General features: G+C 34.7%; 2 protein-coding genes and 1 long non-coding RNA gene across 4 annotated transcripts in view; all 3 read left to right on the top strand.

Annotated features, from left to right (window-relative positions):
* Positions 1–494: 494 nt before the first annotated feature.
* On the top strand, positions 495–20,564 carry LOC149790527 (uncharacterized). The gene is made up of 7 exons (XR_016423631.1): positions 495–701; positions 3,728–3,939; positions 6,966–7,177; positions 10,203–10,414; positions 13,440–13,651; positions 16,677–16,888; positions 19,914–20,564. It is a non-coding gene; the product is annotated as an uncharacterized LOC149790527 (long non-coding RNA).
* A 937-nt stretch (positions 20,565–21,501) lies between these two features.
* Positions 21,502–57,168, top strand: LOC149790528 (heat shock 70 kDa protein 12A-like). Of its 2 annotated transcripts, none has more exons than XM_089972576.1 (6): positions 21,502–21,677; positions 21,798–21,922; positions 41,801–42,127; positions 47,351–47,569; positions 52,944–53,114; positions 56,064–56,232. In XM_089972576.1, the coding sequence occupies exons 3-6, from the start codon at positions 41,822–41,824 to the stop codon at positions 56,094–56,096; spliced, it is 729 nt and encodes a 242-aa protein (XP_089828702.1). In that variant the 5' UTR covers positions 21,502–21,677; positions 21,798–21,922; positions 41,801–41,821; the 3' UTR covers positions 56,097–56,232. The 2 variants fall into 2 exon arrangements, with proteins under 2 accessions (XP_089828702.1, XP_089828701.1); XM_089972575.1 differs by having other exon boundaries at positions 21,505–21,677; positions 52,944–53,103; positions 56,064–57,168.
* Positions 57,169–84,930: 27,762 nt separating this feature from the next.
* LOC149790529 (heat shock 70 kDa protein 12B-like) overlaps positions 84,931–102,500 on the top strand; it is a 44,740-nt gene continuing 27,170 nt past the window's right edge. Inside the window, exon 1 of the mRNA XM_089971412.1 lies at positions 84,931–85,050. The gene's annotated coding sequence lies outside the window, so the exon portion shown is untranslated. The remainder of the gene's footprint in view (positions 85,051–102,500) is intronic.

Raw genomic sequence — 102,500 nt, forward strand, 5'->3', positions numbered from 1 at the left:
TTGATGATATAGGATTTATTGGTACTTATAGTGATTTGTATGACCACATTTGGCTGTATTCACTTGCAATATCCAAAATTGTTATTTCCCTCATGAATAAGAATGCTTATAGTAACACATTCTAATTTAGTACATTGTCACCTGACTTTCCTGTATACTGGTATGTAATAATGTTTACACCAATGATCAAACCTCACCGCCCCAACATTGCCTTAAACTTTATGATACATAGTCTACCTGATTAGTTTTTAACTTGTAAATGGCTAAATGTGCTTCTAGAAACCTCATATACTTTTAGGATGAATTTAACACTTTAATACATGGCCATTGCTTCACATTTCTGAGTGTCACTCTGTCAAGTTTAATATTTTCCCCCATGCTTGCAACCTTAATGTTAATTTGAAATCACCATATCTAACACAGTTTAACTTCATTTACATAGATCTTACTGTTTTCTAGAATTAAGTGAAACATATTGGATCTTTTCAGGTCTAGCCTGGTATCTGGAACAAAGTGTTAGAGTTGGATTAGCTTGGAAGCTCTCCTGAGTAGTCTGGTGGTAATAGCATGGTTTCATAAGGGCATGTGCAGTGTACTGCCATAAGTGACCAAGATTAGTTCATATCACCACACTGATATATGGCACCTCAAAGACATGGCTTAGGTTTTCATGAGAGAGATCAGCACCATTTTTCAGTAAGGTAGAACCTCCCTAGTAACTATTTTCCTGTCCCATTGCCACCTTTTGTTGTTATCGACATTGAAATGGAATGCATTTTTGCTATAAAACATGGTAGTGGTCCCATTAGAACTTTAAATCTGAATGTGCTATTAGTTATGGAAACAACTGCCTAAGTACCTGACACAATAAATGTGGAACATAGCACCTGTCAGTGTTTCTTTAGTGTGTACACCTATATGCATCTGGACAGGCAATATTGCGGTTTGCTGCCAAAATCACTATGAGCTATGATGCTTCACTACCCCTGGGGAAAATGTTATCAGTTATACAGACCCAAACTACCATTTGTTTTAAATATCATTCATTAGTCAACTTTTCTGTCTAAAATTTGTCAAACTGTGTTTTAAAACTTGTATGAAAATTTAAGTTTTCAATAAATTTAGTTTTTAAAATTTAAATGTTAATTTAATTTGCCATTAAAACTGAATTTATCAACATTTGTAATTTTCAAACATATTTTCAGACAGGGCTTATCTTGTATCACAATTAGGTTTTTACTGCATTGAAAAATTCCCTATAATTAAGGAAGATATAGCAAATTTAGTTTTGGTTTCTCAAGAGCACTTGGACCAGATCTTGTACCCTGTGGAACACCAGCACTACATACTTTCTGACAGGTGTCACATGTTTTCCTTGCAAGGAAATTCAAAAAGACTTCATGTATAAAGTTGAAATAGGTATAGCATGCAAATATAAAAGTTTGACTAAAATTGGCGTAAAACATGTAGCCTGTCAGGAATCAGTTCACAATTAATACTTCCAGTTCAGTACCCACGAATGTAGTTCTAGTCTATTTTTAGAACATTTTTTCCTCTCTCATTTTGGTGGTGATAGAAGAGTTTTATTTATGCATTTTTGGTAGGGATTTAAAGGTAACTGTTTATTCTTGATAATATGAGCTCAGGTGTTGTTGTCTGTATGTATTTTGGCGACAGTGCACAGTGAGTAATAAGGCCTTGGTGATGATCCGGAAGTGAAATTCATGTTCTGGTTACATGCTGTTATGTTGACAGTCAATAATCTAAAAAAAGAGCAGGTCAACCTTTGACAAGAACTTCACCGTGAAGTCATCTTTGAAGGTATTTTAGATTAACATATGATTTGCATTGATTGTCACACAGTGGAAAGGTCAGTACTGAGAAACAAATGTAGAGAACATATAGTAAAATTAATTGTGTACTATGTCCTGTAAGGGCAGTATTGGAGCAAAGTTTAAATTGGTATAAAATCTTTATTATTAAAGATAGACACATGAAATTTTAATATGTCATGTATATTGACTTTTAAAATATAAGAATGAAATTAAAAGTAAAAAATTAATTTTTATTTTAAAAATTTTAATAAAATTTTAAAAAAATTAAAAAAAATAATTAAAAAACCCCTAAAATGCACATATATAATATTTTTGGGAATCATATTAAATGTTATCAGCATGTATATATTCCTACACCATATAAAAGCTCCAATGTTGGATTTTTGTCACATTTTGTCAGAGAAAATATCTTTGTAGTCAAAATGAGACCTTCATTAAAAATACATGAAGACAAAATTATAATTTGTATTGGCCATTCAGACTATTTATTAGGGGTCCAATCAGTTAATTTATGTGTTTATGATGGGGTCACTTCCTGAGTAACAAACTTCTGCTTGTATAGCCTTCAGTAATTGTTTATAAACATAGTTATAAGGTATTTAGTGAGAGGACAGCGATGAAAACTTTATACTAGAACCTACTCAAGTTCTCTACTAAATCATTTTAAACTGTCTGAGAATGAAATACAGGTCAAAGGGATAAAATATGCTTCCCCCAGGTATATTTACCCTTGGATGTAAGAAAAAAGCAAAATGATGTAAGTTGAATACAAAATGCATTCCATTTTATTGTTCAGTTAGGTTAAGATATTGATTGGTGTAGTGCGGCATTGTGGCCTATATGATGTTATGGGAATTCTAATGATCCATCTTGCTTTATGCATTATTAATTACTAATACTATTTGTTAACTGACACTCTAAAGATTACATAAGAAGCATTCAAACAAATTATTTGAATTTAAACTTTGTACATGGTTACATATCCCACATGTACAAATATCCATCCATTTTAGAATGTTTGGGATCAAAAGTTCACATTCAGTACATCATATAGGCTGACATTGTATCTATAGTGAACCTGTAAAGCACATTTATGGCTATGTGCACTGAAAAGATCCCAAAATGTTATTTTCATCATGAATATGCCTATGTATGGTAACATATTTCAATTTAGTACTTTGACAGAGTGCGGTATTGAAACATCAGCTGATATCTGATTCCATTCAATCAATGAGCTTAATAATTGGTAACCAACACTCTTCAAAATACCATATAAATGTTCAAATAGATAATTTGAATTATGTTTGCACATTTGATCTTAACAAGTACATTGTATATGTCCTACATATGCAAATTTCCATCCTTGTTTACAAGTTTTGGGGATGAGAATTTCACATTTAGCTGATGATATAGGATTTATTGGTACTTATAGTTGATTTGTATGACCACATTTGGCTGTATTCACTTGCAATATCCAAAATTGTTATTTCCCTCATGAATAAGAATGCTTATAGTAACACATTCTAATTTAGTACATTGTCACCTGACTTTCCTGTATACTGGTATGTAATAATGTTTACACCAATGATCAAACCTCACCGCCCCAACATTGCCTTAAACTTTATGATACATAGTCTACCTGATTAGTTTTTTAACTTGTAAATGGCTAAATGTGCTTCTAGAAACCTCATATACTTTTAGGATGAATTTAACACTTTAATACATGGCCATTGCTTCACATTTCTGAGTGTCACTCTGTCAAGTTTAATATTTTCCCCCATGCTTGCAACCTTAATGTTAATTTGAAATCACCATATCTAACACAGTTTAACTTCATTTACATAGATCTTACTGTTTTCTAGAATTAAGTGAAACATATTGGATCTTTTCAGGTCTAGCCTGGTATCTGGAACAAAGTGTTAGAGTTGGATTAGCTTGGAAGCTCTCCTGAGTAGTCTGGTGGTAATAGCATGGTTTCATAAGGGCATGTGCAGTGTACTGCCATAAGTGACCAAGATTAGTTCATATCACCACACTGATATATGGCACCTCAAAGACATGGCTTAGGTTTTCATGAGAGAGATCAGCACCATTTTTCAGTAAGGTAGAACCTCCCTAGTAACTATTTTCCTGTCCCATTGCCACCTTTTGTTGTTATCGACATTGAAATGGAATGCATTTTTGCTATAAAACATGGTAGTGGTCCCATTAGAACTTTAAATCTGAATGTGCTATTAGTTATGGAAACAACTGCCTAAGTACCTGACACAATAAATGTGGAACATAGCACCTGTCAGTGTTTCTTTAGTGTGTACACCTATATGCATCTGGACAGGCATATTGCGGTTTGCTGCCAAAATCACTATGAGCTATGATGCTTCACTACCCCTGGGGAAAATGTTATCAGTTATACAGACCCAAACTACCATTTGTTTTAAATATCATTCATTAGTCAACTTTTCTGTCTAAAATTTGTCAAACTGTGTTTTAAAACTTGTATGAAAATTTAAGTTTTCAATAAAATTTAGTTTTTAAAATTTAAATGTTAATTTAATTTGCCATTAAAACTGAATTTATCAACATTTGTAATTTTCAAACATATTTTCAGACAGGGCTTATCTTGTATCACAATTAGGTTTTTACTGCATTGAAAAATTCCTATAATTAAGGAAGATATAGCAAATTTAGTTTTGGTTTCTCAAGAGCACTTGGACCAGAACTTGTACCCTGTGGAACACCAGCACTACATACTTTCTGACAGGTGTCACATGTTTTCCTTGCAAGGAAATTCAAAAAGACTTCATGTATAAAGTTGAAATAGGTATAGCATGCAAATATAAAAGTTTGACTAAAATTGGCGTAAAACATGTAGCCTGTCAGGAATCAGTTCACAATTAATACTTCCAGTTCAGTACCCACGAATGTAGTTCTAGTCTATTTTTAGAACATTTTTTCCTCTCTCATTTTGGTGGTGATAGAAGAGTTTTATTTATGCATTTTTGGTAGGGATTTAAAGGTAACTGTTTATTCTTGATAATATGAGCTCAGGGTGTTGTTGTCTGTATGTATTTTGGCGACAGTGCACAGTGAGTAATAAGGCCTTGGTGATGATCCGGAAGTGAAATTCATGTTCTGGTTACATGCTGTTATGTTGACAGTCAATAATCTAAAAAAAGAGCAGGTCAACCTTTGACAAGAACTTCACCGTGAAGTCATCTTTGAAGGTATTTTAGATTAACATATGATTTGCATTGATTGTCACACAGTGGAAAGGTCAGTACTGAGAAACAAATGTAGAGAACATATAGTAAAATTAATTGTGTACTATGTCCTGTAAGGGCAGTATTGGAGCAAAGTTTAAATTGGTATAAAATCTTTATTATTAAAGATAGACACATGAAATTTTAATATGTCATGTATATTGACTTTTAAAATATAAGAATGAAATTAAAAGTAAAAAATTAATTTTTATTTTAAAAATTTTAATAAAATTTTTAAAAAAATTAAAAAAAATAATTAAAAAACCCCTAAAATGCACATATATAATATTTTTGGGAATCATATTAAATGTTATCAGCATGTATATATTCCTACACCATATAAAAGCTCCAATGTTGGATTTTTGTCACATTTTGTCAGAGAAAATATCTTTGTAGTCAAAATGAGACCTTCATTAAAAATACATGAAGACAAAATTATAATTTGTATTGGCCATTCAGACTATTTATTAGGGGTCCAATCAGTTAATTTATGTGTTTATGATGGGGTCACTTCCTGAGTAACAAACTTCTGCTTGTATAGCCTTCAGTAATTGTTTATAAACATAGTTATAAGGTATTTAGTGAGAGGACAGCGATGAAAACTTTATACTAGAACCTACTCAAGTTCTCTACTAAATCATTTTAAACTGTCTGAGAATGAAATACAGGTCAAAGGGATAAAATATGCTTCCCCCAGGTATATTTACCCTTGGATGTAAGAAAAAAGCAAAATGATGTAAGTTGAATACAAAATGCATTCCATTTTATTGTTCAGTTAGGTTAAGATATTGATTGGTGTAGTGCGGCATTGTGGCCTATATGATGTTATGGGAATTCTAATGATCCATCTTGCTTTATGCATTATTAATTACTAATACTATTTGTTAACTGACACTCTAAAGATTACATAAGAAGCATTCAAACAAATTATTTGAATTTAACTTTGTACATGGTTACATATCCCACATGTACAAATATCCATCCATTTTAGAATGTTTGGGATCAAAAGTTCACATTCAGTACATCATATAGGCTGACATTGTATCTATAGTGAACCTGTAAAGCACATTTATGGCTATGTGCACTGAAAAGATCCCAAAATGTTATTTTCATCATGAATATGCCTATGTATGGTAACATATTTCAATTTAGTACTTTGACAGAGTGCGGTATTGAAACATCAGCTGATATCTGATTCCATTCAATCAATGAGCTTAATAATTGGTAACCAACACTCTTCAAAATACCATATAAATGTTCAAATAGATAATTTGAATTATGTTTGCACATTTGATCTTAACAAGTACATTGTATATGTCCTACATATGCAAATTTCCATCCTTGTTTACAAGTTTTGGGGATGAGAATTTCACATTTAGCTGATGATATAGGATTTATTGGTACTTATAGTTGATTTGTATGACCACATTTGGCTGTATTCACTTGCAATATCCAAAATTGTTATTTCCCTCATGAATAAGAATGCTTATAGTAACACATTCTAATTTAGTACATTGTCACCTGACTTTCCTGTATACTGGTATGTAATAATGTTTACACCAATGATCAAACCTCACCGCCCCAACATTGCCTTAAACTTTATGATACATAGTCTACCTGATTAGTTTTTTAACTTGTAAATGGCTAAATGTGCTTCTAGAAACCTCATATACTTTTAGGATGAATTTAACACTTTAATACATGGCCATTGCTTCACATTTCTGAGTGTCACTCTGTCAAGTTTAATATTTTCCCCCATGCTTGCAACCTTAATGTTAATTTGAAATCACCATATCTAACACAGTTTAACTTCATTTACATAGATCTTACTGTTTTCTAGAATTAAGTGAAACATATTGGATCTTTTCAGGTCTAGCCTGGTATCTGGAACAAAGTGTTAGAGTTGGATTAGCTTGGAAGCTCTCCTGAGTAGTCTGGTGGTAATAGCATGGTTTCATAAGGGCATGTGCAGTGTACTGCCATAAGTGACCAAGATTAGTTCATATCACCACACTGATATATGGCACCTCAAAGACATGGCTTAGGTTTTCATGAGAGAGATCAGCACCATTTTTCAGTAAGGTAGAACCTCCCTAGTAACTATTTTCCTGTCCCATTGCCACCTTTTGTTGTTATCGACATTGAAATGGAATGCATTTTTGCTATAAAACATGGTAGTGGTCCCATTAGAACTTTAAATCTGAATGTGCTATTAGTTATGGAAACAACTGCCTAAGTACCTGACACAATAAATGTGGAACATAGCACCTGTCAGTGTTTCTTTAGTGTGTACACCTATATGCATCTGGACAGGCATATTGCGGTTTGCTGCCAAAATCACTATGAGCTATGATGCTTCACTACCCCTGGGGAAAATGTTATCAGTTATACAGACCCAAACTACCATTTGTTTTAAATATCATTCATTAGTCAACTTTTCTGTCTAAAATTTGTCAAACTGTGTTTTAAAACTTGTATGAAAATTTAAGTTTTCAATAAAATTTAGTTTTTAAAATTTAAATGTTAATTTAATTTGCCATTAAAACTGAATTTATCAACATTTGTAATTTTCAAACATATTTTCAGACAGGGCTTATCTTGTATCACAATTAGGTTTTTACTGCATTGAAAAATTCCTATAATTAAGGAAGATATAGCAAATTTAGTTTTGGTTTCTCAAGAGCACTTGGACCAGAACTTGTACCCTGTGGAACACCAGCACTACATACTTTCTGACAGGTGTCACATGTTTTCCTTGCAAGGAAATTCAAAAAGACTTCATGTATAAAGTTGAAATAGGTATAGCATGCAAATATAAAAGTTTGACTAAAATTGGCGTAAAACATGTAGCCTGTCAGGAATCAGTTCACAATTAATACTTCCAGTTCAGTACCCACGAATGTAGTTCTAGTCTATTTTTAGAACATTTTTTCCTCTCTCATTTTGGTGGTGATAGAAGAGTTTTATTTATGCATTTTTGGTAGGGATTTAAAGGTAACTGTTTATTCTTGATAATATGAGCTCAGGGTGTTGTTGTCTGTATGTATTTTGGCGACAGTGCACAGTGAGTAATAAGGCCTTGGTGATGATCCGGAAGTGAAATTCATGTTCTGGTTACATGCTGTTATGTTGACAGTCAATAATCTAAAAAAAGAGCAGGTCAACCTTTGACAAGAACTTCACCGTGAAGTCATCTTTGAAGGTATTTTAGATTAACATATGATTTGCATTGATTGTCACACAGTGGAAAGGTCAGTACTGAGAAACAAATGTAGAGAACATATAGTAAAATTAATTGTGTACTATGTCCTGTAAGGGCAGTATTGGAGCAAAGTTTAAATTGGTATAAAATCTTTATTATTAAAGATAGACACATGAAATTTTAATATGTCATGTATATTGACTTTTAAAATATAAGAATGAAATTAAAAGTAAAAAATTAATTTTTATTTTAAAAATTTTAATAAAATTTTAAAAAAATTAAAAAAAATAATTAAAAAACCCCTAAAATGCACATATATAATATTTTTGGGAATCATATTAAATGTTATCAGCATGTATATATTCCTACACCATATAAAAGCTCCAATGTTGGATTTTTGTCACATTTTGTCAGAGAAAATATCTTTGTAGTCAAAATGAGACCTTCATTAAAAATACATGAAGACAAAATTATAATTTGTATTGGCCATTCAGACTATTTATTAGGGGTCCAATCAGTTAATTTATGTGTTTATGATGGGGTCACTTCCTGAGTAACAAACTTCTGCTTGTATAGCCTTCAGTAATTGTTTATAAACATAGTTATAAGGTATTTAGTGAGAGGACAGCGATGAAAACTTTATACTAGAACCTACTCAAGTTCTCTACTAAATCATTTTAAACTGTCTGAGAATGAAATACAGGTCAAAGGGATAAAATATGCTTCCCCCAGGTATATTTACCCTTGGATGTAAGAAAAAAGCAAAATGATGTAAGTTGAATACAAAATGCATTCCATTTTATTGTTCAGTTAGGTTAAGATATTGATTGGTGTAGTGCGGCATTGTGGCCTATATGATGTTATGGGAATTCTAATGATCCATCTTGCTTTATGCATTATTAATTACTAATACTATTTGTTAACTGACACTCTAAAGATTACATAAGAAGCATTCAAACAAATTATTTGAATTTAACTTTGTACATGGTTACATATCCCACATGTACAAATATCCATCCATTTTAGAATGTTTGGGATCAAAAGTTCACATTCAGTACATCATATAGGCTGACATTGTATCTATAGTGAACCTGTAAAGCACATTTATGGCTATGTGCACTGAAAAGATCCCAAAATGTTATTTTCATCATGAATATGCCTATGTATGGTAACATATTTCAATTTAGTACTTTGACAGAGTGCGGTATTGAAACATCAGCTGATATCTGATTCCATTCAATCAATGAGCTTAATAATTGGTAACCAACACTCTTCAAAATACCATATAAATGTTCAAATAGATAATTTGAATTATGTTTGCACATTTGATCTTAACAAGTACATTGTATATGTCCTACATATGCAAATTTCCATCCTTGTTTACAAGTTTTGGGGATGAGAATTTCACATTTAGCTGATGATATAGGATTTATTGGTACTTATAGTTGATTTGTATGACCACATTTGGCTGTATTCACTTGCAATATCCAAAATTGTTATTTCCCTCATGAATAAGAATGCTTATAGTAACACATTCTAATTTAGTACATTGTCACCTGACTTTCCTGTATACTGGTATGTAATAATGTTTACACCAATGATCAAACCTCACCGCCCCAACATTGCCTTAAACTTTATGATACATAGTCTACCTGATTAGTTTTTTAACTTGTAAATGGCTAAATGTGCTTCTAGAAACCTCATATACTTTTAGGATGAATTTAACACTTTAATACATGGCCATTGCTTCACATTTCTGAGTGTCACTCTGTCAAGTTTAATATTTTCCCCCATGCTTGCAACCTTAATGTTAATTTGAAATCACCATATCTAACACAGTTTAACTTCATTTACATAGATCTTACTGTTTTCTAGAATTAAGTGAAACATATTGGATCTTTTCAGGTCTAGCCTGGTATCTGGAACAAAGTGTTAGAGTTGGATTAGCTTGGAAGCTCTCCTGAGTAGTCTGGTGGTAATAGCATGGTTTCATAAGGGCATGTGCAGTGTACTGCCATAAGTGACCAAGATTAGTTCATATCACCACACTGATATATGGCACCTCAAAGACATGGCTTAGGTTTTCATGAGAGAGATCAGCACCATTTTTCAGTAAGGTAGAACCTCCCTAGTAACTATTTTCCTGTCCCATTGCCACCTTTTGTTGTTATCGACATTGAAATGGAATGCATTTTTGCTATAAAACATGGTAGTGGTCCCATTAGAACTTTAAATCTGAATGTGCTATTAGTTATGGAAACAACTGCCTAAGTACCTGACACAATAAATGTGGAACATAGCACCTGTCAGTGTTTCTTTAGTGTGTACACCTATATGCATCTGGACAGGCATATTGCGGTTTGCTGCCAAAATCACTATGAGCTATGATGCTTCACTACCCCTGGGGAAAATGTTATCAGTTATACAGACCCAAACTACCATTTGTTTTAAATATCATTCATTAGTCAACTTTTCTGTCTAAAATTTGTCAAACTGTGTTTTAAAACTTGTATGAAAATTTAAGTTTTCAATAAAATTTAGTTTTTAAAATTTAAATGTTAATTTAATTTGCCATTAAAACTGAATTTATCAACATTTGTAATTTTCAAACATATTTTCAGACAGGGCTTATCTTGTATCACAATTAGGTTTTTACTGCATTGAAAAATTCCTATAATTAAGGAAGATATAGCAAATTTAGTTTTGGTTTCTCAAGAGCACTTGGACCAGAACTTGTACCCTGTGGAACACCAGCACTACATACTTTCTGACAGGTGTCACATGTTTTCCTTGCAAGGAAATTCAAAAAGACTTCATGTATAAAGTTGAAATAGGTATAGCATGCAAATATAAAAGTTTGACTAAAATTGGCGTAAAACATGTAGCCTGTCAGGAATCAGTTCACAATTAATACTTCCAGTTCAGTACCCACGAATGTAGTTCTAGTCTATTTTTAGAACATTTTTTCCTCTCTCATTTTGGTGGTGATAGAAGAGTTTTATTTATGCATTTTTGGTAGGGATTTAAAGGTAACTGTTTATTCTTGATAATATGAGCTCAGGGTGTTGTTGTCTGTATGTATTTTGGCGACAGTGCACAGTGAGTAATAAGGCCTTGGTGATGATCCGGAAGTGAAATTCATGTTCTGGTTACATGCTGTTATGTTGACAGTCAATAATCTAAAAAAAGAGCAGGTCAACCTTTGACAAGAACTTCACCGTGAAGTCATCTTTGAAGGTATTTTAGATTAACATATGATTTGCATTGATTGTCACACAGTGGAAAGGTCAGTACTGAGAAACAAATGTAGAGAACATATAGTAAAATTAATTGTGTACTATGTCCTGTAAGGGCAGTATTGGAGCAAAGTTTAAATTGGTATAAAATCTTTATTATTAAAGATAGACACATGAAATTTTAATATGTCATGTATATTGACTTTTAAAATATAAGAATGAAATTAAAAGTAAAAAATTAATTTTTATTTTAAAAATTTTAATAAAATTTTAAAAAAATTAAAAAAAATAATTAAAAAACCCCTAAAATGCACATATATAATATTTTTGGGAATCATATTAAATGTTATCAGCATGTATATATTCCTACACCATATAAAAGCTCCAATGTTGGATTTTTGTCACATTTTGTCAGAGAAAATATCTTTGTAGTCAAAATGAGACCTTCATTAAAAATACATGAAGACAAAATTATAATTTGTATTGGCCATTCAGACTATTTATTAGGGGTCCAATCAGTTAATTTATGTGTTTATGATGGGGTCACTTCCTGAGTAACAAACTTCTGCTTGTATAGCCTTCAGTAATTGTTTATAAACATAGTTATAAGGTATTTAGTGAGAGGACAGCGATGAAAACTTTATACTAGAACCTACTCAAGTTCTCTACTAAATCATTTTAAACTGTCTGAGAATGAAATACAGGTCAAAGGGATAAAATATGCTTCCCCCAGGTATATTTACCCTTGGATGTAAGAAAAAAGCAAAATGATGTAAGTTGAATACAAAATGCATTCCATTTTATTGTTCAGTTAGGTTAAGATATTGATTGGTGTAGTGCGGCATTGTGGCCTATATGATGTTATGGGAATTCTAATGATCCATCTTGCTTTATGCATTATTAATTACTAATACTATTTGTTAACTGACACTCTAAAGATTACATAAGAAGCATTCAAACAAATTATTTGAATTTAACTTTGTACATGGTTACATATCCCACATGTACAAATATCCATCCATTTTAGAATGTTTGGGATCAAAAGTTCACATTCAGTACATCATATAGGCTGACATTGTATCTATAGTGAACCTGTAAAGCACATTTATGGCTATGTGCACTGAAAAGATCCCAAAATGTTATTTTCATCATGAATATGCCTATGTATGGTAACATATTTCAATTTAGTACTTTGACAGAGTGCGGTATTGAAACATCAGCTGATATCTGATTCCATTCAATCAATGAGCTTAATAATTGGTAACCAACACTCTTCAAAATACCATATAAATGTTCAAATAGATAATTTGAATTATGTTTGCACATTTGATCTTAACAAGTACATTGTATATGTCCTACATATGCAAATTTCCATCCTTGTTTACAAGTTTTGGGGATGAGAATTTCACATTTAGCTGATGATATAGGATTTATTGGTACTTATAGTTGATTTGTATGACCACATTTGGCTGTATTCACTTGCAATATCCAAAATTGTTATTTCCCTCATGAATAAGAATGCTTATAGTAACACATTCTAATTTAGTACATTGTCACCTGACTTTCCTGTATACTGGTATGTAATAATGTTTACACCAATGATCAAACCTCACCGCCCCAACATTGCCTTAAACTTTATGATACATAGTCTACCTGATTAGTTTTTTAACTTGTAAATGGCTAAATGTGCTTCTAGAAACCTCATATACTTTTAGGATGAATTTAACACTTTAATACATGGCCATTGCTTCACATTTCTGAGTGTCACTCTGTCAAGTTTAATATTTTCCCCCATGCTTGCAACCTTAATGTTAATTTGAAATCACCATATCTAACACAGTTTAACTTCATTTACATAGATCTTACTGTTTTCTAGAATTAAGTGAAACATATTGGATCTTTTCAGGTCTAGCCTGGTATCTGGAACAAAGTGTTAGAGTTGGATTAGCTTGGAAGCTCTCCTGAGTAGTCTGGTGGTAATAGCATGGTTTCATAAGGGCATGTGCAGTGTACTGCCATAAGTGACCAAGATTAGTTCATATCACCACACTGATATATGGCACCTCAAAGACATGGCTTAGGTTTTCATGAGAGAGATCAGCACCATTTTTCAGTAAGGTAGAACCTCCCTAGTAACTATTTTCCTGTCCCATTGCCACCTTTTGTTGTTATCGACATTGAAATGGAATGCATTTTTGCTATAAAACATGGTAGTGGTCCCATTAGAACTTTAAATCTGAATGTGCTATTAGTTATGGAAACAACTGCCTAAGTACCTGACACAATAAATGTGGAACATAGCACCTGTCAGTGTTTCTTTAGTGTGTACACCTATATGCATCTGGACAGGCATATTGCGGTTTGCTGCCAAAATCACTATGAGCTATGATGCTTCACTACCCCTGGGGAAAATGTTATCAGTTATACAGACCCAAACTACCATTTGTTTTAAATATCATTCATTAGTCAACTTTTCTGTCTAAAATTTGTCAAACTGTGTTTTAAAACTTGTATGAAAATTTAAGTTTTCAATAAAATTTAGTTTTTAAAATTTAAATGTTAATTTAATTTGCCATTAAAACTGAATTTATCAACATTTGTAATTTTCAAACATATTTTCAGACAGGGCTTATCTTGTATCACAATTAGGTTTTTACTGCATTGAAAAATTCCTATAATTAAGGAAGATATAGCAAATTTAGTTTTGGTTTCTCAAGAGCACTTGGACCAGAACTTGTACCCTGTGGAACACCAGCACTACATACTTTCTGACAGGTGTCACATGTTTTCCTTGCAAGGAAATTCAAAAAGACTTCATGTATAAAGTTGAAATAGGTATAGCATGCAAATATAAAAGTTTGACTAAAATTGGCGTAAAACATGTAGCCTGTCAGGAATCAGTTCACAATTAATACTTCCAGTTCAGTACCCACGAATGTAGTTCTAGTCTATTTTTAGAACATTTTTTCCTCTCTCATTTTGGTGGTGATAGAAGAGTTTTATTTATGCATTTTTGGTAGGGATTTAAAGGTAACTGTTTATTCTTGATAATATGAGCTCAGGGTGTTGTTGTCTGTATGTATTTTGGCGACAGTGCACAGTGAGTAATAAGGCCTTGGTGATGATCCGGAAGTGAAATTCATGTTCTGGTTACATGCTGTTATGTTGACAGTCAATAATCTAAAAAAAGAGCAGGTCAACCTTTGACAAGAACTTCACCGTGAAGTCATCTTTGAAGGTATTTTAGATTAACATATGATTTGCATTGATTGTCACACAGTGGAAAGGTCAGTACTGAGAAACAAATGTAGAGAACATATAGTAAAATTAATTGTGTACTATGTCCTGTAAGGGCAGTATTGGAGCAAAGTTTAAATTGGTATAAAATCTTTATTATTAAAGATAGACACATGAAATTTTAATATGTCATGTATATTGACTTTTAAAATATAAGAATGAAATTAAAAGTAAAAAATTAATTTTTATTTTAAAAATTTTAATAAAATTTTAAAAAAATTAAAAAAAATAATTAAAAAACCCCTAAAATGCACATATATAATATTTTTGGGAATCATATTAAATGTTATCAGCATGTATATATTCCTACACCATATAAAAGCTCCAATGTTGGATTTTTGTCACATTTTGTCAGAGAAAATATCTTTGTAGTCAAAATGAGACCTTCATTAAAAATACATGAAGACAAAATTATAATTTGTATTGGCCATTCAGACTATTTATTAGGGGTCCAATCAGTTAATTTATGTGTTTATGATGGGGTCACTTCCTGAGTAACAAACTTCTGCTTGTATAGCCTTCAGTAATTGTTTATAAACATAGTTATAAGGTATTTAGTGAGAGGACAGCGATGAAAACTTTATACTAGAACCTACTCAAGTTCTCTACTAAATCATTTTAAACTGTCTGAGAATGAAATACAGGTCAAAGGGATAAAATATGCTTCCCCCAGGTATATTTACCCTTGGATGTAAGAAAAAAGCAAAATGATGTAAGTTGAATACAAAATGCATTCCATTTTATTGTTCAGTTAGGTTAAGATATTGATTGGTGTAGTGCGGCATTGTGGCCTATATGATGTTATGGGAATTCTAATGATCCATCTTGCTTTATGCATTATTAATTACTAATACTATTTGTTAACTGACACTCTAAAGATTACATAAGAAGCATTCAAACAAATTATTTGAATTTAACTTTGTACATGGTTACATATCCCACATGTACAAATATCCATCCATTTTAGAATGTTTGGGATCAAAAGTTCACATTCAGTACATCATATAGGCTGACATTGTATCTATAGTGAACCTGTAAAGCACATTTATGGCTATGTGCACTGAAAAGATCCCAAAATGTTATTTTCATCATGAATATGCCTATGTATGGTAACATATTTCAATTTAGTACTTTGACAGAGTGCGGTATTGAAACATCAGCTGATATCTGATTCCATTCAATCAATGAGCTTAATAATTGGTAACCAACACTCTTCAAAATACCATATAAATGTTCAAATAGATAATTTGAATTATGTTTGCACATTTGATCTTAACAAGTACATTGTATATGTCCTACATATGCAAATTTCCATCCTTGTTTACAAGTTTTGGGGATGAGAATTTCACATTTAGCTGATGATATAGGATTTATTGGTACTTATAGTTGATTTGTATGACCACATTTGGCTGTATTCACTTGCAATATCCAAAATTGTTATTTCCCTCATGAATAAGAATGCTTATAGTAACACATTCTAATTTAGTACATTGTCACCTGACTTTCCTGTATACTGGTATGTAATAATGTTTACACCAATGATCAAACCTCACCGCCCCAACATTGCCTTAAACTTTATGATACATAGTCTACCTGATTAGTTTTTTAACTTGTAAATGGCTAAATGTGCTTCTAGAAACCTCATATACTTTTAGGATGAATTTAACACTTTAATACATGGCCATTGCTTCACATTTCTGAGTGTCACTCTGTCAAGTTTAATATTTTCCCCCATGCTTGCAACCTTAATGTTAATTTGAAATCACCATATCTAACACAGTTTAACTTCATTTACATAGATCTTACTGTTTTCTAGAATTAAGTGAAACATATTGGATCTTTTCAGGTCTAGCCTGGTATCTGGAACAAAGTGTTAGAGTTGGATTAGCTTGGAAGCTCTCCTGAGTAGTCTGGTGGTAATAGCATGGTTTCATAAGGGCATGTGCAGTGTACTGCCATAAGTGACCAAGATTAGTTCATATCACCACACTGATATATGGCACCTCAAAGACATGGCTTAGGTTTTCATGAGAGAGATCAGCACCATTTTTCAGTAAGGTAGAACCTCCCTAGTAACTATTTTCCTGTCCCATTGCCACCTTTTGTTGTTATCGACATTGAAATGGAATGCATTTTTGCTATAAAACATGGTAGTGGTCCCATTAGAACTTTAAATCTGAATGTGCTATTAGTTATGGAAACAACTGCCTAAGTACCTGACACAATAAATGTGGAACATAGCACCTGTCAGTGTTTCTTTAGTGTGTACACCTATATGCATCTGGACAGGCATATTGCGGTTTGCTGCCAAAATCACTATGAGCTATGATGCTTCACTACCCCTGGGGAAAATGTTATCAGTTATACAGACCCAAACTACCATTTGTTTTAAATATCATTCATTAGTCAACTTTTCTGTCTAAAATTTGTCAAACTGTGTTTTAAAACTTGTATGAAAATTTAAGTTTTCAATAAAATTTAGTTTTTAAAATTTAAATGTTAATTTAATTTGCCATTAAAACTGAATTTATCAACATTTGTAATTTTCAAACATATTTTCAGACAGGGCTTATCTTGTATCACAATTAGGTTTTTACTGCATTGAAAAATTCCTATAATTAAGGAAGATATAGCAAATTTAGTTTTGGTTTCTCAAGAGCACTTGGACCAGAACTTGTACCCTGTGGAACACCAGCACTACATACTTTCTGACAGGTGTCACATGTTTTCCTTGCAAGGAAATTCAAAAAGACTTCATGTATAAAGTTGAAATAGGTATAGCATGCAAATATAAAAGTTTGACTAAAATTGGCGTAAAACATGTAGCCTGTCAGGAATCAGTTCACAATTAATACTTCCAGTTCAGTACCCACGAATGTAGTTCTAGTCTATTTTTAGAACATTTTTTCCTCTCTCATTTTGGTGGTGATAGAAGAGTTTTATTTATGCATTTTTGGTAGGGATTTAAAGGTAACTGTTTATTCTTGATAATATGAGCTCAGGGTGTTGTTGTCTGTATGTATTTTGGCGACAGTGCACAGTGAGTAATAAGGCCTTGGTGATGATCCGGAAGTGAAATTCATGTTCTGGTTACATGCTGTTATGTTGACAGTCAATAATCTAAAAAAAGAGCAGGTCAACCTTTGACAAGAACTTCACCGTGAAGTCATCTTTGAAGGTATTTTAGATTAACATATGATTTGCATTGATTGTCACACAGTGGAAAGGTCAGTACTGAGAAACAAATGTAGAGAACATATAGTAAAATTAATTGTGTACTATGTCCTGTAAGGGCAGTATTGGAGCAAAGTTTAAATTGGTATAAAATCTTTATTATTAAAGATAGACACATGAAATTTTAATATGTCATGTATATTGACTTTTAAAATATAAGAATGAAATTAAAAGTAAAAAATTAATTTTTATTTTAAAAATTTTAATAAAATTTTAAAAAAATTAAAAAAAATAATTAAAAAACCCCTAAAATGCACATATATAATATTTTTGGGAATCATATTAAATGTTATCAGCATGTATATATTCCTACACCATATAAAAGCTCCAATGTTGGATTTTTGTCACATTTTGTCAGAGAAAATATCTTTGTAGTCAAAATGAGACCTTCATTAAAAATACATGAAGACAAAATTATAATTTGTATTGGCCATTCAGACTATTTATTAGGGGTCCAATCAGTTAATTTATGTGTTTATGATGGGGTCACTTCCTGAGTAACAAACTTCTGCTTGTATAGCCTTCAGTAATTGTTTATAAACATAGTTATAAGGTATTTAGTGAGAGGACAGCGATGAAAACTTTATACTAGAACCTACTCAAGTTCTCTACTAAATCATTTTAAACTGTCTGAGAATGAAATACAGGTCAAAGGGATAAAATATGCTTCCCCCAGGTATATTTACCCTTGGATGTAAGAAAAAAGCAAAATGATGTAAGTTGAATACAAAATGCATTCCATTTTATTGTTCAGTTAGGTTAAGATATTGATTGGTGTAGTGCGGCATTGTGGCCTATATGATGTTATGGGAATTCTAATGATCCATCTTGCTTTATGCATTATTAATTACTAATACTATTTGTTAACTGACACTCTAAAGATTACATAAGAAGCATTCAAACAAATTATTTGAATTTAACTTTGTACATGGTTACATATCCCACATGTACAAATATCCATCCATTTTAGAATGTTTGGGATCAAAAGTTCACATTCAGTACATCATATAGGCTGACATTGTATCTATAGTGAACCTGTAAAGCACATTTATGGCTATGTGCACTGAAAAGATCCCAAAATGTTATTTTCATCATGAATATGCCTATGTATGGTAACATATTTCAATTTAGTACTTTGACAGAGTGCGGTATTGAAACATCAGCTGATATCTGATTCCATTCAATCAATGAGCTTAATAATTGGTAACCAACACTCTTCAAAATACCATATAAATGTTCAAATAGATAATTTGAATTATGTTTGCACATTTGATCTTAACAAGTACATTGTATATGTCCTACATATGCAAATTTCCATCCTTGTTTACAAGTTTTGGGGATGAGAATTTCACATTTAGCTGATGATATAGGATTTATTGGTACTTATAGTTGATTTGTATGACCACATTTGGCTGTATTCACTTGCAATATCCAAAATTGTTATTTCCCTCATGAATAAGAATGCTTATAGTAACACATTCTAATTTAGTACATTGTCACCTGACTTTCCTGTATACTGGTATGTAATAATGTTTACACCAATGATCAAACCTCACCGCCCCAACATTGCCTTAAACTTTATGATACATAGTCTACCTGATTAGTTTTTTAACTTGTAAATGGCTAAATGTGCTTCTAGAAACCTCATATACTTTTAGGATGAATTTAACACTTTAATACATGGCCATTGCTTCACATTTCTGAGTGTCACTCTGTCAAGTTTAATATTTTCCCCCATGCTTGCAACCTTAATGTTAATTTGAAATCACCATATCTAACACAGTTTAACTTCATTTACATAGATCTTACTGTTTTCTAGAATTAAGTGAAACATATTGGATCTTTTCAGGTCTAGCCTGGTATCTGGAACAAAGTGTTAGAGTTGGATTAGCTTGGAAGCTCTCCTGAGTAGTCTGGTGGTAATAGCATGGTTTCATAAGGGCATGTGCAGTGTACTGCCATAAGTGACCAAGATTAGTTCATATCACCACACTGATATATGGCACCTCAAAGACATGGCTTAGGTTTTCATGAGAGAGATCAGCACCATTTTTCAGTAAGGTAGAACCTCCCTAGTAACTATTTTCCTGTCCCATTGCCACCTTTTGTTGTTATCGACATTGAAATGGAATGCATTTTTGCTATAAAACATGGTAGTGGTCCCATTAGAACTTTAAATCTGAATGTGCTATTAGTTATGGAAACAACTGCCTAAGTACCTGACACAATAAATGTGGAACATAGCACCTGTCAGTGTTTCTTTAGTGTGTACACCTATATGCATCTGGACAGGCATATTGCGGTTTGCTGCCAAAATCACTATGAGCTATGATGCTTCACTACCCCTGGGGAAAATGTTATCAGTTATACAGACCCAAACTACCATTTGTTTTAAATATCATTCATTAGTCAACTTTTCTGTCTAAAATTTGTCAAACTGTGTTTTAAAACTTGTATGAAAATTTAAGTTTTCAATAAAATTTAGTTTTTAAAATTTAAATGTTAATTTAATTTGCCATTAAAACTGAATTTATCAACATTTGTAATTTTCAAACATATTTTCAGACAGGGCTTATCTTGTATCACAATTAGGTTTTTACTGCATTGAAAAATTCCTATAATTAAGGAAGATATAGCAAATTTAGTTTTGGTTTCTCAAGAGCACTTGGACCAGAACTTGTACCCTGTGGAACACCAGCACTACATACTTTCTGACAGGTGTCACATGTTTTCCTTGCAAGGAAATTCAAAAAGACTTCATGTATAAAGTTGAAATAGGTATAGCATGCAAATATAAAAGTTTGACTAAAATTGGCGTAAAACATGTAGCCTGTCAGGAATCAGTTCACAATTAATACTTCCAGTTCAGTACCCACGAATGTAGTTCTAGTCTATTTTTAGAACATTTTTTCCTCTCTCATTTTGGTGGTGATAGAAGAGTTTTATTTATGCATTTTTGGTAGGGATTTAAAGGTAACTGTTTATTCTTGATAATATGAGCTCAGGGTGTTGTTGTCTGTATGTATTTTGGCGACAGTGCACAGTGAGTAATAAGGCCTTGGTGATGATCCGGAAGTGAAATTCATGTTCTGGTTACATGCTGTTATGTTGACAGTCAATAATCTAAAAAAAGAGCAGGTCAACCTTTGACAAGAACTTCACCGTGAAGTCATCTTTGAAGGTATTTTAGATTAACATATGATTTGCATTGATTGTCACACAGTGGAAAGGTCAGTACTGAGAAACAAATGTAGAGAACATATAGTAAAATTAATTGTGTACTATGTCCAACAGTATCTTGCAGTTCGCAACCATTAGAAGAACCGGAAGTAAACAGCTAGAACCACTGCCAAGGTCTCACTGGATAGTTCCGTATTTTGACAAATGCGTAACTTGGGCTGCAATTGAGCTGCCGACTTGGCTTACGTATTTATGCGTCTCTGCACATGAGTCTGACGTTTTATCAATAATGTACGGCGAAATCTCTGACAATATGAAATCCTCTTATCGGTAATATGAACATTTAATTCTTGATAAGGAGATTTCATATTGTCAGAGATTTCGCCGTACTTTATTGATAAAACGTCAGACTCCTGTGGTGTCTGCTACAGGGGTAAATATCTAAAAATCTACTCATGATGTAATGTTTCAATGCATAGATTTCATCTATTTCCAGAAAATTTAAGATATAATGACCTATATACAAAAAGTTCAGGGTTTTATTTTCTTGTAGGTTTCAAGGTGTATGTGAGCACACCTGCCTAAGTGATAAAGATTTCTTTGGGAGTCAGCCGCACCGATTATTGTGGAGATTTCACAAGAACAAATGTATCTGGATCACCTTCATTGGAGTTTTTGGTGAGTTATGTGAAATGGATGTCCCTTTTTACATCGTGTTATTTCTCCTCCCTTCTTTTAATTTGCATGATTTTCTGTTTGCTTTAGATTTGATTCTATGCAGGTTAAAATCACTAGCAAAACAAACTTCTCTAAATAGCGGCAGGTTCAGCAATAATATGTGATGGCCAGTGGGAAAATGTGATGCAAAGGTGACCTTCTTAGTCTTCTTAAAATACATTATCCATAAATATTGTTTTATCAACAGATGGGATGAATCTGGGTATAGAATTTCATAGTTTAAATTTCCCAACTGATGTGATTCAGTTTGCAAAGATTGGTCCATACATTTTATGTTACCTGAAGAGTTGCCTCCCTTAGTCGGAGATTTCTTTGTTTTAGTATAGATTTGACATTCTTCATGAAATCAGTGAGAGAGTTCTGCTCAGTTTATATATGCTGTGCATCATTCATATTTTATTAAGTACTTAGCATGCACATTTTGCAGTTAATTTTTGAGGAGAATCAGCTTGACTTTTTTTGCATCTTTTATTCCTTACATTTTGAGATTTCATAAATAGTATTATTTTTTGTTGTGAGATATCACAGATATCACCAGGCACTAACAGTACATGCTATATTAGCTATGAAAAAGGATGACATTGACTTGTTATAAGGAAACTGTATGTTTAGGCGTGGAAAGTAAAATGAAAGGATGAAGGTGTCTCATAGCTGTTGTTCAGTATCATGGCTCTCGATCATCGACAAATGCCATACATCATAGGAAACAGACGATTGTGAATTTTGCACATGTTGAGGTTGCGTTTTATTCAGATATGCCCAAAGTTTTGAAACTGAGAAGTGTTTCCCCTAATCTGACTGGCATATAAATTCTTAAGTCTCACTGGATACTTTCGTATTTTGACACCCACCTAATTTTTAAGGTAGAAGGCATGAACCTAATTATCACAAGCCTAGCATTTATAAATTCACACATAAGCTAAATCTATAATGTGATTTAGATTTACTTTGAGTTAGGCTTGGAAATAGGTTGGCTTGTTGGTGACTGCCTGTCATAGTTAGATGAGCATTGGAAATCAGATGCGTAACTTGGGCTGCAAATGAGCTGCCGACTTGGCTTGCGTATTTATGTGTATCTGCTACAGACGTAAATATCTAAAAATCTAGATGGTTGAGGGGTGATGAAAAGTATGCTAATTTGTTATAGTACTAGTGAACTTTATTCATGCATAAGGCACATACTGAAACAGAGAAAAAGTCCCCAGAAAAAGAAAAGCCCACAGAAGAAAACTAGTCGCAAGAGAGGCACTTCAACCAGGATGCAACCTTACACTCGCAAACCACTACCTGTCATGACGGTGACCGCGTCTCCGGTAGCCTCAGGTTCAGTCACTTCTCCGTTGATGACACCAAGAACTGAAAAGTCCTTGGAGACGTTGATCACACAAAGAATGTCTCCGTTGATGACCCCAAGAACTTCCCCAGTGGCAGGACCCTCCAATTTAGCGTCAGTGGCCGCTGCTCACAAAGTACCTTCTCCCAAAATCAAAGTCCAAGAGGGATCAGGCATGTTACAAAGCTTACTGGATTTGTCCAAGCAAGAACTGGCTCGATTTAGTCCGTTGCGTACCCCTGCACGACGTGTCATGCCTGTCCTCAAGTTGATACAAGGTAAAGACAATCAGTGGCGACGCGTTCCAGTAGAAAAAAGGTCTGTGACTAAGTAGGGGTATCAGTGTTTTTGGTGCTGAAGACTCAAAGATGTCACCCTCCAGAAAACATCCCTCTTCTAAAACCCAAGGAAAGAAAAGGAAAGGACTGCCTCTTCGTTTAGTCAAACATGGGGACATGTTATCTGTCCTTTCCAAAGCTTCTCCACCCCTACAAAAAAACTCATTCAGTCAGCCTCCAAAGAGGTCATCGATACCGTCTGCGAATGTTGTTTGAACGTCTTGAAAGGCACGATCCCTTTGTCCAAACAACAGACACAATGCTTAGGCAAACATCGTCACGTTCTTCGCCAAATGGTTCAAAAGAAAATTCCCCTTCGTCAAAAAAGAAAATGTTGGTCAAACGTGGAGGAATTTTATCCCTCTTGCTAGGCCCATTGCTGAAAGGAGTCCTGGGAACCATGTTGGGAGGACTGGTGGGAGCAAGATAAAAAGGCCCTCTGAAGTCCCAAGATCCCAGAATCGACCCCTGACATCCCATGGAAGGACGAAAACTAGCTTTAGTACCTTACAAACGATGGATGGAATACCATCGTTGGCAAGAACAACGCACCCCGCATTTACCTCCCAATCCCAATTTGAGCAAAATGTCCCAGTTACAACACGAATTGCAGTCCTTGATGGACCGCCAAGATTTGCCCGAAACTGAAAAATCGCAAAAGTATGGTCAACTCTTGCAACGACTGCAACTCTTTCACCAGAAAGCTTTAGACGAAACAGCTCTACCCACTCTGAAAGATTTTAAGACCTTGATGAAAAGTCCAGCACCATCACCAGTACCACTACCACCACTACCAGTGACCAAGACAGAAAAAGGAGAAGAAGAGGAAGGGTTTCAAACTCCACCAAACAAAGTAAGCAAGTTAACAATACCACCTACCTCCAAACTTGGATGGATTAAAAAGATGATGACCACCCCTTCTTCATCACAAGAGAAAAAGAAGGTGAAGACAGAAGTGAACAAGAAAAAATATCCCCTGTTCAGACATCCTCCTCCTCCTCCTCGACACCTATTGCCGGCCGCACACGCAAAGCATTACAATCCAAGAAAGTACCCCAAGAGAAAAAGAGTAGCATCTTCCAAGAGTGGGTGCCTTATTAACACACAAACCAACAAATGGAAAAAGTCTTAGCCAGCATTTACCACGATCCTTCCCATCCTGCAGGTTACGCAGGAGTTCAAAAATTGTATCGTGCTGCGAAAACTCGACTGAAAAGTCTCCGTTTACCTCAAGTGCAACGATGGTTACAAGAACAAGCTACCTACACTTTACACAAACCCATTTGACACAAGTTTTCCAGAAGTCGCACCCGAGTGGAAGGCATCGATCATCAATGGCAAGCCGATTTAACCGATGTCTCTCATTTGGCCATCTACACACGCGGGTACAAATATTTGTTTTATGTCATCGACGTCTTTTCCAAATTTGCCTGGGTCGTGCCCTTGACTTCCAAATCGAGCAGCGAGTTAGTGTGAGCCCTGCAATGGGTGTCGAAACAAAGCGGTCGTCAGCCTCTTCGATGGCAAACGGACAAAGGCACCGAATTTCTGAACCAAGCTTTCCAAAAAGAATTAAAGAAATGTGACATTCATTTTTTTTACCACCGAGAATCCTGAAACCAAAGCCATCATCGTGGAACGTTTTCAACGCACTTTGAAAGAACGCATGTGGAAATATTTTACGCATCACCACACTCTGAAGTACATCGACATCTTACCAGACCTGGTGCAAGCGTACAACCAATCTTACCATCGAAACATTGGACGTGCCCCGCAAGAAGTGACTCCCGAGAACGAAGTGCTGGTGTTTGAGCGCCTGTTTGGTACGTCCCCGACGAGGGCTGTCCCCAAGAAAAGTGGAGTGTTGGACGTAGGAGATTGGGTACGCATTGGCAAAACCAAACCCACTTTTGACAAAGGTTACTTACCTAACTGGACCACCGACGTGTCACTGGACGAATACATGGTCGTCATCCTGCTGTCTATAAATTGGAAGACATGAATGGAGAAGTGCTCAAAGGAACGTTTTATTTGCCCGAGTTACAACGTGTCACCAAAAAAGAAGACGACGTGTACGACATCTAAAGCATTCTCGAACGCAGAACCCGTAAAGTGGGCAAACGACGTGTCAAAGAAGTCAAAGTACGTTGGAAAGGATATCCGCCCAGTTTTGATTCTTGGATCGACGCTTCGCAAGTCATCGACTATAAAAAGAAGTGACCATCATGCCCTTTCACACAGACGCAGCTACGTCGACCACTCCTTCACCCAGTTCTTCTCTGCAAGTTTTACAGAAACAACCCTTGTGGGTGTGGTGTGGAGAACGTGTGCCTAAAATGCAAATCGTCTTTTTCTGCCAAATCTTCGTGGTGTATTGTGTCATCGGGACAGCCATTGCCAATTTGAGTTTGCAACAAGGAGACAAACAATTGTGGGCCATTTTATTGAGCAGTCGCATCAGTTGCCTGCTTCCTAATCCCTCCCTGAAATTCACCTCGAACGGGAACAACGGGAATCTTGTGTCCAGTGCCAGTGTCAGTCACCACTCCGACAACAATAACAACCCCATTTTGGGCGGAGACACTCCTCTGACATCCATTAACCCCTCGGACAGCCACAGAACTCTGGAATTATGAACAATAACAACCAATTTTACTTAACCTTACCCAGTGACAGTTCCATAGAGGTGTTTCCCAACAACACGTTGTGCTGTTACACGGCCAAATTACCTCAGGCCATCCAATTAGATCACGAAGCCCATTGGGAAGTGGCTTTAGTAGAAATCATTCACCCAGCCCAAGTCCTCAATGTCCTTCCCAATCAAAATTTTTTTGATGTGGAAGTTCATGACGAACCATTGCAACAGTACTTGGATACCTATGGCAAATATGACAAGACAACCCCTGGCACAAAAAATCAAAAGTACACCACCTATCACTTGTTCATTCCCCCAGGCTATTATTTTATTGGTCAACATTTGGTCAGCACCATAGCCTCCAGGTTTAATGTCATTTTTATGAAAGCTTTGGAAAGTGTCAAAAAAGTATCACCATGAAATACTACAAAGCAGCTCGTCGCTTCTTAATGAAATTTGACGGGAGTAAAATCGTGTCCATTTTATTTTGTCCTGAATTGTTTGACATGTTGGGCGGAGACATGGATATGAGAATGGCCATGATCAAGAAAAACGAATTACCAACGAGTCTTTTACCAAGTTATTTCGTGCCCCGGTAGAACTGAACCAAAGACTGAATTTGATGTTTGTGTACTCCGATGTGGTGGAGTATAACGTGGTGGGACACACCTCTGTGCCGTTACTGCGTGTCATTCCTTTCAAAGTGGATTCTGCCATGACCGCTGACGAGGAAGGTGGAAACACTTACCACGTTCACCGCAAATTTGTACATCCTCACTATTTACCTGTCAGTAAGTCATATTTGGACACGGTCAACATTGCTATAAAAGGAGATCTGGGACAAAATATTCCACTCACCAAAGGAAAAGTCATGGTGAAACTCCATTTTCGAAAACGGTTCTCTCACGACTCGTAAGCCATGTATCCAGTGTACCGAGGGGTTGCTCGACAGCGAGGACACGGTTTAGGAGATATGTTAAAATTGGCCTTTCGTTCGGTTGCCCCGGTGTTAAAACCGATGGTGACACGCGGATTGCACGCCTTGAAAGGCAAAGAATTTCTCAAAAATGTCATCATCGACAAACAAAACCCCAAAGAAGCCTTCATGAGGGCAGGCAAAAATGTCTTGTTGCAAACGGGCAAAGACCTTTTGGGCCGACGAGAAACACCTATAAATGCCCTGCACGCTACCGAGTCAAGCATTCAGCAAGGACAAGGACTGAAAGAGACGACGAAGAAAACACCCTTTCACCAGACTTCACACGTCTAAAGCTAGAAAGGCAAAGAAAAGAAGAACCGTTCGAGACTTAGACGTTTTCGATTATTGAAAAAACAGAAAAAAATGATACACTGAGAGTCTTGCTCCTGTTCCAATTCGGAACTGGATCTGTTTGCCATGCCCCCCCCCCACCATGATGACCATGCAAGAATTCCAGTGGGTGGAATTTCATCCCGTCTCCTCTTTGATGGATTCTGCTCCCATCGAGTTTGAAATCAAAGGACAGCCCGAAGATTACATCGATCTGAATCGCAGTTACCTGTACTTAAAAGTGTAAGTGATCAAAACGGACAACACCAATCCAGGAGGCGATGCTAGAGTAGCTCCTGTCAACAATTTCATGCATTCCTTGTTCAGTGAAGTAGACTTGTACTTGAATAACAAACTAGTCAGCAGCAGCATGGATAGTTACCCATATCGTGCCAAGAATACTCATCTGGATGCTTGCGTGGTATGGAAACCTGAGACGGCAGGTGTAGCCGCGTTTAACGACACAGTCCTAACAGAAGATGACAATCCTCACAATGTGGGGTTTAACAACCGTCGTAAGAAAATTCTGCAAGGGCGAAGTTTAGAACTGATGGATCGTTTGCATTTGGACATGTGGTTACAAGAAAAGTATTTGCTCAACGGGGTGGCTATCCGTCTGAGACTGAATCGTAGCAGTGCCGCTTTCCATTTGATGGCCCATGCCAATGAATACAAAACTATCATTCAAGAAGCCCGACTTTACGTGCGTCGTATGGAAGTGTTGCCTAAAGTGGGAAACGACGTCAGTCACACGTTGAGCAGAATGACCGCCAAGTATCCGATACGACGCGTAGAAGTGAATACGTTCACCATTCGCGCTGGACAGCGATCTATGATCTAAGATCATCTGTTCCAAGGACAGTTACCGAAGCGTTTGATTGTTGGTATCGTCAGGAATTCAGCCTTCAACGGAACCCACGATCAAAATCCTTTTGAGTTTCAACATTACAATGTGTCCAAGATCGAAGTCAGTCGTGACGGCAAGACCTTGTGTACCCGACCCTTTGAGCCTAACTTTGGTGTCGCGAAGAATTAGTTGAGATCGTACTTGTCCCTATACGAAGCCACGGGACAGTTAGGAACCAACACCAGTCACGGTATTACGTACGACGATTATGCAGGAGGCTATGCTTTGTGGGGTTTTGATTTCACTCCAGACCAAGGCAGCGACGAGGGACATTTCCATCCTATACAATCCGGTCAGATTCTTGTGGAACTTCAGTTTGCAAATCCACCTCCAGATCACACAGTGAACGTCCTCCTGTATGCAGAATTTGACAATACCATAGAAATCAACAGTTTGAGAGAAGTCATTCTAGACTATTAGAAGCCATGGAAGACTGTTATCCCTCTTTACCTAGTGGAGAAACTTTGGAGATGGAATGTGAGGAGACCGGGGAAGAAGAATCTCAAGACAAAGACGAAGAAGTTATCATGATGAAGTCGAGATGGCCAGAACAAGAAGCCCATTTAGTCTCCTGTTTTGCTACATTCCTGGCTGATATAATGAAATAATTGATCAGGGAAGAGTGTTATGGATGTCACAACGATCATCCCAGTCAAATTCAACACGACAAATGTCTGATGTTAAGTCAAGAAGAAAAATTGGACAAATATCTGGACAAAGCTTGGGATCAAATCGAAATAGAATTCGTGTTGAACGAGTGGTATAAAGGCCTGGATAAACATTCTTCTCCTCCATTAACGTCTCTGGAGTACCGTCGCATCGAATCTCTCTTGGACCAGAGTAAGAAGTCGGAGCTAAACGCCTTTTACTTGTCAGACATTTTCAAGCAAAAAGTCTGGATCGAATTGATCACTTATCATTACCTGTGAAGAAAAAAACACACAAATCAATGGATACCTGGGAACTTTATTACCTTTTGAACCACAGCTCGTACACGGCTTCTTGGAATCCTGTCGTCTGTGCTAAAGATACACTCCCTCATCGTAAACCTCAAGACCATCTAGCTTATGTGATCAACACGGACGACAGTCATCTCCTAGGAACCCACTGGGTAGCCGTCTACTTTCCTCAAGAAGGATGTGTGGAATATTTCGATTCGTATGGATTGCCTATTTTGGAAGACAATATCATTGACTTTATGAGAAGAAATGTTCAGACCACCCGATTCAATAATGTGAAATTACAAGGCACAGATTCCTTGGTGTGTGGACAATATTGTGTGTATTTTCTGCATCATCACAGCCTGGGCTATTCCTTAGAACATTTAGTGACTCATTTTGATCCTCGTTATTCTTCTAGAAACGATGTGAAAGTAGATCAATGGTTTTGTGACCATTATGCTTATCTTTTGTCTCAAGCTAGGAAACGTAGTGTCCATCAATGGCCTAATGACTTCCAACAGTGGAAATCACAATTTCATTCACAACGTTGTCAGCCTTGTCCAAAATAATGTGTTAGTTGGAAAAAAATGTTTGTCATTTGAAAAAAAATGTTTGATGTTATATTGTTGGATTATTGTTAAAAATGTTAGAGTTGTTTGTTAGTATTAAGTGATTTTGAATAAAAAATGTTTTGAAAAAAAATGCCTTTGTCTTTTTGTTTGGCTATAAGAATTTTGATTCATGCTCTGTGACTTCTTACTATCCCTCTCATGACACTCATTGAACGTTCCGACTCTAAAAAAGGGATGTTTTCCTTCACGTCCGCGCTTTGACTTTAAAAACCGGGGTAGTTTCCAGTCTAACCATCCATTTCTGACTCATCCTCCTACGAAGATGTGCTCCAAACTAGCTAAGCTAAACGAAGCCTACATGAATTTGCATAGGGTCAGACACAGTCTGATACCGAAGCCAGAAGAGATAGAGAATGTGAGAATGTTAAAAGTTACTGAAGACCTGATAGAAGAGCTCTTCAGAGAAGAAGTGAACAGGGAGAAAGAAGAATGGACAGAGAAGTACAGACTTCAGAAACAGCAGAGAGAGCAGCAACAGCAACAACAACAGCAGCAACAGCAGCAGCATCCTGAACCTGACAGAGGCTTTGTCGATTAACGTATCGACACCAAAGAGTTCTTCTTCTCTTTCCAAAGAAGCAGACCTATCGTCAGAAAGTCTATCGTCAGAGGACGTCGCATTCTTAGAATATAAAAGATCGCCCTAGCTTCAACTAGAAAAGAAATAACAATCGATTTGCCAATGTGTGTATGAAGAGTAGTGTGAATATAAACACTGACTCTTTTCTGGTGTAATTGTATGTGTTAGTGTTTGTAAGCACTCAAGTACGTTTGTGTGGATAATAGATAATGTTTTTTGATGTTTGACTTGTGGGAATAGTAGATTTGGCATTTGTTTATTGCTGAACCGCGTATGTGGATAGTATATTATGAATGAAAATTTTTAAAATAGTAATGGGTAGTAAAAAAAAGTGAGTGAGTGTTTCTTTTAGGTCCGCGCGTTGTTTGGTTATGATCTAGATAAAATAAATTTTGTTTTAAGGGATGTTTTCCTTCACGTCCGCGCTTTTAGTATAAATTAAAAACTAATCGTCAGTTGAGCTACCCATCGTCGACCTGTTAACAGCAAGACAATGAATACAAGAATTGTAAAGCTTCTAGAACTCCAGATGCACCTGGAATGTGCCAGGCTTATAGTGAATGAGCTGGCTGCAGAGGCCATAGTAGAAGAGGCAAGGATAAAGAAAGAAGAGGAGGAGAGAAGACAGAGGGAAGAGGAGGAAAAGAAAATAGGAGAGAGGATGTTGTATAAAATTCCAGAGACAGAGGATTGGGGTGCTGAAGCCAATCATCCTCCCTCTGCGCTCCCAGTCAAAAGAAGAGTGAAAGAAGATTGGAGTCGGAGATGTGTGTGTGGTGCCAGGCCTGGAAGGTGCCATCATTAACCAGGTGCCCTGGAGTTCTTGAAAAAAAAACAGCCCTTTTCAGGGCTACCCAAACCTTTAGAAAATATATAGTAATCTATTTGCCAATGTGTCTATGTAGAGTAGTGTGAATATAAACACTGACTCTTTTTTTCCTAGTGTGAGTGTATGTGTTTGTGTTTGTAAGCGCTCACGTACGTTTGTGTGGATAGTAGATTATTGGGTTTTGTAAGAGCTTAAGTTGGTTTGTATGGATAGTAGATTTGGGTTTGATTTTAATGCTTTGCATGTGAATGGTAGATTTTGGGTTTGTTTATTGCTGCTTCACGTATGTGAAAAGTAGATAATATGAGATGAGAAAAGTAGGGAATGTTTTCCTTCACGTCCGCGCGTTTTAAGTAATGATCTAGGTAATATAAATTTTGTGTCTTAGGGGGATGTTTTCCTTCACGTCCGAACTTTAACTATAAGAACCCACAAAGTTCGTCATTCACACCATTCTGCAAAGAATAAAAAAGAAGATGGCTTCGAACCACCTTGATAAAATGAAAAAATTGCAAGACGTCCTGGACAATTTGGGCATGATGGAGCAAATGTTAGTTAGGCTAAACGAGGATCACTATTCTTATAGTCCCCATCGAGTGAAGATGGAGATTAACAACTTACGAAAACAAAAGGAAATCGTCAGTGATCTGTTGAAAGAAATAAAGGAGGAGAAGGAGGATGAAGAGGAAAGGATAAGGATGAGACCATGGAACGAAAAAATTGAAAAAGAAGAAGAAAATAAGAAGAGAAAGAAGGAAGAGGAGGAAATCAGAAAGAAGAGAAAAAGAAGAAAAAGGAGGAAAAAAGAAAGAAAAGAATAGAAAAAGTGTAGGACAGAAAATAAGAAGCTGGTTTAGAAATAGAAGAAATTAGAAGAAGAAACCCAAAGGCCCTTTTCAGGGCCACTCATAGGTCTCGAAAAGATCTTGACTTTCAATTGCCTAGCCCATTTTTTTATTTTTTTAAAAGAAATCCCATGTTAAATTCCCCTTGTCCCTAAAGTAGTTTTTTTCTCCCATGTTAAATTCCTTTTGTCCCTAGACAGGCCCAAACTCTATTCCCCTGTTCAGTTCCCCTTGTCTCTAGAGTGGCACGACAATATCGCCCATGTTAAATTTACATAGTCCCTAGACAGGCTCAAATTCTATTCCCCATGTTAAATTCCCATTGTCCCTAGACAAGCCCAAACTCTATTCCCCGTGTTCAATTCCCCTTGTCCCTAGAGTGGCCCAGCAATTTTCCCCATGTTAAATTTACATAGTCCCCAGAGTGGCCCAGGGGTGTTTTTAATGGTAATTTCCATTGTCCTTAGTGTGGCCCCATTCACTACTAACGGGCGCCAATAGTACCGGCTATTTAACGGCGATATAAAGCGTCATAACTGCATATAAAGCAATTTATTAATTTTAACTATTATACCTTTATGTCTTTTTCACTAATCCGAGTTAACATCAAATGTAATAAAAATATCATGTTACTTCCAAGAAGATCCAAATGTATGGCACATTAAAGTATATAACTATCATGGAGAAAAAGAGTCCCTCTCTCTTTCTCTCTCTCTCCTTTGGTTGTTTCAGTTTTTGCTTATTGTTTCTGATTATGTGACGTCTTTGTTCCGCTAGCCGCCTGGTCGTTTCTTCTTGTTTTCTACTGGCATGTTCGTTTTGCTTTCTCCGAAATCTGTCCTATTTATTTTTATTTTTTTTACCGCATATCAACAGGTCTTCTTTTCTCTTGGGTTGTTTGGTACATGTGGGGGTGTAATTGCATGTATTTGATAATGTTGCTATTTGTGCAATTGTGAGTGCATTTTTGACGTTTCTCCACTTCTGTATGTTTGCTTACAGCAGCATTTTGTTGCGGGGGAGGTTTGAATGCTGGTTTGAGTTTGGGTTGAGGTGGGCATATCTTCCCCCTCCTACTCGTCTCATATCTGTAAACATTACGTTGCCTTAGACAATGCCTCCAGCGTATAATGTATCAAGTATTTTATTAAAATCATGCCATGGCTTGTCAATGACTTGTTTATGCCCATGTATTCCCTTGCATAACAACTTGGTCCATGCATGACTTACATTCGATGGCAATTTTAACACAAACTATTTCCAGGGTCGGGTGGTGGTGGAATAAAGCGCCGCGTTCAGGATTTTCAAAGACCGTGTTAATTATATTTTCAGTTCGGTGTTTTCAGCAATTGGTCGTATACAGGTGGTCTTGGCAGTGGCAGGTTATCAAGTGCCTCTCTGATGTATCACTCAAGGCAAGTCTTCAACGGATTGGGTTTCTCTGACTATCGGACCAGGCTATTTTTCTGTTCCCATCAGCAAGTTAGTGGCTTAAGCGACTTGTTCACCTGTTCCGCCGTTTTATGCGTGGGTTTGAATACAGATGCAAACGTTTCTTCAAAACCCACCGTGAGCTCTTCCCGTGCAGGCTGTCGCTATAATTTGATACGTTTATGGCTGACTAAAAAGGTTACGGATCATTTCCAAGTGTTCTATTGGATGCACAGCAGTTTACATGCGTCGGCCCTTCCATGTTACTGGTGACGCAAACGGTGTCTAAATAAATGTTGGTGCTGGTGATTCTACATTAACTAAGGTATTCCGGATACCACGCAGCTAATACCCTAACATATTTGGCTCACTCTTTGACCTATTTACATGTTACAGAGTCGTCTAAAGTGCTTGCCTTTATCGATCACTGCCATCTTACCTGTCCGCCTGGGTTTAATTCTCCGGCTTGGCCAATATGGTTTTTAAGTAAGCTGCCTATAGTTTCCCTTGGGTTGGTGGTTCTTACTAGTATTTCCCTAGGTTCTTCCTACACCAGTTATTCTGGCCATCATGTATAGCTTACTATGTGCTGAAAATGATGATAAAAGCAAAGCAACATGATACAGACATGATCTCGCGTACAAACTATCAAGTGATATCCGTGTGCCTTAGCCTAATGATATAGATTTCATCCACAACTTCAACGCGATCACAAGGCCAGGAGTTGGAAAAAGATTATCAAGAGGGATAATCAAGGCGGGTATAAAGGGAAAAATTGCAATTCTTGCTTGCAGGCCACTCGTTAGATAAAGTAAACATGGACCCGATTTACCACAGTCCACCCAGATACTGGTGGATGACACTATTGAAACTGGGGTCCCACAAACACTGTTCAAATTTTGGTTCCAAATGCATATCGTTTTTGCACATACTTAAAACCGGTCCCCAGAATACAGTGACTCAGTTGCACCAAAACCCGATAACCAGACATGGATAAAGCACATGATTAGTGCTGAAAAAACACAAGGCGTTAAATAATTCCTGGAGTTTTTGTAAATTATTTTGTCTTGCTCAGCCACATATAAGACAAGTTTAAATTATTCTCCAACATAACTGGATATGTACTTTTTGCGAACCCATATTGGTCCAGCCCATTTTCACATAAATGGTGGGTCTGTTTCTTGGGTGACCGGTACTTAGGCCTACAGTATTAATGATTACTGACTAGTTTGGGAATGGCAACAACTTCTTTTCAAGTCGGATTTTATCCCATATATATAAAATTAAAATCATGAGTATTTCAGTTGACGAAATAGTATTCAAGTGTCATTAATTTTTTAAGGTGATATAGGAAGCAAAGCTAAATTTCAGAACGCTTTTTGGACAGTTTTCTTTGTGAAGAATGCCAGTAAAAAAAAGGGGAGGATAATTTGATTCTGGACAAATATTGCAAACAAAAATATTGGCTCATGATATATTTTCTGTGTGTACCATCTCTGCCAAAAATAACGGACAATAATACGCACGTGCTAGTTTTGCTTTGAACAGTTGATTTGTGTTGTTTACAAGCTTTACCATCCGTACTTGACAGGAGTTTAATTGTAATACGGGCTTGTGGAATTGTAGTCAAGGCTTGTAATTACTTTATAATCACCCGCCGTGGACCTTTGTCAATTTCTTTTTCTTTTTGAGCACTGTTATAGGTATCTGCTTTAACACAAGCAATAATTTAAAAAAGAGAAAGGAATAAAGAGAGATCTAATAAACACTGTTGAAATTGGGGTCCCAAATGCATATAGTTCATGCACAAATAGTTTATTTCCCTAGAATATAAAATGGTAATTAAAACGAACCAACATTGCAATATTGTGAAGCAAATCCCGAATAGTGCGAATAGTTCTATCACAAATCCAAATGTGTGAAAAAAGTGTTAAAACAGGAAATTGAGGACATATCATCCCAGACACACAAAGCTGAAATTGGGGTCCCATTAACACAGTTAAAATTGGGATCCCAAATGTATATAGTTCATGCGCAAATAGTTTGTTTCCCTAGAATAGAAAGTGAAAATTTAAAAACATAAACTTACAATATTGTGAATTAAATCCCGAATAGTGCTAAAGGTTCCATCGCAATTCCAAATGTATAAAAAAGTGTTCAAACTGGATATTGGGGTCCCATCAGCCCAGACACACAAAGTTGAAAATGGGGTCCCATAAACACCAGGGCTTCCGATAACTCACAAATGTGCGTCCCTGATGCAATAAAATTAAAAATTATTAATTAAAACCCTAGCTTAAGGGTACCGTAGGACAGAATACAAATTGCTAACTGAGTCGATTTCCAGCTTGCAGACAATATTGAAGTTTCTCAAAACAGGCCTCAGTGATTCGCCAGGCCGTCTGTTGCGATCATGCGCATTAATCATGTCCTGTGTTCATTTCTGAGTGTAGCTGAAGAAGCATATTGCACATGATCTCGAAAGAACGATGAGCTAAGGATTCAAATTAAATTAGAAGATAAAACCTATGATAACAAATATCACTAATATTTGATGGTTTCACATTGAGACTTGGACAAAATGCCATTTGCAAATGTGGACAAATATTTGGGGGGTTAAACGCATACATGCCATTCATTATGCTATTGTCAAAATCATATCGCTTTTTTCAACAAATTACGTTTAATGTTCTCCAGCATATGTATCACGCTGTTTTGGTAAATTAAAAAGTAAAATAAATAAAAATCAGTAAAAGCTTGTGTTTATCATTTTGAGTATCATCTTTATAATTCTACTCGTATAAAATTGAGAATCTTCTGCAAAAACATCACTGTTGCGTAAGAAGTTTCCTTATTTTCTATTTATAGCAACTGTATATCACCCATTCTATTTCCAAGAAAACAGATGGGTTTAATCAATTTGATCTTAGCCTAACAGATTCATTATGTTCGTAACAAAATTAGGTACCAGACCAGTCTATGGTGTTATAAAAAAAATCGCGCCTGATTGATTGTAAGCAACACGCTTTACGGTGTATCTTGTGGACATTATACAATGGAAAATGTTAGTGCAGTTCGATCTTTGCAAACTTTGAAACATGTCGGATCACAAACGATGACATATCAACACTGTTTTACAAACTTTAAAAGAAGAAGATGAGAGCAATGCAATACACCACTCGGGATTGTGCACATGAATGCTCATTGCAATATTTAAATATAAATTCACGATCATCTAGTTCTGGAATTAAAGCACCTCTCCCAATATTTTTTATTTGGAGGGCGCGACGTATTGACTATATAGCGGCCTTGTGTAGCGTGTACCCAAGTCGACCGGGATATCAATTTTAATTCATGAATATTTAAACAGTTACGAATAATTAAAACTGAAAAGGTTTTGTGTCTCTTTATTCCTGGCATTATAATGGACATTTAGCCACCTCATGTATGCCCAACATGCTTGTGAGAGGGGAATGCAACCTTTGCTGGTGGAACTCCTAATTGTACAAAACATTTAGTGAGAGCTCTCTTTTTCTCACACCCACACATAGACACTTAGCGTACTGTAGAAACTATAAAGAGGGACACTTTTAAATCTTGTAAAGACCCAATAAAATTAATTAAATCCCAAATAGCTAAAACATATATCACAACCCCAGATGTGTGATGTTCAAATTGAATTCCAGTACTGGATGTGATGATGTGCCAGGTCAGAGGAAACTTGGAGTATGGCTTGGAGTGTGGTGATGTGCTGATAGTCTTTTGATGTATGACGGTAATATAATCCAAAATGGTATTCCCTGAATTCGCTGCATAATTAATGTTGAAGTCCAAGAATAGTACTGAGCATCAATTACAGTGAATAATGATTTGAATAAACTAATCCAACCAAATAAAAAACTGAACACAAGGATAAGACTGCTTCTGTTTCAGATGTTAATGCAATCATGCAAATTTTTTAAAGTAAACAAAATGATATAAAATCAAATGCAATAATATAGCCAGGGATGTAGGTCAGTTTCCTTGAAGAAAAACATTCAAAGTTGTCTAAAAGATTAGACATTTGCAAGTGGAAAACTGATGTCCTGGACTCTGATTCAAGAAAACATGCTTACCTCCATTGTTAATGATCTGAGCATTTAATCTATGATCTTAAGAGAAATATTAGCTACGTATTATGTTGTTTACAAAATAAATGTCACTGGTCAGATACAGCATTAACTTGATTTTGGACAAGGTCAAGTTCAGATACAGACTTACATTAATATATAATCGTTAACAAAGGAAACAAAGAATACAATTTAATATTTAAAATACCCCTGAATAGGGGACTGACTGTTTCGTCCATCCTAAGTACATTAAACTCAAATTCAACTTCATATTCAGGTTCAGTTTATACTCACGAACGCTTCACGAGCTCCAATAATCATAAATTCCTTAAAAATGTAAAAGTCACTGTCAACAGCTGTTTCTTCCAATAAAATCATCATATGAAGATGAACCATTAGCCATTTGCAGTTTTCTTGGTAGACTGTATTTAAGCACGCATTTGTAAAATTTCTTTTTATGAACGCGAGGTCAAGTCCAAGATATATTTTTTTGTTCCAAGGCCTATTGTGCAATCAAAATTAGTTTAAGAACCATTTATGTCAAGCTAAGCAGCCAGATGTGTAAACAGTGGCCTAAATGAACAAAGACATGTTACATAACAAAAACCACAAGAATTCTGCTGGCTGCATGTACAAAATAAGCAGCATTTTGAGTATCCCAACACTTGTAGATACAACATATGTCATGATAAAATTGTTATGTTCTGTATAGACCTAACAGCAGTGACCAAATCTTTTAATAACCATGTCAATAAACTTTTATAAACTACTATGATTGCTTTTGTTATTATTTTGCATGTGTACATTTTCTGATTGCTCAACATGATATCAAAAATAGGTAAATAAAGACTTCATAATTCTATGGGTGGCTCGAGGTAATCCAGGAGACCAGGCTGTACTATAATGGATAGATAATTTCCACAGTGCAAATCGTGCTTAGATAAGTTTTAGTCCTCAGGTTGGGAACCATGGATTATGGTCAATACGTGCCCAAGTTGTTTGTACTTAGTAGAAATTGTCATTTCGTACCCAAGGTGATGTGGGCTGTTACTCCCTGGTACTCAAACTGTTGATCACGTTATACTATCAGGACCGCCCAACCATTTTTCTTTAGACTGCAAAAACATACTTGTGCAAACGTTTTGGACAATTTTGCACATCACATTAAGCTAACAAGTTAGTGACACAACTCAAATTTGCACTTGAAATAACTTCAATTGGCAAGTGAAAATTTATTTTCATATCATGACATAATTTATTTTATTTTGTTATCCTCTAAAATATAATGCACATAAATACTCTCGCAGGCGGGGGGGGGGTAAATTTAACTTCGCACTGCATTTGACATATATTTATTTTCAAGTTATATATTTAATGTTTTAAATAACTAAATAAACTTATGTAAGCTTGGCTTCTGCCAGTAATAAAACATATATAATGCGCCCCATGAAGAAATCTCTAACAACACGTAATCACCTTATCTGTACTATAAATTAACACAAGGAGAGCAAGCGTGACCCCAGTCCCCCCTTGATTGGACTCATTTTACTCCTCTTTTATCGCTTTAGAATCGCCAACAGAATGAAAAGATACACATCTCCTTTCAGTGTTTTGACGGTGACGTTTCATTAAAATATGTTAAAGTGTCGCTGGTGAGCTGTCCAACGTTTACGTTTCGCTTTTACACAATGCGTATTTGGACAAAAGACGTTAAGTGTTGCCAAATATAAATGCATAATCATTTTATTAACTTGTCGATGCTTCAATATCGGCGATGTCTGCTTGGATATTGTCTTCTAGACGACTTTCATAACCTCCTTTACATAAAATTCTATTTTGATTCACAACAAAATATATACATCAATTTAGACAATTTTAAAACTAACACCTCATGGTAAGTCATACAAGATAATTGTGCCAACATTATACTAAGGTGTCATCATTCTACCATGTATGTGGTCCCTCTTCCATTACTGAAGCACTCTGACTCTCTGGCAGGAGGTCATGATGGAGGTGATTCCGAAAACAATTCCTCTGAATTTTCTGTTGAGGATTTTGCCTGCAGTTGATTCTAAGGAGTTGCCCCGATCGTCGATGCAGGTTTTGCTGTTGCCATCTCGCTTGATCAAGTGGGCGATACATGCAGCCTTTTATTCCTGGGGTGTGTTTCCCTAAGTCCACATTGATTGGAAGACTTTAGTCAGTTTCTGTGCCATGTGCGAGCCAGCGACTTTGTAGACTCCTGCTGTTTTAGCATCTGCTAGAATTGATTTACCAGTTAGCAGCGGGTTAGTTGATTTCACCGTTTCAGTTAACGTCAGTTGATCATCAAGGGATACGTTCATTTTCTTTCGATTGGTCGGTCAGTTGTTTCCTCGTGGACACATGACTGTTGATTGAGAACGTTGCTTCAATGTTCTGCCCATCTTTTAAATGTGGTGATGTAAGCAGTCATTAGTGGAGATGTTCACGATAACTGTGTCCCATAGATAGTCTTCAAAGCATCATTTAAGTTCTTCATGTCATTGCTGTCTGCGTATGACTAAATACAATTTGCATTATTGCTGAGCCATGCGTCTAACAACTAAGCTTGTATTGGACAATCATTTTGATGTTGCTGAAGGTCGCCTTCATTGATGATGAATTGCTTTCGTCAATAGCAGACATTTCTCAACCAGACGCCTCAGTGGAAACGAGGATTTTGATGCAGTTTGGTACACAGAGTATCTGAAGAACGCACAGCTTTCCTCGAAATTCTCCAAGTTGATACCAATTGTACCAGTTGAATGCCTTTCCACATTCAACATTTCAACATGTTGAATTTTACAAAATAGATATTTTTGTTTTGGGCTCCTTTTTGCCTTGTGGACGTCTGCTAGTTCAGATATCAATACTGACCTTGCAGATTATAAGCCTGTGTTCAGTCCAGCATTATGATTACATTCTTCACTCGGACATCCAGCCTGTCACTTCTCCTTAAGATGACGTAGTCAAATTGATCCCAATGTTCGGAATCTCATTATAATAAAGACGTTTTGCTTTGATTAGGAAGGCCGAGGACTGTGCTTGCAATGTGTAGGTTTTGTCTCTTATATTATAAGAACTGATTCAATGGCAATCTTTTACGAGAATGCATGTACTTGTGAGTAATTTACTAAAGTTAAATGTGAGGATATTCATTATGTCTGATATCAGTGTCACCAGCTTCAACATTCTGATTACTTGATTGATTTAAAATCTCATTTCAATATCGATAATGATCCATAATTCATCACCTATGGATTAGATTATCTCCAAGTTATAATATTACTACAAGGAACCAAATTAACGAATAGCAAATTTACCATGTGACGGATACGAAGATTGAAGAGATGTAGAAATTATATATACATATATCAAAATAAATAAATAAGTGTATTTCTCTAAATTAAAAAAGCAACCATAACATCATATCATTAATATTAAAAACGAAAATACTTCAAACGAGTTTATGATCCCCTCAGTGAAATTAGATACTTTAGCCTCACATGTGATCACTAATTATATCAAGATTAAGCATTAGATTCTTCGTTTTCCTTTTAACAATGTATTTTGATGAGCCTGGTATGGAAGAATGTTGTATCTATTAATTGTTGATACATATATTATAAATATTATAATTTTACATGTTTTTTAATTTGTTTGTAACACTGGATGAGCAGATCTTAATATTGTTTTCCTCGTTTTGAAACAGTTCACGTCAAAACCATTTACAGGAGCAGTACACTGTTGTATATTAATTTAGTATATACTGGTAAGTCTGACGTAATACTTCGGAGATTAGAAATTTTCTTTGGATTATTTATCTGAGGGTGAAGGAATGGTGTATCTGGAACTTCACATACATGCAAATCCATGATTATCGAGTCTGTTATCTATCCATGTTTTAGGACTGTACCTGCGGACCTAAGATGTCAGTTAAATCTGAATGTGAGCGGCTTCTAGTTGCTGCAATAGACTTCGGGACATCTTTCAGCGGATATGCATATTCCTTCACGAACGACCCAATGAAGGTACAAACTAACCTAGTCTGGGTAGCAGGGTCTACACAGCTGATATCATTGAAAACTCGGACATGTATCCTTCTGACCCCACAGCAAGAGTTTCATTCCTTTGGCTATGAGGCTGAGAACAAGTACACCGACTTGGTTCTGGACGGAAAACATCACGAATGGTACTTCTTTAAAACGTTCAAAATGCTCCTTCACAACACAGGGGTATGTCACTTTCTATTAAGCACTTTGAGAGTACAGAAAAGTATTCCTTTTTATTTGTACGCCTAGGCCGCCCGTAATGCACCCAGTTAAATATTCGTATTTAAATAGTAATTATTGACTGCTATATTGGAAGAAATATTTCACGTTTCAATTAATATAATAAATACATTAAATAACTAACAATAACGGCTACAAAAGTTAGAATTCTTGATTAACATTTCATTGAAACAATTATGTGGCAACATTCTGTTATCATGATTCATCAATTTAAATTCCATTACATTGGTCAGTAACTTCGAAGCATTGCATATGGGGCTTTTTATTGAACATTATTTATTTGAGTGATTGTTTTAAAGTCAAGCTCGTAACAAGAATCATCTACATATAATTGAAATTACAACCTGTCTATACTATTCACAACGTACCTGCTCTGTTTGTGAGCAAAGGCGGCGTTCATAACTTTGAACATTGTCGGCTTGAATCTATGAAATAAAAATCGTTGGAGAAAGATTGCAAATCTCAAAATCCCACAAAATACGAGACAACAGATTTAGAAAAGGAAATGTCATCTTCCAACGTTTTGCGTGCAGTACACTCTGTAAGTTATAATTTCGGAATCTTACATTTGGAACAAGGAATTCTGAATACAGACACCTTATTAAATTAGTGGACGACTTTACTAGCACTTATATTTTGGACGTTTTGACAAATGTTTTAAAATACTAAATTTGCTCACATGATTAAATATTTATAAATATACTGAGTCAATGTATACAGTTTGTAAAGCGACAATTACTGACTGTTGTAGAAATGGTGAAAAATAACTAACCATGACGTCTTAATTCACAATCGAAACGTATAGTGTGAAAAAAGGAACTATATGACTAAATTTATTTGTTAGACTGAATAGTAATTTACGAAGAAGAAGATAACAAAATAAAATAATTGTAACAATAAAACAATAAAAGAAACAAATAGAAATGACAAGCATTGATTCAGAAATTAATTTTTAGAAAAGTCCTCTCGCTTGGAGATTGGATCAAAAAAACATTTGTACAGTATGAGTTAACATTACAACACAATAAATGCTAAATCTTAGTGAGAATATAAATGAAATTTCTAGCCCCAGGCAAATAGGGAACTAATTATTCAAAGAACCAGTTGAATTAATGAAATTAGAGATCTTGGCGAACAGACGTAATGTTAAATGAAATTTTCAACTGTATCATTTCTTCCACTGTGTCATGTTAGACTACCATGATGAATATTAGGCTCCGTTCAGTATGATTGCAGTTCTTAATAACTACCATCTTGTCCAGGTACTAAGATCAATGCCTGGAATTTCAAATAAAGTCAAAATTTACATGACTGAACTTAAATCTAGAGTTCACATTAATGGAAAATGCGTTTTTGAGATAGCATAACATATTAACAAATTGACTTCACAGTCATAGTTTGATGTAAAGGATGAGATTATTGACTATTTAGTACCGTATTACTTTATTGAAGGCTTATAGGACTCTTAAACAGTTGAGACTAAGTTACGACGGTCTTATAACATCAACCTAGGCTGAAATTAATTGCACCACAATAGAAGCTCACAAATGTGCTGAATGATACAAAAGGCTGAGAACACCTTTCATAAAAGAGGAATCATAGTATGATATAGCCAGTATGATAAAGACTGAGCCGCAAATAATCTTGTATTGTCAGAAAAGATAGTGACAGGAACGACAATGTCGAAGAACCGATTATGAAGAAGACTGATACAAGAAAGGTACGATCATGGTTTTAAATTATCTCTTCAGAATATCACTTGCAAAAGCCAAGTGGCTTAGAATGAAATTACAGACATTGCATAAAATAGAATTAACGAATAATGTACACAAACGTTGCCGAATGATTTCATTGTAAATGTGACTAAACATGGTGGTTCAGTGAGGTACATTTGTAAATTTCAAGGTTTCCTTCAAGCCATTGCAAATGTTTATCAATCCCTTAACAGAATAGATGTGACTATTGATAGTTTATATGGATTATAATTGTGGTCATGTTTACTGCTGAAAGGTGGAGATTAATTAACAAAATTGGCATACGAATCGCTCCTATTAGTATTTAGACACTGCAATGCATCGGACACTTGTATATATCTTGTCTCGAGAGCGTTGTCGTGTTCAGTAGACACTGCAATGCATCGGACACTTGTATATATCTTGTCTCGAGAGGGTTGTCGTGTTCAGTATGGAAAATGATCATTTCTGACCTTGATGTCATCGCTTGCTTTAAAACAAATTATGAAACGTTTTAAAGGACGAAAGACTGCTAACATGAAACTCTTCCTTAAGAAATGTAACTTGTATACCAACAAACATAATCGGGTAATACGAATTGTTTTTTGACACATGCAAATATAAATTCAAAGAGTAAGAGATTAAGCAACATATAAATATGTCATTATGTAGCAACTACATTTTATTGGCACATTACTAAAGATTGTATGTTTATCAAATTGCTAAAATGACAACGCCAGTGCATACACTTTCTGAAAAGGTTATGGCATTCGAATGGACTGAGGAGAGTGAGATGTCCTTCATTAAACGTATAACAAAGAAAGTATAGTTTGATACAGACATTTGAAGGAAACACAAATGTTACCGTTTCATCAGAAAAGGTTATACGATCGGATGTAGAGAAATTGCCATGCTAGTTACTATATTAAGTTAGTTAAAAGGAAAACCATGCGTTGCAGAATTGCCTTGAATTATATTGAGACACATCCAGAATCTAAAGTGATTCTCAAAGTCAAACTAATTGACCAATGATAAGGAAGCAATGGGTTTAACTGAAATAGACTCACAATTTGCGTCTTTAAAAAATATTGAAATATTTGTACCTTTTTAATCGCATGACATCCGACAACTTACATTTGTGTCAGATAGGGCTTACGAAGATGAATCTGATATTGTTTGCCAGCGTGCCCCACAAATTTTGCAGGCCAACAAAATCACTGTAGAAAGGAATTATGCATGTTCTAAATGATATAACCGGTCCGGGAGTCATCGAGTCTGAAGGTAACAGCATACGATATCATGATTTGGTTTCATATAGTAATTTTCAGTTTTTAATGGACACCAGAACCAATATTGTCATTTTCAATAGAACTTAATCCATTCAATTTGGATTGTGATGCATCAACCATTCATCAGAAAGGAGTGCTTTCCCAAGTTCAGAATGGGACTAAAAATGTAATTATCATCAACAGTAAATCCTTCTTGAACTGGAAATGCAACAAAAAGACGCGATCTTTCTGCAGTGGACAATGCAGTCAACCAGTTGCATTATTAATTTGATGGAAAAGAACAAAACATATTGAACTGGCTATGTGAAATAGATGACAATGGTGGAAGGTCAACTTTGTGTCGAATGATGATTATGAGTTACGAGACTATGTAAAGAGATAGTACACTGCATTGTATTGCAGATTCAGTGAAACAAATTGCAACCTGGCAGCTTATTTTCATAACTCCCAAATATAATTGATTGCTTGTCTAATGCATGGAATTCAAGCTCAGAAAAGAAATTAACAGGGAATATATATAAGGGATATTATCTATTAACTTCTTACATTATTTTTTCTATATCGAATATCAAAATAAACAATATATTTGATATTGATATTGAGCTTTTTTCCTGTTAATTGGATGTTTGGATGCAATACGCAGGTGTGTCGGTAATAATTTCACTTATTATGAGAAAGTTGAAAATAACGTGGAAAGAGAAAGAAATAGACACCTGGTGGTTTCTATGTATAATACCCAAATCAAATACTTTCCTTACCTGTTGAATATATTATAACCACAGAGAAAAATTAAATTAAAGGGGGACGTATAGAAGGGATAGTATCCAATCACGTACCTCATTTTTTATTTTATTCCTAATCCCAACACAAATAACATAGTTGATGTTCGATCTGATATTGAGCATACATTTTTAATCATCTGAAAACTTATTAGTTGATGTTCGATCTGATATTGAGCATACATTTTTAATCATCTGAAAACTTATTTTGAGTATAATAGTCTTCATAGAAGCTTATCGGTAATTCTACATGGATAAGGAGACAATTGGAGTACTGAAGGTAAACTATAATCATCGGAACAATGTGGTGATACATTTTATTATATTGCAAATGACATTTGGCATTAACTTCCATCTCCTGACCATAACACTAAAATATACAACAATGTCACTTCCAAGCCATATAATTATATCAACAGCTTGTATAGATTCAGATTACACAACTGAAATCGATGATCTATGTCTGAAAATTGTGAAAAGAATGATACAATTTCAAATTAAATTTAAATGGGCATACGTTTTACAATCCACCCCTGCAGTAAAATATTACTGGACACAGGTTGATTTCTTTGGAGCTGAAAATGATATTCTACATATGAATTGGCCTGTGAGAATATCAAGAGGCTCACGATTTAAATTGTCGTTTTCTAAATGTTTAAAAAATGTTCATACATACCAAATTACGAAAAAGCAGTCTCTTCGCTAGATATTTTCGATTGGTTTATACCATCCAAAAAGTGCTACAAAGATTCATTTAATATTGGCTGAATACAAGACAAATTGGTGCATGAAATGTGATTTACCTCAAGTAAGAATAAATCTTAGGTAACCAAAAGCACTCATGTATACCACCAATGTAGGTGCACATATGGAAAGGGTTGCTATCGATTTTATAGGTCGAGGACTAAACCGGAAAGAACAATATGACATGACATGATCATATTAGTAAATCAAAATACATGACATGATCATATTAGTAAATAAATTTGAAATATAAATTTATCAAACCACAATTTGAAATTAGGAAGAAATTTTGTAATATTTCTGTGTGAACTTTTTACCTCTGATCCTGTCAATTACAAAGAGAATACTTCCATTCATTCACTAAATTATCATGCCAAACAAAACAATTGAACAAATCTGCCCTGAATTATCAGCTTTATTTTGATATTGCTTCAGATCCCTCTTGCTTGAGGAAAACAAATCTCATTCTAGCGTCGAGGACTAGAATATCTACACAAACACGTTGCTAATTACGAGGTTATTCATTATATACACATTTAATGCTGACTACCTATTGACATCTGTTTTGAATGCTAGTTGTCTTGATTGTTGAAATTTTAATCAATACATTTACATTTTCAGGGTTTGAAACAATATACCATGATAGCAGACGCATTCGGTCGCAGGATGCAGGCAATGAGGATTTTTTCATTGTCAATCAAATACTTTAAAGACCACCTAATGAAAACACTCGTAGACCGTATCCAGGGGATAAGACAGGATGATGTCCACTTCGTCATTACCGTGCCCGCTATATGGGACGACAAGGCTAAACAATACATGAGGGATGCCGCAGTAAAGGTAACCGAACATACTGTTTTACTTTTTCAGGTGGTGGCGTGCAGAAAGGAAAGCAATATTTACCAAATACGCTTACAGTCACTATACCACCACAATTCACCAGGTATGTTCTAAGTCAAACATTAGAATATTTTATAAATGATCAACAACCTCTAAAGTATCTAGATACATGAAACTCCAGAAGATACGATGCAGAGAGGAGTTGAGTCAGGATCATTAGTGCGCAAAATATTTGTAAAATGGGACATCATTGTTGTAAAATATACTTTATGAATAATGGCCAACTTTCCCCCAATTCATATTAGAAGAAATACGACAGCAGACAGTTTATTTTACGTTTCAAAATATACTACTACTTTTCACCTTTTCTAGCCCTATTTCTATCATACAAATCATAATTTCCATTTGCATGACAAAAGCTATATCTTGTTAGAATAAACAATATGATTTTATCAAGAATGGAAACATATTTCAAGCTAATTTAATAGCAAGCTTATTACATTATTAAAATACATATACCGTTGTATCTAAATCAAAGCAATATTTGACTATAATTCCCATAGCTCTTCCACATATATCAATGAAAATCGCTGGTAATGTTATCACCACTACCGTTATCGCTATTAGCATCACCAGTTAGTATACCCCTTATAAAACTATTAACACAATTTGCTATGGAAGGTCCAAGAGTAAACACCATTATACATATAACCGCGACAGTCGTGACAATTTTTCATATTTTCGTTCAACAATTGTCTAACCTTTCGCCAAATGGCATCTTTTCACCAAATGTTGAATTATTATTAACATTTTCTATAGAGGCATTCTTCAAATGTGTTGAATGATAGGCTTACTGCGCTCATTAAATTTCATAGTATTGAGATACTCATTTCATCTTTTTCATTTGTATATTGTGCATTGCTGGCAAAACCTTTTATTGCATCAATATATCTGACGGATAATGTCTGATTATTCATTTTTATGTTTGACGTTATTGGCTTACAAGTGTTATGTCAGTTTAAGACATGTTATCACTAGTATGTATGTATCCTTTGTCGGTCAATATTTTCTTTATTGTTCATGATTATATAGGTTAATATATTGTTCTGCTTTCCTTGAGTCAGTTGGCTATTGAGTGTCTGACAACGCCTGGAATACTATTAGGCACAACAATGAAACAAATAAAATGAAACTATTTAACATGCACAGAGTGTAATTAAATTTGCAATGGCCAAGAAACAAATCAAAAGGAAGCGAACAATGATATTTATTTCATCTACATGGGAGAGACCATACTACCTGCACAAACATTATCCATCAATTCAACATATTGGCAATGACACGAGTAAGTCAAGAATCGATAATAAAATAAGTCTTTAGTAACTTAATTTGATTCTTGTCTAGTTTAACAAATCCATGTGAAAAGGGCAACGAGTGAGAAAGATTTCAATATAGAACGCCGATAAATTGAAGAAGTAAACATGACGTTAACACATAGGAAAATGAAATAAGAGAGCAACAACTATAATTGAAACTTACAGTTACTACAGTGTATGAAATCAGTGTGTAATTGAAAGATTCGTATTTATTTATGACTTGCGTATTCAATCATTAATTGAGAAACGTTTTTGTTGATAAGGAAAACAATGTAATGCATAATATTTCAGAAGAACAGTCAACATGCACATTCTATTGCAACAAGGACAATAATGACATGACGACAAGAGGAACTAACTGCTAATGACGACAGTTCAGCGAGTGTTGATACTACGTGTTTAAAACAAAATTCAAAAATAAATACCACTACGAGCAATAATTACACAGCATACATAACCAACTAGAACTGTCGACAAGAAATGCATAGTGAGATCTATACAGACATCTATTGAATACATTATACATTTTCCTCGATCAATAATGTCCAAGAAAACCCTAACGGATATATTGTACAGCGTTACTTGAGATGTTCCCTGTTAGAAAATATGTTCCATGGAGACTTTGTTTTATACACTGCTATTTGAGACTACAAGCAGTTATAAACAGGTTGATTTCTTAATCGAACATTAAATATGAACATGAAAGATGAAGGTGGAAATATGATAGACTTTATAATATGATTGTTGACTCTATTATTTGCATTAAATGCACGAATATATTTCAGAGGTCCAAGTAATTTATATTACCAATTACCAGAACAATTACTTGAACAGTTATGAATAAAGATGTATCGAAAAACTGTGACTTTAACTTGAACAAAAACTGCATGCCACATTTAGGTGATCCGGTGCAATCAACTGGTGCTGCAACTAATCATACTGAGGAAAGAGGTGTAGACACACAGATTCAGAGACCAATAATTTGAAAGGTGCAAATAAATAAAATGCAACAATTTCGAATCACACAGCGAAAATAGAGATAACATCCATACAATAAATTACTTTATTAAATGCTCATTTTTATCTTCGTTAACTTTGCCTTGCTAGAATCGTGCGATATTTTGCGATATTGCACACCATCGTATTGCACTCATGTGCACGAAACGTGTGCCCAATAGTGTATTCGGAACTACTTTGTAAACGAATCATGTACACTCATGAAGTAGACTTTTTTACGTTTTGGTTGAATGAATTTGTTTCTGTATGAACTAAAGTAAATGTTTCATGGACTGACACATTCCAGCTGCTTTGCAATATTCCGAGTTAACTTTTTTTGATACAATGTTTCGGATTTAGAACTAAATCCAGTCCATAGGCATGAACTTTAGTAGAATCGACAAAATTACTAAAATCTATTCATTCCATACCAACGCTCATTGATTCATAATACGACTTTACATTTCAAGTTTAGGTAGATAAAAATGCAATATTCTTTCGAAAGTGATATCTAGCTAGCGTCTAATTTCAAATGTATCTGGGCGGCGTTATGTGCGAATTAATAATGTTGTTGCTGTGTACTTATGAATCTGCGCTTGTGTAGTTAGTTTGGATTAGAGCATAAATTCATAAACCTTGTTTCTAGTAGTGCAGAAAATAAACGTATAATGAAACGGTTACTGCATTTGTATAGGAACATTTGAATTCGTTTTGTCGGATAGATATGCTGCACTCTCTGCACTCGAGCAGTATATCCATTTGTAAAACTTGTTCATAATTTCGCATATAAAAGCAGTAACCTATAAATATATGTAATTGACTTGAAATGAAGGAGATGATGTAACAGATGGGTTACGTAAACGTGTTAACTACATAATATAAAAAGATGAAGTTTCTTGGTTGAACAGCGATTTAATGCATTGTCTCATGATACGAAGTCTTGCAAAATTTAAGATAGGATCTAACCAACAGTGTGGTTGAAATAGAACAATACTTGCAACCAACTGAAGAATAACCCCTCAGAGATGTATGCATTAAAAGGTAACTGGAGAAGGAACAATCAATAAACACAGTAAGAACAGAAAGAAAATATTTACATAATAGAATCAAAGAAAATGATCAAGAGAAAAATTATATTTATATCCTGTAATAAAATTAGAAGATACAATAATATCAAGGGATAACTCTTTTTCGCTGTTTACAAACAATATATGTTTTAGACGAAATATCGGAACGATTGAGGACAACAATAACAAAATCAATGTAACTGACTGCTTACTCATTTAAGGCCAAAAGAAAATGATTATGTAATATCAAAGGCGATAATTTATAAACGTCCTATATGTTATCTGGAAGAAAACAAATATATTATTATTTGTAATTAACCAAGGATTTTCTACATCAAGCACAATAAAATCTACTGTAAAAATATATATCCATTAAGAAGAATGGCAGCTGCAGTAGTTTTGAAAGTACAATAACTAACGGTTATGAATTGACAGGAAGGAATTATCTGTGTTAATTATTTGATCAAGTGGACCTGAAGAAGAATCAGCAAGACATGGTAAATATTGAAAATCAGAGATCTTACTTATTTGGAAAGTTTCGTACTTGTTCATTTATAAAGAAGAACTATCGGAATGGTGTCCCATCCTAACAAAGATCGTACAATGCTGTTAAGATCTATGCATGCATGAACTTTCCAAACAATTGAGACGTTGCCGAAAATTGATTTGAAAGAAATTGTTAATGAGATATATAAAAATGAAACAAATCATCGCAAAAACAAGGATCAGTCCATTAGAACAATTTCATACAGAGCGAAGAAATAAAATTATGTATGTCTGACTTATGTTATTTAATGCATAGCTAATTATTTTTTGAGTATCTCTTGTAGGTATTTTAAATCACTGATACACTTACCACCTCTGTTAATACCTCTTTTCAATCCTTCCTCATCTTCTCCTACTCTCTATTCTCTCTTGAATTATCCAGCCCGTCCACAGTTTACTGTAGTTTTCTCCCGACCAGTTTCATGGTCTCGATTATTCGCACTCGTCATCTACTAGTCGCCTTATGCAACTTGCAGCATCATTTCTCAAGTTCATCCTTTTATCTCTCCATCATGCCTTCAGCGACTATTTCTCAGTTTCTACTTCTCGGTTTCGGTTCCTCTTTAGTCATCAATTTGGAACATTTGTGGCTTTCTAAACATATTATTTATTTATTTAGTGTATGGTATTAATATGCATTCTACCTAGAGACACTGTCTTGTAAATTGAAATGAGAGGACGTTGCTGTTGTTTCGTTTGTGTGCGTTGAGGTTTCATTAAACAAAAACTGACAATAGTAAGCAACAGTTTAAACTAGATGAATTTCAACTTTCAAATCAATGTTATGTAATTAGTGTATAATGTCTGAGTTTGACTGTTTAATCAAGATGGGTAGTTTTGAACAACGGGTCCTGCTCTGAAATCAATAAAAATATATATTTATTCTCAGACTCGAAAGTATTTTGTTTAAAAAATAAAGATACCTAGAGGAAATGTAACGATGCCTAAATATCTGATTTGATAATATATTGATTACGTTATCTAATTTGATAATTAATTTCACAGAAGTGAAAGGGACTCAGGGTGTCCTGTTTTATTTTGAAACGCAAAATGTACAATTATTTTTGTGCTCAGGAAGTTTTATAAACATAGGGCGTAGGTTTCCATGTTGAAGTTTATTTCAGCGTATATTGTTTGTCTGTTTTTATGTATTATCATACAATTTCTTGACTAATAAGTAATCGAATGGTACGTAACCAGTTTAAATGAAACTCAATCCGGGGAGGTCATTCAGACTTAGGTTTAGGTAAGTGTCTTTTGAGCGTGTAGTCTAATATGAAAAATTCATATACAGCAGGCTTTTGATACTTTTAAGCAAATATAAGTTGAACATATTATATTTTGTTTGGGCAAGTATACGATTAATAAAATCGTCCGTTTTTCATAAAGGCTGGAATCAGCAATGAACAACTCTCCATCGTCCTGGAGCCTGAGGCTGCTGCAATTTGGTGTCAGCAACTAGAATCTTTGAAGACATCTCAACCGGGTTCATCCTCAATGGAAAGGCTGTTCCGTCCAGGAATGAGATACACAGTTGTGGATTTGGGCGGTGTGTATGAAGTAAACTGAACCTATTATCCATATTCCAACTCAGTGACATATATAAGTCAATGGCTGTTTGTTCCATGAAGGCAATATTGTCCACTTTTGCTTTCTTTCTTTTAGTGCTGCTGTTGCTGTTAATTGCTAATTCTGATGTTGCGAGTGTTACTATTCTAATTTATATTAGTGCTACCCCCACCCCTTGATCTCATCCTTCTCTTTCTTTCTCCGGTCAAAGTCATGTTATAGTGCAAGTTAAACTAAACAAGAGTGCATGGATGAGTAACTAAGTGGGTTGAGAATACTACTCACTAAAGCATCAGTCCGTTTGTCCACAGACTATTGATCTTAAGGTATAAACCTAGCAAAGCGACATTGAGGTGATATGTATGAATGGTACCCGTACCCTTCATTGCATTTTTCGACAAACAGAAAATAACCTTCAGGTCAATCGATTCACATTTACATTTCTACGCGATCATTCCCACACTGTACATCACGTTGTGGGTGCATATAAGGGATAATATTATCCTGTGCTATACTTTGGTATCGTTTATTTTCAAAAAATCAATACAAAGCATACATTTGTACCAACACCTTTATATATGGATTAAGAAAGGTATCCCTTTAGTCCCTATTTATCATCTCATAGGATTTACTGGGTTTGAATTTCTTAGAGGCAAAGGGTTGTTCTTACTTGTATTCTTATCAAACTTCATTCTAATCATTTCTCATCGTTTTCAACTGTTGACTTTCTCAACGCACTGAGAATAAATGGCCTTGTTCATGACAAACAAAACATTCGTCTTTACCTGTTTGTCTAGACACTTAAATGCTCTTGAATTCCCTCCATCACCATTGCCTAGACATTGTATCTCCTTTTCTAAAATTAGTGGTACCCTTTCATTGACGTTGTGTTCATTCTAGGTCCTAACAAAATTCCTCTTGCCATTATATCTAGATTCAATTTTATCACGAAAGTTATTTTCAGTTTCGTCATAGGTTTTGTAGTACGTCGTGTACTTTCGAATCACACGCTGTAAGTATCTCACCTGAAATGTGATCTTGTTTTGTTTCTCCATCTTCTTAGTTGAAAGCTTAATTGGTATTGAACTGTATCCGTATCTTTATATATATATATATATATATATATATATATATATATATATATATATATATATATATATATATATATATATATATATATATATATATATCGAGAGAGAGAGAGAGAGAGAGAGAAAGAGGTGGGGGACAGCGAGAGCAAGGGTGAGTACCACTAAATTAAAAACAAATAGTCGACGATCATGAAGCGACATCATCACTCAGTGGACAATCCATAAGCAAAGCGACGATGATGAGGTTCTTTGTCACCAACACGATGGTGGACGTTCTTTGTCACCTACATGATCCATACCCGTGTTCATCATCATCATCATCATCATCATCATCATCATCATCATCATCTATCAAACTAAAGAGGTTAAGATAGTCCAAAATAGAAAGTCCGCCTACAACTCCTGGAGATTTTTTTAACAGCTTGCAAGGAAAGCGATTGCTAGAAAAGATCGAACCATTACTTGCACTAACACGGCTAAATTCAAAAGAATTTAATTCCAAAGCCGCTGCAGTGAATTGGTCACCTTTGTTATGGACTTTATGTTTCTATGATAGAGTAGTTCAGCAACTGTTAGTTCGAAGAATAAAATCGTGTATTACTTTCTCTCAATCACGATATGATCATGATCCCATGTTTAGATAGAGTCAGAACATATGCTAAATTAATGGCTTCCAAAGTTATAAAAATACTTCAGGCAGTACGATACACGAACGAAGAGTGTGACATACACTTTCATTTTCCCTATCTCTAAACTTTACAGGAAGATGTTTTTCTTCATGTCCGTCTGATACATCCTGTATGTGTTCTATCTGTTCTGTACTACAGTTAGGGATGTTTACTTTTAGGTCTGCGTCTATGAAGCGTTGCGTTAGTCAGCTTTGTCATTGGTTCAGGCAGGGTCAGGCGGTAGCCAATCTAATGGGGATGGGAACCACGGTCGGTTCATTAGGAACTGCAATCGTACATGTGTACTGGTTCACCTTTGATAGAGTAGTAGCCACACAAAGATGCATAGATTGCACACAAACAAAACTCAAAGGACAAAAAAGTAACAGTCGTGTTAAAAATGAAAGACTAAGTAGAAAGCTTTTGAAATGAATTGTCCACTTTTCTTTTCATCCTATCAACGTACAAGAAAATATCACAAATAACACCCTATTCAAACTAATGGCAAGAGAAATACTCACATTTAACATTGCTATAGCTATATATGTACACCATAAGATGCAGTTTTCCGTCGTATCTATTGTGTTCTCATATAATGTCAAGTTCCCTTGTGGCTGTATTGCTCCCACCCACAACGTATTCCATCCATCAGCTCTTGCACCTCTACCTGTTAACTGCTACTGTTTAAATGAAGCACAATTCGTAATAAGACAATGACTCATTTACACAGTGGATAGAATAACATATTAAGGGATATTCGTAAAATAATTCAAAATAGTATCTGCTGAAATACAGTCTTAATTGTAAGTTCATATGCCAGCTCTTCTGTATTCAAGAATTAAACATTACGTGAAGTTAAGCATGATTCCCAGTCTCTACTCATTTTTCACGTATTACGTACATACGAAGAGCAGAAAAACATACATTCACATTCGTCTGCCAAATAATACAAAGTGTAAACTATATATTTTTATGACGAGTTGGCAGGATTATCCGTCTAGGATTATAAATGTCAAGTCTATGTGAGGATACTCTCCCTTGTAATGCAGCAACTCAAAGCCTTGAGGGATTAATTAATGCTTTCTAGGTAGAGCTAAAACGAACGCCTGATTGTGATTCATTCAAAATTGAATTCCATTTCAATCGCCCGTTGGTGTTTCTTTATGTTCGTACAATTTTAGGTGGAACTGTCGACATTGCTGTCCATCAAATGAAGGAAGACGGATCTTTGGGAGAGTTGTACAAAGCATCCGGTGGTCCTTGGGGTGGAACGTGTGTCGACAATAATTTCTTCAAATTTATTGGCAAAATCGTGGGTCAAGACATTCGTGTGGAATATGCAAGACGAGAAATGTGGGCTTTTATAGAACTCCAGAGAGAATTTGAAGCAAAGAAGAGGTCAATAAAAACAAGAATGGACGGAAAGATAACTTTTAGGATACCACTCTCGTTATTCGAAATGATTCAGAAAAAAGAGGGTGACATAAAAAGTGTGATCTCACGATCTGGCATTGAGGGTAATATTTATTTGGTACGAAACAAGTTAAGAGTCGATCAAAGTGTTTGGGTAGCATTTTTTGATGAGTCAATCAAAAACACTGTAAGCCACGTGCGAAAAATATTGTCCAAACCTGCCTTGAACGATGTGAATACAATTCTCTTGGTTGGGGGTTTCGCTGAGTGTGAACTAGTTCAGGATGCATTCAAACGTAGTTTCGGACGTGATATGATCATTATTCCTGAGGAAGGCGGACTTGCAATCCTGAAAGGCGCAGTTATATCGGGACATATCCCTAAATCAATAACCACAAGAATAGCACGGTTTACATACGGAATTTCATGTCTACAGCATTTCAATCCCAACATTCATCCAGTTGAGAATCGAATAATCATTGACGGTGTAGCGAGATGTAAAGATGTATTTCAAAAGTATGTAGAAATTGGTGAAGTTTTGGAAATGAACCATACTGTTTCTAAATTTGGACTTCCTGTCGATGATGAGCAAGAATTTATAAATTATGAATTGTTCATTTCTACTGAGAAGTCTCCTAGATTTGTGAACGATTCCTCTTGTCGCTTGCTAGGAACATTCCATGTCCCGCTGCCACACGGAGAAACAAGACAAGAAAGGACAGTTCAGCGGGCTATGATATTCGGTGGCACAGAAATAACGTTTAAGGTCAAACACCTAAAAACTGGAAAAGAATTTAAAACCTACTTTACATATGAATGAAACAATTCATAATATAGTCAAAGAAAAGGAATTAAACTAAGCGAAACGAAAAAGGTCTGCGTCGATTTTGTCTTAAATGAATATGAAACCATATGCAAGGAATATGACGAATATAAATATTGAGAAATATTAATGCAAATATTGATAAAATGATGTTTCAACTTTCTGTTTTACGCCCTAGGCAAAAATGTTATAGAGATGTTATGGTTAGCTACAGCAATCAAGTACTTCAACAGCAGAATCTGATTCACATCATGAATGTTTCCAGTGCCAAATATAATTAAAAAACAAGCATATGAAGTATAGTATGTTTGTGACGTATTATTTACTAATTCGTTTAAAGAACGAATGCTTTAAATTGAAATCAGTCAAAAGAATAGTACTTGTTCTGTTTTTACCCTAATAAACATCATTTGACGCTTGCATGCGTTTCAAATATGGTACTGTCAGTAGATTATGTCTCTTCCATTTTAGGCCAAAGTGACATTTAATGTCTTTTTCTCTCTGGTGCAATTGGTTAATGTTCACAAGTTCCCCGTATCCAATATATAAGAGTTTACTTTTGAATTTGCCTTTTAATGTAGCACATAATAATAATAATAATGATAATAATAATAATAATAATAATAATAATGTATTGTTCATGGATATGGTCTGCATGAGAGACAGAGAGACGTAGCAAAGAGCGAGTGAGGGCGAGAGATATGTGAAAGAAAGAGAAAAGAGAGTAACCATTATAATATAATAAATGAAGGAGAGACTTAATGTCTTTAAAAGACAAATGTTTCTTAGAAGTTCAGAAATTAGATAATATAATACGGTTATATATATATTTTATCTTTGCAGACATCTACGTCGGGCTAGATAGTTGAAAAGTTGCCATTTTACAATTATTTTTGTTTCTTTTGTCATGAGAAAGCAACGGTAGAGGACGGCACACAGTTATTGAGCTATTGTCCAATAATTATGGTGAAGTTTCCTCAATGAAAGCTCGAAAGTGGATATATTTCCAGACAGTCACTAGATTCTATTTAGGATGAATACCATGCATAGAAATATTAGTTTCGTTAATTTTCTCACAACTTCCCCTAATTTGCAATTTTGTTGTGGCATTCCAATTCAAAACTTTTGCAACTAACAATAGAAAATAGCGAAGATGAAGTTTGATCGATCAACCGATCAAGCGAAAAGAGTTACTTTTTAGTGTGAATGCATGGACATTTTCAGATTAGTATACTCTAGGTACATTACAAAATGTACTGGAATTTCAAATGTCCCTGGAGTCTGAGGAATTACTGTTTATTTCTACCCTACTAGATACAAGAAAAATAACAATACATTACTTAAACTACTGAATAGTGTTCTTGAACAAAAGGATGTTTTGAAAATTCAGTTATTACTATTATCGATGACTTGAGATTTGGACGCCATAGGCAGAGAGACAAATATGTTGCCAATCATAATAATGTATTAAAAGAATCAGTTTGCCTACTAGAAAAATAACTCATTTGTTGCAAATTCGCTAAGATGTTAATAACCACGCCGTTGGCTGAGCACATCAAATATATATATATATATATATATATATATATATATATATATATATATATATATATATATATATTAAAACTACGAGGCTCTGAAATAGGAACTATTTTGCAGGCCCATGTGGCAGGGTCCGGCTATCTAGTCTTTTCCGCCCGAATATACTGGATTTTAGTTTTCTTGTAACTCATGGATCTTTTTACCCCTAGTAAAAGTGCGACCAGTTTATGTCCAAAAGGGCTTGCGCATCTTTCGATGGTATTCTTGACATGGTGCGACTTGTCGTGGATTGAGTTTCTCGTCGCGTACCTGAATAGTAATTCTTCTCGCCTTAGCTTGAGGAGTGGTTGACTTGACAAAATTTATAGCTTCTTCTCAGTCGTGTTTTGGGGTGAACCGGTGCAGATGGCTAGAGTCTGATGCCAAAGTCTGTCTATTTTTAATAGTTTTATTTTCGATGAGGCATAAGCCTGCCACCCAGAGTTTTGATCAAATTAGTGTTATATATTGTTATATATAATATTAAAAGGGTACTAAGGTCCGATCCCCATTTGATTCTCTTAAGACTCCTTTGGAGGTTTAGGAAATTCGTTATCTATTGATAGATGCAGCCTGTTAACTCTTATTAGCTTAACATTACGATTGATCCATTTGTGAAAAATTAGATGTTAAACAACGATTAAGTTGCGATTGGAATACGGCTGACAACAGCTTGTTTCCGATTGGTTGGAATTTCTCCAGATTACTAGACAGGATTCAAAATTGCCTGTTCATTTTTACAGATAGATTTTTGTATCGTTTACATACCCCAAACGTACATCTGGTATATACCCAGCGCAAACCCTCTCTCCAGTCTTTAAGACCAATTCTTTATGTGGCATTTTAAAAAGTTATTTAAACAATCGTCCATTCGATATCAGAGTTTACTTCTTTGGGTACATCTTCACTTTGTATAATGTGCGGCTGATCCTAAGATTTGAGAAGACATAAAAAGACGCCGATGTACTCGAGAGTGTGATGGTGTGTAAAACATGTAAAGATGAGTTGTTTCAAAGATCCTTATAAACATACCACGACGCTGGCTTTCGTTTCAGAATTTTCCGTTGTGGAAAGTGTTTTTGATATTCGGTGACGCTGTCTGTTTGCTGTCGTAATGAATGTTACAACTTTGAGTCAAAATAAGTTTTAAAGCTAGCACTAACTCTGAACTCGAGTTTGAAAACACGTACGCCCAATAATTAGCATCAGCTGACACTTCTTGCGCTTGATTATCATTGCCTATAATTTAAATTAAAACCTTTCTCTCCTTCTTTCTTTTTCTCTTGTTTTGAAAACAGTGACGCGATCATCATTTTGACCAATCCTTCATTTCGTCATGTTTGGGAGTCAGAGGGGATATCAAAAAATTCATTACAATCTTAAATGGCATTGGAGCATACTGCGTTTGAAATGCATTACGTGTAATTTTATAATTTCTTAGTCCATCCTTGTTGCTATCTAGTGAGTTTTGGAGTTCAGTTTTCACGATCGGTTGAAGCCTCTCGGAGTAGTTTTATCTGTTTCATCTACAGTATTTTCTTGAAAGCGTTGAAGATGTTGCAATATTTGGCAGTATCGAGGCGATATTTCTGTTTCTGATATATCGGTTAGATCACGCAACTATTTTAATTCTAGTTGTAACTCAGTGACTTTAGGATTTAGATATGCATGATGTGCAAGCTGTTCATACTGATGTAGTTTCATGAATAGTTTTACGGAACTAAAGTTAGCTCTTGTGCTTACATAAGATCCATAGGTGCAAGTTTGATTTCTTTTCTGATAATTGTGTCCTTTAATATTATTTGTCTACCTCCTTATCTCCTGACTCCTCCTAAGTTTAACCCGGCAACCGATTTTAACGAGAAAGCAATCTCTTTTGACAAGGGTCTTATCAGCATAGGTAAAGTACTACATGTCGAACTATCATTTTGTTCCTTTTACAGATGAACGTTTTTCAATTTATCATTTTGGCGGATATGATATTAATTTTGTCCTATTCGTTCTTTCTGATAAAGAAACAATATTCAGACATAATATTGATGATTTATTTTGGCGATTTTCGAATTATATTATATCTGCATCGGATGAATGGATTTAGTCAGTATTAACAAACTATTTCTGCTTGGCTAAATGACATGGGAATCCCTTTATTTAGCTTTTTTTGGATTAACTTTCGTGCTTTGATACATCTAGTAAACGTTCTGTTCTGTCGTGTACTTTTGTTTTAGGTGTTGCCACTTTTTAGCTGCAGCAGAAGTTGCTAATGATGAGGACTTAGTCGTCGCTGCCGGGGAAGATGTTCTTTTAGATATGAGTTTCCTTGTTCCATCAAATGAAGAAACCCATGTGCTATTGCAGGTTTGGCAGTCCTTATCATAAAGTAGTTTACCGGACAATGGCACCGAATACATCTCAACAGTAGTATCTCTCGTTTTCGGACATTACTTATTGCTGCAGTTTTATTCTTCTTGTGTGTGAACACTTGGCACTAGTACCCTTTTTCAGAGTATGTTGTCTTTGTTTGGGGAATTTGGCTTTGTTCTTTATTTTACCTTTGCTATTATAACCTACTTGTACAACGTAACGAATAATAATACCACAAGACTGAGGTTTCAAAATGATTATTTGTTTGTTTTCTTGGAGGAAAGGGTTGGGTTTGCGTATTGATCCTGGATGGCACTTCTTCATAGTTTTCATACAAAAGTTTGAGTTTATGGGTTATGTAATGGTACTTCGAAGTAATGTACGCCATAGTAGTTCATTTCGACTGACTTCTAACAAATGTGGACAGGCTTTTACATTTATTTCGCGACTGAAACCATATAGTACAGGAATCAATCTGATGAGATTCAATGTAGAACATGTTGAATACTATTTAAAAGAAGACTGGTTAAAGTGTGTTTTTAGAGGGGTTTCGTTTATTCGGATAGTCGCGAAGGGGATGTCTAAATTACAGGATCTCATCGTTGGCACTAATGGTGAAACAAAGGACTAGGGACTCTAGAGATCAGTAATAGCATCAGAAAATATCCAGTGTTGAATTTCTTTATTTTGAAAGGTGTTTTCTATATATATATATATATATATATATATATATATATATATATATATACCTTTGTCTGTAAAATACGTTGCATTTCTCAGATTTATCGCGTGCGATTACGTTATCGGCAAACGTCCATGAGAAGTAGAATGCGGAAATTGTGGAAAATGATGCAGACTGCATTGTATATATTGAAATTAAACTATCCCCGCAGTCATAAAGCAAACTGGAACTTTTTTGGAACGTTGAAATCTCTGAAAATGTATGCTTTTTCGTATATGCGGGCTACGTTAACTTTCAAGTCAATGGTTACTTTAAAATGCTAAAATTAATTATAGATGGACATTACATTGAAGCGTTGTTTTATGTTTATATATATATATATATATATATATATATATATATAATCTTTATTTGTCATTGTCTGTTACAGCTCATAGTTGAAATAAGATGTATTAAACCCTAAGTACGATATATATATAACCGTATTTGCGTTATTAGAAGTTATATTTTATACCCGATCAGCTGCATATTTTCATAACAGCATTTAGTATATAACAACAGCTTTTATCGCAAGAAAGTAGGTAATTTTGATATTGCACTTTATATGCCCTAAAAATTAGTAAATTGTTACATTAAATGCAGTTTTTATTTTTGAGACACAAAAAAATCCTTAGAAATTCAGGAAACTGTTTTCAGCTGAAATAATTCCAGGAGGTAATGATTTACCTAATGTGCTTTTTGCAACCATCTTTATCTTGATTCATTTGCGACTTGGTACAAACAATTGATCATGAACACTTTTGTTCAAGCCAGAATGGGAAATCCCGAATGTTGATCACAACTTTTCTTACAAAATTATATTTTCCAAGACAGCTGTAACAATTTAATTCTGTAATAAAATATATTATTATTTGAACAACAGAACGTCTATACAATTCTGGCCCCACCAAAGACAGTGACCTTATTCCTTATAATGATCATCGATAAACAGAAGTAAGACTGAAACGTATAATATGCACCTTGCTAGTTTCATGCGAAATTGAGACAAATTGTGATTTTTGATGTGTAACTATCAAATTGTGTTCTTTATCTATGCACGGAACTGTAAAATGTAAAATGTTGTTTTCAATGTTCGGTATGGGAAAAGCATTGATTAGTGCAGATCTTGTGAATTAACAATACATAAAACCAGAGTACAACAAAACCATTTTTCTGAGCCTTGACTTGTATTACTGTATTTCAAATACAATTAATACTATTATCATTTCACATCTTTTACCCAATGGACATAGCATCACTCTCTAATACAGTAACAAATGTTTCAAAACAAAATCTTTGGTTTTGAAGTCAATGTTAAGTATAATGTGTCGCTGTGATTTAATGATTTTTTTTCAGCCTTAAATAAACTACTATACTTATAGCAACAGTTTAAATCAATGTAAATTAATTAACGATATATGCAGTACATGTAAATGTGTTTTACCGACTTTTCCTATCCAGTAATAGATTTTTTCAACCTTGATCATTTTTGAATACTGCTAAAATTTTCGATATCACCCTAAAATGATTGAATGATTGTACCAGTACTTTTAAATGTATTTGGGAACTTATCATAACATTATTAACCTACACATTTGGACAGTTCAAGGTTTTGGGCATACTGTCTTCAAACCTTATAATAATTTGTCATGATTTGTTCCAGCAGCATCAATCTATTGTTTGTGAAATAACTATGTTTCTTGATTCAACCTTTTTTGTAACTAGCTATGTGAGCTTATGCAAATATGTTTTTATCTGATTGCTTTGACAAAACAAAATGATTGCTTTGTTATCTTAATTGTTTAACACAATAAAATGATTGCTTTGTTTTGTAATGACCCTTGTTTTTATTCCATGAGGATTGGATCAATGGTCGTCTTAGTCATGATTTCGTCATTGCCAAGTATCAATGTTCTCTCGTAATCATCATATAAGACAATGCTTTTTAGAAAATATATTTTGTATTTCCTTGCCTGATTTTTTTTTACTCTGATTACTCAACAACAAGCAGTACATTTCTGACCTCAGGCCAATATATTTTGAAATTGGAATAAAGTTTATCTCATCTTTGAAAATACCAATAATTTTCTGATTTGAATCGTCGTGAAACTTGCAATCAACAAGGTATTCCGATATATCAAAACAGGTTGCTTTTTTTTCTCATGATGTAATAAATATCATCTGTTCCAGCATGATAAACTTAACTAACTGTGTCAGGGAACAGCATTGCATTATAATGATAATCGTACATCAACATCTTTGATAGATCAGGAACAGCAGCGCCAATTTAGATTGGTTTACCGAGGGCTAAATTGGTCTTTTTACGTTGTATTACTACAATATTCTTGCCCACGAAAGAATCACTAAACATCACTTTATTTAAACGTTCGATGTTATTCACTATCTCAACGTTGACTCGTTTTCTAATAGTCTCCATTGTCTTACCAAAAGCATCGTTGTTCATCTGCTTAAAGAAATCTTTCTCAAAATTTGTCTTAACTAACTTTATATACTCCGTGTTGAAATTGATAGACGAATCTCTTTCGCTTAATCTTTATTGCTCGATGAACTTTACTTATCACTACTGCTTGCCTCAATGCAGCATGATGTATCACATAATTGTTTTAGTTCATGAGATCTGGTATCGATTTCAGTTACTTTGCTGAACCCAAGAACTAATTTATCTTTCATCGCTCGTTGTTGCTCAATCAAAATATCGAATGTAATCTACTTTGACTCGGCTCAAAATTGATAATCATTATCTTTGGTTAATCAAGGTCAATTTCAACAAAATATCCTACGTTTTCTTTAATGCCATTTTATGTTTATTTTGTGTACGCGTCACCCCTCATCAAACTGACTTCTCCTGTCCATATCATGTGACTCATCGCATAATCGTAAAGATCGTTTGTGTTAAAATTGACTATGTATATTGATGGTGAGTTTTGATCATAACTTGGTAAGTATTTGTTGTTTGCTCTAGCCATTTTGTTTTTGATAACACTCATTCCGCTTCGTATTCCACGCACAAATGAACATATCTGGATCAGTGAACAAATCCAGCTTGCAATCACTCATCTTTAAGCAAGCGTCCCAGCCGAGACCAGGTGATGAACAGTACCACGCAGGATCAAGCTGGTAATATTTTGACACACCACTCTGAAAATGTCAAATACATCAGCCAACAACAAAACATATGTGGTCAAATACATGTTGTAATACTCACGAATATATTTTATATGAAACGTATTCCAGGTCATCTTCGCAAATTTATATTGATCAGCTGTGATACTTTCATTTTAAAATTTTTAGCGAAAACTTTTTTATATGATAGATCACTTTCATTGAATCGTGACCAGCTATCCATGTACTCATATGGATAAATCACTTTTTGTTTAAGATCATTTGATGACTCACCAAAGCAATCATCTAAAGTCTTGAAGATAGCATATGATTTGACTAAGCTTTCAAGTTAGTTGATCATAAATTGAAATGAGTCAATGAGTCCACCAATATTGAATGACATATTTCTCAAACTTATTTGGTATTAGTTATTTTGATTTTACTCATTCATTTTATTATTCTTTTATCACCGAGTGTCTTAACAATCATGTGACTGACGTAATCATCAGGTTATAAAACACAACCGGGATGAAAGTAGATAATTTGAAAGATAGGTTACACTTGTCATGAGCTGCACCACGATATTGACCTGTGATAAGGCACATTGATATCTCACTTCAAAGTGGCTTATCACAAATATGGCAATTGATCGATGTCTTGAAATCGTTCACCTGCTTTTTAGTCAACTTTGTCATCTTAGCTGGCTCACTATTTTATATTTCATCAAGCTCGCTCAATAAATGTTTCAACAATCACTGTGTTGAATTAAGTCCTCTGTACAACTTTATTTTTTATATTTTTATTGTACTGAACAATCTATCTTGTTAGCGGCAGAACAAGGTATATGATTTTGAAATGTTGCTGTAAATGACTTACTTGGGTCATTCAATGGTGCTTCAACTGTCTCGAGTATCGCCTCGAAATCAGCGTAAATTACACAATCATCAGTTTGCTTCTGTTATTTGGATACTCATCAAAGGCTTTTTCCTCTTTTGGAATTTTGGTAGCTTGTACTTCAAAGCAAACTAAACCTTTGTATGCTTATCCAGCATCTCCCTCTACTGAAAATCTTGCAAACATTTGAAACAGAAGAAGTTAGCTGTCTGGTGTTGATTATATAGTTTGCTGACCAATCTAGAAAGGTTTCTGATCAGAAGGTAATGATTTTTGTACAACAACAAATTGTCGTTTTATCATCAGCACTTTTATTGATCAGTCGAGGATAAACAACAAAGATTCTCTATGCATCAGCTCGCTCATCAACACCAAAGACATTGATTGTCATCTTAGGATTTAACTTTTCAAACTTTGGAATATCTTTTCCGGCTAGTAGAAACTGTAGTCCTGTAATTTTCACTTTATCAATTTTCTCTCTATATATAGCGATTTGTTCTGGATGATGGCAGTTTGCTGAATAAGTTTTTGTAACAAAAAGTAATAATCATCATCGTTTTGAATATTGAAACATAAACCAGGTTTCTGAATGAACTCAGGTACCTTGACGTAAGATGATCCTCTCATATGAGCAGTTTTTCCAGTGTGAAATGTTAGTTTGTTAAATTTGTCCAGGCTGAACCAAATTGTTGATATGTTTCAACTTTGTTCATTATATATATCTTGGTTCAACTGATCAGCTATTTCATCAGCGTTGTTGGTTGGGTAAATTGAAATCGATTTTGTGTTATCTCGTTTTCTTTTTCTCCAACTCGTTGTCTTTTCATCAGAGCATTTACACCAATAATTAATTTTATACCAAATAGTTTTTTTTAAACTTTGTTGGACAAAATAGGTATCATCATGGTCAATAGATCATGCTGATCAAATCCATCATCAAGTATTGTTTTCGTTATCGAAATTAAATGATTTATCAAATCGAGCAAAATTTCATTCAGTTTCTCGTGCAAAAATTTGTCTTGGTGTTTCTCATCAACTTGGCACGCTAATTTTTTAAATCTCGTTTTCAATTTTGTTTATGTTTTATTTCTAATGTTTCTGTTGCTGTAGTCTCTCAAAATCGTTATTCAACTGTTTTAACTCAATGTTTGTTTTTTGGCAATTAGCAAATGTGTTTGAGAGAGTGTCCATAAGACATGGAACTATGTGAGATCTGGTGATCAATGACTAACTTATCAGGTCATTAAACTCATCAGCATACATAACACTCTGTTGCCCGTTTGATAATGAATCAATGATATCGTGGATTGATTTGGTGATATAATAAACATCAGAGTTCGATCTCACTGGACCATTTCGCTCTTTCGTCAGATTATGACACAGTTTTGTTAACCTCTTTATCCTTTCATTTCGTGTAATTTTGCCACAAGGGATCATGTCAATGATACTCTTTCCGGTGGTTATTACGAAAGTAATATTGTTTGTCTTTTAAACAAATATATTCTGATATAGCGATGGCTCCTAAAATTATCGTAGTTGAGGACTTTATTGGTGATAATGTTGCTGATGACGAGTTGTTCTCTCAGCACAGAAAATATTTGCTTTGCGCAGGAAACAGGCTTGGTCAGATCATAAATATCAAAACAAAGAAAGCTTTTGGTCGGTCAACTCATTTTTGGTCTTGTTGTCATGGTACGAGCAGCTGAGGCAGAGAAATGTATCACGATGTTGTTGTGCTGAAGTATTTTAATGGTAATGTACCAGAAGAAAAATGTGTGTATCATGTTGATGGATGCAGAAAGAACAATGAAATTGATAATTTATCTCTGGGTGAAAAGTACAAATGTTATCCATTTTATACGAACTACGAGGCGACCAAAGATGGAATGATTAGAAGTACTAATATTAAGAAAGCATTGGGGAATATGTCTACTTCTGGCTACTTAGGTATTATAGTAAAGGATGCTGATACTATTCTTCTGAGCGTTTTGTTTACCAGTGTTTCTATGGGTTAATAGCAGAAGGGCTCGTAATCGATATCATCAACAGTATTAAGTCTGCCAGCAGGCTCATTAATCTTGAAGCTATAACACCAAGTAAAAACAACCTGAGTGGGAAAACTGGAAAACATAAGAAAACATCTAGAACTGTTCTCTCTACAAATTTTGAAACGAACGAACAGATTGAATTTAGCCTCCGGTATTCATTACAATTCAGTTAAGTTGGTATATTATGATGTAACAAACTCAGCCCACTCGCAAAATTTTCAATTTAAAGTGAAGTTCATCTACTTGTAATATAGATGTCTCTTTTGAATCTTCTTGCTAGGTTAAGCAAGATGAGTGATCAGTCAAGCAGAAAACATATCACAACAAGACAAACAGGTTTACGTTAAAGATCAAGGTGATGTGATCGATAATGATCAATCTGTTCAACATAAAAGGTAAAACAAATACGACTGCAAATATAATATTGTGAAGAAACTAATGAAGTCCGATTTAAAATATGAAAAGACCTAGTTTTTTACACCGTGATGCGACTCGTCATGAACATAACGATACAAGTTCGCAGAAGTAACATAAAGTTCGACTTTTTTCCTCAGAAATCTTCATCTTGATATATTAGCAAAATATTATCACAAACTAGAGAAAAATCAATCTTTGTCAAACAGTTAAGTGCAAACCAATAATGCTTGAGTATGAGAAAATCTTTAATGATATCATACAAAAACGTCATACAGAAATCCTCTCCACTTGACCAAGCTCTTGTTGCCTAATTTTGCTAACACTATTTCAACAACAACAACTTACTGTTCGTAGAAAGAGCCTGTTATGTCATCACTATTCAGGTATTTTAACTTGTAAGTGATAGGTATAGTTGGTATTATCCTAACAAGAATAAATACATCTTCTGTCCAATTGTTTGATAACCTTTCTCAATTTTTGTTACAAACGAGATTCTCATTCTGACATGTTCGTTAAACCTGTTTTGTTTTGACAGCTGCTCCAAATCACGCTGATAATACTCAAGCTGGTTCTTGTTAGCCAATAACAGATTTTTTATTACTTCATTTGGTGTCATCTTAATTGATCTGTATTTGCTATTGTTATAGTCATCGACGATCATTTGTAACATGCTAATGTGATTGTGTTATTAGCGGTAATCTCCCAATATGTATTTTCCTTTAGTGTTCGATTGAATCTCTCAACAATAACACTTACCTTCATTACCTGTCATATATTGCTCAATATTGTGCTTGTCAAAAAAATTGTCCAATCTTTTGTTAAAGAACTCGAAAGCTTGATTTGTCCACATCTTGTTTGATTGTCTCTCAAACTTTCTTATCACATCATGACATGCAGTTGTTATTCTCGCCCTTTCTTCGTAGAAAATGTGTTTTTGGTTCGTGGAGGTTTGTCACTAGCTGTTGAAGATCAGTTATTCCAATGTCAAATTTATTTTATGCACCAATTATTCCTTGAACAAGTTTCCTATCAATACTCTCATGCATAACTTTTGATCTCATTGATGATAGCTCATCTAGCATCACTTTGTCACAATGTTGTTTATCATCAGCATGATCTCTGTAGAAAATGACATGACTCTTGGTTGTAAGGTTCTTGTCGTGGCAATAGTTCATCGTTTTCATCAAGTGATTCATCAAGTGGACTCCATGGACCAGTATATTTATGTTTTGGAAGTGTCCAACCACCTTTTGGTCGTGGTAATTTACCTATCAGATTGTGAACATCAATTTTCCAGCAGCTAACTTCTTGACAAGTGATCCGAGTTGATAAGTTTCACCAATGATTTCTCTGCGGTCACACTTTTTACGGTAAATAACAGTCTTGTTATCTTCATTCTCCAAATGATAATCATCATTACAATCACACATTTCTTGTTATATTGTTTTAATTATCTTAGCAATCACATATCATCTCCTGCTGCAGTTGGTACTGGTGATACCTCTTTCTTAACGAGCATAATTGTCTTTCCTCCACAAACATCGCAAGTGTATTTTATCACTTTTCTGTTGTTTTGTGTTATCATCTCTTCACGATTAACTTTTTCCGTTTTTTTTTTTCGCACTAAAAACAATACGTGAGCATGTTATATTCAACCTTTAGATAAAATTACAACACGATCATTGTTAATTGATGGTACAGGATGGAACCAGTAAATATTTTGCTTTCTCTCATGTGCTAAAAAGCTAACACAATAATAATCACAAGCAGATGCTCCAAGTACGTGTAGTTGATTTGATGAGTAATTGAGTGTGCCTTTCGCATAAACTTTAATTCTATCAGATGGTGGTAATCCAAAAGAGTCAAAATAATTGCCACTCAGTGAATGTGACCCAGATCTACCGTTGCAATCTTGTATGTTAATGACACAACATGAACCAGCATATCTTCTCTTTGGAAATTGGTCTTTGCTAAACACACAAATACAACCTTGTACGCCATTTAATTTTGTCTCGATATCAAAATTAGTTAACGGCAGATAATCTCTGATTTTCTGCAAGCTCCCTTTTCACGGACGGCGGACTGTACTTGGTAGTGTTAGACCTCGTCCTATTCCTAGTAAGTTTGAAAGAAGACTCCCAGCCATTCCCGCCAGCAGTGGTCCAAAGAAGCCTCCCTTTATGCGTTATCTACCTGCCTTTCTCTTGACCGTTGTTGGCTTTCTATTCTTTGGTCCAGTTGATCTCGTCTTTGGCATTTATTTAATTTGTTTATAAAAAATGTATTCCCTAAATTGAACAGCTCTCTTTGTTGCTCCATATACTGCTCCAGATGCAACTGCAATTCCCAATATTCTTAGTTCAGATAATGTCTTTTGAACAATTGTTTTTATTAACGCTGGTCCGAAGAGTTTTACTCATTTCTTCTTCTTGCGCAGCAAATAGATTCAATATAAATGGAGATGCTATTGAGAATCTATTCTTTGATTTTTTTGTCAACATCAAAGCCGTTGACCATGGTTTAACTTTGAACGAAACCTTCTCTCGGACTGATACAGCACTGCCTATTTTCTTATTTGTCCGTCACTTAAATTTACACGTGAATAAACTATCTATCATTAAGTTAACATAAAATTAGATCTGTACGCTCATTTTGCCCTTGAGTACATCAAGCGTAATACATCTCAGTGCGTAAGCACCAAAATGAACAGCTGGATTGGCGCCTAGTGTGAAATTGATCTCTATGTCAGCGACTGACCTTGAAGCTTTCAACTTTGCTTACTAACTTCAAAATGGAAACTAGGGTAATCAGTTGCAAACTCATCAAGTGATATTTATGTTATATCAGCAGTGTCTTGATAATTATGCATTGATTCTAACAACATTGTGTGGGCTCTTGAGACATTTAAAATTGCTGATCTGAAATCGCATTCAAGTTCTTTATTAGAGTATCTTCTCAAGTTGATTGATGTATAGATCAACCTTAGATCAAAATGCTAAAATATCATTTTTTTTTCTTCTTGTGGATTAGCCCCAGGTCTTGGTTTGAAAACAACGAAGATATGACGTGGTAACTGTTCACGTGGAGCACTTGTTACTCTCCAGCTGATTACTGTGTTGACTGGCATATGCTTATAATAAATCTTGTTTTGAACACAATATAATTTTCTACTAAATGTTTCAAATTTTGATATTAGTTAGAGTTCTTTTGTAACCATTGGTACTACTTTTAACATCCACGATGATATGTGTACTATGGCAAACTCACCATTGGCCATACATGCTGCTCTATGCATATACTCTGATGGTTCAGGTCTTTTAAGAATTAATGTGTGATTGACTCCCCTGAAAACTGTGTTGACGTATCGCCAAAATCCAAATATTGACGACAGCAGCAAAACATTGCTATAGTTGCACCACAGTAAACACTCTTCTCTTAGCAAATCCTGCGTTATACAAATTTTTTTCTGATTCGCCAGATTGGTATTATTTAATTTATCCAACATCACAACACCATTATCAGCTGTACCAGGTGGGTTGATGCTTAGTGCATTACAAAATATTGTTAGTGATGCTCTAGCTGAATCAGCAACAGCAGCAGCCCCTAGTGGGGCAATACCTAAGTGAGCATTAATCCCAATAAGGTAATTTCTTACCAATATCATATCAACCGTCGCATTAGGGCCATGGACAATTATGTTTCCCAGAGGAACAACTCAGTTATCACATCACCACCATTACCAGTGTCTTTGAACCAAAACATCAGAGTTTGATCTCACTGGACCATTTTGTTCTTTCGTTAAATTATGATACAACATCTCGAGTAGTCATCGCTGAATAAAATTAAATTTAATATTGTGCTGGCTGTTGGCAAAAACTCAAAAATAACCTCAATTGTTTGATTAGCAATTTGATATCGAGCACTTTTGAAAATTCTCCAACCATTATTTTGTAATGTGTCAGCTGTAGCAGCAGCATAAATTGCACCAGCTTGTATAATAAAGCCTCTTGCCTCCAGAAGACCTTTATGCGGCAACAAGTAGATATCTTCATCTCGTGTGTTAATTGTTCTTTGTCCGGCTTGATTAGGGTCATTTATGTTTTCATCAAGATACTCAACGAAAGCTGTGTCGTTGAATCATCGGAATTCTCATTTCTACTAAAAATCAAATAATCTTTCGTCGATATTTATTTTGTAGGTTACACAAAATTGAAACCTAGACGCTCTTCTTGTTGTTGACTCTTTCCATTTTCGTATTATATCTTCACCTTGTGGAGATATAAAAAATTTTTTTTATCATAGTATCAGCTGTTTCCTTAGCTGAAGCAACCTCTCTAACTATCTCTCGTATTTCTGCAACTGTTGGTACTGGTCGCACAACAACTTGTTGATCTTTTATTTTGTCCGAAATGCTTTGAATAAAAGCTGTTCCAGCTGCAAAAGATGTCCCAGTAGCAAACGCTTTTGATGCATCAGATGCAATAGGCGCAACTTTACATGCTATTTCCGGTATCATCTTCACGAAACCTGTAAACATATTTCCACCAAGTCCCCCTACTATTTTTCTTCTAAAATTTTTCGATTTCTTGTTATTTTATTGTTGCTGACAAAAATAAGCTGCCCTTCTCAAACGCAGAGAAAAGGTCACTTATTCATTTTTAAGATCATTTTCCCTAGCTGACTGATATTTTTATATCACTCTTATGCTGGTTATTTTTTCCATAAAATTGAATTTGTAAAAATGATCCAAGCGGGACATTTGGTGAAAATGAATAAATTGTTACACCTTGGCTACCTGTCGAGGTAAGAGAGCCCTCAGCTATAGAGCAGTTTATCAAGATAGTGCTATTTTCAGTTATATTGACTGCTTTTTCACCCTCGTATGTTATTGTTTGCAACATCAGTTGAACCAAATTGTGCTCGATTACAACCAAACAGGGTACATACTGTGTTAATTGTAGAAAACTCAATTAAAAATTATTTCTAGTGTCATTTTAGCACCAAGTGTGTTGTAGTTGGGCTCCAACAGGAACGTTTGCATTTACTTGTTGTTATCACAGCATTTCTTCTAAAACGATCAAGTATATCAATCATCTCATTAGTATCACCACCAGTTGATATTAACGACGTTAATCTGTTTCATTAGTTGATCATTAGATTGATAAATGACTATACCACGACCATATGTGGCGTATTTTCCAACAAATCGCCTCAATGTGTCGTGTTGAATTTTCTCAAATTTGTCGCTGTAATGTTCATACATGGGGATACCATCATAATCAAAAACAGTTACATCTCCATTAATTAACTTATTAAATTCGTTTGTGTATTTGATAAACACACTATACAAAATGCCAGATAAAAAATGACTTTTCATTTTATCCTCAGCTCGTTCTTGCCCAATATAAAAAAAAGATTTTTCTATTTGATTGACTAGTGTACCCCCGGTTGATCAATTTCCTTCGAGTCCTCTTTACGAACGTTTTTGTTGCTGATGTTCCTCGCCTCATCATCATCAAAGTCGATGACGTCAAGTATCTTAGCAGGATTTAGATATTTAATGACTCTTTTTGTAATCGTCTTTATTCATGATTTTCAGCCAATATTTCACGTTGGCACTCGGTACTTAAATAGCATATCGAGAATGCTATTAACGTCATACATATCGGTCTTAAGCGCACCAAATACAGTTTTAATCTGATCTGATTTATCACCAAGAACACCAGCTAGTCCTCTTTCTCGGATTTATTTTAATTTTACTGTTTCGAGAGTAGATTCAAATGATTTGTCACCTATAAGAGCTGTCATTACCTGTCTGAATAGTTTTTCGAGAACTAGTTCAAATTTACACTGCCCCATCCTTGCCGATGTCCAAGCTTTATTCAAAAATTGTTGTTGCTCACTCACTTTACGCAAAACCTTTGGATCGTTCATATTATAAGAGATCATTGTACAATATTGCATACATATGTGGTTAGGATATAGTCTGACCTAAGATAATCAACTGTTTCCATTATTTCATTATCAATTTCTTCGCAAGTATTGCCTGATTCCTTAGCTGATATAGCAAGAGAAGACCTTCAATGTCACCTAGTGATTGATAAAGCTGTATACTGAGTCCTTCTCCAGAACTTAATTTCCATCGAGACCTTTGTAATAAGCACAATCACTTTCGTATATCTCCATGACTGTTTTACCCTGATATTTCGATTTTCCACTCTTTCCTGTTTTTAGAGCAACTATGCTCTTAATGCTGCTTTTAACTATTTTTTTAAGAACATCAGGAATGTGATATACTTTTTATATTTTATGTCTGGCAAATTCTTCTTCTTTTGTCATTTCATTACCTTGCCGTCTGTTTACTCGACCGATTTTGGAAGATGGATTCTTCATTTTTTTTCAAGTTACAAACTGAATGACGTATTCAATAAATTAATATCATCAGCAACACGATCCGCTTGTTAAATTAAAGGACCTTTATCTTTTAGATAATTAGTGAAGGTAAACTCAATTAAACGCTCAAAGTTAAATTTATTTTTTTTGAACAAACCTGAAAAATATCTGGTGTTTCAATTGTATCAAGCATTCTTCTTATTTATTTTTAAACCAGCCTCTGTTTTCTTTGATTTTTCCTCAAGTTTAGCGATGACTGCATCTTGCTTTTTATCTATCAGACCCTTCAAGCCCTTCTCTTTTATTTTGTTTTAACTTTGCAGGATCAAATGCGGTGTCTGAAGACTTTTCACCTAGTTATATCAGGTGTTGCAGGTTTGAACAATTTAGTTATTTCCTCCCCTTGCTTCGCCTCTTCTAGAAGCGTTACACTTCTCCTCTAATTTTACCTGCTGCATAACCAACCTAGACAATATTTTTTTCCTTTCGATTACCCAAGTCCTAAAAAATGTTATCAAGATTATGTCGAAACATCCTGGATTTATCATTACAAAATTTATTGTACAACAAAATATCATGTTTGTTACCTGTTGATTTGTGATAGTAATCAGCAAAGATTTCTTTTGAAATGTCACCACACTCTTCCCTAGCAATGTTCTGAATGTCAGTGTTGTCTAGTCCGGAGAATAAAATGAAATAACCTGTATTACGCCTATTGATGTGATCAACATTGTAAACACCTTGGGCGAGATGATTTCTGTTACAACGTTTGTTTTTTGACATAGAGAAATAGGATTTTATCTACTGAATATTGTCAAAACAACAATTTTATTTTCAGTTGCGTTCAACTAGAGTCACTTGATCTGGATCACTTAACACATAAATATCTTCAAGTGCTCGAATTTCATATTGCAGATTATCAGTATAGTCTTGTAGTAATTGATGTCTATCTTGTTGTGGGTTAACCGTGTAAATATAGACCTTATCATAGTTCAATCCATTGTTGAGCAATAATTTCACTAACAAGTTTGTTTTGGCGGAACCAGTACGACCAGTGATGAGGTTAATCTCAATTCGGTAAGTTAAATAATGTTTAGGAGAGATAACGTTCTCAGGATCCAAATTAATTAATTTCGTGTTATACTTAACTTTTATACAAAATAAATCAATAAGATGAGCTATTATACTAAGTATGAGACGATAATTTGTGATACAGCAGATGGTGGGAGTGTTATTGATGATGTTTATGTTTTGAGAGATGGTGATACTATGACAGCTAACTTGAACATGTCATGCAAGAAGATAACAAATTTACAGACTGATTGTCCTCTTCTAAGTGATGATCTCACTCAGGCTGTGAGTTTAGATCAGTTATTGACAGTTGATCTTCTGAAAGTTAATAAAAGCGCTTATTTTGTTAACGCAATAAAGGATGAGATACAATAAATGCTGATGAACCAAACGTGGTTTAATACAGCGGAAAATATGCAAGAGCTCGTGTTGTCTTTGAAAAGTACTTTACAGTTGGAACACCAGTATAATATGTGAGAGAAGACATCAGTTACATTGATAACGTAGAAGCACCAGAATTCATCAACGACATCATAAAGGAGGAATGGAGCCAAATTTGCGTAAAATTGCTTGTCGAGCGTTTACCGCTGAGGAGAAAGAGCAGCTAATGGATACAAGCTCAGCGCTATTTGACAAATGCAAATCATTTCTCAATCAGCCAGAGAACGTTGATTTCGCTACTATTGTGAGATAAGTTGCGTCAGGATTCGTTATGTGGCCTAGAGAATAATATAATTGATGATAATAATGAAAAGATTGTTAGATTTCAATCACATATCAGAGCAAGTTCAAGCTGAGGACACAAACAGGTTGATTGCCTATTACACACACTAGCACAAAAACATCATATGCATATTGCGGTAGAATACTAAGGTAACGAATTATTTACCAGCAATAATAAGAACAACTGGATTAGCAACAATTGGCGCGCTGATTAATCCATTTTTGTTTATTTCATCTGGAGTTGACACTGCATTGGATATGATGGCGATAAAGGTTAATCCAACGATCAGATAAAAAAATCATCGTGTAAAATAGCTTTTATTTGTTTACACTAGAGTGTTGAACGAGACAAGATGTTAATTGGAATGTGTTAGCTACTACTTAGATGACTTGATCAAAGAATTTAAGACAACAGATAATCTGCTTAATTAAATTCTTCATCACAGGGTAATGAAGTATGAGAAGACGTATGAAAAGAGATATGACACGAATTTTATCTAACCCTAAGTAGAATGAACTTGAGTGATATTCAACGAGGCTTGTACGATAAATGTGAGCGATCGTACCAGCGAAACACCTCAACACAACGGTAAACCTTTTGTAGTTTAAACCAACAATAAAGGATCAGTTCGATATTTCAAAAAGACACAAGTGACAAAAATTGAATCTGGGTAATATCAGTGGTAGTAGTCTTTACTTTCGTTTGCTTGATACACTGGAGTGTTTGATAGTTGATGAGATAATTTCATTTTACTGTCAAATATCACAAAACAAATACATGAAACGCACGATGGATATGAGCAATGTGATGGTTTATAACGCATGCAATGATCTGATGACAAATGAACATATATTGATAGCGTTTAAGAAGGGAAAAATATATACGCTGAGGTTCACCTCTCATTTATTAAATTTAATGAAGATTGTTACTTGATAGCTAGACAAGATAAGATCTGGATAGTCGGGCCAAGTGAAGCAATGAGTAAGGAAAAAACTTGATTTAGTTTACAAAGCAAGTTGAAAAAGTGATTGAGACAACTTATGATGGTGCAAAATCATGTGATAGATTAATAAATCTGAAGAATACTGTGATTAAGACAAGTAATTATCAAAGCAGCTGTTAAAAATCTTGAAAACGATATTATCAATTTGACTGAGCAAATTGAAAAAATATGGAAGGTATTTGAACACATAAAACAACCGGATGAGAAAGAGCATGAAATTATTGTTGTTGAGAAAGAAAATGAACATGAAATTAATGACGCGATATAGTAGTAGTAAAAAGGGAGTTCAGTCCTTACTCCACATACAAATTTATACTCAGAAAAATTTTCAATTCACATGATATATTCTAGTGAGTAATTTAATTCTAGTTCAGTTAATGAAAATTTGGAGGGATTTTTTCTTATAAGTATAAAAAAGATTTACGTTTATTCATATTTATTCACTCGCAGAATGAACTTAAATCACAAATTGAATCTAAAATGAAATTTCTCAGAATTCGCTTGGTCTGAGGGAGTGGGGATGAAACCCCTTTAAAATTACAGCTTAAAAGCCAAAACCAATATTTAAAATTGTGCCTCCTATGCTTCGTTCTAAACTTTGTGAACATAAGAACATTACCCTGACAACTTGACCAAATTTCTTGAAAGAATAATAATGATATTATTACCATTATTTCAGTTACAAGCAAAAATTAAAATCTAAGTAAGTTTTATCTTAGTTCAAGGTAAAAAAATATTATTGTTACGACTATTCCCATCTGGACGGAAACTGACACACATGCATATCACTGCCAAACCGTTCCGCTTGTTAAAACTGAGAAAATGTAACGCAAAAGTGAAAAGTATGACAGCTGAAATATACATCCAGCTTTAGGTCATTGCAGGAGAAAACATGAGTATATTATGTTCTTATCCACTTCAAAGAGTAAAGACCCATAAAAACAGAAACAAAATATATATATTCACTGCAATCGTTCATATGATCAACACGCTTATTATAGTATATATATATATATATATATATATATATATATATATATATATATATATATATATATATATATATATATATATATACATTTATGCAATTAACTACATATTCAAAAAATGTGCAAATTTGTCACGGAACTAAAGCAATGTATATATATATATATATATATATATATATATATATATATATATATATATATATATATATATATGAAACTTTAATTATAACATTCCATTACTTCTCAGATTACTTCAAGACAGAAAACAAACTTGTTATGTGATAAGTTGCTTAAAGATCATTTCGAAAGCAATCAAGCGTTTTCGTATCTTAGATTAGATTATATTTATTAAATTTTTTAGGGGAAGTAACAGAGTCATTAAATATGCATAGAGCAACATATTACACAATAGTGATCTATAAAGATTCTCCGCACGAGGATATTATCAGCTTAGAAAAAAGTACGTAAATACATAAATTTATCCGAAATGAAAATAGGTTAAAATGTAGATAGAGTTTTAGTCATGCACAAAAGAAGTACTAAATGATTTCATGCATCTTTCATTAATACCATTGTCGGAATTTCACTAACGATGCTTGTTTTTCTATTGGTTTTTAACAGGGAAATAAAATCTGTTTGCTTCCTATAAATCGGTTCTTTTCATTTTTTCTTCAGTGCATCCGCTTTTGGTGTTAAATTTGACTCTTTAAACAAATGGTTGATTTTTCTCTGTGGTATCAATATACTTTATTGCAGAGAAAGGAATGCCGCAAATCAAAATATTCAAACTTCAGTTCAATCTTTGAAGTTTATCCAGTTTTTCCGTCTCGTTTTACATTTTAGTTTCTAAAATTCCTAGCCCTGTGATCTGATTGGAATTTTCAGAATGTTTGCAACACTGCTAATGTTATAAATCACATCACTTTTCGACTATGGTTTTACATAACAGTACATGCTAAGTTGTTGCAATTTCACCGTAATATTGAAATTTAATTATGTCGACTTATTTTCTTCCTTATATCGTATGTTTTGGTTAATAGACGTGGTTACCATGGACAGCATAAGTAGGTATTAATATGACCTGGACAAACGTATTCTGTTAATATTTTGGATTTAATTCACAATACAGTAAGTGACTTTTTGACCTTTCACTTTGTATACTGAGGAAATCAATTATTAGTTGATTTTACCCGAATTGAAGGTTTCACTTCCTTCCTCTTGCATACTTTAAGAACTAGAGTAAAAACACATAATTACATTCATGTAGGCCAGAGCTTCATGGACATGATCGGGTATGAAAGAAGAAAAAATCTTCATACACAACCCAGAATTATTACCACAAGTCAAGCATCAAATATATGTAACAACACAAAACAATATCTTGCAACATGTTGGTATTATATTTTACCAGTGTACTGCTGTCGATACATGAAAATCATTCTCTGTATTGTGAGTTGCAGATAAATAACTGTGACCGAGGAGCCATTAATAACAACAGAAAATAGAGTCATTTTGTCAGTAAGTTAGGTGTTGACATTTTGCCCGGTGTCTCATTCTTGATAGAGCCCTGTAAATATCCGCTTTTATGAGCTTGTGTTCCTCATATATCATTTGTGAAAATGGAATGACTATTTATCAGCAAAGAGGAGCCCGTCAATCTTATCCGATTGGCTACAGATGCTAGAATCAGGATATTAGCAGCATGAAAATACATTATATCGTGCTTAAATAATTAACACTGAAAGTTTTCCATGTGACCCTGAAAAGAATGGACACCATCACATTGATACACACACAAGCAAACAAAAGCAAGTACCAACACACTTTATTCTAATATTGTCTTATACATGATTTTTCTTTAACGGGCGACACTTTTGCTTAAAGAGTACACGTATAATGCTGGTTATGAACTGAAGAATACATTTAGCAGAACATTCCCAAGTTGTTAATAATAATATTGTGTCGTATCGTAGAAAATACATATATATTTCATATCTATCTGTTAAGCTCTGCTAGTCTCTCACTTTCACCGGAATATTGAACTTTATATTTATTTCTAGAAGCTCTTTTTTAAAATTAAAATAAAGTCGACGATAGTCATGGTGATAAAGTTTTATTGCTATACTTTTATTTTTTATTTATTTTGTCTATTCCTTCCCATGTATTGTTAGGGAAACAAATTCTCGTTTTTATATTGAATATGGATTAATAGAAACATAACTGAGTTCAATTGATTCATGCAAATGAAGTTTACATTTTATTTATTGTCAAAGCTGATTGAATAAAGTGGATTTTTTTATTATATTCCTCATAGTAATTATATTTTGACGAATGGAAATCGTCCGTGTTAACTATACCTGATATATTGTAAGAAAGGTTTGGAATTAATTTTCTTGGATATGTTTTACTCTAATTGCTACGGCAGTAAATAGCCTACTTGGGTTGCTCTGGCGTGAACTCCCAAAGCAGACAAAACCGTGTCAGGAACCACACTAAGCACAGCAGGTTCAGTTGTTATAGTACGCAAAAGCCTATCGGCTTGACTAAAGAAAAGGCTATTTTTGATTTGGCATGTTACTATTGCTGGCTTCAGTGGTTAGCAAACAGGCGGGAAAGATCGTACAAATAAATATTAATGACTTGTAATAGGATATATTAGTATGCCAATAAAAAATGAACGAGCTAGTAATGTTAAAGCTCGATGAGCTGATGGCACTTTTACCTGTTTAATATGGATTCTCTTTTGTACGTTGATGCAAAATTATACAGCGGCAAACAACACGCAATATATCTGCTTTTCTGGGCTGGTAAATCTCGGTATAAATCTTAAATAGACCTGTGTAAATTTATTTATTGCGCGAGCTTCTTTATTTTGGAGAATATGTACATGTTTATAATGACTTGTTTTCTGACTAAATTTCGTATATAAAAATATATTAAACACATTTTCAACATTTCGTTTGATTTTATTTGTGCTGATTTTGTTTGCAATCAATGTGTTTTGATACCAATTTACACAAAGGTAAATGTCATTATCTATAACTGCAATTTACTTCGATTAACCCTTTGGTTATTTGCTAAACCCAAATCTTTAATTTTCTACATATTGGATTCCATATATATATATATATATATATATATATATATATATATATATATATATATATATATATATATATATGAATATGACATTGTTTGTGCCTCTTAAATCATTGTCATATATGCATCGTTAAATGTTTAAATGTTTCACGGTATTCAGTTTATAGTTCGTAGTTCACACTGATTCAGTTAACACATTTGTAAAATGTGAATTCTTTTATCCGCCAAAATATTTATGTCCAAACTACCCTAAAGCTACGCATTGCCTCGCGTCACCCAAGGCGTCCTAAGCTTGTGCGCACAGCCTTCAACATTGTCAAACTCCTGAAACTTTCCACCCAGCTCAATTTCTAGAAGAGCCTAGATGACAAGCTGTCCACCATCAGACCTATACGTGGAAATTCCTCCGAGAAATGGAATAAGCTCAGAGGCATGAAACAGCTATGGCGACTCTTGGCCCCAAGAAGCGATCCCATGAAGACTGGTTCGACGAGGACAACGGTGCCAATAAGGATCTGCTTGCCAGAAAGAACAAAGCATTCATGGACTGGCAGTATCACCCAAACTCCATTTTACAAAACGACCGCTTCAAATTCTATCAAGCTGAGGCTCATAGTGAAATCCACAAGACACATGAACAGTGGTGGAGAAGGAAAGCTGCTGAAGTGCAACGCCTTGCCGACACTACCAACTTCAAAGAGTTCTACAACGCCATCAAGTCAATCTTCGGCCCTTCAAAGCCTGGCTCTGCACCCTTGCTTGCTGCAGACGGCAGTACACTAATCAAGGACAAGGCTGGCATTAAGAACAGATGGAAATAACACTTTAGTCAGCTCATAAAGCTGCCCTCATCGGACACCCAATCTGTTCTTGACCAATACTCTAACAGATAACGCACGACCAACTGGATGTTCCACCATCTATAGAGGAGCCGAGGACGGCTATTTCATTAATTAACTATAGCAGGGCACCTGGAAAGGCTGGCATACCAACGGAGGTGTACAAGACTCTCAGTGAACAGACTCTGGAGGCATTTCACGATGTGCTAATCAGCATCTGGACGGAACAGGAGATGCCAGACGACCTTCGCGACGCATTAATTGTGACCCTCTATAAGAATAAATGCACACGTGTGGACTGCAGTAACTACATAGGCATCTCCTTGCTCTCCATAGCTGGTAAAATACTTGCTCGCATCATTCTCTACAGGCTTATTGCGGCAGTGTCAAAAGATATCCTCCCCGAGTCTCAGTGCGGTTTTCGCCCAGACCGCAGCACCGTTGAATGACCATTGCAGTGAGACAAGTCCAAGAGAAGTGCCTTGAGCAGAACATGAATCTGTATGCCGTCCTCGTGGACCTGACAAAGGCTTTCGATACAGTCAAAAGATACGTATTGTGGGTAGTACTCAAGAAGCTTGGTTGTCCTCAGAAAAGTACTAACCTCATTCAGTTCTTTCACGATGACATGACTGGTGAGATTTCCCATATATAACGGTGTCACACAGGGCTGTGTACTCGCTCAGGTATTCTTCAACCTCTTCTTCACACAAGTACTTCTCAATCCCATCCGTGACCTTAACCATGTTTTCTACATTAGATATCGCCTGAATGGATCAGTGTTTGATCTCTGTCGCCAAGACGCTAGAAAGACTCATCACGGCCCATGAAGAGACTCACCTACATGTAATCGTAGACAGGTTCTCTGAGGCCTCCAATTAATTTGGACTCACACTTAACCAAGAAAAGACAGACCTCTTCCAGACCTCCCCATACACTGTCCCTTCACAGCCCTGCATCACCATTGGCGACAGGTAGCTGAAGAATATGGTCAGTGTCAAATACCTAGGCAGCACAATATCCAGTGATGACTCCCTAGACAAAGAGATCACTGCAAGGATCCAAAAATCCAGTCAAGAACTCGGACGACTCCGAACCAAGGTCATGTAGCACAAGAGTATACGCCAGTCTACAAAGATCAAGGTGTACAATGCAGTCGTTCTCACGTATCTCTTGTATGGCTGTGAAACGTGGACTGTCTACCGAAGGCATATCAGTCAGTTGGAACAATTCCACCAGCGCTCCTTGAAATCAATCATGCGAATCAACTGGCAGGACCAAATCCGCAACCAGGAATTCCTTGATAGAGCCAACACAACAAGCATCGAAGCCAAACTAATCCAGGCCCATGTTCGTTGGACTGGCAATGTCATCCACATGGATCAAAACAGAATCCCAAAGCAGCTGTTCTTTGGCGGGATAATCCAGTGCAACCGAAACCAATGCCGACCTCGCAAGAGGTAAAATTACAATTCAAGACGCACATTAATTGAGCAGGCCTTCAACCCCACCAGCTCGAGCTCGCTGCCTCATACAGAATTCACTGGCGAGCCTGACCAGAAAAGCCAGTTCTACCTTCGAGGCTGACCGCCGCCAGCGTCTTGCTGCAGCTCGTGAGAGACGTCACAGAGTTGTGTCCTAGTCACCCCCAATCACAGGTGTCCCATGCCCCACCTGCAACCTCTTGTGTGCATCGGAATTTGGACTCCGGAGCCACATTCACGTCCACCGTCGATGATATCGCACAACTTGTCTTCATCGGCCCAAGAGACTACTAACAATTTTAAATGGCATCTTCATTATCTTCAATCATTTCTTCATTCTGTGTTGTATGCAACATCGCGAAAAAAGGACTGTTCATCCTTTCATTTCAAATATACGATGTTGATGATACATTTTCCTATTTCTTCGGGTGATTAAAGTCATATAACTATAATTTGTTTTCTGTCTGCTTTGATACACCATTACGTTTATTTATATACATCAAACCAAATCAATCGGCTAATTTCGCAAACTCTGTTGTAAGCCATTTCAATTGGCTGAGGAGCAAGGGTCTGATGATGAATGCCAATGTCGTTTAACATGCTGTGACTATTCTTTAATCAAACAAATATGGCTAATCGCATTTGACAACATTTTCCCCAGACATATTAATTTCGTTAAATAGAATACAAAATTTAACGGACATTGGAGGGTAAGATCGACCAGCACAAACGCAGAGATTTGAACTGAAAATGTTTCTAATAAAATTAAAATATATTCAACAGCATATCTTCATCTAAGTAGTGTCCATAAATGTTTAGTGCTTCTCAAATTAAGCAATTAATATCTGCATTGATAAATAGTTGTATCCATACAGTAGCTTAATCCTAATATAATGTATCTTATTCAGCTACCAAAACGCTTGACAATTTGCTTAAACATTAACGTCACATTCACTGCGCTTAAGGGAGCAACAAACTTGAAATGTTATCTCTCCAAGTTATCAACCCCATACACACATTTATCAGTGGGTACCATTTGGAGCACATAACATATTAATTGATAGGGAACTTCCCTGTCTCGTATCATAATGTATACATGCTGCGTCTATTCTCAACGTCAGTCAATTGGATAGTGTGAAGAACAGATTCTAGAAGAATAATTGTGGCTACGGAACGTTGACCGTGAGTATCAATTAATATTTACTACACATTGTTAGGCACACTGTCCTTCATGTTTATTCTGTGCAGAACAATGTTTGCTTTATTTTTGTTGTTGTTTTGTTTGCTTGTTGTTTTTAAGCTATGAATTACTTATTTTTAGACCGCTCCGGTGGCATAGTAGTTAGAGCGTCGGCCTCGGATGTTGGAGGTCGCGAGTTCGAGCCCCGGCCGAGTCATACCAAAGACTAATACAAATGGTACTAACAGCTGCCTCGCTAGGCGCTCAGCATTAAAAGGTTAATGTTATGATTGGTGTCATAATAATGTAACTGGGTGGGATATCATGCTACGTGTGTGCGGCATTATATCTCAGACATCGTAGAGATATAACTGAATTTTTTTAAAGCTGCGTTAAGAATCCAAATCTGTCTCACACACACACACACACACACACACACATTTACGTTTAGTTCTTGATTCAAAACGATTTCTGTAAGGAACCTGAACATGATGAACAACATGCTAATATAAAATCCAGAGGCGATACGGTATATTAATAACAAGGATGGGCTTGCAGTTGTTTCATTCTCCTATTTCTCAAAATAAAAATATTTACGTAATACATGTATAATATGTTCGGTGGAGGAACAGCAATCATTAGTGAAAATGAAGTCTTAGTAGCAGTAGTAGCGATATTACTGTCACTAGTAGCATTTATGGTAATAGCTCAAGTTGTCTATTTTATTGTAGAAATAGTAGATTGATGTAGAAAAAAAACATAACAACTTGGACATAAATCTTTGAAATAGTAAAGCGCACAACATCTTTTAGGAACGTACATTATTTGCAGAAATAGCAGTCCTAGTGATTGAAGTGTAGACAACAAATCAATAGCCTTACTAACAGATCAGTAGATGTCTTCCTTGATGCTTTCTATGTATTGATAATAATAGCTGATACAGATGTTCAGGGCTGGCCTTAGGCCGAATAGGCCGATTTTTAAAAAATATATATATAGAGAGAGAAAGCAATTCTAAAGCGATGGAAGTAAAGTTTAAGTTCAATATCATATAAAACTTGTTTAAAAGTTTATTTACAAATACCGTACCTACATGGGCTCCGCGCATAAATCCGGGGATTGGGGTGGGCCCTACCAATATGATTCAAATCGGGTCCCGCGTTGGCTTCGGCCGGTGCTGCATTTGTTAAGTAGCTATATGATAATCAGGAGTAACATGCTGAAGATAAATGCATGATATAAGTTTATCACGAGGACAAATATTCATCTGTCATATAAAATCTAACCTATATATTGATATCTTGTACATTTCTTTACAGTAGCATTACTCTTCTTCCCAAAAATCTCTACAAATTTGTTTACGATACACATCTGACGGACTACTTTTAGAACCTTTATAAATATTATCATTTTAGGGGAAACGCAATTGTCAACTTACAATTTCCCTGTTATTTTTAAATTGTCTTCGCTTTGTATATTCAATACAGATTTTTACCTTAGTTATTATATATATTCTGCATTGAGTAACATTTTCTCACTCTATATAAGTAATACATATTGATGTACAAAAGGTGGGGCCACAATCATATCAATTTGTTATGATACCATGAATTGAAATCTGGATACTGAAATCAGATGGTATCAGATAACGTGCACAGTATCGGAAATATAGGTCAGGAGCACGACACACCATATGTGCGGATTGACGCACAATCAATTCTAGTATTGATCCTATGCATCAAGTCTTGGTTCTCATATAAACTATGCTTATGCGTTAAAATTTATCTATTCGTACCCATTAGGTAATTACCTCATCCATTTGGGAAGCTTAGCATTTTTTTTAAGTCTGCATTCATAGGTTTATATTCTTGACTTGACGTGTTACCATAATTATTCACGATATAATTCATCCCATATCACAGAGTTGGTTCGTCCTCGTGAGATATAAAAATATTCCAAAACAAAATTCAGAGAAATATAGTCTATAATATTTTTCTGTTGACAAATAACATTGCATTTTATAAGCTCAAACTTCACAAAGCTTTAAATCCCAGCAAAGAACGCTTTATTTGATTAGTTTAATTATTAATGTTTAATATGTATATGTACGATTTAATTTGGATTCGGCACGCACTATTACCGGTATACTTTTTTCATTTATACCTCATTCGACTTGAAAAAATAATGACTTTTATTGCATTGTTCCTGAAAAATTCAAAGAAACAGCATTTCTAAGTCATTCTATTCTTTGGTAATATTTATCGTAAGTATTGTGGAATCTTTGTTCTTCAGACAAGAACAAAATCATAATTGATAACATCTGTCAGTTTTCATATGATCCACAGTGCCCCAAAAGTTAAAGGTAGAAGTTACCGGTTGTAATTTCATGGTCAGAGGACCCAGAGCCGTCTGCTTAGCAGTATGAGTCGACTTATCTCAGCATGAAATAATCTACATATATCTATGTGCCATAAATAGCATAAACAAATCAAACCGACTGTTCACCGTCCATCATACATCAATGATGATATAATTTATTTAGCAAATACACCACCAACGTGTCATTAATAAGCTCTGATAAACCAGTCAACAAGGTCCCGTTTCCAAATTTCATCTTAATTGTCTCATCATCCTAAATCATTCTGATTTTAGTCATATGGATTTATAAATTTGTCCCCAGTCTCGAATATATATATATATATATATATATATATATATATATATATATATATATATATATATATATATATATCATTAGTAGGCCATAAGTTCTTCTAATGCAAGAAAACGATAATGAACATTTGATAATAATATTGAACTATGAATTGCAGACACTGATATATAAATGTTTAGCGGACCAAAGTGTCTGATCTGTGTCCATCAAGTTATGTATTATTTCTGTCTGCAGCACAAAAGGCTAAATACAAACCCTTAACATGAATCATCAGCGTTATTAACGAACAGTTCTTGTGGATAAATGTATTTTCTCAAGCTGTGTTCCTATAATAGTGGTATTATAGATACGTATTCATGTGGTTCCTTTTTAAACTAGGCGTCTATAATCAGATCAGTATGGTATCCAGGTAAATTTGGTCTAAATATTGCAACAGATTTGGGATATTTCTTATTGAAATCACCTTTTAGATGTTCAGCCACTCTGTAATCTTGATTTAAGTCATCTTAATCACTTTCTTTGAAGTATATATCGTCACATTCGTGAAATTCGTCAGCTTCAGCTATGCATACATTTACTTCGCTGTTGTGTTAGTAGGCTTCCCGTGTTCGCTAGCAATGTGTGTTTCACAGACATGACAAATAATGATGCAGTTAGCTGTATATGCATTCGTGAATATTGTCTAAAAGCATTTCTACGTCTTAGTTCTTCATAAGCGGCGTCTGTAAGTAATGAATGGATTCATACAATCTAATTATACAGTTTTGTGCTATGTAATTTATGGGCTCATAGCCATTGTAAGCTAATTTAAGATAAAATCGAAATCCCTCTGGTATGTGTTTAGCTGTTTTATTGTCCTAGACGCATGTTTAACATAGTCCCCATCTATAATACTGATTCCTTTCTGAAATAGCTCACTGGCTCAATGACACTTTCAAAATCGCAATTTAGAATAAAACATTACCATTACCTAATTTTGCATGCTTTTACGTCCTATAATGAAATAAGGACACACTGAATATGGACGGGTTTCTGATTTTATTTATATTATGTATATTACAAATATGAAGTGGTTTTATTTAGTTGTCAACGTAAGTTTTTTATTCACCTGCTGGTTGCCATGGAAAGATAATAATTCAAGCATATCAAAGAACATTACTTATTGCTATTAACACAAACTATTCACTTAATCCAAAATGATATGATATGTTTATATTATTTTTCTTTTATCAAGTTGCAAGAAAGACATATTTTGTCTACTAAAAGTTACCATAAAAAAAATCCTGGTTAGATATGATTACAAAATGAGTCCAACAAGTCAGCAAGAAACTGTTCTAAGTTCCGTTGCAAAAATATAACAGTCTCTTATAAAATAAAAATGCATTTTCTTGTGCGAAATTATGTTACATTGTTGGATGATAATTCACTATTATGCCTTTCTGGACGCTTCGGGGTTAGTCTCCTAAATTAATGATGTTTGTTCTCGTTTTTCTGAGAATGAAAAGTATTCATTTTACTGTACTTTTACTTAATGTCGTGGCAACAAACACATTTATACACGTACAAAACCAGACGTTAATAAAGTAATAGAAGTAATAGTCTTTTTCGGTTTCATTATAAGTCATTTGGCTTGGATTCACGGTTCAGTTCATTAACATTTGATTGTTAGTACAAAGTATTTAGAGCACGTGACCCAGGACGTTTAATAACGTTTGAGGATTAGTGAACAAGGAAGTTTCGAAAATACTTGAACGCTAGCACAGAATAGTAAATGGAAGTGTCACAGGATTTGGAATAAATATTTAAAGGTTATTACAAAGATGTAAAGATATATTGTCCGTGATTATTCATAAACCTTTTAAGAGTTTACTAGCAGTACTGGTAAGTGGCCTTGACATTTCACAAACGTTTAAAGATTATTCCTCGATACCTTTTTAAAGTAATAGAATTTGCACATGGTATTTGTTTATGCGTATTAAAACTAAAAAATAGCTTGTATAAAGAGGACAAAAAGCAACTGCAGGTTACGTGCCTCAAGACCTACGTAATAATATATACTAGTGTAGGGAGATATTTACACTTAAAATCGTAATTTAGATACATATTGTCAGGTGGAGTAAAGTGAGGCTTAAATAATATGTGTCTGTATTGTCGGAAAACTATCACTGCAATCTTAATAGGAAGGAACACATGCTGGATTAAACAAAAATGTTTAGGATATGTCATGATTATGTCCAATACATATTAACAGGATTATATTTTACTATCAAGATAATCTGGGGAAGAGACATTGATTTCTTCTTCCTTCCTTCTGTTTTTTCTTATTTCCGTCTTTCACGCGATGCTAAATGAAAAGGTAGAAAGGATCAATGCAATTGGAAACTTACCTAGTCTACAGAACAAATATCTGCAACTTCGTTCTTCAATTGACGCTCATGCGGAATTATCAGAAAGCTTGCACAAATCATATATAATAAATACCTTGCCGTATTTATGTGAACATTGGCTGATCAAATGGAAACATTGTGAAAAGCTGGTAATTATCTTGTACACTGCTTGTACCCTGTAACACTACTTAAAACACGTTCGCTCAACGTGATTCATGTTTGATGTGCTCCATCGCTGCTGACTCATCACTGCTTATTTTTCGTAATCAAAATGTCGATTTAGTTATGAATATTCCAGGACAGATAGCGAAATAGTACTATAGCAGGGTTGATAGAGGAAAACAACCTGTAAGGACAACCAATATGTGACTAAATGTTTGCATGATTTTGAAATCGATTGTTAAATCAAATGTAAGGTAGGGTCAATTGACATAATATGATCTGTCCATGTGGTATTGATGCATTCAATGGAAATGCAGTCCAAATAGCCAACAGAAAATAACAAAGGTTTTCAGAGATACGTTGAAATTGATTACCTTCTAAAGATGAAAAGGAATATATTATTGTGGAATTGTAGCAATGTATGTACCGATAAGAGAAATATTGCACTGTGTTAGACTTTTTTTCTTTATTCTTCCATTGTTCATACTAAATGATTTTAAATGTGAATGTTCAGCAGTTGTAAAGATGTTAAAACTAACTTTTCTCAAACTAATTTCTCTTTTTTATTAAATTATTAACGTTTGCATTCAATATTGTCACGTGTTTTGTTAAATATCAGTTTTTAACAGAACAATTAGATGTCATAAACAGCACATGACAAAACATATCCATCAAGTTAAACATTTTTCAAATGAACGCCCCTTGTTAATGTGCACATTATAGGAACCATTATTCAAAGCTTCAGAAATAAATGGGAGTCGTCAGGTGGGCCCAGTGATGCAGATTTTCTTTCGGATTCTGCCCTAAAGACACTAAATTACGACTTTCTACTCAACAGAATGGAAATGACACATGCTAGATCATAACGAGAGAGATAGAAAGAGAGAGAGGTCTGGCATAGTGAGAGTGAAAATAAATAACAAAATGTGATAGTATAAACTTTAACCTGTGATTAGTAAGAAAGATTACACAGTGAAGACGACTTTTCTACAATATTATTTAAGATATAAAGTGTAAGTCAGAATTAGACAATATTTTTTTTTATGCTGTTACCTCTGCTAATGATACCCATTCATTACCCCACAATTATGTTTTCATTCTCTTCAGCGAGATTCAAACTCAGCTTTGTTAATCATGTACGCTAGCGGAATATTTCACATTATTAAATGTTCATATTTTCCCGTTACCTTTACCATGCCGGAACTGTGCAGTACATTTTCATACTTAACGGTTTCATATTGCACGACACGTGTGTCTGAATATAATATAATGTATTAGGAATTGCGTTGATAGCAAACAATGTATAATCATGTAGCATATGCTCTGCTTTAAAGTTTACTAGATTTATTTGTGGATGAACCAAAGAAGTTGTTTTGTATATTTGAACGTAAAGATGTTAACGTGAACGAGTTTACTGAGACACAAATGAAACCTTCAAACAAATAAATGACAACGTTATATTCGCAATGTCCACAACAAAACAACAAGCTTTCAGAATGTCAACTAAAGTGCGAATTTTATTTTAAACCTTACCCAGGGTACGTTAGAGTCCTTGAACAAGCAGGAATTATTATTGCTTGACTATATGATCTCTCTGAGGCGAAACCTTCTTTAACGAAGCAAAAAGAAAAACAAATGTATGCCTATATTTGGTTTGAAACATTTTTTATGGGATTAAAGATCTATGGGTTTGATTAACAAATCTCTATTTGGCTCTGAAAAGTAATATAATTGAAATTTAAACACAATGGAAATAGAGTTAAGAAAGTTTCAACTTTCAGCTTCAGAAATAGGAGACAAATACAGTTGCAGAGAAACATGAGCGACAAGTGCAATTGCATAGAGAAAAGGAGAGAAAAATCGAAGATAGGCTCATGCAAGTGCAAATACAAAGTCACAAGGAAGAGAGGGAAACACAGCTGCAGAGAGAAAGATGAAAGGATTAAGGGGATTTCGAATTTAAACTGAAGATAATAGAAATTGAAAGCGGAAAGCACCCACCCCACCTTAAACATAATTACCAGTTGTGATGCTTCCATTAATATTAGGTTAGTATCCCGTTTTAGAGAAATAAAGAAATAGCTAAATATTTGCTAATTTTGAAAAACAATGCTCAGCAGTTTAAATGGCCAAGAAAATATTGGACTCTTATTAAAATGTGCACTTGTTGGCCATGCTTGTGTTGTCTACACTTCACGGTTAGTACAACCAAATGCTGATTACGATATGGTTACGTAATGTATCTTAAAGGGTTATGACTTGTTATCTGAGGCTAATTGGCAGAGGTATTGAACTGTAAGAAAAGAAAATGAACAGACCCAAAAACACCTATTTGATAGGTAATTCTAAGCTAAGAAGGTTCGTTAAGGCCCCGATAATCTAAGACAATTCATAATAATTGTAGAGTCCAAAGATGGACTGTAATTAAAAGTATGGTGCTGGATTGAATGGCGTGCTTATAGATAGTAAAAAAAGAAGGTACTCAATTGTATATGTGATGTTGGATTGTGAAAATTTGTTACCATTAACATTCCCGTTCGATGCTGTTCCCATTTGAGGCAATATACTTTTGAAACCTTCAGGGTTTTAATACTTTTCTTATTTTGAATGTATGGACTATTCTAACATTACCATTCTCGTTTGAGTTCATATTGCCATCCGCATGGTAAGATAGTGGCGCCTATAAAATAATCATTCAAGTCCCAATCGTTTTTATATACATACTACAAGATTAGTACGACATCATCCGGTATTTAAAGATGAATGGAAAGGGGGCAAATTGACACAACGTGCGGACGTCATGTCTTGCTAATTATGTCTTTAGTTTTCATGCTAGTAATGTACCAGCAAAATACATAACTAATATACATACTAGTAATATATTCTTCGAATCCACATAACACGAGGTGCATGTCGTCTGACGATTGTTAATTTGCTATCATGTCTACCTGTCTCGCAAGATAACAATGTTTGTATCTCATTAAGATATGTTTTCAATTTTGTTTCCAAGCATGTGCTTTCATACCATGATTACAGATAATTATGTTACGTCCCATAATGTACACAAACAAAAACAGAATATCAATAGCGAACAGCTAAAATTACTGTAGAAAGATGCTACTTCAATCTGTTAGATATATTAGCTAATAAACACGCTTGACCATAAATAAATATAAAATTTGATTCCTCCCAATGAACAACGGATATAATTTTATTTCCTACTATGTTTTCATCACCTCGATGATAAAGATCTGAAATATATCATTCATATGTTTTTTATCGAGCGGGTATATAATCGTGTAGTCTGATTGGAATTACGTTTTGTTATTCTATTTAGACACGTCATGACACGAAACAGATAAAGAAGAAAGCAATATAGAAGAAAGCAAAAACAAACTTCTTTACTGGACCGAAAATGAGCAGGGAAATGTCTTCCATTTAGTGATCGCTAAAAAGACTAACATCAGTACTTTTATCGTCTGTGATCTGCAAAAGTCATGTTATGCAAATATTTATATTTGACAAAATTATAAGGGAAAAGCATGTACATATAAAGTTATAAAAAAATAATACTTATTTTATCACACGCATCACCATCTATATAAAACGTCTCGTTAGCAAAACATGTTTCCAGGATTTCCATCCGATTGAATCCAGAAGATACTAAGTTACTGCTGTTTCAATGTCCCTTATTTTGAATATAATTATATATATATATATATATATATATATATATATATATATATATATATATATATAATATATATATATATATATATATATATATATATATATATATATATATATATATATATATATGTGTGTGTGTGTGTGTGTGTGTGTGTTAAATAAAAAATGTGTCATTCAATACTCTGAAAGTAGCAAAGTTGCCGTTTTAAAGATTTTCTTATGATTGGTAACAGCTTTCATTTGCCTACATATAGCTTCCAAATCTTAAGCTATCAAACATGTGTTGTTTTATTGATTTTATTTACAAACACTCGTTCTTCATCGAAATTCATATAGACTGCATAGCGTCAATTAATTTATTATTTCAAAAGGCTTCTTAGCATCTAAGTTACATAGAAAAACTGGTAATCGGCATAGTATTTATTATTTCCTTGAAGGCAATAAGACACAGTTCAGTGGAAAGAGATAAATCCAGATAAATTGTATGTGGGCTCTATTTAACAAATTAGAAGCAAAGTTATCTCTGAACATGTTGATATCATAGTTGACGTGACAAAAGGTCGAGAATTATATTTTATCACATACATCAATGTTTGGCTTGATTAGTGGTATTAATGTTACTCTAGTGACTTGAAAGGAATAATGCGACGCAAAAGCATGGAACTTAAACAGAGTAACACATGCACCATTTCATTAGCGTCTTGTTCTGCTTGAAAAGAAGAAAAAAATATGTATATCTTAGCAATAGTCACAGTAATCTCGTGCAAGTTTCAAACTCTAAATCACAATATGCAATACGTTTACTACGGAAGGCCAGAGCCACAGAAAATACCGAAATAAAGACAAGTAATCAATTTCAATTAAAGCAACAAAAGCTATAAAAAAACAAGCATGTTTGTCGAATATTAAAATAACAAATAATAGAATCGATGCTCAAATAGAACAACATGAGCCAGAAACAATGCAGACAGGTGTTGAATAAGGCAAACCAGGAATAAGCATAACAAGCCACATGAAATAAAATAGCATACATTGAAACAAGCAACACTAGCCCTAGACAAAAAATGCAATGTGTAATTAAAAAAATGGAATGAAACATGAAATAGCCATATTCAAAAGCAAATGTTCACATAACCACTTCTCGCCTTGTGGTAATTTTGTCAGGTGATGATCTCTAAAGCAGGGGACATTGTCAGGAACCACAATTGTAAATAAAGTCATCATACCTGTCGTGATTTATAAACATCTCTCCTGTGCCTTTCGGTTAATTAACCCCTCGTCCGATTTCATTTCAGAAAATTGTGTCTCCTTTGATGCTTCAATGCCACAATTAGCGTATGTTACCATATAATTGTCTAACAATCCCAGACGCCGACTGTGATATGCATGAAACTCAGAAAGGGAGTCTTCGTCTTACTGTTTGAGCAGTCGATGCTCATCTATGTGGCATATATTCTGGCCCAGAACTAGTCCTATAATGTAGGAGGTCAACAATGATATGTATAGCAGGAAAGTGTCCAAGTCTTACCACATTGAATGTTTCTGGTCAATTGACGCTTCAACATTGTAGAACAAATTAAATTTTACTTGCTTTAGTCGTGCCCTAACTACTATGATGCCTTTATTTTCCTTATAAAACGGAATTATTCCCTTTGGATGCAAGTTCAACATCTTGTTCAGATATATAATTTTCAGACGTAGTTATAGTTCTTATTCCTGATTAACATCGTATTTTGCAAATATTCGCACTACTTGGAATATTAAAGTGGATAATTAAGGCAGAACAATTTTGCTACTCATTCCGAATGACATGAATTCTCTTCAGTCATTTCTTAACTTAATATTTCTTGCACCGTTAAACTGAAATGAAACTTTGACTACCATCTCCACGATTTGGCATGCTAACATATGCATAACCCTTCCTACATGACTGACTTTCTCACTGACTGCATATTGCCAAGAAATAGACATTATGATTTTCTGCCATAACAAAATCAGATCCAGATTTGATTTTAACTGAAATACATGCAATATATGCACGGATATATCCATAATTGTGTACACAAGTATACTGCAGTATGTGTAAAATGGCTTTTTGACGTGTATAAGTGTAATTTAACCTCTGACAGGGTCAGGTATGTGGGGCAAGTAAGTGGCAAGTTATCCAAGATGACGAGCCTCAGCCAAGATGGTCTCGTCGAAACAATTATTTTTAAATTTTTTACCAATTTTTTTGAGAATTCTTTGCAAAATTACTCATAACATATTTATTGAAAAATCATTCCTTTTGCTTCTACACTTAATACCTATGATCGTATTTGGTAGTCAATATGCTAAAACGTTCCCCCTCGAAAAATAGCTGAAGTGCGGTTATATTGTTGACATCAGATTAAACTGAGTTCAGTGGGTTGCTAAGTGTAGCCGTGAGATCGTTGAAACTATTCAAATTGGGGCCACATAAATCATATTATATTCTATGCACCAAACAAGACGAAATTTGGTGCACCGTTCACTGCTGTATTTGGTGATTAAGCAAGCGTTAAATTTTATAAGTGCTTACAAATATAATATTCATCTAATATGCCATAGTCACTAGATGCTTGTTACAATCATCCTCAGCAGCATTTTTTAAACCAATTTCTTCTTGTTATATTATGTTTTCTATTTTCGCGGAGGTTAAAGACATTGATGACTTTTTAAACTCTAACAGTCAACATTTCATTATGTAGCTGCTTTTAAAATTGCAAAAATACAAGAATCTCAAACGAAAACTCATGAGTAAGAAAGAACAGAATTATAATGCTGAATGAAAGAATACAGGCCAACGAACTTTTAAAACCCACCTTAATTAACTATGACACCTGTTTGACTTAATGTGATTTCATGAGACGCATCTGCCGTTATTCGTGCCATAACAAGATACACTTGTTTTCAAAAAACTGTTGGAAAACGTCTTATGCGGCAGTTTTACGAACGTTATTTTAATACAGAATCGTTTAATCACACATGCAAATCGAAACACACACACACACACACACACACACACACACACACACATACATATATATATATATATATAGTTTTCGTTACCCAGAGCTGATATAAAGATTTAGTTTCTTAACATAATTCCTGTTACTGCTAAAAGATCAATATTTCACCTATTATTATATAAACAGGGCAAAAACATTTACATAGACTGATAAATATACAAACATAAACCGGTGACTATACAAATTACACGTACTTATATCAAAAGTTGCCTAAATGATTAAAAAAGCAGCAGTTTAGACACCATTTCCTACGACATAATAACCTGCAAATTGAAAACTATTCGAAACATGAATTTACTATGATCGGATATGACAGAATATCATATATACCTTATAAAATGTCTACTTAAAGGTATCAATGGTTGTACGTGTATATTAGCTATATTTAAACTTCTTATTCGTTGAAATTATTGTAAATAATGATAATTGTGCATGAAGCTTTGAAAATTTGAAAGATAATTACTAAAATAAGTGGATTTGTTTGTTAGAAATTTGGCTTTCCTTGCAAATCTCTGTATCAATTCTTCCTCACCTATTATAGTGACTATACCAGTTTTAATTCTTCAATATCATATTTCCATTCTTGATTGTGGAACTGAACTAGAGTTGGGCTAACGCTAGCTCTGCAAATCGTCATAAATAGCACACATGTTTAGAAGCATGCTTACATGTTGCAGTTGTATTCTTCCAACCTTTCGCTGGCGATACATGAATAGACATTGTCTGTCCTTTATTTGAAGGCAAATATCTTTGACAGGTGATGCGTTCTTAAAAACACAGAAAATATTGTATTCAGAACTAAAAGGACTCGGTTAGTTTGTCGATGACATTTATCTTTTATGTTTCACTAGATCCCAGAAAAAAATATGTTTTGTGAGGCTTTGTTCCTGATATATAGCTGTTCATAAGAAAGACACGTGGGGATATAATCAACAGAGTTTTAATCTGAAAGACAATAAATCTTGTTTAACTGGAATTGAAAAGTAACCATGTGATAGTGAACAAAATGTTTACACCCACAACACACACACACACACACAAACACACACACACACAAACACACCAATAAGCATAACAAAAATAATAAAAACACTACAATATATAATTATATCATAAACGAATTGCCTTTGACGGAAAAGTTTAGTTAGTATTATCAAATCATTGGCTATTCGAAAAGTACAACAGTATATTTTGGGGGTTTGTCATACTTAGAGATGTATTAGATATCTCAAAGTTAATTGTACTACAATGTGTAGCAAACTAGACACAAAATGAGCTTAAGGATACTTTGTAACGAAATGGTGCAAAAATAATGTTGAATGTGAATTTGAGGAATACCACCTACTTAGAGTCAAAAAAAGAATCTCCAGTTGAAAACAATAACCTTTTGTTTATATTTATTTCATTTTTGGACGATATTTTATATTAATAGTACTATTATATTTGTCGTCAAAAGGTGCATACATATACCCATTTCAGTTACCTGTGAACATCTTTTAATTTCTTACACAGTCTTGCGAATTTAATTTATCAAAATTGGCAAAATGACTGTTGTTATTATTTGTCATAAGAAGTCGACACTCGTTATGTTTAGAATGTATTATTTCCGTTCCCTTATACTTTATTCTCTCTCTTGTTTTGAATCATCCCATGTGTTGTTAGCACAGTTGTCTTTGATATAGTACACAGCCCGAAATAGATGTAAGTCCTTTTTTCATGTATATAAATTAATTGAAATATATCACGGAATTGATGTGCTTCTTCCATTTCAAATTCGTGACTCCTTCTCTAGCACGTAAAACTGATTGAATACAGAGTGGAAATAAGGCATCTTATTTTCCTCACAATTACTTTCTGTTCAGTGGGCCCCGAGTGGCCAAGTTACGGATCAGTGCCATCTCACCTCTGTCTGCGTGGGTTCGAGTCTCGGATTCGGCTAATGTGGGTGTGTGAGAAAGCTTGCAAGTAGCATTTCATGGGTCGGTGGTTCTTTCCGGGGTTTTCCCGGGTTCTTCCTCCACCATTAATATTGACCGCTATGTATAGCCTATCGTGTGCTGAAAAATGGCATTAAACCCTAATACAACAACAACTTTCTGTTCGTGAACAAAATCGTCATTATTACCTTGATGTATGTTTTCAAATTAATTTTGCAGGTCAGTGTTGAAAATGATACTCCTAAAATAAGCTTGGTCAGTCTATGAGCTGCATGAAGGACTCGCATTCATACAGACTGACATCGATGTGTCATCTTTGTACTCGTAACTATAAATATATCCTGGCTATGGAAAGTAGGGATGTAACTGCATAACTGTCAGTAACAAATCTGCAGTCTCGGTACCCTGGAAGAGAAATTGACGCGGCAGAGACTATGATCGTCTCTTTCTATAGTTCCAGCAACCAGTGATACGTAAATATAGAAATGGACATGTTAAGAGTAATTTTGCAGCCATGTTCCATTTCAGAACCAACCCCTCATTCACTGCGATTCTAGAATTCATAATATCCTACATTATCCTACATTACTTGTTTATGACAAAAGTAACAATGCTAGAGACAACAGAAAGGAGGGAAAATAAGTTACTTTTATGCATTTAAGAATATTCCTATTGTAGAGGAGAGTTGAAAAACTCGTTAAATTAATTGAATAAAGCACATCTTCCTCAAACGATAATATGACTATTGTTAGGTGAAATGAGACGTTGTAACTCATTTTTAATCATCGATCCCTGATTATCAACAAGGTATGGAAAATATAATTATTTTAGAAATCTCAATTTGTTGACATAAATTTGAGATGGTAAGTAACCCTGTAACCCAGAAAGGTCATACAGTGGCAGGAAGCCGTTTCGCGCTCTTTGCAGGATCTTGAAGACATCACTGCACTTCCTTGTTCTTCATGCATTTCCTCTCTCGATATAAGATTAAAAGCGTCAGGACTAGACTACCTTATATTTCCTCTCTCGTTATAAGATTAAAAGCGTCAGGACTAGACTACCTTATATTTCCTCTCTCGTTATAAGATTAAAAGCGTCAGGACAAGACTACCTTATCTTATGTAGTAACTTGAACACAACATAAAACAAAACAAAATAAAAACACAGGCCATGTTGCATAATTCAGGCAAAGTGGGTAGTTGCATAATTCAGACAAAGATGCGTTTGAACTAAATTACTGGAATTGTAAGTACAAATAACCTTTCAGGAAGCAACCACAAAGCACATGTCTTCTCGAAAATGCTACGCAAAAGAGACCGAATTCAACTCAGATTATTCTTTGTTTACAATGTAATGCTTCTTTTTATAGAATGCCTGTAACTTTCCTCACTGGTTATCAAGTATGGGAAAATTTTAGAAAAAACAAATTCAAGTGATTTAATAAAGAGTTACGATAGTATGCAATAACAGCTCTTTGACTCAGTGAAGTAAAATATCGAAGACCATGCAGCAGCGACAACTTGTATAATTTCCCTTCTTTTGGCTGCAACAATACAACAATAACTGTGAAACGTAATTGCTTTTGTCTTAAGTGTGGATTTAAACCGAATATTTTCTTATTTTTCAAAATTAAAAATGTCACTTCAGTTGGCCAAAATGACCAATTTTATTGCTTTGGAAGTTAGATGCCGTCAGAAAGTTCACAATAGTGCGCACTCTAGCGGTGCATATTCGTGTCCACCAAAGTTAATATATGAGATGATTTGAATAATAGGCAAATCGATATTCTTTAGCATCGCATTCTTGAAACATGTACAAAAAGTAACAATTTGTTAACTTACTTCCTTAATGTGCATGCTTAACATAAGAAACCGTTTAAGCATTTATGATTCTTACTTATCAACAAAAATATATTCACTTTGGAATGTTTCCATTTTGTTTTTGAAGGAATCATTATAGCAAATTACTTTTATATAGTTCCTTAGTTTGTATATTTTGACGACAACCATTGCATAAGTTATATCATTCATTCAAATGGACTATCTTATATTGTTCACTACGCTAGTCAGGTCGTATCCAAGCTTCACATTAGGATATGTTGCATCTTCTGGAAGTAGTGACATTTTAATGAAATTGTATAATTGTTTATTGGAAGTAATCTTTCAGCAACCTGTCGCATTGTTTCCGTTGTTACCCTACGCAAGCTCAGTTTATATTTTCTGTTTTACTGTTTAGCCTTTAATGATGCTTTCTATTCACCCTTTTCCATCGGTTATCAAATTTCCAGTAAACACGTCACATTTTTTCTGTAAATATCGTAGATAAAAATGGAATATACAGCGTGGAGACCAAGCCCATATATAATGAAATGAATAAATAAGTTTTTAAATAAATTATTGTGTCTCTATCCTGATTATTGTTCTTGAATTTTATTTTAGGTATGAACTACACTTAGCAAGATAGAAAATACATATGCTCTAAGCACAAGTATATTTAATGTACATTTACGGCGTCTCTTGGTCATAACATTTAATTAGAAAGAGAAAATAATTTAGACCAGTTTATGATCGAATCTGTCCAACTCGAGCACAATTATATCAAAATAATTTAAGCTAAAGACACTTAAATGCTTGCTAGTCATTGTACAAAATTGGCAACTGAAATTACAAATTGGTGGAAAAGGAGGACGAGGTCAAGTACGTGTACCAATTGCAACTAGGACACTAAGTGTAATACAGCGTTGATTTAACGGAATGGACTTTAAATGTTTCTTCCAATTAGAAACAATCAGCTGATCTCCAGATACTACCGATGCTATGATAATGGAAGATTTAGTAAAAGGCGTTTATTGAAAGATTGAACACATGTCGTAGCTTTATTAAAAGCAGCTTTTTTACAATAACCAATCGAGATATGACTTTTCTGAATTGAATATTGTATTTAGGTCTTTGTACGTACTTCTTTTCATACAATTATATTTAGTAAAATAAATTTTTGTCAAGCAATTCAAGTATGGATGTTTAAAGACAGACCTATCGTGCTGCAAGCTATAGGCAATAGAAGGAAAAAAAATTGAAGAGGAAGAAAGATTTTCACCATTATTGCAACAGTCATTTACAAAAATATCAGAATACTGTAGGAAATTTCTACTTGAAAGTGCGACAAATCACTCAAGCTAGTCTAACAGGAAATAATAATCCTTAACTGTTATAACTCTCTTGTGCAACATTAAAAGAGAAACAGAATTTAATTGGAATTCCAAAATGTAGAACGCTAGTTATCATTTCGAGATAGAAGGGGCCCCGAGTGGCCGAGTGATCTAAAGCGCTCTCCGTTACGGATCACTGCCATCTCACCTCTGTCTGCATGGGTTCGAGTCTCAGATTCGGCCAATGTTGGTATGTGAGAAAGCCTGCCAGTAGGCCGTGGGTCGGTGGTTCTTTCATGGGGTCTTCCTATGTTCTTCCTCCACCATTTATACTGGCCGCCATATATAGCCTATCGTGTGCTGAAAAATGGCGTTAAAGCCCACAACAACAAGATCGAGCTAGA

This window comes from Sinohyriopsis cumingii, chromosome 10 (assembly GCF_028554795.1).
Source record: "Sinohyriopsis cumingii isolate HCF-2022 chromosome 10, ASM2855479v2, whole genome shotgun sequence".
Taxonomy (NCBI): Eukaryota; Metazoa; Mollusca; class Bivalvia; order Unionida; family Unionidae; genus Sinohyriopsis; species Sinohyriopsis cumingii.

Excerpts from the sequence above, each read along its gene's own strand:
- LOC149790528 (XM_089972575.1), top strand. The coding sequence starts at position 41,822 with ATGTCAGTTAAATCTGAATGTGAGCGGCTTCTAGTTGCTGCAATAGAC. Across the intron at positions 47,570-52,943 it reads TGAGGGATGCCGCAGTAAAG|GCTGGAATCAGCAATGAACA; the intron begins GTAACCGAACAT and ends TTTTTCATAAAG. Across the intron at positions 53,104-56,063 it reads CACAGTTGTGGATTTGGGCG|GTGGAACTGTCGACATTGCT; the intron begins GTGTGTATGAAG and ends GTACAATTTTAG.